Below are 144,179 nucleotides of genomic sequence, written 5' to 3'. Positions count from 1 at the left end.
CTTTTTAATTCAATAAACGTGCTTGCACATCTCCCAGCACAAGATCACCATTCTATTACAGCCTTTATTCATCCACTGATATAACAAGTAGTGGGACTTTCTGTAAAGGCTTACTAACATGCACAAGCCAAAAATATGAAACAATAATTTCAACGGTAGAAAAAAGGCTGAAGAAAGCTTAGTAAGAGTTCAAAAATATTGTATTTTACAATTGAGCTACTGAGAGAACAGATGCATTCGGTACCTCTACTCTCCCAACAGATAAGCTACAACTAAAATAGTCTGATAAAATTAAGTTGTTACAGATGTTTATAGAAAAAAAAATTGCTCCAGCGATAGCAGGTACTTCCCCCACATGGGGCACTGCAGCACTGTTGAAACAAAAAAGGAAGGAAAAGTTTTGGCCTGCCTTAGAATTTTCCTATGTTTTACCACAGCCACAACAAGTTCTGCCCCTATGAAGGCATTTTTGTGTCTTTATAAAGCAACCATAATAAAATGTGTACAGAATGATTCTTTTGTTTATGTTGGGGGGGAGCAGAAATCAGTGTTACAGTAGTCCTTTTCAAGAGCAATAGCTTCAGACTGGCCCCCAGCAGAAGTGTTAACACCCTAGTCACATTTGCAGTTATATTTTCCCCACCAGCTTTGAATATTCTCTGAAGATGACCTGTTAAACAACAGAAGTTGTGTCAATGCCGTCACCTCTGAAAAGAAAGAGCCAACAGCGACTCAGCTGGCAAACAATAACACAGTGCTAATATTACACTAAATAATCCCGAAGTAAGAAAGAAAAACACCAGCTGACAACCCCTTTGGGTGTATTCTACAGTCCAAAAAAAGTGCTCACTTTATAAAGACAAAATTAGTATGACTGTCGCTAAAACAAGATGCCTTGAAAGACACTAAGATGATAAATTCTGCCTTGTAATTCTACCCTAAAAATGCAATATAGTCAGTGGTACACCCTCTGCTCAGTACAGGGTCAAAGTATTGCTGCCAATGAGGTAGGAACAACACACCTTCTGTACCATAAACTCTGTATCATAACAATTTATGGTATGATCTCCAAATGGAAAACCAGGGATGGACCAAGCAAGTAGAGGTTCACAGTGAAGCGGTCTGACCCTTGAAAAGACAGGGGAAGAGTCAAGAGTAGAAGAAATTTGGGTTTCAACTGTCTAGTCCGAAAAGCTTAACTTTTATCACATTGAGGAGTCAAATGTAAAGCATGTTGAAACGGCCCTTGAGGAATGACACTGGCATGAGCAGACCTTAGCTCTGCCACAACTTGTCAGCAACTTGTACGTCTGTTCCCAGGGAGGTGTCCGCACAATGATCTGGGATTTCATGATTGATGGCAGAAACATTAAAAGGAGCAAGGCAAAAAAAGTCATCAACAAATCTCAGAATATCAATACATGATTAAGAGTTTCAAAATTATTTGAGCAGAAATATAAGCCTATTCAACAGATTTACAGAACCAGCAGAGCTGTTCTCTTTTGTCTTCACTGTGGTCTTGACCTACTTTTAATATAAATATGCACGTTTGAGTTCCAGTCTAATGGTAATAGGCATGCAGGTTACTTCAGGCTTCAAGGCCAGGCTGAATTTGTCTGGGGCACTGGCGAAGGCCAGCTGGCTGTCTTACTTGTCTATTGCTGTGCTTCCCTTTGCAGTTCCCCCTTTACAGACTGGGATAAAAAAAAGAAAAAAATGCATATTCTTTGTCTAATCAGAGCATTGTCTAATCCACTATCCCCCCCTGTGCTTCCCTCCAAAGCAGTGAATTACAAAAGAATCAGATCAGTGCCCTGGAACAGACCAACACTGTCGCTCAGCAAATGGTGCCCTGAATAACTGAGGCCACTACTGTTTAAAATTGAGAGTAACAGAGGCAAAGCATACATACACCCATGAGTATCTCTTCTCTTATTTTGTGCCCATTTGTTTTGCTCACACCTGAGGCTGTCCTTGTTCTTTTCTCCAGGTTGAATGTACATGTTTTAGAGGCACAACCTTGAAGATGTGTGAAGCACTGCGCAGTTGGGGTAGAAGAACAGAAACAAAACTTCCACCACCAAAAGTACAAATAATCTGCAGTTATGTCAGGCCAAAGTCCAAAACTGAAAAGCAGTGATCCATTGGGAGATTTTATTTTTGTAGTTTCAATTAAAATATTTGTACACTACTACACAAATTTAAATTAAAAAATATGTTCTCAGAAAAACAACAAAAAGTGCTATTAGAAAACTAGAAAGCTCATAAGAAAACATTTCTCTGATAAAGCATAGCTATGAAAAGTAGTTTAAAAAATTTTATAACTAGGAAAGAGACAAGCAAAATTATTTTGGAAGAGTTCAGTGTGTTCTGTTTAAAGGGAGAGGGGATGATCGAAGCTAGCATGGTAAAGATATATTTTAACACATTTTTCCCTTCTCACATGACCTTAACTACATTGTCTCCGCAGTTCTCTTTAAGGTATTCTTCTATTCAAGTGAAACTACATTTTTTGCTGCCTCTTTACTATTAGTCTTCATTTCTGTTCTAAACACAGCTAGGCATCAACCACAAATGGGACTATATTGTGGTAGGCATCACAGACAGAACAGCAGGTAATCTAAATGCTCCCAGTGCAAGCATATGGGAGAAACAGGATGTGAAGAAAGGAATGTAGAGTAACAAATGCAATGAAAAATGACATATGCAAAACTAGAGTTTGCTGAGGGCTAAATGCGGCCAAGAAGGTATGAGAGAGTCATGGGAAGTGAACGCAACTGAGCGGAAATGGAGAAAGAGGGAAACACAAAGTGTTTTGTTCACAAGGTGAACACAAGGTGAAATGTTCACTTCTTGGCAATTCTTCAGCTCATAAACATATGGGCTGTAAAACTGCAAATAGTGAGTATAAACGCTGTTTGCATACAGAAGCTAAACCTCAGTTGATCCAGAGTTCCTATTAATCTCACCTCATTCCATATCTATGGGACCCTACCTCTGCTTAACTGTCACTGAGAGAGTCTACTAATAAGTCATTTTCACAGCATCCTGATTGCTTGATAAGTTTGGTTTTCAAAGATTCCTAGTTTGAAAAATTTAAAAACCATCCTAGCATTTTGCTAGCTTTTCCAAAAACCAAAAACCATTTTGCTAGCTTTTTCACAAGTTTTTCCTTCATAAAGACTGTTTTCTTATCAGAAATGAACTGCCTGCCTCTCACCGTTACAGGCGTAGAATTGTTCTAAACAGGTTATAGCATATAGTTCTAAAAAGAGAAAAAGAATGTTTTGCACCTAAATTCTAAAATCTGGAACATTGTGCTACTGTCTTTGCTGGGGGAAAAAACCCAATAAAATAATTTTTAAAAAATTTAAAAACCATACACGCACACAAGAGCTAGAGAATGGAAACAGTGATTATAGTCTTTTCCATGCCAATTTTAAAGCTTGAATGAGAGTGGTACAAAATTCTTCCTGCAATCAACCTGCTATTCTACAGCTCCCTATGAAGGGACTGGAATAATCCAACTAGTTTCACATCTGTGAGCAAGACCTGCTTACCTGCATTAGCTTTTCCTCAGAAATAACACTGTTATCAGACTAGTCAGGAGAAAGTCATCTGAGGACAGAAGACTTGCTCTGCCTACCTGGTACATAAATTAGTCTTTATGTTCGATGCTGTCTATTTCAATGGGATACCATCTACATCAAGTTACTATCTATATCTACCTTTTCAAAGGAAGGAAGTTTTATAACTTCACCAGGGTTAACTGCTCTTCACATGCATGCACAAAACAGAGTATGATCTGGCCTTTGCCCCTTTCTCATGCAGAAAACATTGAAGCTGGAACATAAATCAAGTAAGCAAAAAAGAAAAAAACCTCATGTAACAAGCTACTTTTTGAACGAAATAAATAATTTGAAAGATAAGATTTGCAAAAGCTAACTCTACAGTTTGCCTCTCTTGCTTTTAATAAACTAAACTGTCCCAGGATTACCTTACTAAGGTGCACAAACTCTGCTCAAGCATTCAGGGTTTATTATTTTGCTGTTTGGTTTGGTATCGGGTTGTTTTGTTTGATTGGTTTGGGTTTTGTTGCTGTTGTGTTTAATATATGCATTTATGTATCCTTAAAACACCAAAGATATACATCCATGTTGAAATCCTCTAAGACTACAGCTACAAAAAGCCTATTTCTTCACAATCAAAAGTGTAAGAAATAAATGGTGTTTCAAATGCCTCAGCTGTATCTGACTTAATTGAAAGAGTCACTCGGTAATAGCCCTATATAATAGAGTTTGTGGTTATCAATTAATTTCACGGTGAGACACAGTAGAAAAAACAACGTATTTGAATGAGAAAAGGAAGAATAATTTTCCAGTGAGATGCATGGAATAGTGCATATCCGGACCAGACATCCAGACAGATATCCAGGCATAATAGTGAGTGATATTTGCTGATATTATAGTCCTATCTCCTTAGAGAAAATCCCAACAGAGCAGAAAATCACTTAGAATAAATTCATCTTATTTAGGCAACACAGGTTAACTTTAATTACTAATTAATCCCCCAAGATCCTTCCTTCTTCTGCTCCATGAATAGATAATCCATCATCATTTATGATTCTTCACTTGAATAAATGAGAGCCTTATTACAAACCAGGGTGAAATATTATGTCAGATTTTTTCCAGAACTGTATGACTGAAAAGATTTATTCTAAATTTAGAACTGTTCATTCTATTTTTCATTTATGAAATATTTTTTCAAGTTACTCCTAATAATTTTATATAAGTTTGATGTCAGCCATTTTACAGTTTGTCATACTCTTGCCTTGCCACAGACCAGTTACTTGGAAAGCATTTAAAACTTTAAAAGCACCTAAAATTATAAGTTAAACTATACAATATTATGGTAGGTTACATGTGAACTGTTTTTTTGTTTGTTTTTAAACAGTATTACTACTGATTATATCTATTTTAAATGCTATGGTGTTTGAGCCAAACCTGTTCCTTAAAATAATTTTGTCTTGATGGAAGCCTGATATATTTTTTTCATATTTTCATTTTGTGAACTACAAAGCATAATAGACATGGGCAGCTTTTCTCCTCAAACAGAGAAAGAGCAAAGATCACATCCAGCTCCACTGAAGTCAGCCTTTTCGTTGACATCAGTAGGCACTATTGTAGAGTATTTTTGTGGGAAAAAAAAAAACCAACCAACCAAAAAAACCCCATCACACAAGAAAACCCCTACACACAACCAAAAAAACCCCAAACCAAAAAAACCCCAAACCAAAAAAACCCCAAACCAAAAAAACCCCAAACCAAAAAAACCCCAAACCAAAAAAACCCCCCCATGCCAGACAGTTATAATAGTCTTCACATCCAAAGGTGGAAAATGCACCACTGCATAGGACTAAGCTTTCTGGGCATCAGCGAGAAAAAAGTCTGTAGTCTATAATCCCATTTTTTTTAAATTCTTTATATAGATTTGACTCATTTTCCCCATATGTTTCCAAAGCAGTTTTTTCTGCATGGTTGGAAGGGATACAATTGCTGAACCATTTGTTCAGCTCAGCTGTGCAAATCTATTGTATTTCACTGGTTATTTTCAGCAACAGAAATATTCTGTGTTTGCCTTCATAACTCCAGATAGGAAGCAGAGAAGCGTTAGGCAAGGAATATTTGTCAAGACAATGACAAGCATAACATGATCTTTATCCACCTCCCAACTCTTGAGCATGAAGCTCTCATCTGATGTCACAGTAAAAGAAAATCCTAAAGCGCGTTTCCCGTTCCCTTCCAAAGGAACAACTTCATTTGCTAAAACATTCTGAGCCATCAAGTTTAACTAATCAGGGGGTGCATCCTGACGCTTTCCAGATGATTGTAGTAATCTGACACTTTAAGATATCTGAGGTGGCAAATGTGTCATTATATTTCAGCATCAATTGTTTAAAAAATTCATCAGAGTTAGAGGCAAAACAATCAGAACAGGTTCCTGTGTCACAATAGCTATTAAGAGCAGGATAACATCGTAGTTAGTTTGAAAATTGTTTCAGGAGACAATAGGTTATAGGTACATATATAAAGTTGTAAAGCTGCAAGCTTTTCCCTTACAGTGTTGCGATCCACTGCTTTTCAACAGCCGCAGGTTCAGTTGCAAAAGAGAAAGAGAAGCAACTCAGATGCTTTTTTGCTGCTATCAATAGCAGCACATACTTGCATTTACTGAGTCAGCAGGGCTCAAACCAACCTCTAAAAGATGCACTATAGACACTATCCTCTACTGATGGCAGGCCCAGTTTTCTATACCCCATGGAATAAGGATGGCATCACCCTCTATTCATGAAGGACTGAGGGAAAAGAAAGCCAACAACAAAACCAAACAGGTAGAAAGTTGTCTTTTAAGAACACAGAGGAAAGTACAAGTCCATTGTAGGGACCCTACAACAGCAGCCACAACCCCATCAATAGTTTCTTCAGGGCAAATAACTTCAGAGCCCTTTGGTCTTTTGTTATATGAATCACAGAGAGTGAAGGCAGAAAGTGTTTTAAGGCAAGGCTTAAAGTTTTGGAATTTGACACTCAGTCTTAGTAGGTTCTTCAGGGAACTCTCCAGTTATCGGGCTATTAATTAATACAGTCAACCAAAATCAGGAGAAAAAGCAGCAAAGGATTAGAGCAGAAATAATTTTCCTTGCACTGCCTCCTGAAAAGATGCATTTCCAGGCCTACTTTAAATAAAAAGGCTGAGAAGGTGATATTATGAAGTTTGTCACATTCTTCTGAGTTTTCAACTATTGTTTCCAAGAAAACATAAATCTAACCATCCAGGTAAATAATCTCTAGCTCAGAGCTATCAGAGTGCAGCAAGAGAGAGCTAGCAATGGCAAAAATAACAGCAGTTTGTTTTGTCCCACGTAGTGCAAGAGCAGCTCCACCAAGAGACAGAGGAAAGACAGCAGGAGTTAAGTGGCTGATGACTGAACCCAGCAACTGAGAAGGCAAAGGAAACAATTTAATGTGAAAAGTATGGCTGGCACAGAGATTAAACAGTAAGACAGATCATCATCACTCAGACAAGAAAGCAGACAGTGAAAACCAGAGGAGATGTGAAGAGCTGGCTGTGGTACACTTGAGAAGTGACAGAGTATGTTTTGGAGTATTAATGAATCATGATAGTAAGGTATCTCTAAATATCTCTAAGGTACCTCTAAAGATGAATACATGGTTTACGTATGCGTTTCCACATCACTTCTGCTACTGCCTGGCCTAAACTCACCATAGCTCATTAACACTTAAGGGACACTAGCAAATGATACTCTGTTGTGATAACGCAGACCTTCACAACAGTAATTCACATCACAGATACCAGCTTCACAGCCAGCTTCGTTACACTCTGCATGAACATGGCTACTAGACTGCATAATGGCTTGATCGTAGACCATTCCGATGAGACCCGAGGGATGTTGAGGGTGGAAAAAAAAAAGCAATAACTAGCCAATTCGGACTTTTTTTTAAATAGACAATAGGTACAAAGGAGTTTTCTTTTCTTCCAAGTAGTTGCCTATAACATGCGTCGTGCCTCTAGTGTTAGAGGTGAAATGGCTACTTCCCCCCCCCCCCCCCCCCCCCCCCTTCAGTGCTGCTCCCAAGGTGGCAATTGTACGACCATTTCCACCTTTCAGGAGTTTTACAAATACTAAATTTGCTGAAGGAAGACAGGCAAATATTAGCAAACCCTTTATTTTAAGATGAAGTGCCAAGGCATACCATACTGCTTGTTGTATATGGAGGTACATTAATTGAATGTTTCCTTTTTCAGGTTTAACTTTCCCATCCATCAAGTGATTAATTTTTTTTTTTTAACTGTCTGTGGAACTAGAAAAGTTAATAAAAGACTTTTCCCTAATATCTGTGTCCTATGCTTGGAAAAATTTATCCATTTTCTTCACAACACAAACATTATTCCCCTCACCCCAAGTAGCACACGAAGTATACCATCCCCCTTAATTTCTCAGGGGATTTAGAGAGCTAGAAGTTTGACCACTACACCAGAAAGATTTTTTTCTTATTGTTAACACACTGGCTCATACCTGTTTACATTACAATTCTACCAGACTGAGACCCAGCTGGCTCTGGACTTGTCTACACCAGAAGAATTTCCATAACAACTTCCTGTTGTCTCAGAGTGACTACTTAGGCAAGTTTTGGCACTAGTACTTTACTCATCTTTGATAGTATTCTTCTACCAAGTCATTTTGCAGTCATTTTCCAGTTTTCATGGCCTACGGTCTATTTTTTCTTGAAGTGATAGAGTCATATCAAAGAGTTAACTCTCACTGCAGGGATTTAAGATTGAAAATAATGAGATGTGTAGGAGGGAGCTGAAAAGAAAGGGAGCCTGGAACAGCAATATGACAAATGCCTTAGAAGATATCATTGCAATTGATACTTTATAACTTATTTTTAATAAGTACCAGACAACAACTTATTTTTAATACTACCTTTTATAGGTATGTACAAACATGGAAGTTTGTGTTGTGGTGTTTTTAGGACTTATTTATTGAGTCACAGAGCCCCTTTAAAAAGTACTTTAGAATAAGCTAAAAGAGCAACATAAAAGAGTATTCACACATGACTGTAACCATTATGAAAGTTGGCTCTTCGTGCTATCATCTCCCACACAAAAATGAAGCAGAGGTGGTGAAAATTTCTGGTAAGGTTAAGAAAGGAAAACATTGATAAAGTGGCAAAATGCTGCAATTTCTGCATGCTGAGTATCACATTCTGGTGTCAACAGCATCACATTGCCATCGTCTCTTGAAAGCACATTAGCAGCATGGAAGAACATTCAAGTGGGGCATTGTGGTGGACAGAATTACTCTGAGGTAAGGGAGATTCGAGGAGGATATTTTTGGTTTCATTTTTTGTTCATTTCTTTCTCAGAGATGTTGAAAACAAAGCTCAGCAAGAAACATACAAACCTACCAACCTGCTCAAAATGGACATGAAACCACAGACTCCCAGCTGAGTCAGAACTATATTTGCAGTTACTTTTTCAGCTTGTGGGTCTTGCAAAGTAAAGTGAACAGCAATAATCTTTTTGCATAACAAAGGCACAAGTCATTACAGAAAGAGAGACAGGCCCTCAGTGTTCCATCTTATCATGGTACAAGTTGTTTCATTTGCTATTTAAATAGCATAAAATTTACATAAAGTAGTAATAACTCATCATTTACATAACAGGAATGGAAAATGGCTTGAGAGAGACCTCAGGAAGGCCAAAGCTTGTCTTGGGAAAGGGTATAACGAAGCACCTACTTGCTGCAAGGAGAGCACCCATAACAGAGAATGGTTTGTGAAGTTTCTAGCAACATCTCAAAGGACCAGAGCCCTGCTTTCACTCTGCATTCGTGGTTGACTCAAGTCAACCAAGACTTGAGATAGACCGATAAATAACTACTGTCTCCTTGCTGGGACTAACATTCCTATCCCTTCTCATGGCAAGGAAGCAATGGATTTTAAAGGTTAGGTTCATACTGATTAAACACAGGACTGTGAATAATGCGCAATACAGCAAAGACAGTATAAATTGGAGAAGACAGAATCGAAATTCTGGGCCAAGAGAAAATTGAACCATCATGTTATAAATAGAAGTTACTTGGCTGAGGGAGATGCGCTTACTCAACAGGGCTAAAATCCAGAGTTATGATAGTAAGTCACTTAACTGGCACAGGAATCAAGCTAATGTCATACAGTTATACAGAGCACCCTCCACAGGAAGAGAACGTGGGTATCGCTGCAGAGTCGCTCTGGTATGAGATGTCTAGAGCCCAAAGGCTTGTAAGACTATACCTGGTGCTTGCTACTGGCAGGCAAAGAAGCATTTCCTCATACATACAGGGGTCCTGGGTTTAAGAACGCTTGAAAATATCAAGGCATGGTACTGGGGAGAGGGACATCCAAGAAAAGGAGCTCTGAACACTGGTAGGTGCCATGAGGTCATCATTTTGCCTAGCTGTACATTCCCAGCCCTTCAGCTCCTTTGCTCTTTACCATCTCATTACTTTCTCCTGAAGTACAGGAGATCTTAAGCAGAAGTCCCTGAGGATACTGGGGTGGAGCTATTTTTGGCATGACAGAAAAAGGAAGAATCTTATTTTCTCACTCATTTTAATAAGACCAAAATTCCACTTAGTTTGCAATTTAAAAAAAAGCTTCCCAAGTAAGACCCAGTTGAAGTTCTGTGATGATTAAGTTTAACATTAGAGAAGTCATTTCATAAGCTACTCTTCTGCAAAATTGCCAGCTATTATAGCCATGCTGCCAGTTCTATTGGGACTTTTTTATTTTTTACTTTAGCAGTTTTAATGAAACACCCTGAATTATGATTTTTTCATAATCCCTTAAATTGAGATATTATATACTGAGTACAAGGTGGTAAGTTTAATTTTACTTTATATTATTATATTATATTAGTGTAAACGAAGTACAGTTCGGTAGCGTTGCTTACACAGAATTCATCAGGCACCATAACACTGCTTAGGATGAAGAGAGCACAAGGAAAAACTCAAGTTTTTGCCTGACCTGCAGACCAAGAACATGCAGAACTAATAAAAACTCCGATCTGTCATTTTTGAGTTTAATTTTAGGGGAGAGACAGATGTTTAACATGAAAATTTTCAGGGACATTACAGACCTGTCACTCCTCAAAAGACAGTAGCCCTAGTCCCTTGGCAGAAAGGCATGGTGTTGCTGCAGGCAGGGGGAAGAATCACACTGGTGGATCCTCTACCATTTTGTAGCTATTGAAATCTCACATATTTCAGAGAGACACATGACTGCAATAGATGATAGACTTTTTTTTTCCTTCAGTACTAGCTATGACATACACAGACATAATACAGGTGATGGGAAGCTCTTTAGACAGTAACAAAGCAGAGCTGAGTGGTTCTAAATAGGCAATTTACTTACAGGATATAATCAAAGGAATCACACAGAAAAATTAGTGCACTTCAGTCAGCAACATCCAGGGAACATGCATAATAAAAACATATATTACCAACATTTCAAGCACAAATATAACAAATTCTGCTGAATGATTTATATATTCAAATTATAAAACTTAAGCACTTGATTGGTTTTAAAAATATATATATACACACACTCTATTAGCAGGCAGTCCTACTCTTTGCATTTGAGCAGTGACAATGCTATAAAGCACAGTAGCAGTTATTTACTTTCACTTCAGCAAAACTCTCCCCCAAACATGTTTGCTTGCTTGCTTTCAATGGGAGATTTTTGCTGAGGAAATAAAGTTCAGCTGAAATAGCTCAAGCAAACAAAACCTTAGCAGCAGCACCGGCAGAGCTTTTCCCCCTCATCCCAGACCCAGCAGCCTGTTGCACCTATACACCAGACTGGAGCATGGAGCCCTTTCTAGGAGCACCGACTTCTCTTGCCTCATACTCCCACAAGTTCTTCAACAGGCTAATGCACGTATGCCATTTTTCGTGATGTGGCAGAGAACCAGGAAATACTGGCAAGACACAAGCAGGAGAAACAAGGTGATCCTCTGTGCCCCAGCGACTGCACATTAAGTGTTCTTCCTCATTCAGAAAGTTTCAGGCTTGCTCCATTTCAGATCTTTGCTGCCTGGCTATTGCCAACTGCTCAGCCTTCTTCTAGCTCCCTGTACCTCACACAGGTGATAAACTTCATAGCTTTTTCTCCAGCTATATTGCAAACAGTGCTAGCGCTCAAGATGAAAAATGAATGCTCTTATGTAGTACTGATTTGCAGACAGAGTCAAGAAAGGGGTTACTGATATGGATCTGAGCAACTTCATCCCAAAAGGAAATGCAATCAATATAATTCCATTTCCTAAGCTTAATTAAATTAATTTTGTGTTTAGTAAGAATATTTTTGAAAAAGCACCTGCTTAATTCTCTCACTAACAATCCCCAGCAAAACCATATGTATAATAAATGCATACATTAGTATGTGGTAACCAGAAAGTTAAAGTGATGATGTCTCTACTTCCACCCCACCAGCACACTTGAAGACATCTTTCTTTAGCCCATCAGTCATATTGGCACTCCTGTCATGCAAAGTTAGATGCATATGCATACGGACATCCAGGTGAAGAGGAGAGGACATAGGCAAAGAGATCAGGCTAACTTTAATGTAAAAAAACAAAAACAAAACAAAAAATCTCAAGCAAACAACAAAAAATCCCACACCCCCAAAAAATGAACCCCAAAAAAAACCAAAAACCCCACAAAAAACCCAACCCATAAACGCTAATTTTAAGACTCAATTAGAAGCATAAATAAATATGTAGCAACAGTAAGGTCAAGTATCATTTAGAACCAGAGCTGTGAATACTGCAGTTACCTAGGCAACATCTGCTTCTTTTTCTATTTAGGTTTTCATCCATGTAAAGTGACAGAAAAAGTAACTGAGGGTTTTCAGAAATAATTCAGGTCTCTTAAATGGAAGCCATAATATATATATAAGTATTGTCTTAAGGGGCAAATGTCAGATTTTATACACAAAAATGTGCATTTAAAAAAATGAAATATTATTTCACCAATTAAGAATGACAAAAACTTTAAAGCATCTGAAGTTAATGCCTGGGCCAAAATAGTCACCAAAATTATTTCAATACAGTGAATAACATTTGAATGATTTGTGTCTTGGATAACTAAAGCCAGTTCATGAATTATTTTTATTCATCTTGGCATTTTAGATTTCTCCGACAACAAAGAAAACACAAACCAAGAAATAAGATTACTGCATCATGAAAATCTGTTAAGAGCATCCAAGAGTGTGTCAGATTGGCAAAACCTATTCAGTTTCAAAATCAATGGGGTCTGCACTGAAATATTTCAGAGTTAATGGAACAGTTAAATGAACCACCTCTTGTAACTTGTGTAATGGAGTACCGTAGGCAAAGAAATTATATGATTGAATTTGGTTTCCTTCAACAGTAATATTTACTACTGCTAAAATCTTTCAGCTTAAAAAGAAAGTGCTCAAAGGCAAATTTGTATCTAGGAAGACAGATTACTGCATTAATTGAAATTCACTGATTCGCTCTTGCTGCAAAATGAAAAGAATAGTTATCAGATTGGAGCAAAGAACAAAATGACATTTCTGAGACGTTAATCTTTACAAGATGTTAAATTACCTGTAAAACCTCAAGAAAAACAAAGGAATTAGTCAGACTATCATTTTCTCAAGAAATGAGAGTGACTGAGCTAATTGGATCATGTAACATACTGAGGACATAATTCTTCAGTAAGTTTGGTGAATTAGTCAGTGAGGGTCAGTAAGGACAGCTGTCTTGTCATGGACAAGCAATAAAGAAAAAAAAATAGTATTTCTTTCTGTCACCTGTTAATTTTGCCTATTTCATTTCCAACCTGGTCTTGAGCAATACCTTGTGACGCTGAAGAGCATATGAACAGGACAGTGCGTGGGCTTTTGGAGCAAGGTGAGAGAAAGGATTTGGCTGCATCAATTTATAGAAAAATCTCCCTAATTATGTGGAAAATAGAAGCAGCTAATTCCGTACTGATATTAAAAATGGATAAAAACTTGGCTCATATCTATACTGGTGATATCAGCCCATTTGGATAATCACTGTACATATCCTAAATCCAGGATAATCAATTTCATTGTCTGGCTGTACTTCTAAACCTTAATTATTCATAACATTCAAATTAGACACTGTTAAAATCTTCACCCAATCACTATGAACTGGTTTTATTTTGCCATTATGAAGAGATGACACACCTGTCCTTTTTATCCCTTTGAAAAGATACCTTGCTTTTTGTTACCCAAGTGCAAATTATGGTTTGGAAATTAGCTTGTAATAATTTTCCAGTAGTCCTGTTCCATGGTTTGCTGGTTGTTGACCAATGACTTTTCTAGATTTTTTTTGTTTTTTAAATAGTAAGAGTTTAGGAAGCCTCTCCTCACCAGGTCTGTTCATTTTCTTGAGACCTTTCATTAAGCCTTTTCCTCTCATAACAGCGTCAAGTGTTTTAACACCACTAGCCACAACAGTAAGAGTTCCATTTGGGGAGAAACCGGTGGCTTTAATGTTTGTTTCCATAGCATACCAGAGGGAAAAGGAGACTTGAGGAGGGGAGGTAGGGAGGAGCAACTTTCCATAGTTCTGTGACCAAAAGCCTATATGCAGGGAGCGTGAGCCAGGTGGTGAAGGTGCCCATCTGCCCTCTTCCCCCCACCCTGCTCTGCAACAGCATATGCACTGCATCAGCCAAGAGCACGTCAAAACCACCACAAGCACAGCAATGTCTAAAGACAGACATTTAGTGCCTTTCCTAATCTTCATTTGCTCAGCTACTCAGCTTCATCCCCCAGCCTAAAGCTAAGCCACGGCTGCCCTGAGGAGTTCTGTCAAACCACCAGGCTCCATGGTTACTTCCAAAGAAAACTCAGCACTTCAACTTGGGCTATCTGTTACCATTTCAGAGATGCAAATTATGTCTATACAGACCAAACATCCAACTCCTGAATTGCAGCTGCACCTAAAACGCTTTGTGTTTATGTATAAAATTCTCCAGCCCTTGAGAATGAGCAGGCAGGACTCAGGACCAGCCAGGCATAGCCAAGACAGTTACAGTTCAGTGTAGCCATCATATAAGACTGTATTACTGTCAGAACACAGAGGAGAGATGGTGTCAGCCACTTCTGTTAAAGGTGGGAGTGTGCAAGAGCAAGGTGGGATATTTAAGAATCACATAAAAATCGCAACATTGTCACAGTTGTATTTTAACCTCATACGTAGAAATTATTTACTGGATGTATTTTCTTATATAAGATCTTCCCTTTTAAAGCACTTTTTCCCCTGAAAAGTTTAGATAAACAACTTTATTAACTAAAAATTAAGGCTGCCAAGTGATGTTTAGTACTCTTCCAGGATGCCAAGTTAAGCAGTACTCAAGTAGAAAAATTGCATTTCCCTTTCTTCACTCTGGTGTCTTTAAGCAATATCCAAGAGCATTTCTATTGGCCACCTCCCTCTACCCATGGAAATATGCCTCTGTACAATAAGCTTCATCGTCATGTTAATTCCCACAATGCCATCAGCGCACTTTACACTAATGCTTCCCAATTGCCCTTCATTACATCTGAGGTCCTACCGATCTCCACTTTAACTACTGAAGAGGATCTATGGGAGGCTCACTTCCACATCTCAGCAGTGAGGACTTGCAGCCGGTGCTTAAGCAAGACGTACTGGGTCTTCTCAGATGCAAAGCACACAGGCATAAAAACATTGAGAACCTGAAGCATCTCTTTTTACCCAAGTCTCACAGCACTGCCATACAACCCTAACCAATCTGTCAGCAGATACACCCAATGCAAACAGAACTACCTGCATGCACCACCAGCTTTAGAGGGTGCAGGTAGAGCTGGGCAAGCCCCTGTATACTTCAGAATTTTCAGATGATTGATTCTTGCTGAAACCAGTATCATGAATAAATACAAGTTTCTAGCAAACAACCATGACTACATTGAATGGCAAAGTTAGGGCAGATCTAGTCAAACAACAAAGCCTTTTGCACACACATGTAGACAGAAACAACCTGCAGGCAAAAATATCCTTCTGTCAGATCCAGCTCCGTCCCTCCACAGGGAGGCAGGTATTTCAGGAAACACATGCTACAGTTCTTGGCTGTATTTCTTTCTTTTTGTACCACTTAACATCTCAGACAGGTTTTGCTTTAGCCATCTACTGAAAGTACCATCCACAGGTGTCATGATGGAAACAGCTAATGAAGTTCAGAGTCTGAATAGAAACACCTGATTTTGTATTGGCAGAGCTCATACTCACAGAAACCAGACCTACAGAAAGCAATCGTGGCTTATTGAATGTAGATGAGTTACAGGTAGAGCTATCCTTCCTCCCCACCTGCCTAAAGATTTAATTCCAGCTCTTAGCTGTTAGTACTGTTGCAATTAAGTTCTTATGACACTTTGAGACAGGTGGCAAAGGTGTCATACCCTTCATGCAAACCTCATGTGTTTCAGCTAACAATTTGGTATTTCAGACTGTAACATTTCAAGGAAAATTGTTGTTACTCCCCTCTCATGCTGCTTGCAGTAATAGTCAAAGGAATTACAAAATTAAACAGGTTTGACGCAAATCTTAACAGAAAACTGCACTCAAAGTCACCTATGGATCCTCCAATTCCCCAATTCATTTACACTTCATGCAGTTGTTTCAAGCACATTTCTCCCAGCGCAAAGCATTTGTTTCAAGTGTGTTCTTATGTTTTGTTGTTCTAAGCCAGTCTTTATACAAGCAAAGTCATGAAGTCATTTGTCTGCTCAAACTCACCACAAGCAGCTTCAGCGAACCTCAAGGTCACGTTTGATGTAGGCAGCCCATTGCTTGGCCTCATCTCATCCACTTGCGTGACATCAGGCCAGCCTACCAGCCCCTACCCTCTCCTTCTAGCTTCTGCATTTGAGCCCTTAGGAGCATGGGCACAACAATCTAAAAAAAAAAAAGGGCTGTTATTTCTTGCCACCTTCACCAGCAGTATGAGAGATGAAAGCAAAAATCTGTTCAGGATGCCAAAAACCTAATAGGCACTACACCTACTTCAAACTCACCAACACACAAAAATGGTGACCTGCACATCAATGTGATCGTGGCTGAGCCTCATAGTTTTACAACAGAGCTTCACTGTGCTAGAAGACAGCTTTGATTGTTGGTGTTTCAAGATTGAAATTTGAAACATTTGGTAGTCACTTGAAGCCATAGGGCTTGATTTTTGCCTTTATAGTCAAGACAGAGATTTTGAGTAATACAGAATTAATCCTTTAAGTCGCCTAGTGATCTGAATAGAAACATTGCAGAGTTACCTGTGGGGGGAAGGGAAGGACTGTACAACTTGAGAGTGAGGCTGCAGAAACACCACCTTTTTCACATGAAAATACAACATGCCTGAATTTTATTTGGAGTGACCACACAAATGGTTTTCACTTACAACTATGTGAAAAAAGCAAAATAAAGAGTTCTGTTTAATATTTGGTTACATTCATACTCTTTTATATGTTAACAGCACTGTAACATTTACCTATACATTTATTTAAAAATCTGCTTGCTGAAATACAGACAAAAATAATACACTGCACTTGCAAAAGCCCAAAGATTAATACAAACTTAATGGAGTTCTTAGTCAAGTATTCACTTCCACAGCGCTGAACACACAGCCTGACACACTAGGAAAAACATTAGGTCTTTTCATCTGTTGCAGAAATAACTGTTCTTCAAAATCACTCACTTCAGTTCTTATGTAAGCAGAATACTCTTTGAAGTGAAATAAAGTTTTACAAAACAGGCTAAATAAAGATCAGAGAACCTAAAAAATCTGTGGTATTTTTATCTTTTTCTGCACCACAGAAGATAAAGCCTACATCAGAAGTCACTTCAATAACCTCCCAGACAAACAGCAGAAACACTTGCAGATGAGGAAAAATGTTAACCACTAGAGAAAAAGACGATTTAAAAAAAGATGTAAAGAAGAAAATAAGCACCTAACTCTTACCCAGCAGAGGACTGAAGCCGCACTGGTTCATTCAATCCCTTCAACAGACAGAGCCCCAAACTTGTGCTCAGTAGTGCAGACCTCCACCAGCACCTGCTCCATAAAGTCTTTCCCTTCGCTCTCCATAGCACAGAGCAGACACCACAACATACTTCCACACCAGGCATCCCTTCTCTCCAGCCCCAGAAGATCTATCTAGCTAACAACTTCTGCTGTCCTGAATAACTCTCAGATCAGACATCATCACCAATGCCTGAGCAACTTCTCAGGCATCAACTCACCCCTGCAGAGACACCTGTGAACTCTCACACCTTCAATCAATTTACCTCAGTAAATAATTCTGCTGAGAGTCCATAAGTATTAGCAGAGCCTGGCTCACTCCCTGTCTGCTAGAAGACCCTATATTTGCCTCCAGAAATCTGCAAGGAAAGTCTTTTTTGTCTAGGGGGGAAAGGGACTTTTTCAGCTTTTATATGTTTTTCCACTTTAAGACATGCAAACAGAAAGACTCCGAGGTCACACTTTAATCTCTAAATAAGCTGCACTTTAAGGTAGTTGAGTTGTTTGTCTTGTCAATTTTGCTACTGCTTTGATCCAGAATTGTATTCAATAAATTAAACAAAAAGAATTTTTGAAATGAAAAAAAAAAAAAGAAAAAAAATCAAAGTATTTCTTTCCTAAAAGGTCACTTGAACAAATCGCATCTACCAAAGTTTTCCATCCCCTCAGTTGGTTCTGCGTGTGAAGGTTTTGCCAGTTCCCCGCAGTTCGTAAGGGAAGCCAGTGCAGGTCCCAGCACAATACAGCTCACATAGCTAGGTTTCATTAAACATTTTGAGAAGACTTTTTCTCTCAAGCACAAAAAAGCCCATAGGTCTCAGCTAGTAATGCTTATGTCCTTATCTCATCCTAATCTTTTTGGCACACTAGCCAAAGCCAGATCCTGTCCACCACATTTGAATGTGGATTGAAAGCGCACAGATTGCGTGGCAGAGGAGATGCTTTTAGAACAAGGAAATAAGATTTCTGGGGAAATTCATATCACCTAGTTTCTCTACCTGAAGTTTGAAAAAGTTCAGATTTAGAGCTGAAGTTGGGGATTGTTTATATTAATAATAACATATTATTGTTACAGCTAACCCTTAACAGGAATAAGTAGTGTTCCGCATCTTGCCACTAACAAATTGCCAGAAGCAATGGTAAAAGGTCATGTCAGTTCATGATGTTGATTCAAAACAGTGGTTGTACTGGAAAAGCTAAAAGCAAAACTGAACCTAGAAAAGCATTCAGTTTATATTACTCTATGCCTTCCAAGCCATGGGGCAGAGGAGAGAGAATGTCTCTTTAGCAGAGATATGGCACTTGCTTCATTTAGTGTTTCAGACATGTTTCACGTAACACAAAACCATTAAAGTACAATTTCCTACTTCTCTGTGAGCAAACAAACAATATTTATGCAATTCAAACACCTCTAACGAATCACTTATTCTTACTAATCCTCAAAGTGCTGTGCACCACTGTTTGGACTTAAAGATTTTCTAAAGTTACGGGCATCATTGTTGGCAGAAGTTGGTAAAACCTTTTATTCTGACATGAGATTTAAGTCTTAATATTTTTGTGACTGTTGCTTGTATGAGATCCTCTAATCTGCATATCCTATACCCTTACTTGGTCTAGTGATCTGCCATGAAACTTTTTTTCCTGATAGCAGTTAATTTTCACTTACCAAATCTCATCATCTACAGCACCCTAGAGATGTGGACAAAAAACCAAAGCTGAAACTGCATCTGTCCCAAATCCAAGCATTGCCCCATACACTCGTGCTATGATAACAAAGACTAGCTTTTCCAGCTCTTCTACTTGCAGTATTCTGGTGGGTTTAAGAGACACATTACACTTTCATTTAAAGCATGGGTTCCCCGGACTGTCCCTCAGAAGAATTTCAATTCCCACTTCACAGAAAATCAAAGCCTGAATTGGTGGGTAGGCATTACAATGTGCACAGTTGTTTCATAAACTTTGTACATACATATGAAGAAACTTTCAGTGTCTTGGGTCCTGTTGAAATGCAAACTCTGTCAGTCAGCTGTAATTCACAGCTACTAGGGGTTCAGCACTTGGTCCTAAAGAAACTGGCCCACTGAATTTCTGTTGAACATTTCTAGTTCTAATATAAGCCAAACCCTTTAAATTATGCTGTGTCAATTAGTTTTTATTATTTAGTGCAAAGCCAGATTTTCTTTTTATTTCTTACATTTCAATTAAAAACAAACAAAACCCTGTAAGTTCTAAGTAGTTATTTTGAATTGAAGGTTTTTCATTATCAGTCTTCAGCAAAAGGCTGATACTTAAAATAAAGAAGTGGCTCATCTGTGTCTAATTGCCATTAAATTACATCTTGCCCACATGAACTCCTCAATGAGAAAGACTGATTGGTAACTACTCAGAAAAGCAAGCTCTGAACATGGCACATCAGTAGCTCTAAGAAGGAAAAACATCTAGCATGAGACTAGGGAAGAGTGTTACCTTCAGCTGTGGTGAAACCATATCGTGCTTTCCTGAGTTAAATCATCTTTAAATGTTCTCACAAACTTGCTGAAGCATTTAATTAATGATGGCAAGATTATAGTATAGATATGTATAGTAAGATTTTGTAGTTTCTTTTCATGTCATTATTTCTAATGTAAGCCATTATTTGAGCTAACATATAGTCTAATGGATATGAAGCCCATTTACTCCATTAAAAAAAAAGCTGTATAGCTGTTATAGTACCAAGATACTGTTTATTCAAGTATTATCAATTGCAGTAATAAGATTTGTATGATCTACTGCATGGTGACTTTCATCAGTGTGGATTATCTGGTAAGGAATGAGATCATTCTGCAGTCTTTTCCTCTCTCCCCTGTCTGGCCACCTGCTTTTATGACACCTGTGGAGAAGTAATAATTTTGACATGTCTGCCTGTCTTCTAAACCTGGCTGAAATTGGCCACTGGATTCAACAGTCAACATGTGGACGTACACACACAGAATGGTTGTATTGGTGGTCTTCTCTCTTAAGGAAACCAAGGAAAAAACCACCCACCAGCTGCTGTGTCAGGTTGCAGACATCATAAATTACTTACAGCTGATCTTTGCCATGACTGTACCCCAGATTAAAAAACTTACTTCACTTTAATAAAAGCCACCTGCCAATGGCAATTACTAATTATTGAAATATATATTGGTAGCAAATATTGTTAGGCATAGACTAACCATCTCATAACCTGGAAAAACATGTCTTTGCCCTGTTATTGATGGAATTTTTATAATGAAACTCCCTTTAGGACATCTTTTTCTTTCCTCTCTGTACCTTTGTATGAAAACAAGCAAAAAAAAAAAAAAATCAAACAAAAAGCTTTGGTTTTAGTCTTGCAGTTTCTTTCAGGAGAGGTAGAAAGATATAGGATGTTTCAGTGCAGTCCTCTTGTACTTTGCAATCTCTGCAAGCATTGCTGACCCACTTCAGCCCTTGCAAGAACAGATAGAATTTTGTGAAGCACTACAATTACATTTGTTTCAGATAAACATGTCACAAAGAAAAAATAATAATACTAAAAAAATCTTGGAGTGGCATCTGAAGGCAAAGAAAGAGGCACTAAATGAAAGTGGGAAATTTACTAAAACCTTGTTAAAAAGCCTCAGCTCTTTTTTCTTTATGGAGGAGAATCATACTGATATATCATACTCAATTAAACTGTTTTCAGCCAGAGTGAAAGCTCAGCCTCTTATTAAAAAACCCCTTTCATAGCTGCACAAAAACTTCTCAGAGGAAGTCAGGATCAGTTGAGATAAGGAAATGTGAACATTTCCTCCTGTGTTTTTCACCATTTCCCAGAATACTAAAGCCTGATTCTCCTTTGGATTACATAGTAAAAGAGTTCTGGACTGGTTCTTATTTGCCCTCTTTGTTTAACAAAGAGCCTGTGAGGGCACTGCGGGCTCTAACAGTCCCTGTGGCCCTGACCAGCCTCCCCAGGACCTGCTCCCACACCAGGCTGTGGGAGGGCCCTGCCCTGGCATCCTCGGGATCCCCCTCAGCTCTCCAGCCCTCGCTGCACCCCGACAGAGCCAGCGGGAAGAGAAGAGAAAACCATTGCACTATTCTGGAAAAGAAAATGGTAATGAAGGTGGAAGGGCCATAAACTTATTACCAAGTCTTCCCTTGCACCAGGCACAACACAAACCAGAGGGCTGTCATTCTGCAGAAACACAGCCGGTTCTGTGTCTTCAGTTTAATTTGCATCAGGTTTCTATAGGTGTCTCACCAGAGGTTGTGCCTATAGCAACCCCAAAGAGAGCAGCAAAGCTGCAAGGACAGCTGGCATTGCTTTTCTAACGTTAGCATTCCCATCCCCAGCCCTCCTTTAGACACCTTTTCCCACAGATTTTGAGATATGTTTAATGACATAAAGGTCCTACTCTAACAACATCATGAAGTGATAGGGCATCTGCCCGCAGGTTCATAGCTGTCGGAAGAATAGTGATGATGATTTAAATGGGAAAAGACACAAACTGATAGAAAAAGTGTACTGGGTGCTGAAATCAGTAAATGTTACTGTCAAGGAATATGTTCACTATGTAATTGGCAAGTTACCTGGTGAGTGAAAAGAACTGGGAGTATCTCTAGCCCTGACATTTTCATACCAAAAGCGGAAAGCAATGTTAAACAGGGGCCCTTCAAAAAGCAGAGCATTGACAAAAGAGCATCGTTGGATACCTGCACGTTTTCCTCTGTCGTGGACATTTCAAAAAACTGGACATATGCAACCACTATACTTGAAAGATAACTCTTATTGTGATTCACAGCAATGATCTACATGAAGATCTGGAGGTGACCTGCACACTACCCTAGCCACCACCCATGGCTGTCTGTCCATCTGCCTGTTCCTTCTCACCCCCACCCCTCCCAGGGAGCATTTGAACCATCCTTGCGAAGTAAAAAAAAGGTCAATCGGATAAACTGAGAAGGGTATGGTAATTAGGTCTGGGTTGTTTTGAAATGGAGAAAAGAAGTGAACCCATAACCACTGGTGAAGTGTTAACCAAGCTGATCTGGGGCAGGGAATCTCCACTGGTGCCTCCTATTTCACAATTCTAGACTTCTGTTTCCTTGGCTTTATTACAAACACTCTCCAATCAGGATGTTCTGTTCTGCATCAAGCAAAATGTTTTGTTCATGCAAAGTAGTGTATGTGCTTGTTTGTTCCAGAATCAATAAACTCAAGACTGATCTTAGCTGATCCTATATTGATCTTCAAGGAGTCTTCCCCAATTTGGCCGCCACATTATCATCACATTAATAGCCATATTATTCTTGCAACCTTAGCGCAGATTCACCAAGATACTCTCCATGAGTGTTCAGCTCAGTTAAAAATCACTCTGCATATTCAATTGCTTAAACTCAAGCAAGTATCTGACTGAATCAAGGCCTAAATGGAAAAACAGGGTGATCTTCAGAACTGGCATAACAGAAACAAGCTATAAGACATAGGAGGGAGGAAGACAATTATATCTTCTTCCTTTTCCTAAGAAATGTAAATCTCTTTATAATTAAGAGCCACAAAAGCTCTTGAAATACATTTATTTGAAAAGACAGTTATGCTAATTGCAGATTTCCTTCAATAAGGAAGACTTTATAGAGACAGTTTATAATATAGTCATTGACACCGAGATAAACTAATTTACATGAGAAATTACCTCTTTTAGTAGCATTTGCCAAAACTGCTTGGATTTATTATAAAATTAAGTCCCTATGAAAGTTATACTTGGTTATACCTCGACGGCAGCAGGGAACAGATGCCTGCCATCTTTCTGGTTGTGAGAATACAAACCTCTGAAAGCATTGTTATCTACCAGGTAAAAGCCGCTATTTCAGACACATCCAAAGACATTCTTCATTCAAACTGCAGTTTGGAGATTTCTTAATATAAAATGATGCCTCTCAGGAGAACCTTACCACCCAATGCTTACCTTACTTGTTAACACAGTTAAGCCTGTATTTTCTAGCAAAAATAAATTATGCAAATAATAGCTGTATACCATGGCAATTTAAAAGTTTCTGATTTGTATGAGAACGATCCAAAAGACTTGTGAGAGCAGAAATTTGGATGAGGCAGAGAAGACATGTATGGAAAGTGTTGCTGTTCAGAAGCTGTGAAGAGTTCAGGACAAATGGATGCTGAATAATTACAGATCATAGGATTAAAAGAGTTAGAAGAGCTCCTTTACTGCTCATACATCTGCCTGCCAGTTCAGACTGTCTCCCCACATACAGGTAGCCACTTCAAATGCAGGAAAGGTCAATGCCCTTTACAACAAGACCTAAAAGCTAGAAACAGCAGAATGATAGAAATGGCAGTAATTACCTAATTATACAGTATTGTTCCAATAAACCAAATTGCTTTATTTTCTCGATCACTTATTCCTGGCTTTCATGTTTCTTCTGTTGCTTTTTCCCCCTTTCATGGCTGTAGAAGACAAGTTCTTCAGATAGCTTAAACTGATTTCAGCTCTTTGGAACTGGCCACTGATATTCAACACCATGTCCAAACCTGGCCACTCTAGAGCTAACTCAAGCTATGCTTTCCTCGGTGTTGATGAGGCTCCTTTTCAAACTGAGCTGTGAATTCCACTTGCCCTTCTTACTGCCACCCAGGGTTTGCTGAGTAGGATTATTTCTAAATATTTTCACATCACAGAATATCTTCTGTGGGCTTCTGCCTCTCTCGTGGAGCACCTGAGATGGCATCAGGTGCTGTCCTGCCGTGACACTGCAAATAACAAGAGCACAGTTACCAACAGCCATTGCTTAAAGGCACTCTACCATTTGCCTGCTTCAGGTTTGAAGGGAACCGAGGCCAGAAGGATTTATATGGGGATCAGACTGACTGCTCCCTTCTCAGTCTCAGATTTCTTTGAAACTGTTTAGAAAAGGCCAGAGTATTTAACTGAACCCACTAAGTTGTGTTTGTCTAAAACATCTTTTTGAGAAAGGCCCCAGGACATCAGGCAATGAGTTTGTTCCTGGAGTGATACGCTAGAAAAGTTTAAGCCTTCTAGGTCTAAAAAGTGATGCCTAGTTTCCCATTTGAATTGCCTCAGTCCCTGCACTCCTAAATCATAGAATCATAGAGTCGTTTAGGTTGGAAAAGACCTTTAAGATCATCAAGTCCAACCATTAACCTAGCACTGCCAAGCCCACCACTAAACCACGTCCCTAAGCACCACATCTATGCATCTTTTAAATACCTCCAGGGACGGTGACTACTTCAACCCCTAAATATTGCTTCAGGTCTTGCATTTTTCAGTAAACTCAACATATGGGTGTCTGATATGCAACACTGCAAAGGTACTCAGAGACACTATATTCCAGAAGCATTCCTCCCTTCTGTGAGTGTGACCTTGCATGCATTGCTGCTAGATACTGAACTTTGCATTTGTTTGCATCAAAACCACATTTCAGTTAAATGGGCTCAGCTTAGCTCTGTGATCTACCTCTCAACATAACTTAACAACCTGAAACTTTGTAAAAGGTTTCATATACCTTTCTCTGTTCTTTATAAAAAACACTGAGTTGTATCAGACCTAGCACTAGTCTTTATAATTCCATTGAAAATACTGCTTTTTAATGATGATTTTCCACTAACAACCACTTTTGGAGAACTGCCAGTCCACACACCATTTCTCCCAGGCTTTGCTATTACCATATAGTGCTATTTCTTTTGGGTTGGCTGGTTGGTTGGTTTGGGGTTTGCCTTTTTGTTTTTTGGGGGTTTGGGTTTTTTTGATTTTTTTTTTAAGTGACACAGTGAAGTCCCTAGATACTTAGAAATTGCTGGGATGCCTTTGAGAAACATTACTATGTTGAGAAACATAACATGTCTAGCTCTGTTTACAGTCCATAAGAGAAAGCCTCCTTCTCAGGATGTTCTCTCATATAAAAGTGTGTGGGTGTATTATGAAGTTGCGAATGCATAAACAAGGGGCATCTATAAACTCCCTCATTAAAACATTCAGCATGTAAGTATTGCTACCACTTGAACTGCCACTTAGGACTGAAATTATCCTGTGAGTCCTACAGGCACTTTAACAGAGGACTTTTCACCTGACGATGATGTAGGTTTCTTGACAAAGGAAAACTAATCAGTGCACAAGGATACAGTTGAATTTCTTTGCCTAACACATTGGCACAAAAATCAGAAGTTCATCACCCTGGTCAGTGAGGATTACCCAAGTGTGGTGAGATCAGGCTGCCTCGGGAGACACAATGAGATTCCAAGCATGGGAACCCAGGGCTGGAGCAGTGGCTATAGGAGAGGCATCACACTGCTCCATAAACAAGCTAGGGGAGCTTTGCCTGGTATGATAATGTGCTCTGGCATCCATGTTTGAAACGCAGTTTGGGAGACTTTCTCTCAGCTGTAAAGAGACACTGCTAGGCTGATCAGAGACTGAATGCAGATGCAATTTTTCCTCTACTAGGAGAGTCTGCTTTGCAATCATACATCAGATGATGTCAGATATAAGGTGCAGACTGCTTCTGTAAATTGCCGTGTTTCCCACATATTTGATAGATTATAGTGTTAAGAAGTATAATGCTAATTGGTTTACGCTAGGTTACAATTGGTTACTCCCCCAAAAGAGTTGAGAATTCCTCAGTGTTCAGGACAGAGCCAGAATGTAACAGCCTTCTGCACCCTCAGTCCCACTCGGGGCTTTGGTGGAAGAAGGTGCGTCTCCTCCCCACGGAAAAGTGTAAGCAGCACGCAGGACAACAGCCATTTTGGACATTTCCTCATTGACAGGAGTCACCGTGCAGACTTTCTGTGCCCTTCAGAGAAGGATACATAGCAATGGGCTAAAATTCTTAAGGGATCAGTGCAGAAAATACAGAACAAAACCGATAGTGTGTCTTCTGCAAATCCAAAAGCACTCAAGGGGCTGGTTGAAAAAGAGGCAACAAAACCAATAATTTCACACTACGGAGAAAAATCATGCACTGTTTGTGCCTTCAAACAGCCATTCTTTTTCATAAAAAGCCTGTCTACTGTTCCTTGCATTTGTGTTTGGTTTGAATTGTACTTGTTTGAATTGCCTGTTTAAACTGCACATGAGGGAAATTTCACTTAATTCTCTGATCCCCATTTCCAACAGCACCAAGCCCCCGTCAGAGGTAAAGACAACATTGACAAGAAAAATACAATTTGCAATAAGGCACCTTGGAGTGAATGAAAGAAGTTTTTTTTCCTTTCCATGTACATGTATCACATTGACAAGACATTCAAGACTCCTTTGTAACCAGCTTTGGCCAAACAGTCCATAGGACAGTGTCCATAGTTCTGACATTAAGGCCAGCAGAAGTCTGCATGAGGAATATCATAGCAACATTCACCTTCTCTCTCCTGTAGAGGACTCAATTCTTTTGTAGCAGGTTCAAATCTAATTATTTTCCAGAAAAAAAAAAAACAACAAACCAGTTGTACCTGGAGTTGTTGACATAAGGCCAACTCAGTTCCAGGATTCTCAAATTCAGTAGTAAACAGTGAAATACCATAAAATGGGAATTCTAGATGTCACAAAAAAAAACCCCAAACATTAAGTTTGGAAAGAATCTATAATTTTCAGACTCTTAAAGTAAATTATAACACGTAGTTACAGCCTCTTTCTAATCATTTACACCTGATTTTGAGTTCAGGCTGCTTCTTCCTATCCTCCATGACATAGAGGGAAATTCTCCTGAAGATCCAATTATACCATATAGTGTAGCAGCTATAATTAAATGAGAGGAAGCTTGATCTGTGCTCTGTGACACTGGGTTGTTTAAAAGATTTGTGAGTAATTGGCTTAACTGAGAACAGCTGTAAAATTATGCTAACAAATCAGACAGAGCAAAGATTTGGCTACCGTAATAGAATTTGGAGTTTAAAAGTCTATTTCTTCCCCAAATGCAGACACACATACACTTTAGTTTATTTACCTTTTTTTAATGCTGAAACATCCTGAAAGGTAAAAAAGAGTTCCCTAAAATATGAATTTAAAGAAATTCTAGTACATCTTACCCATAAACATCAACATTTTCCAAGAATCCTTTCTTCCACTCATTAATGGAAACTGGGACACCAAACTCTGTGAAGGAGAAAGTTAGCTGAGAGTTGGGACTCTCCTAGACTTTTCAAAGAGAGCCTCATGTGGTTTTTCTAGTTTTAATTAACACAGTTAAAATAAATCCAAATACTGCCAAAGATAACAAACAATGCTATACTACACCACACTTTTTATCTATTTTTTAATCAAAGATAGAATTTCTCCTATGTTTTTTATAAGTTTTCTAATAGAAAGATGTTTACCAAAGTGCACACCTCAGCACACATCAGATTGTAAGGGAAATTCAAGCCAAAAAAATGCTTTGTACATAAATTGTGTGAAGACAGAGATAAAGTAAGCTGCAAATCCTTTACCGGTGCAGGGCTTTGCATCATAATTTTATTTGTATATCAGTTAATGCAAGCTTCTAAAAGGGAGATCAAATGGGCTGAGATGAAGGCAGAGCTGTATGATCTCTTCTGGAGTACTTTTGCTTGCAGAGTTAAGTGACTAATGTCCACATTAGGGACAGTTGTTAGATCCACATGAACCCTTAATTTAGCACTGTTCCATGGACAGTAATGTATTTGCCTTTAAGTCCTCTGCTCAAGTAAACCAGCAACCATCAGTATCTGGGTAGAGTGGACAGTCCTTGGCTTAACCTCGGAGTAAGGCCATAGTAAGGCACTTCAGCTGTCCTTTCCACTGTTCCAGCAACCTGTTGGTACAACCAAGGAGAAGCAAAGCCTATAACCAGGTAGAAAAAGGGGTATATCTACCCCATCCCCAAACACTGTAATAGAGCAACCACTCAGCCAAGTGTTATCAGGCAGTGTCAGCAGGGGCTTCCTTGCTTTGTTTACACTTTCAACATACTTCAACTAAAGCAAAAACTGCATTTAAAGGAAAGGCTGTTCTTTGCACAGTTTAATGCAATTTCTCCCTCCTTCTGCATGGTTGTGTAGAAGGTAGCTCAGAAGACAGCTCTTGATTTATGGCTAGTATAAATCAAAGAAGGGGCCACTGATGGGCTGCGCACAATCTAATTTGTCTGGGATCCCCAAAAGAATTTGCCAAACACTAGAAGATTAGCAGTTCTCACTTACCCTAATGACAAGAATGTGTCTTCAGCACTGATAAATATTCAGAGACTATCAGCTGCTGACTGCTTGCTATGTTTAGGCAGAATTGTGCAGATTAACTCCACAGGGCGTCTGAGAGGGACACAAGCTGAAGCTATATAAATTCTGAGATTTCAGCATGCTGCAGGGACTGAGCAAGCCACAAGTTTAAGAATTCAGGAAGACTTCTCCCCAAAACAGAGTTACAAAGGGCAGTACAAATGCTGCGCTCTCACAATAAGTGGCCTGAAGAGTATTCAGAGGTATCCTTTACCACAAATCTACAGTTTTCACTTGTTCACAGTTACATTTCTATGTATATATTTCTATCGACTTATCAATATATCAATGCTTACCTGAAGAATGTAAGAACAGATGTTGTGGTCTACCTCCGCCTCAGAAACTGTGTTATAGGGTATCAGCTGTTCCAAGTAAGCCAGGCGCACATTAGCTCTTCAGAAACGTTAACTTTATTAACCATTTCAGCACTGAGCACTTTTTTAGCATCCAGTTAGAATTCTTGTCCATAATTACAACCCTCTTCCCATAACTCCCAAGGCACCAAGGGCACAACTAGTCACCCATCACCAAGAAATTAGCAGGGAAAATTTTTGTTGCCTTTTTTACATGAAGCTGTAATTGAAATTCTAGTATGAGTCAATTCAGATATCTAGATATAGACATACAGGCAGAAAAATAAAACCAGAACTGAAAATTAAGCTTAGCCTGGCAAAAAGGGAAAGGACACAGCAGATCATATAATAACTTTCCAGGGCAAGATTATTTCCACTATCTTTCAATATAGTTAGTCTAAGAAAAGACTGGTAACACTGCAGAGGAGAGTGTTAGTTTTCACAGAAAACATGACCGGTACAGGGTAATCCCTACATTCCTCCTCCATTCTGGCTTTTTCACCCTCTTTACATTTCATACCACTTGCTCCCTCACCAGACTAGATAAAAGTGGCTAGATGTGCCTTTGCTGCTGACTGTAATTGTCTTTGTGAAACTCCAGCCTTAATTCAGAAGCAGAGCTCAGTACTGATGGCCAGAAGGAGACACCTTAGCTCTCTTCCCCTACACTCCTGGCTGTGCCCCTCTGTTCTCTTGTATCACCTGTGCCACCAGCTGATCCTGCTCCCTAAATCAGCAGAAACCCACATCTCATACAACAGCACCCACAGCAGATTATGAGCTGAAAAATCTTGAATATCAGGTGTGACAAATCAAGATTTGCTTTGTGGGAGCACACTACAGCTGCCCAGAAACATCGATAGTGAGCTTGCTATAAGTTCTGTGTTTGAAAGCAGAGACATGCAGTTTGTAATGCTGCTCCATCACTCATCTTCAGCTGATGCTATTCACCAAGGTGGAATCCTGCGGATCAAGACTTTGACATTAGTAAGACAAGTAACCAGAACTATAATTAATAGAATAACTTTGCTCTGTCCTAGAAGAGTCTGGTGGCAGCATTTGCTGAGAACTGATCTTTTTTCTAATGAAAAAATTTACCTCAAGTTTTATCTGTTAATATCGGAAAACTATGGCTGGAGCACATCTTGCAAAAATTCTTTTTTATTCTCTCTGCAGAGTAAAATTATGCTCTGGTTTATACAAAGTAAAAATTGACCTCTTGATCAAGAGAACTTTTATGTTCATTTATAGACTTTATTTACTGTTCTGTATCTCTGGAGAGCCTGGATTCTCATAGTTAAAAACAGATGAAAATTACTTTCTTAGCTTTTTTCCTTACAAGCACATAAATCTCACTCCATGTAGCAAATATTTGTCTCTAGAGAAAATACATTTAAACTTCCCCAGAGATTACAAAAGCTCTGCTAAAGCAAGAAGCTATTCTATCATACCCAAAATGGCATCTAAGCCCATCCCAGTCCCCTGTGAAGCGGTCAATGCTTCTCACGCCCTCTGAGTTTGGCCAGTGCCCCTGTTGCCCCACAGGGCAAGACATTGCCTCGCAGCTGAGACCCCTGCCCCTACTCGCCCTTTCCAGCCCATAGTGTCAGGCAAGGGATTACAGTACTCTGGGAAGAAAGATGCTGGCAGTCACCTCCAAATCAATCACCAGCATGTCTGGTGTCCAGCAAGGGCCAGTAACAAGCTGCTGACAGCTATCACCGTTAAATATTTATGTCAGCTACACCTGCTGAGGTCCAGGCTGAAAGAGAGCACAGGGTACCTACCATTCATCAGCACAGCCGAGCTGATGGACAGGCGTAAGGCCCCATGGGCCATTCCTCCCACTCCGCATGGGCTCTGCACCCAGCCACATCCTTCCACTCTTCTGTGCTCCCGCTGCAGCTGTGGTAGTTGTCTGCCTCCTCACCGAGCAGATCCTCCTTCCTCAAACCACAGAAAGATCGATTTGCTTTGCTCCTGGGGCAGTTTTCTGTGGCTTCCCAAATAGTCGGTTGGGTGCTGGTATCAGCACTGGAAATGGGAGCAAGAAGAGGGACAGCAGGGGCACAGGACTTCTGCGTCTGACAGCAACAGGCCACTAGATCAGCTCACCTTCATCACTGCATCCTGTCCTCTGGCACTGTCAAGCAGAGTGACCCTTAAGCATGCACTGGATCAGCAGAGGAGCTGTACCCCTCTCTCACCCGAGGACTTGTTGTTCAGCCATTAAAGAATGAGAGATGACACCTGGCCAGTGAAGAGACATTTGCACTTCTGAGAAAATGTCAAGGACATTCATTCCCATGTCAGGGAAAAAACTACAACCAGTTCCTGAATAATGGAGATTCAGCAACTTCTGATCTAATTGTAAGATGAGTAAATCAGGCCTGTGTTTTCTATTTTGGATGTTTTATTTACATTTTACCTTAACTTTGCTTGAGTTAAGAGTAATTTCAATGTTACTGAATAACAAGAAGCCATTCCCCAACTATGGATCTGATAAATTTATGAAGTGGCCACAATAGGGCACAAAAGCTCTAAATTCTCATGCAGGACAAGGATTATGAACAGAAGAGATGTCACTTATTAGACTAACGTGTATAGAGGGAAGAATCAGTCAAGCTTTTAGACATGTAAGCCCTCCTTGATCTTATAAAGACAATTATATCCTTTGACCACCATGGCTACCACAAATCTTGTATGTTGGATGGTATATGTGATATATATAGATATATATATATATCTCCATGCCATGATATTGAAAGGGTTAAATCCCTGACAATCCCTGACTAAGACCTTACTGTGATACACAGACTTGCATTTTTTTCAGTTTCACTCGCATCCTTGTTCTCCTTTGTTCTCTTCCCCTGCAAAGATTGTTTTAGTTACCTGCTGAGCAGAGTTGATGATGGGACATTTCCTGTAACTTCTTACCTAAACAGGCCTTGAGCGAGCTCGTTAGGCTTCCTAATTAAATCACTGATAACAGGAACTCAGGACGATTGTGCCGAAGATAAGCACCAAAGAACTAGTTTAAATCGACCCCCTTGTAACATTCCGAGGCCGAAGGACCGATGAGCTAACTCAATGACCATACATGGACAAAGGAAGCCCAAAGTTCAAGTAGCAGACAACGTGAGGAAGACTATGGAAGACCACCGGAAGGGTGAAAAGACCCTAACCCTAATTTTACTGCGCATGCTTGGACTATGTAAATGAATTCTGGGAACTCATCCCCATAAAACTGCCCTTTTCAGGAAATCGGATGAATATGTATGATTTTTCTGAATATGAACCGATGTGTTGTGCTAACCTGGCGGAGCACTTGTGACGGAGCGATCCCCAGTGCTGCCCAGCGCTGCAATAAAGAATACCTGCTTAATAGTCATCCCGACTATTGAGTCCTGATTTCAGCTTTTCACAGCAACAATATAGCATGGAAGATTAAAAAAATTGCTGTATGAAGCAGTAACTAAAAAGTAGGGCCTGAGTCTGTCTGGGCACAAGCTTGTCTGATCTCTCCAGAAATATCTGTCAGTCTGAAAAAATATCTCAAAGGTATGATCTCTACTTACAGATCTTGTTCTGCCTGTGTCTTTGGTCCATCACAGCTACAGCAAAATATGACAAGTTTTAGCACAGGCTACAGATCCCCCAGAATATAACATGCCATGAAGACCTGAAGCAGGTGGAGCTGGGGCATGATGGTGACCAGGAGAGAGAGAAGGCTCACCCCCCCAGATAGGGATAACCAAAGGAGAGCACAGGGAATGAGCAGAGATCTAGAAAACATGACCTTTCAAGAAAGGCTGAACATCAGAGAACACGAAAGGCCATCTTTAAATACATAAAAGTACTTATGAAGGGGTTACATCCTATGAGGACGGAACAGGGAATAATTAACTGATATTGCAGCAGAGAGATCTAAAGGGCAGGGAAATCTAAGGGTAAAGAGGATGAGCTCTTGGACTAGATTTCCAGAAAGGCCTGGACTCCCACTCTGGAGGGCTTTGACACCAGATGGGGCTACTGTCTGTCACAGATGCAGCAGAGCGACCTGATTCTTGGAAAAATCCAGTCCAACCCTCTTCCAGTCTCTCATTCCTATAGCTTTTTCTTTTATCTTACTTCTAGTTCTACATGCTGCCATTCTTCAGGCCATTTTTACTCTACTTAGTAATCCTTTCCCTAACTTTTCATGGAGACAATCTACCCTGGTTTTCCCTTAATTTTCCGTTAAGTTTACTAAAACACTCAAAATACAAAAACCACATAAAACGCATTTGAAGTTAGCAAGATCAAAATAAATGTGAAATGTTTATGCCTAGATATTTTCTGAAGTTTGTGTTGGTTAAAAGGGAAAAATAAATTTCACAGAGATATGCAATGTAGGACAGTTTCTGAAGACTGTTTCCTGCAAAGGTTGACTGCAGCTACCGTTGAAGTGAAAAATTACCTTTATCCTTTCCAGAGGTGTGCTTTTGTTGTACCCCTCTAACAGAGATCACACCTGAATAGCCTGCAGACACTGCTAATCTCTATTGCAGGAAAATTACATCATTGACTGTAGGAAGTATTTTTGCTGATGAGCAACAGATAATACCACCTCAGATTTTTAGCCTCAAGTTCCTACCTTTCCTGGTTTCATGGATAAATTCACAGCTTTCACATAATGACTTTGACAGAATTCAGATTTCTGCCATGCTGGTTTTTGTTCTCCCTGGCCACTGATGAAGCTCCACGAGGTTTCTCTGATCCTGTTAGTGCTGACACCATAACTGTGAGTAAGAGAAAGTTGACACTAAATTGCAGAGCCAGACTTGGAAAACTGCTTTTTGTCAAAAAGTTTATGGTGTTCACTAAAGGCAGGAGGCTGGAAACGTGGCGGTTTTGTTGAATTCGTTTGTTTTTCATCCCTTCATTGTTTGGAGTGCTACAAAGCAGCACTGCAGAGACTAAGCACCCATTGATGAAAAACTATTTAAAACACCTGAGGCAGTCTAAGCTTTATGCTTCTGCTAATTTTGAGGCTATGCTCTTAGTAGCAGCTGCTAACAGCTTCTCCAGCTCCTCCTTTAAACAAAATCGACTTGTCAGCATTTGCCTGTCAATGAATCTCTGATAATGCCAACAAGTAATTCAGTGCTTTAGGAGCTTTTGTTTGATCAGTGTCCATGAAATGGTAACTTTTTTGTTGTTTTGGCAGACTTTGAGCTACAGATTTCTTACTTTTCATTCAGAACTCAGAGGTTATACCTCCTAAAGTATTTGCTTCTGAATACAGTCCCTCACAAAAGCCACACGGCTAAATTCTGCTTGGAAGCAAATTTCCATGGAAGTCAACACAATCACATACAATTGCAGTTATGGACAGGTTTTGGCACACTGTGGTTAACACAGAAGTCAGCCAGGACAACTTGAATAATATAGCAGCTAATACAGACCTTTATTTACCACACAGGCAATTTGTTCCAATTCAATTTACAAATTAAATCACCTTCCAAGCTGGGATAGGACGCTCTAACAAAAAGGTATGTTCCCAACATAATGACATAGCCTCCTCTTCCTGCTTTAGTCCTTAGTGTCCATATCTTTGAATTGCAGTGTTGGAAAGCAAAGCTGTGAGGTATGAAAAAATGTTTCCATTATCTAAAATTTTAAAATGGGTCCATTGTCACATCAGTATTCTCTGCAATTCTAAGTTATCCAAGTACCTGCTGTTCTGCAGTGTCTCAGTTCTGAATGTATTTTTGGGGTTTTGTCCATCACTGCATCTACCATGAGCTCTTCCAAATCATCTGCAATTAGTCTTACTATTACATGGACTCGTGTTTCAGGTGTCTTTAACGCAAGAAAAACTGACAGCAACCAGGAGAAAAATATGTCAAAAGAAAGATAAAGAAAAAGATAGTTTTGAAATTCTCTGCCCACAGTTTTAATTTAATTCACTGTTGTCCATGTGGTAATAAATTAAATAATTTTCAGTCATTTGAATGTTGACATTAAAAAAAAAAACCTATTTAGTGACTCATTGCATCTGGAACCCAGTTTTTTATTTAAACAATAAGATTTTTGTAACTAATAGAGTTTACAAAATCTGAAAAATTATATGTTAAAAATATGTGAGAAGTGTTATTGTGCTTTTCTCTAGCACAAGATCTCTGTCAGTAACTTAAAAACAAAACCAAAATTGATATTTTGACTCCCCATGTGTGCTGGAAGAAAAAGAGTGAAGTGAATTAACATTACCTAAAAAGGGAACTGAGAGTCATCAGCCCATTCCAACTGTAGTAAACAGGACCCTCAAGTGCTGTTTTACTGTAGATGCTATTTTATTGAACTACAAAACCAAAATACTGATGAAGAGCATAAATCTTTATAAGAGAACAGAATGACCTGTGGAATAACGCTGCCTCTCTTTCGAAAGCTGTGGCATATTAGGAAAAAAAAGCAAGGAGGGGAAGAAGGAAGGGTAGAGAAGATATCTACACCAAGACACTTGTTTCCTCTCACCCTAGTATGACTTCAATAGTTTATAGGTGTCTTCCTGTAACCAGATGTAACCAAAATTATTAGTTTGTTCTTTTGTAACTAAGCAACATAGAGATAGGAGCAGGTTAGACAATGCTTTAATATTGTGTTTGTACACCTATGGCTATGGATATGCTACTATGCCCAAAGACAATTGGACAAGGAGTAGTACGGACATGCTGCTATGTTCCCAGTACAGCCCCAGCCCATCTTGACAAAGAGTCGAGGGGGGTTAGAATAATTGGTTTGTGTTAAGGGTGCCAAATCATTGTTAGGGACCATGCACCATGAAGAAGGGGAGCAAGTTACATAAGCAAGGTGGGATTGCGCATGTCCAGAAGAAGGGGTCAACTAAAGGACACACCTGTACAACCACCAAGGACCACCAGAGACCCCCACGGAAGCCCCTCGGAGCTCAAGGACACATGCGTAATGACCACACAAATATGATAATTAGTTCCAGGAAATAGAATGAATATGCATTATCATTCCAGGAAATTTGATGCATATGTATGTAACTGGACAATATAAGTTTCGGCTGATGTAACCTGCGGTATGCACGCTAGGTGGAACGATCCCCCGTGCATCCGGCGCCATAATAAAGAATGCCTGCTTCTTAATACTACATTGGTGTTAAGGAGTTTGATTCCCGATTTCGGTGACATTCCCATCTCCCCATCCACAAGAGCAGAACAGCCTCAACACTGTGGAGTTAGTTAACATCTCTGCAGCAATTAAAGATGCTAGCCAAAAAATGTTAGCCCTGGCTGGGAGCTGTGTTTGGTGAGATGCCTACCCCTCAAGGCACAGGACAGATCTAAAGAGGGGAGGCTCAGCGAATGTAGTTATTCAGACCAGGCAAGCATAAGGGTCCAGGGGCACTGCTGCAGCTCTGAGCAGGTAGTAGGTACTGCTTAGCAGCATAAGTTCCTCAGTACAGCTATAGCCCAGTTGAACATGGGCTGACCCCTCTGGTGGTCCAAAACCAGTCCTGCGGTCTCATGAAACAAATGTTCAGCTGGTAAAAATTCAGGTACTGACCATGCTGTAGCTACTTGAATTTATGTAAATTGGAGTCCCAGGAAAGAGTATAAGTAAAAAGCTGAGATTCAAGGCTAATTCTGGACATTCTTCCCCATGGCTTAAAAGAGAAATGCCTAAATGCCTTTACCTGGGGTTTGCATACACCAAAATAATATTCTCCAAGTCAATGTCACCACTGAGTAGCATACACAGTCTGTAGTGTACTTGCTTTAGCAGCTCATAGCACCCCTCTCCCTAAAGCTTTCTCTCTCCATCTCTGCAAGACATTTGGACTCCTCCTCTTTCTTTTTACTACCCTCCTCCCTGCTCTAAGTTCCTGGTTTAGCAGGACTCGCATTTGATTGACTTCTGCCAAGATGCTGTTTTGGTCTCTTCACCATGCTTCCTTCTCTTCACTATTGCTTCCTTTGCCTTTGCTACGTAATTTACAGAGGAAGGCAGAAAAGTAGGTCAGGCCGTCTTCAGCTTTAGATACTTGGGATCAACTTTCCCACCTTTGAGAGCTCTTCCTCTGTTCCCATAGAGGCACCCTTCCCACACTGATGGTGAGCTGCGACATACTCCAGGGGAGTGGGAGACAGCACAGGTGATTTCTTGAAGCCTTAAATCTCATCCTAAACCGCTACAGCTCTCCAATGTTAGTGGAAAAACTAACATTGGAGGGCTGCTATTTAAACTACATCAGCCTGCAAACTCTTAACAGTTTAGGAACATTTACCGGATCATTCAGTTGCCCCTGCTGCTAGGAAAGCAGGCAAGGACATGCAACCAGAACTGATTTACTGTGTCACCTGTCCTAGTTTAACTTGCCATGGACAGATTTTTCAGCAGTTGAACAAGTGGTGTCCCCATGGGAAAACCTTGACAAGAGAGGACACAGTCCAGTCTCTTCCACTAACAGTTCATATGAGCTTGGTGATACTTCTGTTCAAAAAAACCCTATGTCAGTCAGCAAAGGTGAATACAGCGCAAGCCTGGTACCAGTTCTAAACCCAAGACTGGTCCAGATGAGCAATCTGCAGACAGTATACACAGTATATACAGCAATGCTGTCAGGCAAATCAGTCCATATACTGAAATGGGCTGCTTCATGATGTTTCATCAGCTCTTTGAAAGTCTTTATTTTATGGATTTCCTCAAATAATGCCACTACTGTGCATTTCCTTAAAATCTTAATGCAAGAAATGGGCTCTTACTGACAACACTAAGATAAAGTAACATTCAATAGGAAAAGCTATCTGAAGATCCAGCTTCTGCTCCCACTATAAGATTGGCAGATAGGCTTCAATCTTATTTCACATTTTTGCTGATAGAAGCACAATTGCTGATACAAACTTAATAGCTATTAATGTAGTCAAAACCATAAGTAGTTGTACACTCCCATCAGCTATAAAGCAGCACAAAGTATCGTGCTTGTGACTAAACCTGGCACCATATCCTTGAATTCTACATAGAAATTACTCAGACGGTCTGGATTATGAGGAAGAATGTGAGAGTAAAACCACATAAAAACAGTACACAGCACAGCACTTTTAGTCTCTAGGAAAGGGAGAACAAATGGAATGATGGACATTAAAAAAATACATGTAACATCAAGGCTTAACAGATAACTAAAAGTGACGGGAGACACAAAACAAAAGTCAGAAGAATGAAAGGCAGTGAGAGGTAGATATCAATACTTCTAAGAGGCATTCAAAAGAGAGATATGTAGATAGCATTCGATGCAAAATGTAATCTTTAATATAGCATTCAATGCAAAACATAATCTTTAATATAGCATTCTTGGCTAGATTGAAATACCCCATGATTAAAGAGCCCTCTTTTTTCCCTAAGTTAATCTTGTTTGCTGGAGAGGTTACAGAGCCTATAATCATACCAGTTAGTGTCCATCTTGCTTTTTATCTGTAGAGCATGGACCTATAAACAAAATATTTCCCTAGTGGCTATAACGTTAAAGCAATGCAGAGATGAGAAAGGTCATTTTGCACAACAGATTTTGAACTGTTTTTCCTAAAGTAAAAATGAAATTTCAAAATTCTTTGGGAATGAAGTATTATAAATGTGTTTAAGTCAAGCAGAACATTTCTGTAAATCACAAATAATAAGCAAACATGGCTTGCATAGATCTATATCTATCTATCTATCTTGTATTGGAACATAGATTTCTATGTCCCAGAAGACCCAAATGTTCAAGTTAGGAAGTACTTAGTATTTTGGCAATATCTGTGTAACAGAAATTTCCCCTTTCGTCCGTTATGTTTATTGCATTAACAGACAGAAGTCACTCCTTAAAAGAAATTCAGCTTCATGGTTTTTCTTTGAAAAGCTGTCATGAGAGTTGAAGAGACTGACTGTACTTGCTGTTTAATTTTTTATTACTCATTTGCATCACTAGAGTCTGACTACGTTTATGAAGTTTAATTTACAAGGAAGAGAAAACTTTCTTTGTGTGAGATTGTCCAAGAGATTTCCTGCTGGGAACATTGCGATCCAGCTTTACTTAAGCAGCGTCTGCAGGAGCAAGCACTTCACTGGGGCTTTTTTGATAAGCAAGAAGTTTAATAGTCAATATTAGTGATGAGAGCATCTCTCTAATAATCTTTACATTATTCATAGACACTCGAGGAAATTAATGTCATGTGACATTTCACACATCAGTATCATATGCTTAAAAAGATGACATAAATTAAGCTCAAAGCATTTTCTCCAGGATTTGTTTCAAAATGTTTGAAATCCTTGTTTGAAAAACAAGGATTATTCAAATTTATTATTTGGATAATATGTTTTAGCTGGCTAAACTTCTTGGAAAGAAAGACATCGAGAGCATCTTGCACGCAGACTTTCCACAAAGCAATCACTTCCCTAATTTCAGAATTATTCATTGAACCACTGAAAGCAAACAATACAGCTGCTGAGAAACAGCCATGGTGAGTGCTTAGTGCTCCAAAAGCTGCATACCAGGTGATTTACACTTCATAAGGGGAAAACTTAAACAGGTAATTGGAAAATAGACTCTTTCTCCTGACTCCCATCATAGTTAAGGAAAGACAGAAACACTTTAAAGAGAGAAGCTGGAATGCATCTGGGTGAAGCATTTCCTGGGATGTTCCTGTTGTTTTTTCCTAAGAGAAAAACATATTTAACATCATATTTAAGTATCCACATGACCCTCACATTTAATGATATCAGATCAGGGCTAGTTGGATTCCTCCTTGTCAAAAGAGGAATAAGTGACTTTTTCAAATACCTCTGAGCACAGAGATGTCTCTGTAAACCCGCTTTCCTCAGGAATTCAGCCACTGAGTTTACTTCAACACCTAGCTACGCTCAAAGCATAAGATTGCTTCAAAGCCACTTTTCAAAGACTTCCCTGTTACAGAAGCAATGTGCTCCCTTCTGTGGGGAGCAAAGGCATGGGCTTTTTCATCTTTTCTCCAAATGTCTCTTCCTCAGCAACATCTTAAAGCCTGAATATAAAGACACAGATAAAACATGTCCAAATTGGCATGGGTCATAAAGCCAGAGTTTCATGTGGGAGAAAGGGAGGATGTCAACCTGTGCAGCAGCATCTCAGCTGTCACTGAAACCTATCTGTTCCCACAGATGATCACAAAGCTTTCTTCCAATAAGGAAACACTTGGATCTGAGATTGTAACATCTATTTCAGAGGAGGAGATTGTGACCTCATGTGTATAGGGCAAAGTCTGAGACCTCCAAACACCTCTCGCATTTAGAAGTTAAATCGCAGTTCTACTGAAGTCAGTGACACGGTCTAAATAATTGATCAAAAACATGAAAAGTAACATCATGTTAAATGCTGAGAGGCTGGTGTAGTTGGGAGTAAGTGCAGGTAACTTCATTCCACTTACAACTGGGCAATAGGGAGCTCAGACTTTGCAGAAATGACAAGCCAGCAAATTTATCTGTTCCTCGGCTGACTGCTACGCAGTACCCATGGCCTGGCTCCGGATAACAACACTGTAGCATCCCGAGGGCTGCAGGGAGAGAGAAGCCAGCACTCTCTAATTTGCTAGGAACATCTGGTAGAGAGCAGTACTGAAAAGAAGTTGTGTAGTAATAACGTCTCTCTTGCCCTTATCACCTCGCAAAGCCTCAGCTCAGATGGAACCCACTGACAACACTGTGTCTTAAAAAGATTTCAATAGTTTTCTAAGATACCCTATTAAGTCACAGTGGTTAAATGTCAGAGGTTGTCAAACTGATAAAACTGCTATGCTAAATGTTTCAATTAAAAAAATAATTGAAGGAACTTATTTTCCTTGCCCATTGTGCATTATGAAAATGCACACAAATGAGTCCAAGACTCAAACACAAAGTGACTTTTTATAAAAGGTCAATTTTGTAGCAGCAAAGCACAAGGATCAGTATAGTAAATGCACTACTGCTTTTTTTGTACAGTGGAAGCTAGCAAATTAGGCTGTTCTCATGATAAAAATACTATTTAAAAAAAATAGTGCTTCTGTGATGTAGTTGTATATTATAAAGTGTTTGATACAGCTGAAAGCTCTGTTAACATCTCTTGTTTCATTTTGCAATCTGGTCCTGAGGCATTCTGCTTTCTACTAGAAGCATTTGCCCAGGTCTCATTACTGCTGGAAGTAGATAACAGTTTTTATCTGATTGGATTCCTTTTTTCTAGGTACTTTTGCCTCCCTTAATATTAGGGTTTTTTTTCCTTTCCAATGCTATCCTAAAACCAAAACAAGTAATATGGGATAGATGTAATACACATATTTCCCTGTGGAGTAAGACATTGGATGCATCCCTTTAGAGTAAGTCAAATAAAATTTTTAAAACCAGTTTCTGCCAAAGTTCAAACAGTGTTATGTAACTTGTAACTGTTACAGTTAAACAATGGTTATGTGGTTACATATAAAAAATGATTACACAGTTAAAAACTGTTACAGGTTAAAAAATGGTAAGGACGATGATTTCAAACACATCTACTTCTATAAATTCCTTGTTTAGGTGCTTGTGTAGTAGCTGCCTGTCTCTCCTGGGAGTCACGAATGTTGTGTTCCTCTTGAGATCAGTACTAACCTCCACGTTGGCATCCACATGCAGATGTGTCTAACATCAAGTAGTTAAGCTTCCAAAGTTCAAGTTTTTAATGAGGTAATTACATATAAACACATAATTTCTGTGATACTTTTCACCATTTTCTCCAGAACACAAACCTGGATAGCACAAGTCTACAAGCAAGGAAAAAGCTTATTTGTACAGCAATAAATACTGTGATTCTGTCTTCTTCAGAAAATAAAACCACATCATTCTGTTGCCAGCTGCTCTTAAGGCAATTCACTCCTGTCAAATGCTCTCAAGTACTCACTCATGTCAGCTTCCTTCCACATTTCTATCCTTCAAGCAATTGAAACCGTAGGAACTGCTGGACCTATGAGACTGCATGGGGACATAGTGCCAGCCGAGAACCTTTCAACTGGCTCATCTGACTACACCCAAAGTTTTAAAGGTCACTGAGGGGTGGATTAGTATTTGGAGTTTTGCACAGAACCTGTGCAATCATTTTTACTGTTGCTTTGAGGCATTAACACATCAGAGCAGATACTATTTTAGGCCTATTGACCACAGATGACAAGGAAAGAACATCTAAATCTTCCTTGATTAGTCATGCACACAGGAGCATAGCTAGATAGCTTTCTCCAAACATAGAGTCAGAATTATCTATTTTCTATGAGGTCTCCAAGATGAAGTATACCTGCTCATAAGGTACAATAATGTTTAATGTACTGAGGTATTTCATCTACATATGCTGCCTCTCCTTTATCCACAGGTTTTTTTAGCCAGAATTTTCTGTTTTCTCCAAGCTGACATGAAACAGCACTGATGCATCACATTAGCAATTAATCTGATTAAAAGGACTCATTTTTAAAAGCAAAACACACTTTAGACAGTTGGAAATGAACTGAAAGAGGTACAAGCTCATTTTACGCAACTCTTCTAGTTATTTAATGAATTGAAAAAAGTTGGTCTTTCAGTTAAAGTCCAAAAAAAACCTGCCTGTGCTCCCAGATAAGAGTTTCAGAGCTCACCTTTCAGCAGCAATTTGAGAGCGCATGGACGCTTCAGCGCACAGCAGGAAAGGTGCAATTTGGCATTTTAATGTTAAAAAATAAGCCAAAGCTTGCTTCTCAGAAGATTCCTTATTCTCACAGATCATTAAAAAAATAAAACAAAGTTACAGCACTTACACGAAATACATTCTAAGTCCCTATAGCAGAACACTGCTTTTGTTTAGTGTGAACATCTCCAGAAAAAAAGAAGTCTGACATCAACACAAAGATCTATAAATATTCAATCCAGCAACTTTGGAAACAAACTCCTCCTTAACGAATCTGATCTCATACTTTTTCTTAAGCCTTGGAGGACCTCTGGTTCTGCCTAAAGGATATTTCCATTGAAAAATTCTTTATCTTCGTTAAAAGAGAAAAATATATAAACTCCTGTGAAATGTTAGTGTGCAGCAATGAACGAACAGGTTAAAGCAGACATCAGCACGTATAAACCAGTACTTCACCTCAGAATCCCAACCCAAGAAACAAAATCCTATATGACAGAGCTACATGCTTGTGTGCATACATAGTGTCATTGTAGCAGGAAAAAAAGATCTGGAGGACCAGGACTTTGCCAAGAGAATACAGTCCAGCAAGGTCCCGTTCTGAACTTTGTATGAAGCTTGGCTAAATGGGATGAAAAGTGGTTAGTTTCAAACAAAGTCAAGCATTTCTGCCCCCCTGCAGCTCCCAGCTGAAATTCTGTGTCGAGCCTGGGCTCTCAAGCGGTGTCTCGGCGCCATCTCCTGGGGATTTTGCTGTCGTAGGCGAGACACTCATTAACGGGCTTTGCAGAGACCCAGGTGGGCATGTTTTAATAAAGTATTTTTATTTTTCTTCTCTCATAGCACTAATCAAGTTTCAAGAACGTTCAAGTACTTGCATTATCTATAGAAAGCTATCCTATCGCTGAAAAATCACCCCCAAAATATTCTGCTTCCTTTTCTCACTTCAAATCCAGAAACACTCTCAGTTCATGAACTGTCTGATCAAATGGTACCACTGCTCCTCCTTGTTTTCTTTTGCCAGAGAGAAAAGCTTGACCTGTATGAAGTAGCATCCTCATATTTTCCTTCCAGAAGCCTTCATTATGTCTGTAATTGGAGCGCCCTGAGGTTGGCAAGAGAAAAAGCGTTAACCCCAAATGAGCTGAAGTTGAGCAAGGAATAGTCTTTTCAAGATGAAGCTTAACCATTGGAAAAGTTGGGGCAGCTTGATACAAGTGTAGCATAGGCTATTTTCTAAGAATTATCCCTCACAGCATGACATGCTCAAAAGGAGCAGCTATTCAAAGACAATGGTGTTGCTGTACAAGGCAGTTTGCAGAATTCAGGTGCTACCCCAGAAACAGAAGCATTTCATACTATGGAAGAGTTTCCTTCCTTGTGTGGGAAAACAAAACACCAAAGAAGTGAGGCCTAGTCTTAAAACTCTGTTATTAAAGTTACAAGGATCTAAGCTTATTCTCTTGGGAAGAGGAAACCTCATTTTAAGTTTCAGAAGTTTTCAATGCATAGAAGAGACTGGTGCTGAACTAGGTTGTCCTGTTTCAGATTGTTTCAGAAACTAGATTTACTCAAATTTGCGGGGGGGGGGGGGGGGCGCAGGGGACGGACACGGACGACGGGGGACACACACACAGGACGGGGGGACTACACAAACAACCAAGACAGTGGAAGTCACTTGCTACGCCAGGAGACTTTCTTTTGTGTGATTTGAGTTCTCTTCGGATATCAGCACTGCATGACCCAATTTCATATACAGAAGCTCTTATTCTCCTCTTCAGCCAATGATGCACAGTGATACATGCATCACAAAATATTGTTGGGGTACAACCTTCCTACAGCCAAGAAAGTTCTGAAAAGCACCAGGAAAATTTAAGTATTACCAGATGACTTCTCCATGTCAGAATATAGTCCAAATTTCCATTAAATAGTGCTTATCTTGGTCTTTGCTAGGTAAAGAATTGAGCTCTCCTCTGTTAATGGACTAAAACTATTCTCTTTGCTCTGCAAGCTAATTGATGAACCTTACACTAAGGTAAGAATAAAATTAAGAGGCATATTCATGCTCAGCTTTTAATTAGCTATGGTACTTATCAGGAAGAGTCAGAAGGCAAAAGGGAAATGATGTCCTAAAACACCTTTTTGCTTCGTTCTCCAGAGGAGCTGAAAGGAAGGACAATACTGACCTAGCCTCAGTCTTGACCGGGAAAAAAAGTATTTCCCATTACTTGCAAAGAACTGAAAGTGAACATCTTTATATGCGATAGTATCAGAAAACGTGCTTTCTTGGATTTTTTTTTCCCCTTTCGTATCACACCCATGTTCTTCCTGCTTAGGAAATAATTGATAATGCTGACATAGACAACGGAGGTACACAAAGTATGACCCATTTTCTAGGCTACCAACATATAGGTTGAAACTCCAAGAGCTGTAGGAAGTAGAGAAATGACAATCCCTTGACCAAAGCAAGAGGAGCATGCTTTATTTCTGTACTTACTAAAAATCTGTAACCATGGAGTTTGATAACCAAGCCTACACCTACGAAGGAGGTTAATTCAGTGCAGTTCTTGCAATTGCAAAGGCTACCCTAGGGACAAAAAACTAGAATAAGTGAAATAGACAAATTTTTGTGCATGTATATATAGCTATTCTAATGCTTAGATAATATTGAAAACACCCATTCAAACGACTTCCAGAAAAAACAAGTTTTCATATAGTCTCCAGATAGCTCAGCAACACTGATCAAGTTATAGTAAATACAAGAACTTAGAAAAATTGACAATACAGATATGTCCTGGTTTCAGCTGAGATAGAGTTAATTTTCTTTATAGTGGCTGGTGCAGGGCTATCTTTTGGATTTGTGCTGAAAACAGTGTTGATAATACAGAGATGTTTTAGTTGTTGCTGCACTAGTCAAGGACTTTTCAGCTTCCCATGCTCTGCCAGGTGCAGAAGAAGCTGGGAGGGGGCACAGCCAGGACAGTTGATCCAAACTGACCAAAGGGCTATTCCATACCACATGACGTCATGCTCAGCATATAAAGCTGGGGAAGAAGAAGGAAGGGGGGGACATTTGGAGTGATGGCATTTGTCTTCCCAAGTAACCACTATGCATGATGGAGCCCTGCTTTCCTGGAGATGGCTGAACACCTGCCTGCCCATGGGAAGGACTGAATGAATTCCTTGCTTTGCTTGCGTGCGCAGCTTTTGCTTTACCTATTAAACTGTCTTTATCTCAACCCTTGAGTTTTCTTACTTTTGCTCTTCCAATTCTCTCCCCCATCCCACCAGGGGGGAGTGAGCGAGCGGCTGCGTGGTGCTTAGTTGCCAGCTGGGGCTAAACCACGACAAGATAGAAGTACAGTAGCATTCCTGAGTGTCATAGTGACTTGACTAAGTTGAGAGATTCTACTTCATAGTTAGTTGCAGAGATAACTAAATTGCAATTTACCAGGAGTAATTGAAATAAACTGCTAAATGTTTTGTCACTTGTTATTTACCCACAAAATCAGAAAGTGCACAGTATTTGAAACTACAAAATTTTATATTTGATAGGGAGAAGAACAAACACTTCAGAGATTTCAGAGACATCAAATGGCTGAAGATATTTCTATTACTTTCCACACATTTGAATCAATAAAGAAATCATACACGCAACAATCAAGTAATTCAGCACACTTCCAGTCCTGCATTTACCTTGCAAATATTTTTCAGTTAAATAAGAGCTATAAGGCCATTTTATGACTTAATGATAAGCAATCTGTCATTCAAGGACACATGATGGCATATGAATTTCACTGCAGGCAAGTGCAATGCTATACACAATGGAAGGAACAATCCAGCTAAACAGGCACATGCCGATGGGTTCTAAAATTAACTGAAACTATTCAGAAAAAACAAGTTAAGGGTCAAGATGAACAGATGACTGAGAACATCTGCTAAAAATGGAAAAAAAAACCAAGACAAAATGTTAGAGAAAGACAAAGAATAAATATTCCAAGTACTGTCCCATTGTTTAAGACTGTTATATGAATTCACCTTGTATATTTACTGTCTCCAGCTATAAGACTTCTGTAAAATGAGCAACTTGCACCTACCTGAGGTTAAGAATCTTCACTGCTGTGCTCTTCTATAGTCCTGAAAGAGATCAATCCAGATATGTGGACCACAGATAGCAGAAAAAAGAACATCTGGGGAAGGACAAAGGGGCTCAAAGTATAAAATTCTACTTGTGAAGAGATATTAAGTGACATTGCATTTATTTTTATTTGGAATTATCTGACCATCACTTGGATTTTACGTTTTTCTATTAGAATGAAAAGAGGGAAGAAGGAAGATGGCAGTACCAAGCATGAGCTAATGAAAAGGAAATCAAAGTTCTCATTCACACAGACAGAAGACGATGACAAAAAGTTGAAGCGATGGAAGAACTGAATGATTTGTGAATCAGGCTCACTTCACCACTTTCAAGTTAGAAAGAACAAAACATCAATCTTTCTTTGTCAAGGACAAGATAGGGAAGAGTATAGGGGTACAACTCCATTTTACAGTCGGGAAACCAGAGAAGTAACTTAGTATGAGAATCTGATCATACAAGTCAGGATCTACAGAACTGAACTATGCATTATCCTTATGAAGAGACATTTCATGCTCAGACAATCTACTGGAGAACAGTAGAGAAAACCATATCAGAGTTTGTTGCCACTAAACTGACTCTCAGCATTGTTGTCCACATTTAAGCTACAGTCACATGAAAATTAAAGGAAAGTGACTTCTATTAAAGAAATGACTAATGACCATTTTCACATTGATTGGCATTTTAAAGGTATCATATTTGTTATTAAAGCTAAACCGCAACAGGCATTTAAAGTCACTTTTTTCTTCAAGAAAAACAATTTTAATCTCATGTTTGTGTCGATGAGTCAATCTGATATTTTTTCCTTCAATCAAACAAAAGACACTACAGAGCAGCAGTACAAGAAAATAAACAAACAAAAAACCCACTTATAACTGTTAAATCATAGAATAACTTCTGAAGGACAGTAAGGTTGCAGCTGTACTATCAAAAATGAGTAGCACTTATCTGGCTGTATGAGCAAACTATCACTGCCTCTACAGACCAACTGTTTGTCGCTGATGAACCAGTGTGGCTTGGAAGAAGGGAAAAATAAAAGACAATCTTGTAAACAAGATACTCTTCCTATGGTGCTAAACACTATCTATGTGCAAAACAGATTGATGAGGAACTCTTTGAACAGAAAGATATCATAGATATGATGGGTGAAAGAGACTAAAATGCAGTAATAATCAAAATAATCCAATAGTCCAAGTAAGAACAATGTTGCATGGTTGGCACTAAGTCAAGAAAATAAAAATAAAGAAAGCTGCATGAGCAAGAAGTTAGAGTAAATGATCACTTACCGGGATTGTCTTGCTTCATCCATGTCAAGAGCAGTCATTGTCAAAGTAATTTCAGCTCTTTCTGAAAGATGACCAGTACTGTTCTTCAAACAATGCAAAATCCTATAAAATACAGTCACTGCCTGTGACTCAAGTAAATGCTACACTGATGAAGCCAAAAGTGTTTTAAATGTTTACTCAGTCACTGATTATAAGCTGAAACCTTACTATAGAAAAAGTAGCTGTTCTAGTTGAGCAGAACTGGATGGTTAGAATAAAATGTCAAATGTCCATCTGAGTGTGGATCAATTCTAATAGCAGTTTATAAGTATTTATGGATATTATAATCCCCAAAGAAAGAATATTATGCTTATAAATTACTTAATTTAGAAGAGTAAATGGAAGACAATTAAAACCACACAAGTGATTAAAAACATTGTATTTCTCCACATAGTGCCAATTCCTTAATTTTGTCCCTTCACAGATTTTTTTTTTTTTTAACCTTTTTAAAGAATTTAAGGATATACAAGTTTTGATGTCTACTCATTTTTTTCCACTCAAAGTCATGGTAGGTATACTGGCCACCTGAAAAAAGCAACGTAAACCATTCCACACAGGCATAGTTCTTACTGCACAATAGGTAAATTATGAACACTTCCAAAGACACCATTCCTTAAAAAAAACCCCCAAAAAAACAAAAAACCAAAAAATTCAGACACAAGCTTTCTTGAACAGTATTTCAACTTTAATGGAGTCAGAACTGGAAACCATCAGAACAATTCCATACATCTTTATACAGTCTTCAGAGCATGACTAAGTATCTGTTACTTCCTATATACAATCAGCTGAAATAATACAACAGAAATATGCCCTAACTGGGAAATACAAACATGCTTTTGCAAGATTATTTAGCTGTTTTTGATCGTAGCCGTCGCTTGATGATTAGATGATCACTTTCTTTCTCTTTTTGTTCTATAAAGATCTGAAAAAGACGATATTTCAAGAGTTACTTAGCATTTCTTCAGAGACAAATGACATGCACTTTTAGACCCATGTAACTAACAACATGGTTTTTCCCAGAAGCTGTTTTCAGAATGAAATTTACCTATTACCTTTTAGTCAGAAGTCTCCAGGATAGAGAGACCATTTTAGTGCATCATAATAAGCAACAAATGCTGGGAACATACAAAATTCTGGTTTTGCTGAAACAAATACCAAGGTCCAAAGAAAAACATGATCTGAAAGCAGGTCTCACTTCTAATCTCTAATACTCATTTTGTGAAACAGGAAGTTTTCAGAAAACATATTTTTAGCTTAAATTCTTTTATCTTTCTCCAATTTTCCCAGGATTCAGTCTTTCACTTTTCACTTCCAAGCTTCTTAGCTTCTTTTGTTCTGCATTTCTGTCATTTTCTTCATCCTCCTATGGACAGCATTTTGGTTTCAGCTGCATCCATTCATACAATTTACAGAAAATTCAATAGGATATCTTAGTATGGGCAAACGCTCACGACCACGAAGAAAGGATTGAAGAGAATGAAGAGACGTAGTTCCAACAGAGCAAGAGTACGCTCAGCACTATAGTTACTGTCAAAACCATAAAGTTGGATTTCAGAAACAATACATCAAGTCCTGGCCTATAAGACGCTTTATAGGCTGACTCAGACAGGGCAACACAATTTATGCACACCCAGAAGGCTACCTAAACTGTGCTTTGGAAAAGCATGGATATATCCACATCCTAAAGTAACCCAAATATCAGCTGGGCATAAATGGAATCAGAAATTACCTTAGGTGCTCACTTGCCCTGCAAAGTTAATTGTACATGCAGACCTTTACCTTTAGTGTTTCAATCATGCTATTCCAAACCTATGGATCCCTTAATGGTCTTTATTTCTATTCTCCCTTTATACTACACTTAAATGAACACCAACTACTGGAAAAACAAATTAAGACTCAATTGTTGTAGTAGAGGAAAAAGTAATCCACCACATACCACAGTTAAGATATCTATGAATCCAAATATAAAGATATCTTCATGATTGCTGTATCACCTATACAGTAAGTCAGCAGTCAAACACAGAGAAGATAGGTGAGAAAACAGAGAAAATTAAGTAAAACAGCAGGAAGAAAAGATCAAAATGAATGGTTAGGTAGAATCAAGAAATAAGTCAGTACTTTCAAACCTCTTCTGCAGCTTGGTCAGACCTTCAAGTTTGTTCCGTCCTCCAATAGTTTATTTTAAGCCAAGATTACAGAAATACATTACAGTGGACAGAACAGTAACCTGTAATCACTTACCGAAGAAGCAGGGATATCTAGAGGGCAAGAAATGTCAGTTGAATACAGCTTTCTCTTAGCTCGTTTTGGCTTGAGCTCGTTTTCTTTGACACTTTCTGGTTCTGCAGTCTTGGGAGAGCTTATTGTTGCAATCAGTTTCTTTGCTAGAAAAAAAAATTGTATCGTAAATCGATGTCTTACTGATTTTGTGAGCCTCAAAATTAATGAATAAAGCAAGGTTTATTAAAAACAGTTTAAAAATGAAACAGATGTAGCCTGAAGTTTAAATATAAAAATTCAGAAGTAGTATTTGACTACCACAGTTTTCTACAAATGGAAACATTTTTCTATAGCTTCAGATGCAAAAGCTTAAAGGACACATTTAAATAGCACATTAAAAATCAATTAGGATTCAGATTTCACTGGACGTTAAACACTTCAACAGGAGTTGAACAACAGGCTTAACTTCTTTGCACTGACAGAAGCACAGGGTAGAGTCAATTTTCTCTATATACTTGTATAGTTTTATCAAACTAGTACTATAAAAGAGATGAGTGTATGCATATTACAAACTGGAAGAAAATAAGAAATCCTGAATAATAATAAATCATGCAAAAGAGGAAAAAAAAATACAGGACATGGTAATAAAGGTTACAAACTAGTACTCATTTGCTCAAATTAAGTATTTGCAGGGTGAAATTTTGAGTAGTCCGAATTTGGCTTCCATTGATAATGATACATTGTCCTCATAGAACCAATCTGACAAACCTGGAAGATTTTAAAAATCCTGCGATCATCATCTATACTGTTTTACAGCAGATAGGTAAGATGTACTCTGTAGCAAGTCAAGTTTTCAAGTTGGTACAGAGATCTTAATTTTAACTGTCCACATTGAATAATGACTGACCTTGTTTTAACCAACCAAATAATAGTGTCTTTTAGAATTTAATGCTGGTGATTCCTTGTGCCCTCTGCTAATTTTAACTTTTTTTAAAAAACACAGTAACTCAGAGATCATGTCCTACTGTAGGAAAGAATAAAAATATATATTCTTCAATGGAAAGTCCTAGCAGTTAATCTTCCCAAGGCTATAATTGAACTTAACGATATCTATTCATTGCTTCATAGTCAGTTTATTGAAGTCTTCAAAATATTTTCATGAGCCACCGGCTTTCAGATTCTGTAGAACTAATCTTCCCCTCCCACATACGTACATCAAAAATCATTAATACATTTTCCACAGAAACAAAGCAGGGGGGCAAGGGGAAGAGGGATTGCTTATAGAACAAGGTAAGATTTGGAGTTTGGATTCAGTTCTTGATTTTTTTACAGCAGTAGGGCAAGTTTCTGAAATTGCCTTTAACTGTTTTACTGTAAGCAAGAACAAAGTAAATCAGACATTTTGAGCTTAACAGTTATCATTGCTTTTATGATAAGTTTATACGCACATATTCCACACTGCATCCTTTCATTCCACTTGGTTTACCTTTCACACTTAACCTAAACTTTAGAACCATGTGGTCCTTGCAATCAAGACAGCCTTTTCTACTCTGCAAGATTCAATGTAGCTGGCCCCAGTTCAGGCTCCATTATTTCATAAACGAAAGAACAACTTAACGCAGCAAACATGTCATTTAACAACATACACATTAATAGATTTCAGTAGAAAAAAGCCATTCTGCAATGCCCAGAGAACATGGAATAAGCCTTATTTATTCTGTACAAACCTTTGGAGTGAATAATAGTAGGAGAACTTTGAAAAAAATCTCCAATTTTTTGTAGTGTTCCATCTTTCTTTTTAGCTGACGTTTTACTTGAAGTAGATTCTTGCTTTCTTAAGGGGTATTCTTTTCTAAATGACTGTGTAGTAGACATCTGTACAGAAATACAAGATCATTATTTAAGTTGAAAATTTACTTATCTTCAAGTTTAATTCCATTTTATTTGGCTTCAATGTTATTTTCAAGCTAACATTTTGAGCTTTGCTACTAAGACCTCTGTTCATTATACTAATGATACTACCACAGCAAGCAATGTAGAAAATCTCATTTTATACCCAGAAGAAAAAAAATTGTCAAAGTTTCACAGAATACATTTAAGGGCATGAGTAATATAGGAAAAAAATAGTTTCTTTAAAAAAAAAAGTAGATTCAAAGTTGTAGAGTATTTCATTAGACAAGCTATTCTACTTATAAATAAAACAGGAGGAAATTGATGGGGAAAATAAATCTACTGCCCATCCTCTGAACTTGCCCAGGTTCCTACTAAGGCCTAAAATCGTCTTTTTACAATTGTCATGCACATAGATGACATGGGCCTCAGTTCTACTTCAAAAGCATTGCCTATAACATCACATATACTAATAGTACGTTCAAACTAGTCTTCATACCTATTCAGTATGCAACATCCTTCCCTTTGAATCTTTGTACACTGCAGCTAGCACACATTCTTGGCAAATACAGACTTACTCTCTTTGGTTAGCTTATGGAGTTTAGTAGGAAGACAACATAAGTGTTTAAGAATCCTATTCAAGTACATAGATAAGGATACTGCTGCATAAGAATGTTTGCTCCTTTCACAAGTCCACCTTTACAGAAAAGGCCAAACTAACTTCAAAAACAGAACAAAACCAAACCATTTTCTTGTTGCTTGTAGAAGGTGAATTAGTCATAGCAGATTTTGCATTTTTCTTGTTCTCACTTTTCACAAAATCCTAAGAAAATAAACAACAAATTTTAACTAGGATTCTTCTGGAAAGGACAATAATTACTTATATTACAGAAACAGCCACTGTTTAAATGCTATGACTAAGAGTAGAGAGGTATTGGCTAATACTGGATAGTTAACTATTCAAATGTGAATTAAACATTAAACAAACTTGTGGAAGGGAACTAGAAATACCTGTTGTCAAATCATTCTGACATTTACTATTTTCTTCTCTCCATTATTTCCTATACTTTTGGCTTTAAGATATTTGACAAGAGAACACACAAATTGAAATTAACTCCATAAATCTAAATGTAAATTCAGATTTATAGCGACAACTATAAAAACAGGTTGGTAGTGTAGTACCATTGTTAAGCTGTCATTAAAAGACTTTTTCTATCTTGTTAAGCGGTGCCAAGAGAATTCAGATAACTGATAGCCATACTGACTGATAACAGTGTCAGAAAAGGGAAAGAGGATTTAGTTCTTTGTTTAATTAGAAGGGAGTGTCTGCAAAAGATTTGGGTTGGTTTGTTTCTAAAGAAACAAAAAGAGGTTTTGTTTTATTTTTTAAAAATTTGAGATGAGCAGTACATGGTTGTTTTAGCACCACAGGTTTCCCCTTAATCCTTAGTTTTAGTGCTGACAACGTGCTTTTCAGTTTTAGAGTTTTAGGAAGTTTAAAAAACAAATTGTGTCTTCAGTAGACTTGTGACACTTAAAGTTACTGAATCATTTTATAATCTATTTCTGTTTGGCATATGTAACATGAAAATAATATTTAAGGGTAACATTCAGGTGAATAAAAGAGCAATGAGGTACTTGTAACTTTAGTTCCATGTTACTGAAAAGTTACTTAGCTAAATTGTAGCTAAGTAACATTGTTATCCCATAAGGGTATGAATATGGACTACTACACTATGAAAGGATTTAAATGGATTGGTAAAACAGTCTTCTCTAAAAACATGGATAACTACGTTAGATGAAATATATTCATCTGTAGACAAGGTTTGGTACTTTTTCAGTGCCTTCAGAAGGGTGGTTATTTTTACACCTACTTTTCCAGCAGCCTGAGAGAATACTACTTGCGAAGAAAATTGGTTCAAGACACAAGAAGTTTAAATCAACTCTGAACATTATTCCAGAATGAAGTGTTGAATTCCAGATGAATTAACTTACACAGCTTTTAACAGTTACTTTTGCAATCCAGGTTTAACAAAATGAGTTTATTGAAGTACTGTTGAACACTAATCACTGAAGTGATTATTTTCCTTAACTATTTTACTAAGATATTTTAAAAACCATATCATTGAGAATGCTTGAATGAGAAATGCTAGAAAAGCATCAGATATTTCACTCTCCAGCTGAGACAAGCTAATTCACTGAGAGAGATCCCTTACCACATAGCCAAATCCTCTACAGGTCATATCCCTCATACTCACCTGTCAGCTTCAAAAGTCCTTAGAAGTATAGAGATTCATAAGCCCCCCAGGTAGGATTACAAGTACGTAAGTACCACCACAATATGGTCTTAGGGTTTCATAGCCTTTATAAGTGTCTTAGAGATAGCTGTGTTGGTGCTAATGCTAATAAAATGCAGAAGAAAAGAACGTGCAGTTCAGGTAGGAGCAGTGAAGATTTTTACCACCTTGAACTGCTGTGGAGCCTTAGTCTCACATGTAAACAACACAGCACATTAAGAAGGCTGGAGCATATAACCTAGCACAACTGAAGGAATTAAAGAGGAATTAAGGCCTATAGAAAACAGGGAGGTTCAGGTGCTGGTGCAATTAGTTTTGTATAGTCCCTCTAAGTACAAAAAGATCAAAGAAAACACAAGCTAGAGAAATAAAGTCAAAGGAAGTGGTCTTGAAACTCTGAAATGCACTGATTAAGCCCAGGGGCTTAACTTGTAATTGCCTGTTAGAAGAGATTATAATTGATACCAATGATTGCCTAAACCAAAAGAAGCAATTCTATAGAACTGGCCTGTAATCCCAGAGATCAGAGCTGGAGACAGAAGCAAACAGTACCAGCAGGGAGAGAGAAATGTAAAAGGTAAAGAGAAAGTGCAAATCAGGGACAAGGGGCCAGAGTCTGGATAAATTGAAGTCTATGACCTTATTCAACACAGGCCAGAGATCCACCACTTGGGGGGCGGAGGGGAAGAGGTTTAAATATACCCTAGATATATCCTTAGGATCTCAGTAAGAATCAGAAGATAAAGATAGGATTTTAACAAATTATCAGAGTAATACATTGAAAAATTGCACAACATATTTTGTCATTTGGTGTAGGTCATACCTCATCCATCTCTTCACTCTTCCTTTTCTTTCTTGTCTTGAGCATTTTAACTGTAACTGGTAAGGTGCTGCCCTGGTGCTTCACCTCCATCTTATTGGGTTGCAGAGGTGTGAACTGGATTTCCATCTCTGGTTTTGGGAACCGACTAGTTTTTCCATTTTCTGTGGACACTTCAGAAGAGTCAAGGACTATTTCTGAACGATCCTGAAAGCATATGGAAATTTTAAGAAAACAAGTTTTTAAATAACTATGAGTCAAAAAACTATAACACATATCCCTCCCAGGTGGATTGCAAAGGAAGCATTCAATTTTCCAGCTGTTAGCTTTGGAACACTTATAATAGAAGTGAAGAAATCTACTTGAACTATAGCAGAGTTTAACTCCTATTTTCTAAAACTTTTTTGTTAAATTTTAAAAAGTTACCATTTCTATCTATGATCACAGAACTTAAAAGTTTTCCTTGCTGAACTCAGCCTGATACTTTGTTTACAAGTCATTTTCCTCAAGGGCAGAAACAGCTAGGCACAGTTTTCACAGCTAGCAGTAGTAGAATTGACATGATTTTCTTCATCTTAACTCTGCTGCTCCTTAGGAACTAGGCAGTAATAGAAGCTTTTGAGAGAAAATTATAATCTTTCTCTAGCTTATCTTTAGGGAGCTTTCCCTTCCTCTTCTACACTAGAGAAGTTAATTGTGTAAGTAACAAGGTCCAACTGGCAAGCTACAAGCCAAATTCAACCTATGAGAGACTTCTATGTCACTATTTGTTCTCTGGAGGAAGAGCAGGCATTCAGGCAGCACCACTGCCCACAAGCTGAAGACCTTGTCTTGTACCTACTTACAGCCAAACCACAAGAACGGCACAGTGAGGGTGGGATGGAAAGGTCAGGTTGCACAACTCTTCTTCCCCAGCAGCACTTACCTTCCACCATCCACCCAACCAAGTTTTTCTTAGCAAAACCAGTAAGAAAGTCAGAGCTGTGGTCTCCCTGGCTCCTGCATCTCTGTGGCAGCAGTTCACCTGCTGGCTAGCATACAAAAATGAATTCAGCAGCTGTTTGAATGAAACATGGAAGATGGGCTTGCTGGGGTTGGTGGTGGTGAGAAACAGCAGGTGGCTGCTACTACTGCTGCTAGTAGGGTACCAAACAGACTAGCTGCTGTTGCTTCTTATGCTGGTTCACCCTGAAGGGTACCTTCCTCCTCTCAAAAAGGAAAATTATCAAAGCTCATGGAAAGCCAAAAGGTCACCTTCTTCAACAGGCTCTGCTGGGATTTTGAGTGGGAATACCAGCACCACTGCATTCCCAAGAATGGAATTGGCTAATAAAAACATTTTTCTTTATAACTGCTACTTAATGAAAGAGTTAGCAATCAAAAAGTTACATTGGAATGGCTAGTGTCATTAGCTAACAAAGCTACACACAGGAATCCTGCAGTGGAAGAAAGCAAATCCAATTTGCCCTGCTATTGCTCATCCATTTAAATGGGTTTATATATTTTTTTTTCAGGTGACTTATCTAATAATCAGCCGCTTCATAAGCATCGGCAAGAGGTAAGTTTTCAAGAGCACACAGTTGAAGTCAGATATAATTATTCACATGATTATGTTATACAGCTTTTATTTCTACCAAAAGCCCCTAAATCAGGTGATCTGATCACCAAGAAGGGGATTTGCAGAATAAAATTTTAGAATACTTCAGGTAACAGGACACATTTTCTTCCGTGTTCTGCATTTAGTGAAATCCATACAACCACATAAAATTTTCAAATTTAAAGTTTTATACCAACCTCATTTAATGAGGAGGCACTGCTAGGACATAGAGGTAATGAATAATTCTCTTTAACTTCATCATATGTTACTGGAATACTTTGTCCAGCTATAGGATTAGTCTTGCTTTGTTTTTCCATAAACTGTAAATATTTAGAATGAGTAAAGATTATGCTAGACTGTAAACCTCAAAATATTTTGAATTTTCTAAAGTTATAATATAGAAGCTCAAGCCCAGACAGCTAATGAACACCTGGGCTGAAAGACAACACAAGTTTAAGTCAGTAACATCTATTCACAATGCGATCATAAGATGTGCCCTGCTGGGTCTCACCAATAGTCCTAGTTCACTATTCTGCCTCCAACAGTGGCAAAGGGAGATGCTATTTAGTGATAATATGTGTGATCCTGGCCACCTAGTCATCTGTTCCCCCATATTCTCCCAGCACTCTCAGTTGTTGTATTAGAAGTGTCAGAGGGTACACCTCTGCCTAATCCTCAGAGTACCTATTTATGAATAATTTATGGATTTCTACTACAAATTTTTCTAATCCGTGCTGACAGTACCTGTTTCCACCACCTCCAGAAGATCACTAGCTGCTTCATATACGAATATGTTATTTTAACTGTTTTAAAATTAACTCCTATTAGTTTCATCAAGTGCTGCTCAGTTCTTGCAGGATTTTAGGAAGGACAGTTCTGCCTTCTGTTTACCCACCACAACCATGATTTTGTAAGCCTCAGACCCATAACCCTCTGGTGGCTTTAACCTCCTCTAATCAGAGTGGTAGCTTCTTAGCCTCTCCTGACAAGGCAGGAGACACATATCGCCTTGATCACTTTAGTTTTTCTTTTTTATCTCCACTGTGTCTTTCCCGAGAATTATTTGACTTCCCTCCCAAAAACTTTACCCCATTCACCTCAACACCACCATAACAGTTTCTCACACGATAATCCTGTTAGCAGCCTCTCCTTATTCATAACATCAAGTATTGTTGCTACTGGCTTGAGGTAAATACTTCAGCACCAACTGTTCACAAAAATTCTCTATAACTAATTTTATAACAAATATAACTAATTTTATGGTGCTCTCTCAGCTGCTATTACTAAGCTGTACAAAGCAGTAACCCTTCTGAGAGCTATTCTGTCCTCCCTCATACATCACAAGGTTTATCTATACAGCACTAGCTGAACTGATGAAGTAGCAAGAAACTAGCCAGTCTTATTTGGCAGTAGACAGGAAAGACATGAAGAGGTGCATTTTGGCATTCAGTCCAGTTCTGCAACAAGAGGAGAATCACATCTTCTAGCAGCTGGGGAGGGACTGCTAGGAAATCCATGTTCAGTCCTGTTCATTATTAATTAGCAATGGAGCCACATAGCATTAGTTCAGTTTAGCAGGAGAACTACCTCATTAAATATTGTTCACGTAGAACACAAGGGTTCAGTCAGAATCAGGAGTCTCAGTACAGCTGCAAGCCTTTTAATTTTTGTTCACGAAATATGCAAAGTTGATCTTTTCTTTGTGTAAATTTCCAATGTTGTTTTGTTTTGGTTTTAAGTGGGATGCAAGATACTGTTTTGTTCTTGTGAACCCCCATATGGGCTGGCAGCTCTAAATACAGAATCCTCTCTATTACCACACCATAGGTGATATCATTAAAGTTGTTTGAGCTGAAATCCCCTTAACACTGACATAACCAAACTGAGATGACACTACAAATATTATGTCTTCAAATCTCTAGAACCTGGATTAGTTAACTAGTTTTTCCCCCGGGTATAGAAGTTCTATAATGTAGAGAGAGGTGGTATTCTATTAACTAAAGTACTTTTTTTCTGAGAGCAAGCGTGAAAGAGGGAGAGAGAAAGAATGAACAAGAACTCAGAACTGAAGATATAGTTAAAGTATGAAGAACTACAAAAAGTAACGAGAGATTCCCAATGTTGCTGAAATACATACTGAGAACACAATAAAACAAGTTATTAACAACATAACATTAGTACATACTTTCTATAAACATAACAAACACACCTCTTTGTTTACAGACTGATCTATTTTATCTTGTCCTTCTTCAGGTAAAGGTACTTCTGCCAAAGACTGAAGACTTTCATGGTTAATGTGTTGTTTCAATTCCTTTATAAAGTCATCTTTCTCAGCCAGCTGTTTTCTTAGTTCTTCTATATCAGCTTCCTTATCCTAATAAACATAGCAAAAATTGCCACAAATTGCAGGATTGGCAAAACAAATTAACACATTACATGTTACAAATTAACATAACGCGAGCCTCATTACAATTACTTGGTAGCATCAATTTTAGAATTGCAGGCTAAAACAGTCAGCTATCCAACAAGCCAGTAATTAAATAGTGGCCACTCGTACATGAAAAGTGAAGAAAAGTCATATTACAGCCCGGGAAGATGTGATGCAAAATTTTTCATTTTACTCAGAGTTATAAGAAGTTCACCTCCCATTTGTTCAGGAAATCCTTGGTGCTGTGAAAAAGGCAGCAAATGTGACGGTTGTTTCAGATTTCCAGTCCAACTTTGCAATCAAAGAATCAAATAGACTTCAGTGTTTATTTGAACTACTAAATATTTTGAAACTTCAGTTACTGTTACAAATTCAGTTTCAAAAAAACATAAAGCTTTTTTTTTTTAAATTAGCTGCAAACGGTTTCAATATGACAGTGTTTAAGAACAAAAAAATAGAGCCAAAATGCAAAGAGCAAGTATAATGTTTTGCAGAATTAATGGATTAAAAAAATTTTTGAACAAAAAAAATCATGGGGGGGGGAAGAGAGAGAGATGACCTTTCCTGTATCCTTTAGTGCAGCCTGTTTCAGTTCCGCTATTTCTTTATCTTTTTGTGCGGTGTTAGAAACCAAAGTCTTGAGCTGTACTTCCAAAGCTTCTACTAATTTATCTCTTTCTTCACGCCACTTTTCAAGAGTGCTGTCCTTTTCTACCAGCTGTGCAGCAAGTCTTTCCTAAACGGGGAAAAAATAGGTTAGAATTGAACACCACTTCTACACACTATCTGAACTGTTCTGATAGTTTGGTTTCACATAGTTAGTACTATTTTATGGCCGTAGTAAACTTGAGAGCCTATGTAGATCTTAAAAAGCTCACACAGAACTATTTTCACTACAAATATGCAAAAGCAAACCATTCTTCAATTAGAAAACCTGTATCTATATTTATACTCTTTGTGAAGAGAATTTTTGGAAGAACTACCTCTCTTGTTTGCTTGCTTTGTGATTTTATTACTAACAAGCCTCAGGCAAGCAAAGTCACAGACAAAGTGAGAGTAGTCCTAAGCTCCTGACATCCTCCTGTACTGATTGCAGGTCCAGAAAGTCATTGCTAACTACTTCTAGATGCAAATATAGTTTTAGATTGTACAGATTCATATAATAATTCCATAGGCTTAACAAAATTACAACCTTGATTGCAGTCCAGTGAACAGGCAAGGTATCCACCTTGTTATTAACTATCAGTCACTCTACTTTGAAAGTGATATGGGAGCAAAACCACTAGCATTTTGACCAAGTATTTTTACTTTATATCTGGAAAGAAGCTTTTTTTTGTCAGCTTCTGCTTGCTTTTTCTCTTCCTTCTAAAGCCTCATAAGCATTTTTTTTTTTTTAGAAAAGCCAAGCAACAAATCCTGTTTTTCAAAGCATGTTTTCTTAGCTTCATTAAGTAGCAGCTCATTTAAGTGTAGGTTACTTATTGGTGTTTTACACACGAGAGGAAGTTTTAAGAATTCATAGTGAGGTGGTGTTGGTGACAGGATAGAAAGGAACAGACATGTTAACTTCCTTTACGTACTAAGCTTTTTCATTTTATGACCCTCCTATTCTTCCCTTTTCATACTGAGAAGATCTTATCTAGGCTTTGCCATGTGATAAAGCAAGGGGACTTTGACAAAGGCCAGCTACCCTCAAGTGCCCGCACTGTTGTCACCTGACATGAGATTTGCTCTGTACTGAAGACTTACACTAGAGGACTCTGCTGAGACCTCCAGTCACTTACAATTTCTGCTTGTTGTTCTACATGACGTTCTCTGTCCTCTGCAAATTTTCTCATTTCTCTGTTGCGATGGCTCTCAGCTTCTTTTACTTGTCTTATGAGTTCCATTTTTTCCTCCAGCCACTTCTTTCTATCAGTTCGATACTTTGCCTCATTCTCCTATTTTAATGAAACCAGATATAAAACCATAGGTAGAGGTTAAGCAAAAAAAAAAAAAAGTCTTAAAATCCAGATTAACATTAAATGTATTTGTTTCAAAAAGATAACAAATACTAGCACAATTTTACTCCAGCATATTCCCAAGTATTAAATTCTCTTTTTTTCTTCTCTATTGGAAAAAAATTATCAATTTTCAGCACTACTTATTCAGACTGACACATCTTCATGGAACAGATTTTTTTTCCTCTAAAAATGCTCTGGGTAAGTCACAAACACTATAAAAGTTACACCAAAAGTAATGGTAAAGATATCCTTTTAACTTACAAATTCCCAATCTTTTATGCTGCCTTACAGGACATGTTAGAAAACTTACTTCTACTTCAAGACTGAAAGGCAAAGAATGCAGTACCATTTGAATGGTAGGCAGAGATAGTGCGTACCTAAGAACAGCTCTTCAATCCACAGCAACTTTGCCTCCTTTTCTATCACAATCAAACCTCTTGTCAGACATTCTCCCACATAAGACAGAAGGCACCTGAAAAGCTGCTTGGAAAAAAAGTCTACTTTCTAATCCAAGGAGAATTAGAGGTAAATCCTCAGCCTAACAGGAAGGGCTTACAGGTCATACAGCAAGCACAAGATCTTGAAAGAGTTTGATTTAGTTGCCCAAGCAACTGACAGGAAAGAGGTTCGGATTGGATATCAGGAGTTGGATTGGTTGAGACAATTGTAAGAGGAGTCCAGCTACAGAAACGCCATTCATGGTAGCATAACATAGGGAAGGGTGTGCTCCACTATCAGGCATCAGTGATGCCGTATATTACGAAGACACTGCATCCAGAATTTGCTGCACTGGTGCACTACAGCTTTTAGAGGAGGTTTCCTTTAGCACTGTAACAACTTGCCATATCATGCCCTAGCTATTGAAGACAGCAACACAAAATATTTAGACACCTAAATAAAAGTTATGGCTTTAAAACTAAGTATGAATTACATCACCATATTTTACCTTCAATTCTTTTTGCAGCTTTATTAATTCCTCATTTTTGTTTATGTTTTTCTCCTCATTATTGCTCATCTTTTGCTGCCAGTCACTATCGCTCTGGTTATTCAGCTCTCTATATTTCTGCTTCCATGCTTCCAGTTCTAGTCAGTACACAAAATGAGGTTACATAACATATAGTTTCAAATGCCTATTTGACCACATTCACATCCTTCTACTAAAGTTACTTGGATTTATCAGCTATGACCACAAAGGGACAACAGAAGCCTTTAACTGTTAGAAGTTTGTTGTGTACTACATAAAATTAATTCCTAAATAACAGTCAACAAATAAAACCAGAATTTTAAAGCAGCTATCACCATACATCCAAAACAAATTTGCCTCCCTGCTCCCTTTCCATGGAGAGATTACCCAAAACTAATCTGTTGGTCTCTTCTAATTTGGCTTCAAGCACTTGGTCTTGTTTAATCTGAGTTTGTTCTTGTTCTTCTAATGTCATCCGCATATCTTCAATTATTTTTTCCTTTGCACACAGATCTGAAGATTTGAAAACAAATTTACAGATTAGCCCCCTCCCAGTTCCCCCCATTGTCTCCCAAAGTGCCTTCATTACAAGTCGTTTCCCCCATTCCCTGAGATCAAAAGCTCTATTAGAAAGAAATAGAGCATCTCTACTGAACTATCCAAATCAAAAATTCTTAATTGATTCTCATCAACTTGATTTAGGTGAGCGTGTTTCAGTATAAGGTCAGTCAGATTATGGCTTGTATTATATAAGAAACTAATAATTGTTCAACTGCTAAATGTTTATCAAACCTGCAGAAATCGTTATTGTGCTAGTTCATGTTTCAGTGTTTGATTTTGTTAAAATGGCAAACAAACACCAACATTTAAGAAGTTAACACTGATACAGCAAATCCACACTTTCTCCAGGGCTTATGTTTCTTATTCTGAGACTGTTTCTCTGCTTTCAATCATACCTGTAATAATGATTCAATAAAATCTAGTTCCTGACTAACATTTTAATGTCCAGGTTGGAGTTTCTCAGTATTTTAAAATATAAATATACAAGACACTCCAAATTTGTTAACAACATGACAACTCATTATGTTGCTATTCCACACCACAAAAAAAAAAAAAACGAACAATAATGCCTTTTTCTGACCTTTACATGTTTTCTCGTACTGTTTGGAGATTTCTTCCAGCTTCTCATTATTCAACTGCTCCTAAATATCACATTGAAAGGAAATTAGAGCAAACATGTTGAAAGAAACAAATATACATGCTAGAAATGAGTAGCTTTTCATTCTGAGCTTTAATAAGTAATGAATAAAGTATTTAAGACAAACAGTCCAGAATAAATAAGTTTTTCATATAGAGTAAAGGAGCATTCAAGCTGATTAAAAAAAAATGCTTAGAGGAAAACATTACTACTAACATACCTAAGTGTCACTAATCAGAATCAGAGTATCTGCAGGTATTAAGTATGTACTTACTAGGCAGATTACTCTATTTAAAACAACTCAACAATGCCCTGCAGTGAGACATTCTTTAAACATCTTTCATTCGTCCATTAAAACTAATTTCAGCTGGCTACTCTTATTTTTACTCCAATTTCTGTAAGCTTTCTCCTGTTGCTTGGAAAACTCGCCTCATTAATGGATTAGTTAAAAAAAAATTAAGAGCAAGTAAAATTTTTTTAAAAAATAAAATACCTTTTTAAGTTGCAGGATTGTGCGCTGTTTGATCTCTAATTCTTCACTAAACTGGTTTTTAATTTTCTGAAGTTCATTAACTTTGTTCCTCAGGGATTTCTCTTCAGATCGCATTGTACACACCTGTAACAATGCACAAAGACAGCAAGCAAAGCTAACATTTAGCTATGAGCCTTTTACAATCTCTGTAAGTTATCTAAATAACCAAATACTTTAATTAAGAGTCAAATTTTTGCAAGCATCTTAGCTAAATTTCAGAGGCTAGAAGTGCACTATACTGTACGTCCTTCCTAGGGAAGGATTTGCACTATAGAATAGAGTATTATATTTGGCAGGGGAAAAACAACAACAAAAAAAAACAACACCCCCCCCCCCCCCCCCCCCCAATCCAAAACAACACGCCAAAATAACCCAAACAAATCAAAACACCAAAGAACCCACCAGGAAATAGCCTAATCAAACTATAAATTCAGTTGCCCCCAAAAAAACCCCCCAAAAAAACCCCACAACAAAACATAGCTTAATAGAAAACATAGCTCAGATTTTAAAGTCTCTAGAAGTTAGTGCTTTCCTTTTCTGATTAATCCATCTTTTCCTCCCAGAGATCAGCATTTTCCACAAGTCTGAAGTCTGAGGCTTTGAAGTCAGCACAAATAACCACGTAAGGCTACTGTTGTTATAAAGATTATAAAGTCCTCCTCCATAACCAGATTAGCCATAGTTTTCACAAACCTTTTTCAAGTGTATTATTACCTTTTTAATAAAGTTTACTTCCCCTCTTCAATATCTGTGCTAATCCACGTTTTGAAACGTGGCCTTATCTTTAGCTTACAGCTTCAATGGCAATGTAACTTAAGAGTCACTGTTATTCTAAATGTGTCACTCAAAATAGCATTATTATGAATCGCTTTTAACATTCATAGCTTGACATTTGCAAAAACAGGTTTTAATAACAGAACCCTAAGCATAAACTTGCAGAAGAAACATTTGGCCTATGGCTGCCGACCTCTTTTTGTACTTGCTGAATTTGTTTCTTGGCATCAGAAAATTTCTCTTTCAAATCTGTATATTCTTCCTCTTTCCTCTGCAAATCTTTTTTCAAACTCCGTACAAGGGCAGAGGTCTCCGAAAGATCCTTACGTAGCCTTGTGTTAGAAATTAAGAGACATAAATCACATTAGTGTTACTAATCACGTGTTACGTTACACATGTTAAACAGCTTTTACACATTAACTGATGCTCTTTACTGGTTTTATTCATGAGTAGAATCTCAGATCTATCAGATTAACAACAAGCTTTATAATTTTACTTTTGGATTTCAGCTTCTTATTATATGACCCTGAAGTAACAAACTGCTCAGGTTCACTTCTGAACACTGCAATTTTTTAAATTTTATTTTTCTAAGCATAGTAGAGTGACCCTTTTTATTATTAGGTGTCCTTACTAAGTAACAAAAGGAACAAGGTTAATATCAAGTAAGTTTAAGCTTGATATCTACATCCCAGACCTTGCAAGGATCAAAATAAATAAAAATCAAAAGAAAATAGAAAAACCAATAACATTGCAACAAGTACTGCTGTTACAAATGCTACAAAGTAATTAAGAAGTTTGACAGGTTTATTTTTAAATGGTCATATTTATTTAAAAGAGTTTACAGTAAGACATCTTAGATTTTTACTTTAAAACCAATAGAAGGTATTTTAGATTCTATAACTGACAATACAAAACAAGGCCTCACAAAAGGAAAACCTTTCAAAGCTTTACAAGCACAGGGCTGGGGATCCCCAGACCTTCACGCTAAATTGTATTTTAGAGTATATGCAGGTACCAACAGATATGGCACTAAAGAAACCCTAGTCAGGAGTAGGGCTACATAGCATCTTAAAGCTATTTTTACATGATTGCAATTTCCTTACCATATAGCAAATGTAATCTCTCAGATACATTCAATCTCTTATTTCTTGAAGATTTAAAAAGTAGAGGGGGCTGAGGGAAGTTCTACCCACCTACACCCAATTAGTCCTTCAAGTTCTTATAGTAGACTCTGTTCACCTACAACAGCTATTAGCAAAACCAGCTGCTTACTGTTTACTCCCTAGGCTTTTTTTTTTCTCTTTCTTCTTTTCCTTTTTACCTTTCAGTCCTTTTCAAAGAAAACATTGCCTGCTTTTATAAAAGTTACAGGATATAACATTAAATTATGTCTGATCTCCTCCAGAAAGGGTATGCAACATAAAACTACTAGAAATCCCCAAATAATTCTTCATTTCCTTGCATGTTCCTGTTTCCCTCTACAATAGTTCCAACATGATTGAGATCTATATTTTTGAAAGAATATACAAACAGGTGAGGAAAACATAGCCAGCAGAATATGCAAACAAAAAAATCAAGTAATGTATTAAAACTTCAGTTTGGTTAATAAAGGGGATAAACATGCAGACATGTTACGTCAAAATAAACTGATGTTCACAGAAGGTAGTTTTAACTTGAGTCTATTCTCAAAGGGCTATGAGTTATCTCATTATTTACTTACAGTTCTATACACTGTATTTGCTCATCTTCATTTTTCTCCTTTTCCTGAAGAGAGTGTTTCATGTTCTCCAAGCTGTTCATCAACTGCACAACTTCCTCCTTCAGATTTGCTTCTTGATCATTTAATTCTTTCAGTTTTTTGTCCGAATTGGTACATTTCTCTTGCAGAGCTACTGTATTACTTTCTAGATTTAAAATAATAGATTCTTTTTCTTTAAGTACTTCTTCTAACTTTGTTATGCTGTCATCTTTAGCTGTAAAAGCCTCCAAGAGGCATTCAAGCTCTCTTATTTTTCCCTTGTAGCTGGTAACTTCCTCCTCAAACTGTGCAATTACTCTGTGATCTTCTGCAGCCTGTTTTTCAAAATCCTGGGTTTTCTTCTGGATTTGCTCTTGTAACTGATTCATAAGATCTTTTTCCTTTATGGACTCACGATCTTGATTTGCAATCTCATTTAATTTTATTTTTAGTTGATTACTATAATTCTCAGTGTCATGAAGTCCCTTCTTTAAGTCTTCAACTTGTTGAAGTAGTTCTTGAATCCGACGACTTTTTTGTGAAGAAGCCTTAACAATATTTTTGCATTCTTCCCAAATGCTTTCAACACTGCAGTGAAAGGAGCTCTCCAGTCTCAGATCTGCTGTAAAAGCAGTTTGGGACTGCATGCATACTGGACTCATTTGAGCTCTCTCTGGTTCATCTTTTTGAGAGTCTAAGGAATCCTTTAGATTAACTGAATCAACATCCATAGCATAAGACTCTAAGTGACATTTATACAACTCATCTACTTTGGACTGCATTGTTTTAATTTGTGACACTTTATCAATTATATTTTGTTTGGCACCTTCGAGTTCATTATTTAGCTGAATAATCTTTTCTTCTTGTTCCCTATTTATAACTTTCTGTTTGTCCAGTTCAGAAACTATCTCCTGATAGTCAGCTCGACACTGCTGAAGTTCTTCACTTAAGCCAGAAGCCCTTTTTTCAGAAGCAGAGAGCTTGAGATGCAAGTTTGTTATCTGCCCACTGAACTCTTCTTTTTCGTTTTTTTCTCTTCTGCATTGCTCTTCAAGTGCAGCTAGCTGACCTTCCAAGGTTTCAGTTCTTTCCTTCAGTGCCAGTATTTCTGCATAGTTCTCAGAAGTACTTGTTTTCACATATTTGGTTGTCTTGTGCTCTAGAGAGTCATCTTCCCAACTCTCCTTCATAACTCCTAAAAAAAACCCACCATACAGCTGAGGTCAATTAAAATCAATAGTACAAGTCGCTAGCAATACCAAATAGCAATTACTATATGGAAAATAGTCAACATCTGAAAGACACACCCTCATATCATATGGTATTTTGAAGTCTTGAAGTAGTTAAAGCCCTCTGAACAGTTTAACATACAATAGGTGCCCCTTCAGCTTCTAGACATAGCAGCAAGAGGTGTTCAGGAGCCTTAAAGAACACTTTGCCATGCTCTATTCCAGCCTTTGACTCTGCACCACTACTAGAAAAATCTAGCTAGTTTTACTAATATGTAGTAATACCTATGAGCTAGATAACATTCACAGTTATATCTAGTTTCCACCTTCACTAGTGCAACAATCCCTTTAATACAGCCAACAATCACCCATTCTACATTTAGAAGAGCAATGGTATCATATACTTTTCTGAGAAGTTTTATTCATACTCAATGTCCCCTTACTTTAAAAATGAAGCTAAAAATCCAGCAGAAGTTTTTTGCTTAGTGTTTGGGACCTTCCTCTCTTCTTTTTGCAATTGGTTCTAAACTAGATATAAGGATAACTATTTATGCCACACCTAATGTGTTGCATATAAAGTTCTCCCAGAAAGATGTACAACATTCCATCACAACTCCAAATTTCCATAAGTGTTTCATTAGCTTCAGACTGGCAGGAGCAATTCTACCTAAAATCACATGCATTTCACCACCTTCAAAATTGACTCCAGCTGTATTTCACACAAGTGTTTTAGAATCCAGCTGTGTCCATTTAGTAACATGCATGCTATGTTTTAGTATTAAAATCAAGCCTGACTATCTCTAAGGATTAGGTCATCACAACTATGTACTCCAGGGAGATACTATGGCAGGGAGATACTATGGATTCTTGTGAGTACTGCAACTACAGTACGGTGGAGTTTGGCAGTCATCTCACTTTGGGAGCATTAAGCACATGGGTACATGTGTACTGCATGGAAACATCCTCTGAACAGATCCAACAAGTTTTAGAGAGTCACTAACGTAAAGTCATACCAAAGCATTAGCAATAGTGTTTTCCATATCAATTCACGTTTTGGTTTTTGATTATTTTTTAGCGTGATCAAATTCCACAGGACACTTTTTTCCTCCTGCTTTTCTGTTTCTTTTCTGTTCTAATTAGACATATCAAGTGCTCCTGCTAGGTCAGACACAACAGCAGCTTTACTTTGGCTTGTAAAGCCGTGCTTCTAGATCTTACAAGATTAAAAGTTTTGGACTGGGAGATGGTTTTCTCTGAAAGCCCAGCTGTGTAGTCCCAAGAAAATGTATCAGACAAAATACTATATATTCCTCACACTGGACATGAATTTTACATACCTCACTAAAAGGGAGAGGAGCTGAGGTGTCTTAAGACATATTTTGTGATCTAAGGTGGCAAGGTGAAACAAGTAGCAGAGCTTAACCCAACACCTATAGTGAGAAGGTTACGATCATTCACAAGAGGATTTAGAAGTGGTCTAGATGCTGTGTACTGACAACCACAATCATGCAGCAAAGAAGGATAAATATTAGTGCAAGAAGATAGATGACATTCAGTCCAGAAGCCTTTTATGTAGGAAGTAATAAGAAAAAGCCCCACCCCAAAACGTGGGAGGCAAGTCCTAGAGAAGTGTACAAAAACCTGAACTTCAAGACAAGATAACTTATCTTCTCCCAAAATAAACTTTGGTCATAGGCCACTAGCATATCTAAACTCTATGAGAAAGTCACCACAGCGTAGCTGTGCTCATTGTTCTATTTTGCCAAGTACATTTAATGAGAATTGTTAAGTGTAAATATATATATTAATAAATTTGATAATTATGGAGCATCTAACAACTCATTTTTTAAATCAGATGCCTTATATTCTCAACACCCACAAAAGAAACATATTTAACGTGACTGAATAACCTGTTCTTCCCAACAGGAAGATCTCAGTGCTGACATTAATTGGCACTGTTAGTTATCCACTTGAATTTCTTGTTTGAAGAGAGCTATCACTTTTCTATTTTTTGGTTGTTTAAATGAGCTTCAATCATGAGATTATAACAAACGTACTACTACCTAGTATATCAAGGAGTCTACATCAGCTTAATTTCCCACCACCTTTTGTAACATTTATATAGGTGGCACCATCAAATGGTCATGCTAGGATCCAATATTCATCCCAACCAAAGACAGTAGAGACAAATCAGAGATGTGTCTGGTACAGACAGAAGCTTCTCTTAAGAAGGACTTCATATGAGACTTATGTGAACAAGTTGTACAAACATCAGAAATGCTCTACTGGATCACACACCATCAGTTGACCTAGCCTAATATTTTACCTCCTTTTGCTACTGTTGGTAGGCCCAGCCACTTCCTACGGACCTTTCCTGACATAGAACAATGGGGAATGTTGGAGGAATATAAGACAATACATCCCTGCTTAACCCTTTCAGTATCTATGTATGAAGCTGTTGGCTGTTAGCTTGTCTAACCACTCCTGGAATCTGAAAATTATAGGCCTCTCCCACCTTCTAGGGCAGCAAATATTAGAAGTTCACTACCCACTGCATGAAGTGCTTTGTTCCATAAACTTAAACTGATCTTCTACTAGATTGAGTGTGCCCTTGTTCTTTCACTGCAGAATGTGATGACTGACAGTCCAGCATTCGGCTTATTCACCATCTGTATCCTCAGGTTTCTGTGATCATGTGAATTTGACAAGTCTCCTTTCAACATGTTTTATTTCTCTTTATGGAGATTGATATTTTCTGCTTCCCATTTTTAATCTTATTTCTCTTTTTTTATCCCATCCTCACCCAAACAATGCCTGGAAAATTTTCTTACTTGGACCTATTCTGCAGGAGGAAGGCAAGAAAATAAGGGACACAAAGGGAAGACCTTTCATTCTCCTTTTGCATACACTTTCCATAGTTCTATGAGAAACTGAAGCCCAGCAGTGTCCTGAAGTCAAGTTAGAGGCAGCCAGATCTTACAAATACCATTTTGCACAAGTCAGTCCCATATAGCTCAATCTCACTGATGAACAGACTTTAATGAAATGGATAACATAAGTAGTGGTGTCCTTTTAAGTTACACTTAATTATCACCCTTATCCTTGAAGGTCTTCAATTGCAGCTAGTTTATTCACCTTGTTCTAAAAAGGCTGGTTAGCTCACAGATAAAGCAAGGAAAACAAAAAGATTGGAAGTGCAAATGTGAGAGATGCACAAAATATGCCACCTGTAGACTTAAAATAATTTTACTTCCATTCAAGTGGGAAGATTTTCTCCTTTGCCAGCACTGTCACCTTGACCAGAGCTAGTGTGTTCACAGCATGTATACAGAATGAAACATCAAGTTTCACAGTACATACTGTAAGGCTGAACAATCAGTAAGTCATTGACACCTTTGAGGCTTGCTTAGACAATTTTAAAAAACTTGAGCAGGAGATGCTACTTTCCCAGAAGTCCAGCAACAGCAAGTTTGTACAAAAACAACTGTTCAGAAATTGCCTAAGAACTACAGCTGAGTCTGCAAGTACATTAACGGATGAGAAAAAGCAGCAGAAAGGAAAGAGTCTAAAAACTAACTTTTATTTTAAGCATTTAGGAGTGAACAGTATAGGACCTTCTGCAAAACAGATGTTATTTACATAATAGTTACTTCCATTTACAGTTTAACATAGATTTTCTCCTCATAACATAACGTTGATGCTTCATAACTTTTTGCTTCTGTTCTGGAATAGTAATCAAGTTTTTTTGGAAGACCCCCTGTTGAGTGATGGTAGAAATTGTACCTTTCTTTGTAGGTGGCTCTTCTTCCACAGTAGGCTTATTTTCAAAGCAACGTTTTCTTCCCACTTCCAATACAGTTTCCTCACAATCCTTGAATTGGCTGCTTTCAATCACTTTGTTAGAGTTTTTTTCTGCCCATTTTCTTTTAATGGTAGTTATAGTGTTGTCCTATGTTAAAATAAGATCAATTACTTTACAGTTTTATAAAGTGAGCACTTAAAAGGCTTAGTAATCTTTTATATACAAGTATTTTTACAAAAAAACCCCCCCACACTATCTGGGTAACATATAGGGGTCGTCACAGGAACAATTCAGTTACAGATCAGTTACCTAAACCAAAAGCAGGTACACCTTCAGATACTAATAAGTGCAATGCTTTGCACTGTACAGAACACAGAGCAAGAGACTAGGAAACTACAAAACACAAGACTTGCATGTAAGAGGAGTTTGTTTACCACCTCAAAACAATTTCCAGTGTCAAAAAAGTTGAGGAAATTCCCAATTTGTTCAAAGGGCAAATGGTCAGCTCTACAAGTTTATTGCTTTCTTGTCATAATTGGTAGAGTTGGGAGTTTTAACCGCCTTCAGCAAAGCCACAGATCATTTTTGTCATGACAGATCTGATGCAATTTGAAAGCCTAGTCAGTTGTGTCATACATACTTTAGACTGTGTATTTGACTAAGAATAAAGTTACTTTACTTGCAAGATGACACAAGTGGCAAGCCATGCTGGTTGCCAAGGACCAATTACTCATCTTTAAGTGCTTCATTTAAAAAAAAAAAAAATATCTATAGAACAGACTTGAGGTTTGTGATCATGTTTTAAATTTCATGCCACACAGTCTTATAGAAACACTGGACAGAGCTGAAGCCTTGCTCTTGGAAGGAGTAGTAATAGGAAGCATTCATCACAACTCTTATCACTCTCAGAGCATTCATACTGTTGAAAAGCTAGGTTGCTGTGGAGCAGAGAGAGGGAACAGAAGATTAAGTATGGTCAAAGTCTTAAGTTTACAGTGAAAGAAAGAAATGGATCAGAGTGTTGACTAAGTTTCATTTAAAATGTTCTCAGAACTACTTCAGGTTACTGGACATCAGGCTCAAAAAAACCCACCTAGCTGCATGTTTTGATTTTTTTTTAACCTATATACATTTAGCCAAGCTAGTCTTTTGGCATTCAGCAACTAGCAGTAAGCTAGCCAGTTGCAAGTTTTATTAATTGCATCAAAAGCAGAGATACCCTAGCCATCCACTCTTAGTTCAAACTCTGCTCAATATACTCATATTATTGCTCTTCCTTTGAACGTGTGTGTGCATGTTGGTGGTGGGTGGAACACACTGATTTTTGTTGCCAATTTACACAAGCACTGTCCTTCTCACATTATTAACTTCTAACTTCAATTAAATTTGACCTTTTGTTGCAGCAAAACTTCCTTTCCTTCCTCTTCCACTCAGGCAAAAACAAAGAGTAGTGATGTAATGCCTCTATTCCCACAGCTTAAATCCTCCCAGTTTGAGAGGTTTGGTTTTTTTTTTTCTTTAGAGTGGCTCTTCAGAGTCTCATCTACAGTCCTCCAATAATAACACCAGGTCACTGCTTCCAAAAGTCCCATTTTTCACACACACCCCCGTACACATTTTGCTGTAACTTTAGTTTCAATGCCAGCTTCACCTGCTACCATTTCAAGCAAGTAGCAATTACTCACTGAAAATTTCAATTTTCCAAAATAGTTAAGTCCATTATAAGCATAGATTTAGATTTTTTTGTATAAAGAAAATTGAGATGTTTAAGACTCACATAGTCTTTTATGGTTTCTTCCAAATGGGATATCAAATCTTGTAGTTTTGTAATAACATCATCTTTTTGCTCCACAATGTCCATTAGTTCTTGAATCCTTTTATTTTGTGTATTCATTTTCTTGGAAAAGAAAGAATAGTAGTTCAGTCAGTGTTAAATTGTTGAACTATACCATGCATTTAGAAGCAAGATCAGTTAAGCTAAGCTTGATACAAAAGCTAGAAGCATACTATAATAGCATTTTAAGCTACTGGTATTTTGTATTAAAGCAAATAATTTTGCACAGGTTTTTCCTTGAGAAAGTTACCTCCGTTGCTTCTTTAAGTTGCTCAGCAGACTCATCCAATTTAATCATCTGCAATTCAAAGTCTGTAACAGGAAAAGAAGCCTGCATCAAATAAGCAGCCATTACATACTTTACTCAGTAATCCATTTTTCCAGATCTTCTGGTACCTCAGTAGCTTTTGAATAGACTGATTTATTTTCATGTTGACTTCTACTTTTAGGACAAGGACTTTTAGGACAAGTTGTTTAGGTTTTTTGACTAGGAGAATTGGGCCCTGCAACCCATATAAAATATAGATCATGTCAAGAGACTTCTGCTAGAATGGTATTATGAGGTATTGCTACTTTTTCTTCTACGAACGTTCCACAGGATACCTGAAAACACTGCATCAGCAAAACGTAAAGAAGTGCGGGGATTACAATATAACCATGAAATCAAGAATCAATAGTGTTCCCATTTTACCCCACAATTCAGAAGTCTGCAATTGACAGTTTTAAGTTTTGTCTTAAAAATGAAATAACCAAGGCCTGGGAATTGTTCAACCTGAACATACACAAAACAATTGGTTATCACCTCTATACATATGATTTGGTTCCAAAATCCTGTTCAACTGGATTATTATTTCTATTTTACAGTAGTCAGTCATATTTTTTTTTCTGCCTTTCACACCACACTTACAGTCAGCTCACCTTTAGTTTTCTGTGACAGCTCTTCTTCAGCTTTGATTAGTTCATTGGTTTTCTTGGTCAGATCTTCTTTGGTTTTAGTTAGTTCAGTGGTAATTTTTCCCAGTTGTTTTTCAAGCCAATCTATAGCTTCCTGTGGGTCCTCTAAGGACACAATGTACCTGTGTGCTTCTTCTGCCTGCTTTTTGATATCAGTGACATCATTCTGCAGAGAATCAATAATGCCCTCAAGATCCATGTAGGTGCCTGGCCCTATGCTATATTCTTCTTCCTGAAAGATAATTTATATCCATTTAGAAGTGGCAAATAGTTATACAATAGCCATTATTTCTACAGAAAATTTGGGAGACCATTATGAATTCAAACATAACTACAGTTAATTCTGGCTTCAAAGCCATCTTGTGGGTTCATATGCAATTTGATTGCCAGTTTCTGTCTACCTTCACACACAAGTCTCCAGTATCAAGTAATAGCTACTTTATTTTTATAGCATCTAATGACCCACCATCACATTCCCTTTTATATCACCACAAAAGCACCCCCTCCAAATTTAATATAAAAGCTAGTATTTTTTTACTTGATGAGAACACTGAATGAACACAGCAAGTGAACAGTGTTAGAAGGAATGCATCTGAAATTTTCATACATCAGTAAGAGTTTGAGAGGTGAAATAAGTTTGTGATAACTTATCAAATTAAGTTGTACTCAAAACATTGACTTTATATCTTTCCTCTTTGTTTTTTTAAAAAAATAGGTTCCAAACTCACAAGAGCTGGCCTTAAGTTAAGAGTCTAGTTATGGCTTAAGTGTATATACAATTCTGATTACTTCAGTTGTAGCTACAATAGCATTAAGAGGGAAAGTCTCTGGGACCACTCCAGTACAGTCCATGTATGGGGCCGAAGAAGTCAGCTTCAAATACTTTAAATAGGTACTTAATGCAATAGAATTTATACCATAATGCAGCTTTCCCCCCAGTTTCTTTGTATACAGTAATTTTCACTTTGCGTTGCAGAAATGCAGAAAACCCCAAAGATTCCTAAATGCATACCCAAGGCTCAGCAGCTACTCCTATTAAATGTGAAAAATGTATCTTGCTGAGGGATACAGTTACACAGCATGCAATTCCTTGAAATGATCCCTCTAATCCTTGAGACATACCATCACCATTAACAGGGAGTTAGTAAAATGGATGTTATTGGCAGGGGGGATAAAAATACCAGAGGTCCAGCTTGTTCACTGCCAGGCTGATCCTTTAATTTAGTTTCCTCATCTGCATTTTCAGTACAACTGTTTACAAGTTCCTTGAAGATTTCCAGGCGTTTTTCAGAATTTTCTTCAAGCCGTTCTTGTTCGCGAGAAAGGCACTCTCTATAGTAGGAAGAAAATGTCAGCTAAAAGCTAGCCAGTATGAGCTGCAAAGAAGTTATTAGTACAGCTACCTATAAACAAAAGTTTTTTCTTTATTTTGGCACAATTGAACAATACAGAAAACGGTGCTGCTACACCAAAATAGAAGTACATTTCCCTCACACCCACCCCTGAAGAATAAGGGGAAGACAAATATATACACAGATTATGGGTAGTCCTTAACTACAAGCATTTTTTTCTAAGCTTCTTGAGCCAGAATACCTGTTTGGAGTATCATTAAGACTGCACTAACCAAAGAATTTGCAAGTGTCACTCTTCTACAGACATCCTATCAACAAAGCTCTTCTCTTAGGGAGAGCTCTACAGGAACAAACACTGCTTACAGATTCCACACACCCTACCCACCCCCCAAAAATCAAAGCCTTTCCTACACAGTATTTTTCCTGAACTCATAGTCCAAACAGAAACTGATATATTAAGAGGCAGTAAGCCTAGCAGAAGAGTGTGGTCCTTTACGGCCAAGAGAGAGATTTAAGAAATAAGGAAATTTACCTTGATTTTTTTAACCAGTAACTTTAAAACCACTTAAAGCTAACTTACTTGAAATCTATTTCCCTCTCAGCAAAATATTGGGTAAATTCTTGTGTCACTTCTTCACGAATTTTTAGTTCCAGCAGTAACTTATTCTTCTTTTCAGTAATAAGTTTGTTCTTCAATTCTTCTATGAGACTCAGCAGCATCTAGAATTACCATTAAGTATTTCATAAAGAAATTGTTTCCCAGAAGTGAGATTTTTCCCATTCGTCAAACACTATAACACCACTTTATTCTTCCAGCTGGCAAGAGTTCTTCCAGTTCTTTTATTAGCTTATTCATAAACAGGAGGATTCATGAGTAGATTGAATTATGTTTGGTACTTGCACAGCAATTTAAGTTTGCACAGAGTAGGCATTTGCAAAGAACACTAAGTTTATTACAAGAATTCTTGAAGTTGTCTTAAAAAACAGGCTTAAGGTCCACAGGATTTGGGTCTTGTTTTCCAAATGGTCATTTTTGGGGCAATATTAATGAAACCTCCACCAAAGAGTCTCTAGTCCTCTGTTCCCTCCTCCTTGTCTTCCCTAGAAGTCACTAAAATTGAAAACCATTCTTTAAGGAACAGCAGAGTTTTCTTGTGCATAGAATACAAAGGAACAGTCTTCTGTATTGCTAGAAAACAGGTAATACTTGCTGTGCATTGACCATAGGTTACCAAAAGGAGAGAAAGCGAAATCTGCAATTCTTACTGCTCAGTCTGTATTTAGACACATTTCATAGTTTTCCCACAACAGGCACCAAGTAATGAGTAATCCCACTTTTAGTTCTTAACACTGTATCTAGGTAGAATAAGGGTGATCAGACCAAAAAAACAGTTGAGAGATAGGGGAAACTGGGAGAATACCTTACTTCAAGAATCCATGCTACACTAATTCTTAAAGTAACCCTGGGACATACCATATAGTCTTCTTTTCCAATAAGAACTTTATTTTCTTCATATTTCTGCACTGCTGCTTCTCTTGACGTATTATGCTGTTCCTCCATCTCATCATCATCATCATCTTCAATCACATCTTCTAAGCTCCTGTCCCATAGGATAGTAGCTCTTTTCCTTGGGATTGGCATTTTAGTGTCATTAAGTAGTGGTGATTCTCTTGCTAATTTCTGGTCAAATGACTGATCTTGGGGAAGAATAGACGTGTCCATAACTAAAACCTATCCAGAAAATAAAGAACAAAGTCATTAGTACTTTTTTAAACCTCTTCTGGCACTTCCAAGAGATACCTGTTGCACTTCCCTATAGGTCTCCTGAACATAGTACTCCCCCAGCCTATCCTCTGTTCAGAGTCACTACTTAGGCCGGTTTCCAGCTAGAGTACAGAAGGAATCACTTTATAGTCTTACCCTTCTTTTGATCCCAGGAACACCAAGTTTCACTAGCTCAACAACCTACAAGAGGGTTGCCACCTCATGCACCAACAAATTTCCGTATTTCTTATACTTTCAGTTTCTAGTTGCGTTACATGAATGTCATCCCACAAATTCTCTTTCTTGAACAGATGTATCACCCTTACAGTCTGCTCCTTAACCTGCTTAGATGGAGCCCACATTCCAAAGGCCTGGATCTATTGTCCTTTGAGCATACCTAACCATCAACAGAAGTTTTCCATGGCTTCCATTAAGGCTGCAGCACTGATCCCTGATACTTTTGTCTTCAGGGTTATATCACTGCACTTACTCCTACTCATTCTGCTTAACCTCCACCTTCCCACTGAAGCCTCTAGGGACATAAAGGCGACCTTTCAAACCCTCTTTGGTACTCAAGTTATTTTATCAATATTTCAGGTGAGCAATATCCCAAATTAAGATAGCAGTAGTATATGGGGCAGCTAGAATTGCTCCTAGGTGAGAGCATGTTATAAATACAGAAGAAAAATTTACCTAGATCTCAGGGAATTTCTTTCAAATATAGGAAGTGTCTTGTTAGCCTGGACATTTTATAGGAATTATGGATTTTCAGTAGGAGATGCTCCCACACCCACATTCCAAAGAAAAGAAAAGTCCCAACAAAGCCTTTTTAAAAGCTTTACAAGGAAATAAAGCCTGACTAGGACTAATTAGAAAATATGACTGCATCATGAGACAGAAAAATCCAGTAACTAAATTCATATTCTTAGAAGTGAGAGAACCTACTCTTTAAATGCAAATCATAAGTACTGATCAACAAGATAAACTACAAATACACTTACTTTTTGTGCAATGGCAGAGAACTTTAGCACATTGAGTGTTTCATCATATGCTGATGCACATTGGCTTATGTTTACTATCATGTATACCTTCCCCTTTCCACTGAAGAATCCTTGAAGGAAATGAGTTAACTTACTTTCCCGAAAGGGTATGTGCTGCTGCAACCTTTAAAGACAAAAGAACACATGACCAGAAGTTTAATAATTTCCAGTTAGTGTAAGAGCTATCCAGCTTGAAGACTTAAAAATATTTATAAAAGCAGTAGTCTTTAAATAAATTAAAATTGTTTTGGACTAGATACAGCTGTTAGTGAAGAGAAGAGATTGCACGGCTTTTGTGACTGCCACTTTGGCCATTATCTCAGATAGGCTATAGCAACACAATCAATGGGAGCCCTTAAACCAAAAGCACGTTCAACGTTTAGCTTAGGGTAGGTCACATAGTCCCATGCTACATCAAACTATGCTCCACCTCTCTTATCCTTTCCACATTAATGAAAAGGACATATCTAGTTCTAGGCATGCAGTATCCAACATTATCAGAGATCTCTCTCACTCAGTATCCTGCCTCTGAGAAAGGACAACAGCAGGTGCCTAGGCAAGAAAATGAGTATACACCAAATTCATGGAGATATTTTTCAGAACTTTTTCCCCTAATCCCCCAGCAGTTTGGCATTTCCTAAATCAGAAGTTGTGCCTTTGAATTTAACAGCTGGTGATGTAGTTTTTGATGCTTATAGGAAGTTTTATGAGAATTCCTAAAACATGACTAAACACACACTTCCCACTGAATAGGTTGCCTGCATTTTGGACACATGACAGCTATTCAGTTATATGAATACTGCTACAGAACTCAGCAAGATAGTAACACTCCTGCCAGAATACATATACAGCTTATAAGTAGCTTTGCTGCAGGACTGATAAACAAAAATAATTAAGAAAGTTACTGTTTCCTATTCAACTTGCAAGGGGCTTTTATTAACACTTTAAGAGATCATGCTTCAGAACATTTCTTCCATATTGTTAAAATTCCAAGTTATTAGGATCAGAAAGACATTCTGAATACATTAACAGCCCTCTAAGCAGCTGCTAGTTTTAATACATCCTTCCTATCTGGAAAGAACAGGAAGATAAGAAAGACTGTAAATTCACAAAACGTAGGGTTAATCAGGAACGCACGCTAGCAAAGCTTTTCCATCTTAAGGTGTGATAGACTTTGAATAGGCTATCAGGAACAGTGTTATGGGGTAAGTGAATTTGGCAAAGCACATCCAGGCATATCAATCAGCAGACAGAGTTCATTTAACTTTTGAGACAGAAATAGATCTTCAAATGAGAACCTGTGGAGAAAGCAGTTCCTGGACAGTTACATCCAGCTGTGACTATATATTGTACTGTTTTTCAGGCTTTGTATTATTGTATTGTAACTTTTTGTATTATTTCACTCTTATTTAGATCCCCAAGCTAGGGCATAAGTTGTGGGAAGGCTTTCTTTTGTCTGCATATGGTTAGCTAGATCAGGAGAGTGTTAAAGTTATGTCAAGATTTAGAAAAAACAGACAAATTTTGTCAAAGAGCACACAGTTATGATAGAACAACAATATCCTGCTGATGAAAAATGTTACACTAGAAGTAAGTAGAAAATGGAGTTAGTGTACAAAGGAGTAATAAAAGGCTGATAATTTGACTCTTACTATGACACTAGTGAAAAGGGGTTTTAAACTTATTCCAAAGTTCGTTTGATAAGCCAAGCTCAGAAGAAGAAAGTTAAATTGCTAAAGTCTATAATAGCATGTTTAAAGGATATTAGAATTTGAATGATTTAAAGAGCAAACAAGGCAAGTTTAAAGATAACTTTGGTAGATAAACAAGATTTCACAGTATAGACTTGTAAAGTCTACATCTTTTCTACCAAAAACTTAGTGTTAGCATTGTATATTTTAAATGTTGTAGGCAATACCCAAAAGCCACAACCAGTTTGTAATTCATAAAAGGACTTACTTCGACTGTTGACAGTTCTTGAGTGCGTTAATACACTTGCCTAGAATCAGGAGAGAGGTGTTTATATTTCCACTCTCTTTCAATCTATCACCTTCATTGCGGGTCTTGGTACATCTTTCTGAACCAGCAAGATCACACATTGACAATCTGAAAGCAGATAAGGAAAATTAACATTATTTACCTTAAACATGCACAAATTATTCATTTTTAAAAAGGATCACTTTTCTTGGAGGAAGAATTTCTTGATCTTCATCTGCATGAACTCTTCCATCTTTTTCAACGTTGCTTCACCAATCAAATTTCACAGTACTTCCTGCCAAACCCTTTCCCAACACTCTTCCTATTTTCCCACCCGTCCTCTTCCTTGTGATGACTTACATGAGTTAAGGAGTAGAGCAGGCTAGCAGAACCTTATGCTGAACAGACAGGGCAAGATATAGAACAGCATTGCAACCTGATGGCTTGAGGTAGAGAGCCAAGTACTGTATGAGTGTAGGAAGTGGGGAAACCACCATATACATGCATGAGGCTCTACCAGGGAGCATTGAGTGTATAGTGCAGTACCAGTACACCAACACGGAAGATAATCAACAACTTCATCACAAAAGTAGAGGGGGACTCTGCTCTGAACTTACTCATTGACTCGGGTCACGCGTGGTGCTCCTGAATCTTCAATTTTTAGTACCTTAACTGTGAATATGCTGTGACTAAAAGGAAAAGTTTAAGTCAGCAGAGAAGTGATAAAGTAGGCCAATACCTTCAAAATACTTTTAGCCTCCACGTCTGTTCAAAACATTCTTGAATCTGTCAACATATCTAAGCATGTACTCTATCAGATACAAACGTTTAAAGAGATATTTATGCAGCACTTATTTTGCTTTTTCCTCAGACATTTAGATGGAATAAAGCTTAAGTGCTTTTGCTTGAAGGAGAGTATTTGATAAAACACTGTTAGCTTTTGTACATGTTCATCTTACTGAAGGATTTCATCCTTTTGGCTTAAAGCATTAGGTCACATACTGCTAAAGGACGCTAAAACTGAAACCTAGATATCTAGACCTTGTTAAAGCCTCTTTCCCTCCTAAAAGCCACAAGCCATATTTTAGTTTCTCCTTCCTCCCGCACACCATCCTATGCCCAATGTTATTCAAAATGTTTCTCACCTTCTGCTGGAGCAAGTATTTAGTTTTGTGCTTGCAATACTCTGGTGTTTCAACCCCAGTTTTAGAAGTCGAAAAGCTTCTTTAGAGTCAGAAATCTGAACCCACTGCAGATCTTTAAGAAGAACAAAGATGATAATCTTGTAAATATCATTATCAAAAAGAAAGAAGGGATTAGGGGATAATGTATGCACACCAAGAAGAATACATTTACTTGAGACATACAAATATTTTACTAAGCCTGCTTCAGACAAATTATATGATGACAAATAAGATCAAGATTCCTCCTTCCATGGGAAAGGAAAGACAAATATATCACATAATTTTATCCTATTAGCACACTAAAATATGTTCCATCCAAATTAAGTGAGCAACCTTAGCCTGAGCACTGAAAAGCCAAAAGTTAGGGTCTAATATGAGTATGAAAGTCCTATGTTCATATTCATCAAGGCAGAATTCTACCTGGACAACTTCTGGTTTAGCCTACAATTTTTTTTTTTTTTTGGGGGTGGGGTGCGAAGTCATCTGGATATCTTTCAGGGCCATCAATTTAACTGAAAAAGATCAGTGAAGAATTTTGTCTGCAATATGATGCCTGTATGTCATCTTGGTATGCGTTAGAGTAAATGCCTACAACCCTACTAATAGAGCTTATAATATGAGCATTATGGCCTCTGTTAAACTAGAGGTCACCAAAATTGTACTAGCAAAAATGCCAGCTGTGACCAAGAAAAACAAGAAAATTATTAACTTGTTTTCATCAATAACATCAGGAACAGCATTACACTTCCAAGCTTTATAAAAAAAGATTATGCTGAAACATAGCTCAAAGCAGATTAATTCCTACTTCACACATTTTCTAATCTTTGAAGAAATAAAGGAGTTGGGTTTATTGTCCAGTTCAGCTCTTTTAATCTATAGTTTGGCATATGAATGATAAAAGCAGCAGGCCAAACACCTACAAAAAAAGCCTTTAATCTACAATTGGTGTCTTCGTTGTCCAAAGAACCTGTAACAAACCAAACAGGTTTCAAACCCTATTTTTTCCACAGCCAGAAACAAACATTGAACTGTTATTTTGAGTTCTGTTAACTCCCTGCCCCCCAACCCAAAACAAATTACATTACAGATTTGATTAAACTAGAATACTGTAAAAATGTAATTTGTAGTCAGACTAGACTTTCTCACATATTCTCTGAAGTCTGTTTCTCTACAGAATGTACAAAAAAACGCTGTTGAGCCAGTTATAACTATAGTTAAGAACTTCTGGAATCTTTTTTTAAGAAAATAAAAAAACCCAAACCACTAACAAATTTGTCAATTGTTTTCAATATTTCTCCCATTTCAAAGAAATATCAAGGCAGAGGAGTGCACGCAGGCTTTTAAGAGTTAGAGTCAAGAATAAAGAGAAAATCCTATTAAAGGTACAGATACTTCTATGTACATAGATTGTTGCCTTTCATACTAAAGGTAGACATTTCTAACGCCACAGTGAATGCAGTTAGGAGTTTTTAATCTAGAAAGAAACATTATTACAGGAAGACTGACTTTTAAAGTTACACGTTTGGCAATTTGCAATGTATTCTAGTCACCTTTTACATAAGAACATCCCTTGATGTCTTGAGCAAGGCGTAGTGTTTTTCTTTTCTTGTCATTTGATATAGGACTCAGTAGATCATAAAAGCATTCATTGTAAATCTCAAAAAATGAAACCCAAACAGAAAACTTCATGTAATTTTTCACAGTTGTGCTAGATTGTTCCAAGTCTTTTAAGAGTTCTTCTAAATCTGCCAAGTATAAAATATTAAAAGTCAATATAGGCCTAGTAAAGTGAATTTTCACTTAAAAAATTAATAAGTGAAAACTGATATTACAGCAGCCTTCTTAAAAAGGCCTACCCCAGACAGAAATCCATTGAAATTCCAAACCCTTTCTTAAGTATCTGTAAGTCACATGCTTACCCTACATATTTGCAAAAGACACCTACTCTACCACTTCCTTTTCCACTTGCAAATTCTATCAAACGCATACAGCTTGGTTAAGAATTATTCAAGTCTCTTCAGTACCTTTAGAAGACAGAGAATTAAACTGACAAGTACACTTCATTCTGTCTTTTTAAAGCAAACCTAGTATTTAGGTAGTTTTTAAATGCTAGAATTAGGGTTTATCTAATTGCATACAGGTACTTTAAAAGCCTGTCAGGATACCACTAGGGCCCATAGCATAAGGAGTACTACTTTTAATTGCTACAGTTTCATCTCATTTAATGCCTGTTCAGGTAGTCTTCTAACCATTCTATCCTTGTGTTTTCTGCCCAGATAACTTGCTCGCTATCCAATTCACAGTCATATAAAAATACTGATTAGTCATTTTATTAATGTAGGCCAGAAGTCAGTTATTGACCTTAAGAAAGGTTCTTTGCCAGCTTTAATTGCAATTCTTTAATATAAAACATACCCTTAGAATAAACCGGTGCTTTGTTGTTAGTGGTATTTTGATGGTCTACCTACAAAAGAGAACAGAGACTAAGATATATTGTTGACAGTACTTCACAAGTACACTACCAGTTACTTTTGTCTATTGTCCTCCTAGACAGGAATACAGCATAGTTGCAATAAGCCAATACAAAGACCCTGGCTACACATCATGCCTAGTTCAATGCACCTGTACACTCCTATTGAAAGGGTAGTTATTACCCTAATACTCACTCCTGACACTTCCCTTACATCAGGCTCTATCACAGTATATAGCATTTCAGCTTGCTGAACCTGAAGAAAACTAGCCACAGAAAAAAGAGGTGGGAGGCCACACAGAAACAGGGCGATTTGCAGGAGTCCAGTTGCAGTTTACATATTACTCTTAACCCAGTGAACCTAGAGAGTCCTGAAATTTTTTATTATTGGTATTTTGCTAATTCAGGATTCCATATCTTGTGGCTTATTGGGTCAACCCTCAGAAACAGAGGTAAGTGTAGAACACTCGTTCACTTCAGAAATTGAGCAACTTATTGCTTCATGATACAGGCTGTAGAAATCTTTCACAGTTGAAATAAAGTCTAGGTTTTAGAAAGAGACAGAAAGTTTTCTTCTGCTGAGCTCTTTAAAAAAAGTAAAATGAATCCCTACCGCTAGAGCTTATGAGGTTCATACACATACACTTCATTCCCAGTCTTAGTTTTGGTTGGTTGATTTTTTTTTTTTAGGTACAGAACTGCAAAGAATTGCAACTCATCTACCAAAACCAGTATGCTTAAGAGAAGAAACATGGATTAAAAAACAGGTATGGTTTGGGTTTTTTTAAAATGTTTTGTCAAGAGTATATTTCATATAAAGCTGGGATTCCATAAAGTGATTCCTGAAATAGTTAAATATTTATGTAATCAAAACTTTTAGGTTTAAGCTTTACACATATAAAACACTCACCCAAACCTGTCTCTGTTTAAGTAGATGCAGACTTTGCCACCAAATTTATAAGCTGAAGTATTGTTCTTATAACCACATTTTAGAAACTAGAGGGGACATACATGCGTATTCAAACACACATAAGTGACAGGTTTTTCTGAAGTCCTTAAAGACTGCTAGATTTAACATATGCCTGTGCTTTTGAAGCAAAGTCTTGAAGAATTTTGCTGCCACCTGCCTTCCACACTAGAGAAGTCCAGTTAGTTAACTCATGGATAAAAATCAATGTAACAGATACATTCCATCCCACAACAGCCAGAACATCTCATTATAACCTAGCATACCACTAAAGAGATGCTTAATTCTTTTAATTAAAAATAAAAAAGCACAATAATCCCTTTCCAGTTCCAGTCTATAGCATATGCTCAGGTTTTTTTTATATTATTCCATTCATTTCAGAATTAAAAACACCAAGAAAAAGGTATGCTTATACAAAATACAAATCCCCCATAACTGTAATTGGACTAAACAGCTTTAGAATTCCAGGCAACTCATAAAATTGAAGTGTATTTCTGGACTGCTCAACAGTGATCTGTTTAAGAAAAGTGCAGCAGAAACCCATTTTAATTCAAATCTTTAGAAGTCCACTGGCTTTATAGCTCTTCTGTTTCAAAAGAATTTTTGCTTCCTTTGAGGATATCTGCCAAACTGGAAGAGGGGAACAATCTCAAAATCATTAATTTCTTTCAACTATCCTGAAAGACAGTAAGTTGTTTAAAGGAGCAGACCTACAGGCATCCCCACAGATGGAGAGACTATTTGCATTCAGTCCTTATTAAGCACCTTATTAAATTATCCCAGAGGATAAATTATCAGGTGCCCAAGCTATAGAAAAAAAGCTTAGAGTTTACATTCTATCAAGTATTCAGCCACAAGACAGAAATCCACAGGACAACAGGGTTCATCAGCTCTACTGCTCACTTCAATGCTAATGTGAATAGCTGTCTGACAGCAAATAGACACATCCATACTTAAATACAGATAGTCTCTTCCCATTGAAAAATGAAGAGCGTAACATTGAGCTATCTAAAGATGTGTGTACTCATCTGTATAGAAAGAAATTATCCTCTACCTCTTTTGTTAGGCGAAGTATTGAATTTTTAATAGCAGTTTCTTCTCTCACTTGGTCTTTAGTCAGCTTTATATAATCCCTACACCGATGGGGTTTGAGATCCATTCCCGTGTATAGCTTTCCTTGAATACTTTTAAACAACATATCCATAGTCCTTGGCAGAATACCAGCATCATCTTCTGTCCCTGTAAGCAACATACAAAAGAAAGATCCTAATTATTACTGTGAACAAGGTATACAGATAAATGAAGACAGAAAGATAAGCAATTCTAATCTCAACGCATACATGAGGAATTTGGAGGCCACTTACAGCATGAAGCAGTGGTTTTTTATATTCTCAAGGTAACAGAAATGTCATTAGGGTATTTTGAAAGGTATTTGGCTTTCAGCAACATCTCATGCTCTACCCCTTAGACAGTAAGGGGCATAACGTAAAACAAAAACTGCTGGGGTGTTCTGCATAAACTTAGCCTTAAGGAAAAAAAAAACCAAAACCGAAACACCACACCCACAAACAAACCACAGCCAACAGACATTCAATAGATTTGCAGTTTTTCAATTGCATTTCATAGACTGCTTTCACTCACTCTCTCAAGGAAGTAATCTTGAAAGATAACTGATGACTGATCTCTCAGCTGCAGTCCTGTACTAATTCTACAGATCCTACCAAAAAAAAGTTCTGGAAGCCTTGTGAACACTCACTCCTTTCCCTGTCCCAGACCCTTCTCCCAGAGCATACTACTTTTGCACCTGAAAGGCAAAAAGGAGTCAAAAGCCTCAGTGCACACTTGATCTTTCTAAATCCAGATGCAAGTTTAAAAAAGGTTCACTTAACTGATTTCTAAACCAGAGAAAAAAAGGGTAGGGAGGGGAGAGTGGAAGAGAAACTACTGTCCTGTCTCGGACTGACAGCATCATCTTCCAGCCTCTGATAATTTCTCCTACTCCCGAGACAGATGGGCTTTTATCAGTTACAGCACTAGCTGTGTTGCTTAAGATAGAACCTATGTAAAAATCTGGTTGGCACTCAAACACCAAGCTAGTAACCAAATAACATATTAAGTTAAAGTACTGTTGCATTACATTTGTTTCTCCTCATCTCCTCTCTAATAATTTTTTGTTTATTGTAATGCCACTTGTAATTCAACTTAACATGAGCAAAGTAACAGTCACTGGCAAACAATGAACAGTCCTAAAAAACTGCTTCATCCTTCACTTAAGTCCTTTGCCATTGACAGAATACAGGCTCCCATGTAATGCCAAAGTGGAAAGGCTGTATCAACAATACTGGGAACACAAGAAGAGAAAATCATGGCACCTAGTAGGCAACATTCTGCCCTGCCAATTCTTATGACAAGTTGATAGTTAAAAGTCCTAAAAATATAATACCATGAAAAACTCTCCAGAGTCTGAAAAGAAGTGAATAAAAAAATTCTTGAAAAACCACACCACACAATCTACCCCAAACTAGTCAAGCATGGGGGACTGTACACATTAGGAATTTTGTTTTTTATTATTTACCTGTTGTTTGTTAGGACAGGAAAGAGCATCCCATTACTGCCCCAGATTAATGATAACTAAAAATACTAGCAGTAGTCTTCAGTTATAAGTCACCTAACAGAAGATCACTTAGAAGACAATGTCACTTCAATAAAGATCAATTTCATATAGCACAAAATTCATTGTCCTTCTACTATTTCTGTGTACAAAATTAGTATAGCATCTAGAACTGCCATTTCATTATAGGAGAAATTGTTTCCATGTGAATCAAATCACCTCATTTGTTAAAATGCTTTGAAAAATAATCAGAGAATGACATCTTCTGACAAGAATATTGAGCTTTAACAGTACAGAAATAGTGCATCAGGAGACAAGGTCTCCTAGGATATTATTGATAAGCTCAGAAGCTTGAGACAAGATAGAAATATTTGGAAGTAATCAAACATGTTTCAAAAACATTTATTCTCTGCCTATAATAATTGAAACCAACTCAAATACTATTCCTTATTTGAAGACAGTGCATATGAGATGCATATGACCTTTATAATAATAATTAAAAAATAACAAAATGCTAGTCTGGTGTAGAGTGACTTACACACTTTTCACATCCTGATATACAGAAGATGTATTTTCCTAACTCGCCCCTCCTCCCTGACTTTCTAGATACTTGGAGGGGAAAAAAAAGTCACACACCTGGTTGAAATTATTACAGCCTTACAAAGCAATATCACTATATGTTTATGTAAACTCTAGCAGTGACTCTGTTGTCAGTTTAGTGATATTTCTTATGGAAGGAGACCTTCAAAGGCTATTTATAAACATTCAAGAGAAGCCAATGTATAGGGCCTATAGTTTAAATAAAGGAAAAAAGTTATAATATTTCTGCTTGAAGTAATCCTCACTTTAAAAAAAGGAAGTTCATTCAAGGAGAACACATTTCTGCTTATACCTTGGAATGTGTAGGTTTTCCCAGCATTTGTAACGCCATATGTAAAAATAAGACGATTATATCCATCTAAGAAATCTTGCACTGGTTGCTTCATGGTACCTTCAAAGAATTCTTCTTGAGTTGTTTCAGGTCCAAACACCTGAGCATTGCCAAGAAACATCTTTATTTTGTTTAAGCAATCATTAAAGACTTTTAAAGAATCTTTTAAATTCTATATGCTTATAATCTTAAAGACTATTGACACTTAAAAAACCTAGTTTGCTTTATATTAAATAACAAGTTAAACGACTTTTTCCAGGAATAAAGTAAAAAAATTTTAAAGACAATTCATTTACTCGTGAAAAAGTGAACTTCTGTATCATCTGTCCAGCTGTTTTTTCACTTAGTCGACCCAAAGAGTTTTTGGGGGGCTTCAGTATGATGCTTGTAGAGTCTTCAAGTGAAACACAGTCCTATTAAAAGGAAGCACAAGTAACGCAGGCATGAAAAGAGCATAAAGAGCTCAGCTCACAGGAAAAACACCCATACATTTCAAGTATTTTTAAACTAAATAAATGTCACACCTGCAATTCATTTTCTCTTTCCAACGACGTAAATGGCCTAATACGCAGGCAAACTTGTATGTGTCCCTTAGACTCCAAACTGCTCCTCTTAAATTTAAAAGAAAAAAAAAATTAAGGAGGTTAGAAATTTGACTAGATTCTTTTTTTGATAGCTAGCACATTAAGGCAGTTTTATTTTCATCAGGCTATTTTGCACAGACTTATTTGACGACATGGGAAGCAAAAGTAATTCACTACATCAGTTTTTACAAGTGCTCATGCCCCTGCAGAAGTTCGCTGTGATAACTTAGAGTTAATAATCTTGCAGCATGGATATATACACTACATTGAAGCCAACTAGATATCAAGAATGGAACCCACAAAAACATTCTATGATTAAGCTGCTCTGAACTGGCAATTACTCTCATTCACAGAAGACCGATGCACCCAATAATGTATCAATGTAGTGCCACACAGGATTAGACTAAGTCGTGTATCTCCTCCAGATTAAAATGATACTAAAGATGCTTTTCTTCTCTGTAAAATTCTGATTACTGATTGTTCTTATCGATGAAAGGACTAAGCTTATTTAAAAAAATCCAAACAATACAAAGATTAAAGCTTTCTTACCTGGCTTGTGTCTGAGCTTGAAGAAGCCAAAGAAAATTCAGCAGAGAGATCTGCTTTAATATCTTCCACATTTACTCGTTCTGTTCTTTGAGGCGGGTCAGCACTAGCAATATAGGATGGTCTGAAAAACTTCTCATTATCTGAAGTCAGTTCCATCCTGCAATATAAAATAAAACTATTTTTTGCTCTCATCACATAAGGTAGAGCTTCTGAAGTCCCTTAGAAGACAAGCCAATTTGAGACCGATAGCTGCAGTTTCTTTAAGGAGAAAGCTTTCTTCATCCTATTCATAATTTACATAGCAAGTTTCTGATAGCTGAGGAGAGGGTCTGCAGAGGGGTGCACATCATGATGAAACAACCACCATTCTTCTTTTGATTAAAAGCAACTGTTTACCAGGGAAAAGCCTTACACATATAGCATAACCTTGCTAAAAACCATGTCTGATGAGGAAGATATAATTAAACAAACAAACAAAAAAACCCAAAACAAATCATGTTGTTCTACATCCACTTCTCCATCATAGTGTCCCTTTAGAATAAAATCTCATTGCAAGAGTAACCCAAACTTCATGGTTATCTCTGCAGGACCTGATAAAAAGTTGGTATTATAAAGATAACACAGTGTAGCTTAATACAAGACAGAGTTCAGAAACATTCCGAAGACTAAGAGAAAGTTTTAGCTATTAAGGAGACACTGGAAAATTAGGAGACCTCATGCCAGAGTACGAATTAAAGCAGTGCTTTTTAGTCATTTTTTCAGTCATTTTACAGATCAGCAACTCATTTATTAATCCATAATTTAAAGATTTTTGTGCATCTCAGAATCTGGGCAGTGAAAATTTGCTATAGAAAATGAAAGTAAATTGATTCAGTGTTGATAGTAGACAGGTAGATTTCAAAATAACCTTTGAAAAGTGTATTTTATTTAAAAATATTAGTATATTTTGTCTGCACTTTATTCTCCTATTGCTTTTTCCTGTGATATTACAGATGTGACTTGGCAGCTTTTGTTATGGATTAAGTTCAAAATAACTCATTGGGCAATTACTCATAGACTATGGCAGCAAGTGTTCTAGCAATTAGACACCTACCACATGGCCTCCTGCAGTTTTGAAGCTTTGGACACAACAATTCAACTGTCTTCTAATACTACATTCCCATGTCTATGCTACAGGGATGCATATACATTGTCTCTCTAAATACCAACGGAGAACACGCAGTGTTCATTAAAAAAATGGACAGATCAGGGCTGGTTCAAAGCCCCTTTGCTCAGCAAGAGTGCTGCCTATTAAGCAGTCATAACATTTTCGTTGCCCTCAGCATAAAACCTGGAACACGTCAGCACTTCAGTGTCAAAACACTTAACAGCTCAGCCTTCCTATCTAGCCTGTAAAAGGCAGATACAGAACTTCATGAAGCTAGACAAACATCACCAAGCTGCAAATGAGATAAAGCTACACATGAACTAAGCAGGAATGTTTATTCTGTTTCTTCTAATCTACAGTTTTTATTTTTGTCAGGCAACTGTATGACAACCAGGAAAAACTTGGCCTGAAATATTATCACAGCTTGAATAAACACTGACCTGTGAGTAAGCTACTACTGGAAAGAAACATACCTGTGCTGTCACGATCTAGAAGTCTCATTCATCAGCTACACAAAGTCACACTGTAAAACTCTTATCAGGCCTTGACAGGAAACACATTTGTTAGATAACTGACATTTTAGTTGCTTTAAAAATATAGGCTTATTTTAAAGTGTAATTTGTCAAGATTATGCTCTCATTCTGTGCCTCTCCACATAAGAGGGAAGAGACAACATTAAAATATGTATGCAAAGCTGAAACTGAAAGCCTTCATATGAGCCCAGCACTCAGACCAGTAACATTCAACCACTGACAGCATGCATAACCCAAGATACAGACTGCCCATCTGTCTCCATATTGTCATACAGCACTGTAATTAACTTAGATACTCTGGTGTAAACAGGTATATTGTCTGACTGTAGCCACTAGAAGGTACTTGTATACTGGGATACAATTGTTGTAACTCTGCTTATCATGACAACAGATTTTAATGCTGCAGACACCCTAAGAGAAGGGGATCCAGAGTGGCACACACAGCAAAGCGCGGTCACAGTACACACACAGCCTGTAGCTCTGTCAGGCAGTACAAGAAAGGGTAGAAAAGGCTCCAAACCACGCAATAAGCCTAGCAGCTTATATAAAGCATAAAGCATCAGCCCTTACACTTAAAAAAAAAATTAAAAGGAAAAGTTTTCCCTCTGCAAATATCAATCCTTCACGTCAAGGCTTTGCACTGTTTTCCCGTTCTTATGGCACACTGCCGCATGGCTTTGCCAGCATCACGGCCCTCGGCCGGGCGTTACCCGCGACTCGCACATCCCGCAGCAGTACCGAAAAGTTTTCACACACGCAACACACCCCCCGTGACTTTTCATCCCCCGTGACGCTAGTAACCACGACCACGGCAGGGAGAAGTGAGGGGAAGAGGCCTCAGCACCGCCCGCCATAAAAACCACCCACGCTTCTTCCCAGCTCCACGACCCCCAGGCCGCAACCATCGCCTCCTTCCCTCCTCAAGCGAAGGCCCAGCAGCCCCGCAACCCGCAGGGGCTTACCTGAGAGCCTACGCCACGCTGGGCGGGCCCAGCCGCCGATCCCCGCCAGGCGAAGGCAGCCCCGCGCTCCGCGCCGCCCCCCTCACCTGTCCGGGCAACGACCGCCGCTCACCGGTACAGCGTAACCGGCACGGCCGCGGCTTCTTTTCAAATCCGACCAATGGCAGTGCGCGGCGCCGCGCGGCCTTCTGGGAAGGGCGGACGTTGCTGCGGAGAACGGCACGACGGGAAGCGTAGTCTCGATGGGGCGGTGAAAGCGGAGCGGGGCGGGGCCGGGCCGACCTGCCTGGCTGGCGGCGTGGGGGGAGGTTTCCTCTTGTGGGCTTTGCTATGGGGCTACGAGGGGGTGTTCACTGAGACTTCTGTACTGCACGCACCTAGAGCCGTCAGGGCCTGTCCCCTCAGCGGCAGCAGGACCTCGACTGCCATGGGAAGGCGCCCTGGCCTCGCCGGGCCTGCCCCGCGGCCTGCCCTCACCTGCCCGCCTCGCCGTCTGCAGTGCCCGGGCTTTGCTTCCCTCGGGTCTGGCAGAAAGATATATGTAAGTTCAAGCTCGTCGATACTCCGGGTGATTACAGTGATGCTTTTTCTATAGGCGTTTTACAGGCTGGGAGGCAAGCTGAGGCTTTGCAGTCTGTATATAAACAGGATAATCACTGTTTGCAGGTAGCGAAAGGGAAGAGGCCAGGTGACCTGCTCAAGCTGCAGATGCCCTATATTCAGAGCAGGGATCAGCAGAATTGGGAAACTCCGGTTTTCAGTTCAGGCTGTGCCTGTTCTTCACTCTGGGTTACAATACTGACAGAGTGACAACTGTGGAAAACACTTAGTAAGGTATCCTTGTTTAAAACCTTCCCCAGGTGGAAATTATTGTTTGGTACCAGCTTGTGTGATAGAGATTTGATTTTTTAAACAGCAAAGAGAGAAATACTTTGGCTTTATTTTCAAAACAGTGTCATAATGCCAAACAGATCGTCCTTTTCTAGAACCTCAGGGTATGGAAATGCACAGGTTTTGGTAACAAAAATCACCGTAAGTTTCTCTTTAGACTCAGATGGGAATTCTTTGAACTTTAATAAGGAACGTCTGCCTGTTTTAAATTGAAATAAAAGGAAAAATAACTTGAATGTAGTCAGTAACTACCAAACCTAAACATTTGTCTTTAATTTGAAGAAAAGAATGCCAGCTAGTACAAGCAATTCTGTAAAAGAATAATTCTACACAGATCCTGTAACAGCTGCTTTGATGAGGTTGTCTTTAAGATTAAATCCCATCTTTCTTTAAACAGAGGCTATGTCATATCAGTAAGAGATGCGTACTTGATTTCAGTTAAGATGCAGGCCATGTTGCAAGAGTTGGTCTGTTTTAACAGCAGAAAATGATGCAACATTGAATTTGAAACTGTTTGCCAAACAAAACTGAAAAGCTCTTGTAGACATTCTTTAAGACTTATGCTAACTTTTTAAAAAGTATGTTAGTTTCTATCCTGAACAGAACAGTGAATTCAAACTACTGAACTAACCTAATGCCAAACCACCTTTTTCATACCAGGAGAAGACTGAGAATGGCTCTCAAAGAAAGGGAAAAATTAGCTCCTGGGAGCAAATCTGAAAGTTGTTCTCTTCCACTTGTTGGAAAGGAAAACTGAAGATCTTCTCAGAATATTTTGCAAGGTATATTCCTAACAAGGTTGAGGGCTGTTTCCTGCAGAAAATTGTTCTAAGTTGGGGCATAACAAAGCTTACGGTACAAGCAATATTTTGGGTTGGTTTGAATATTAAATTTCTGAAACTGTTTTTATAATACTGCATATGGTGCATAATTTAAACTAGTATCTCAAAGGACTACCACCAGCACACTAAAAGGGCAAACTAAAACACAAGCTAACATGTGCTCCTAGTCTCACACAAACCATGATAAAGAAAACATTAGATCAGCATAACCAACCCAGCCTGTTTTGGAGTGGGAGATGATGAAACTCCATCTATGTAAATAACCTTTATGGCTTTCCACCAATATATTCTCCTTAAAGTGGTTTGTGCAAGGACAGCCAGCTGCAACAAAAATATCTGCTGCCAAAACTGTTAACTCATTCGCCCCTGAAATTGGATTATGTTTCTTTTCAAATTCTCTATGACTTGTGGAGCAAGGTTGCCACTCCCCAAGGGAAAAAGATTTTTTATAAATGACTTGTTAGAACTCTCACCATTACCTTGTATTTGGGACAGGATTCAAAATTTGTGGATAGTCTACTCATCTCAGTGATGAGATGATGCCGTATGAGACAGCATATCTCAGCTAGCTTTTACATTGCCATCAGAAGTAATTAGAGACATGGTCAACACCGCTGGGACTAGGCCCAGCATCCTTCAGCACATCTGAGCAGCATCCAAACCAGGACTGGCTTCAGCTTCTTTGTACTCAACTCACCTTTCCCATGAATTAACAAAGTACTTCAGTTTCCTCTTGGCACTCCTGGTTCTACTGTGCTTCCCCCTGCCCTGACAGTGCTGCCTTCCCATCCTGGCTGGACGGGAAGTCCTTCTTCTGCAGAGTTCATTTGGAGCCAACTGGCACAGAAAGCTCCCATTCCTTGTCACACAGGTATCTTGGAGGAAAATGGTGCGTTACATTATCTTCTTGGTAGTCTGCCACGTCAGCCCCTTTTCACCCGTCTTTCAGGGCAGCGCTTGTCATTTATCTCGTTATTTGCACATGTCATATGGATGCATTTCACACTTCCTTTAATTTGAACCTATACAGTGGTACCCTCACTGTCCAACTCCCATCAGGTGCCTTCAGGTGACATTATTTCTAATGCATATACAGCTGATTTTATGAACTCATGACTTTGCAGACGGTTCATTTGCTTATTTTTCTTCAGTAATATAGGTATGTTTTTCTTTATCATCTCTTTTAAGCAATGAGCTACTTCTTCAGTCTCCCATTTCCCAGTTTGTTCAGTATAATTTTTCTATGGCTGACTTTTGATTCTTTACCTATTTGCTTGTTTCCTGCTCATCCCTCCTAAAACATCTGCTTTTGGTTTTCTGTAAAAGTTGGTGTCGTGTTACCTGAAACAGCAAGACTAGCTTTAAGGTCACAAACTTAAGAGAAAAATGGCTTGGGTTTGTCAGTCTGATTGTTGCGCTTTAGCGTGCATACCTTCAAGCTTTCCCTTGAACCGAGCAGCACAGAGGTGGTCACCCGAGAGCAAACAAATGTTCACGTTGCCATCCCGTGCAAGTTGACGGGCACAGTGTTTCTTTCTTCCAACAGACATGTACATACGTCAAATTAATTACGGGAGAGAAGGTGGCGCGGCCTTGAGCGTGAGGCTCGCAGCCATGTCCAGAGGTAAGGCCTTGGCCCTCCTCGCCCAGCGGCGCTGGCGGGAGCCGCCCCTCCGCCGCCCCGACCCCGCCGGGCTCTCGGGCCGACCCTCGGCGGAAGGCGCCCGGCCCGGGGCCTGCTGGGGGAGCCGGGCGCGGCCGCCGGCGGTCCGCGACTCGGAAGGCTTCGCGCCGGGGGCAGGTGACGGCGTCGGGGCCCGGGAGATCGCGGCGGGGCTGGGTGGCCCCGGCCGGGAGCGGGCGGGGCCCGCCTGTGCAGGGCGGGCGGCAGCCCGCAGGAGCCCCGCGGCGGTGCGGGGCCGGGCGCCGGAGCCGGCCCCGGCGGCGTGTCCAGCCGCTGTAGCGAGGCGGGCGGCGAAGGACGGCTGGCCGGGGCGTGGGGCCCTTTCCCGAGGGGCCAGGGGCTTTCTGCCAGCGCCCGGCCTGCCAATGCTGCGGCTGTTTTGTGGCTAACTTGGTTAACTGAGTAATCGCGGGATTTCAGGCGGGGTGGGAGGAAACTGTTACTGGAAGGAGCTTGCAGATGGTCATCAGTCCACTCCCCTGAGGTGATCTGGGAGCATAAAATACAGTCTGGAAAATTAATCATAGATCCACCGGCAAAGAGGGGGCTCGAGGAGCACGTGCCAGTGTGAGATAGCCAGCCAGGAGCCTGGGGAGGAAGGAGGGGATCGCTGACGGCAGCTGGAGGCAAGCCGTAGCACCTGGGGCTGGACTTGGGCCTTGATGCTTGGCCTCTGGCTGCTTCCCAGGGCCAGGGCTGGCTGCTCCAGCAAGTAAGGTGTTGGGGCTGCCTGTGCTCTGTGGTCATGGTTGTTCAAAAAGTCATTCGCTGAGGACACGTTCACTGAGGGAGCTCACAGCTGGAGATATGGTTGTGTTAAGAAGGCTTGCTTAGGTACTGCCATATGTGTGCTTCTCATAGATGCAGTGAGGCCACCTGGTCCTATGCCAGTGTTTTGTGTAATGAAAATGTGCTACCTGTGCTCAGCATATCATTTTTAAATCTTCATAGCTTCATTTGAAAACCTGTGCGTGGCAAACATAGTATTACTCCTTGAGCAGGAACTGTATTGTCTTACACAGGAGAAGATTTGAAATAGGCAAACTGAACAAAATACATCTCAGTAAATATAAGTCAAGACTTAGTCTTTGGAAAGATTGCAACTGAGACAGAAAAGCTATTGCTCTTTCTTCCTGCTTCTCTCTCAACCCTCTGGTTATTCCTTCTGTCCCTCTTTGAATTATTGCATAATTCTCTGATGAGCTAAAGAGATAATTTCAGCTGTAACCAACCTCTTAATCTTGTAATTAAACCAAAAAGTTTCAAAATCGATTGTTCTCTGTAATACAGTAATATAAATAATCACTGTTTTGAAGGGCAGATCTAGCATTTTGAAATCAGAACCTTCTACCTCTCAACAGGCTTGAACCATACCTGAAGACATAATTGTGTGTCTTGGATCATTATGCTTACCAAGTGTATGAGTGTACTTAGGTTCTCAGGTTATTTTAATTTGAACAACTCTTTAATAGGCATGTGTAACGTAGTGCCTCATAGTGATAGTGTTCTATACTGGCTCTAGCAACTAAAGCAAGTGAATGGCTTGGATATTCTGAGGAATTAGTAATGCAGTTAATTTTTTTCAGTATTAGTGTGCCGTATATTTTCTCCACCCACCCATCCATATTTAAATCTTGTGTTATTATGAACAGGAAGCTTTTCAAGGCAGGATCATTAGGGCAGTTACTCATGTTTTCCTAATATAGTGGGATTTTTAACCTCACAGGGGCTGTTTAACATCATCACAGCATAAATGATGATAAAATATGTTTCTATGATATACCCTACTCATCTGAACTGCCAGTTTGGAGTAAAATTTAATAGGCTGTCAAGATGAATAATAATTGAAAAATATTTTGTGTGTGTGTGTATATTTATATATGTCTTACTACCAAAGGAAACTGAAGCTTTACTAACTGGAGGGGGAAAAAAAAAATCTACTTTTTTTCTTCTGCCTTTTCTAGGGTCTTTCTGTAACTCTGGCAACAGATGCTATAAGACCACTAGTGATGGCTAAGTATTTTGCTTATTGGTGAAAGGGGCTGAAGCATTTAGACATGAGTCGGCTGATTAGGCCAAACAACACAATATCCTGTTAGTCAATGTAACAGCAAAAGTGGCCTCCATTGGCGAAAATGGTAAGAACTGTTTTCACATTGTGACACAAGTATTTGTCCTATAAATGTATCAGCTGTTTTGTCTGACTGATTCATAGTCATGTAGTGAATAGTGTAGTTAGTTATCAGATGTCTAAGATACATGTTGTGAATAGTAAAACTATTGTTTAGAAAACATACAGTCAAAGGCTTTTTTGTGAAAGTGTATTTATACAAGAAAAGATGACTAGTCTTAAATTGTGTGCTGTCTTATATATGGCTTTTCCATAGAATTGGTTGCTAAACATAGTTTCTGGGGCATTTGTGATGTGCCCCAGAAAATTAACTCCATCCCAACCAGACTCAGCACACTGTCTCACTTTGGGTTGTGATCAAGCTGAATCATGTAAATCGGGCATTTTTGAGCTACTGGTAATCACATAATTGGGAAACCTTGACAGAGAATCCACAAGCAGGAAGACTGACGGTTGGTATTGACTAGGTGTGTAATATTCTTCCCTCCTAGTCAACATTATACTGATATCTCAGGACATACTGTTGGAAATGGCTCTACAGCTGAAGTAATAAATTGAATCCTGTACTTAGAGAAGTCAGTATGACATTTGCCACTGTTTTCACATAGCCATGATCTTGCATCTTAGTTTTCCTATAGATTTCAAGTCCTTATATCCTTTGGACATAAAAATAGAGTAGTATCGTTGATACAGAAGGACAGATACAGTCCAGGAACATTGGCTGCTTCAGAAAATATTTTTCATATATGCTGCTTATATTTCATGAGGGGTGTTTGAACTGTGTATCCAAATTTTGTTTGGTTCCCTGAAATGCCCCCTCTTTTTTCTTTTTTTTTTCCTTTTTTTTTTTATATTTCTAAACCTCTGCCTAAGTGCTGCAAATATTTGCATAATGTCTTTTTAGCTCTAAGTCTGGGACTAGGCCTGTTGCCACTTTTTGCCATACGTGATGTTAATTATTTTCTTTGCAGACAGCGTGTTAGCTTGTAACCTCCAGGTTAAGGGCTGGGGATGAATTCCAAATCTTATTAGTAAAATTTTATTTCTCTCCATGTGTTGTTGATTCTTTTTCAATCATCCACAGAGCTGTATAAATACCAACATGGGTAACCATAATTTAAAGGTAAAATCTCAGGATTGACTTTCCTAAAATTAAACATATGTTTGAGTTTTATTTCAATTGAGGTTTCAGAAGTTTTATTTCAGTTCCAGGCTGCTTATGGAAATTCTTCATGGTGTAAGAAATTCAAGCTTTAATCCTCAGGATTACTTTTTCGAGAATACTGTTTCTTCCTTTGTAGTGTTACATAAAATACAGGCTGTAAATAGCTGTCTAATGGTCCCAGAGTCCTCAGAACAGCCCCAGAAAATTTTACCAAAGACGTTCTGTTGATCGTTACATTCTCAACTGTTGTTCTGTCATATTACTAGAAACTTAACAAGATAAATAAATTGGAATGTGGAGCCAATACATATTTAGAGTAATGCAGTTCTGAACTAGGGAAACTGGCCAAGATACCAAGATGTATCTAAATATATATCAGATATATAGCTGATAGCTGAAGAAACTGAAAGATTTCCACTAAAGGGGTATGTGTGTACATATATATATATATATATATATATATATATATATATAAAGTTCTGTGTAGAAGCCAGAAGACTGGACACTTCTGTGTCTCAAAAATATAAGGTGCCTCAAAAAGATGTGGTTCAAGAGCAAGAAGCTTACTGCTCATGTAACATGGGCTAAATCCAAGGAGCAGGATATGTTACAGTGTAGCCATTACAGTATTTCAGTGTAGTATTACTCATCTTTCTGGCTCTGACACCCAAGACTTCTTTTATTCTTGGCAAGTGTCAACTGTCTGTCTTGACCTCAGAAACTAGTGCTGTTCTCTGACATTATGTGCCATTCCTCAGAATGTCATCATGGCTTTGGGCGCTCGGGGCTTCTCCTTGAACTCATGTGAAGATGCGATTGGAGTGGGATAGGCATGCCAGTGACCTTCAGATGTTTTAACTTGGGCTTCCTGTAGAGCCAGTGGAGAGAAATGCTCAGAACAGTTTCAGGCCTAAGTTAAATTCTTGTTCTGGAAGCGCAGTTATGCTACATGGTACAGCTAAGCAATATAACCATAACCTGAATTGCCCTCTGGAGAAACCTTGTTTTCTTCACTAGTGTCTTAGTTTAGATATCAAAATTAATGTTTAGTATTGGGTGACACAGTTATCCTACAGCATGATAAAAGGGCAAGGAATGGACATTTAGAAAACAAATTTCTTAACCAGGGACTTATCTTTAAAGGACTTGAAAATAATGGCTCTTTGACAATAGCACATGGCCCAGGACATTTCCTGGTTTGGTCTGAGCTTGTCTTTTTTTTTTTTTTTTTTCTTATATTTTAGTAGCATTTTGGGCTGGGCATTGCCCATCCTGTAGGAAAAACAGAAGGCAGGGAGCAGACCAGCAGATGAAAGATGATGAAGACTCATGAAGTCTCAGTTGCTTCTCAACAAGTGGATTAATGAGCAGCTTATTTTTTAAACACATTCTTATACCATTATTTTCAGCCAAATCAGCAAGTAGATCTACGTGGCCAAACAGGTGCTGGGACAGCGGAAAAGCAGGCAGAAATGCTGGCAGGACAAAAGGACAGGGCTGCTTCTCTTCTGGTAGGCAGTCTTAGATTGGCTAAATTGCTTGTGAAGTTGCATCTTTGGCAGTTCTTCAGCAAGGAGTCAAATATGCAGGTGGCTGGCTGGATTGCAGCCTTTGGACATACCCAGACTTGCAGAGCTGGAGAGAGAGTATTTCCAAATGTCGTTCAACATACTGTTCTCAATTTGATGCTGCCCTGCCTGATGTTGTCACAACATGCTGCAGCCAAGGATAAGCAGAGTTTTGAAACAGCCCAGGCTGTTTCTGAAAGTTTTCTCACAGCTGAAATCTGAAGAAACTGAAAGGTTTCCACTGAAATGATGAGTATCACCAAGCACTGGCTGATCTGACCCTCTGTAGTCAGAATAAACCCCATTTTGCAAAATCTGAGATGTAAACAGCAAAATTCCATTGTTAGTAATTCAGTTTTGTGTATCTGAATTTCCTTTTGCTGTTTCAACAGGTTATAGGATCTGACTGCAGTTCCAGTCAGGTGCTTTTGTATAGTGTTGCCAAGTACTGTCATGCCACCACGCTTCATCATATATGTGGGTGCACTGAAGAATACACTCACATTTATAAAGCACTGTAAGATCTTTCTGGGTGAATGGCATTATAAAATGAAGATAATTATTCCAACAATTAATCCAAATATTCTATATAAAGCAGATTTTGGCATTGTGAAAAGAACCAAAACATGCAACAATTCAGGGGTAAGGGAGGAATCCTTTTATTTTAAGGATAATAGTAGTATAAAGTTAGAAATGAGTCATTCTTGAACTAATTTCTAACTGGGTGACTCATGCTCTTGGCAAATTAATTATCCCAGACAAGTGGTTCAGAAATAGATGCTATAGTTTTGTTACTGTTTTAATCAGATGGCTGTTGCTCTTACAAATAAACATGAGGCTTGATTTCAGGTATAACATGTAGCTATACCCTGCAAATTATGCCACAGTGCTGCTTGAGGTTGTGTTACACATGCCAAATTTTTTTTATCTGATGTTTTGTTTTCAGTTTTAGGTGGATGGTATACCTAGCTACTGGGTATCTAAAGCAGCCATGGCCACCAAAAATCTCAGCAGTGAACTTGGGCAAGGAAAATCTAATGTGGTATGTATTTCTTTCCATCCAGGAACTGTGATTTATTAAAGCCTCATCACAGGAACATTCCTATGAATAAACTTTTCACCTCAGAATTCTTAATAAATTGTTTGATTAATATTATTGGGAACATTGATATGGGGATGATGGGAAGATCCATGCCATCTTTGCTTGGGATGGATGTAGTACCATATTGTTGGCTGTAACTCTCTCTCTCTGTTTTGTTTCTTTTTCTCTCCCCGCCCTCCCTCCTCCTCGTTGGCTGCAGTTTGTAAGGTGGTATCACAATGCAGGTCTGATCTGATGAAACCACAACTAATGCCGATGCCTGCCTATGATGGGAAGAGAACACAGACCACAAACTTGGGATTGCTGGCCTCTTATTAGGCAAGTCTGTTCCTCATCTTCCCCTTTCCTCCCTAGTTCTCTTTGTTCCTGTCCTTCCTCTGTATCATTAACTCATATTAAAGTTCAGTGTCACTGGTTGCTGGGAACCCAGTTTCATTGGGCTATACATACACTCTTCCCTAAAGAAGTCAGATGTTACCTCCATGTTGGACATTCATCATGCAATGAAAATATGGCACACAATTTTATTGTAATAGTTCTGAATGATTTTCAGCTGAAGTAATGAAGGGGAAAGTCTGGCACATTTTAGTGAGATGTTCGTGTTTCTCAACTATAATTCTTAAACTGGGAATTTAAGTTTCTAATAACATCAGAAATTATTCATGTTCATTGCAGATACCTATACGTCCTTATTCTTAAAAAAGTAGGCTATTTTCTAATTTAGCTGAAATTATTCCTGTACTGAGACAGGAGAATGTCTTAAGAAAACTGCATTGAGTAGTAGTTTCTATTCTCTTTATTTTGTTCAGTTGTAAATATAGTAGACAACAGATCAAATAGCTATTGACATAGAAAATAACACAAATTATGTCAAACAAGGATTTCAAACAGCGTGTTTTGACGTCAGTAACCTGTGTGCTTAGAACTTTGATCACACTGGTAACAGCCAAATGACATAACTTATGTGGATGTACATGCAAAGATAAATAGGTAGCTTTTCACTGAATTTTACAAGCAGAACAGCAAAACGTCAGTGAATTGAAAATGTGTATTTCCAATAGGCTTAAGGAGCTTCAACAAAGGAAGCTAATACTGATGAGTTAATTTGCTGAAACTGCAAAGGCTTTTTTGTTTATTTGTTTGTTTTTTAAACCTAAATGGATCGTGTTTTCAATAAGCGTCATGAAGGAGGAGTCTTTCCAGGGCCCTGCCATATCAAATGGAAGACAGCATGTTCTGTCTGATGAAATGTAAGTTTGACTGCTAATTGGCCAACCCAAAGCATTGCTAGATTAATAGCCAATTTTGCTGAGAATACAACTTCTGGGGAACTGAAGCTGTTTCTTGAATCTGTGATTGGCTGAGAAAAATGGGAATTCCTTTTAAGAAAATTAAGATATTCTGATATTTTTCAAACGAAAGTCTTTCAGATTCCCATTTCAGCACTGACCCTGCCTAGGCAAATGAGTTAAAAATCTGAAAATTACTCTGGAATACTGCAACTAAATTTTCCAGTTGGGGGACATGGGTATTTTAATTTCCATTTTGGGTCAAACTGATCCAAATATGGGTTTTAGTTTGGAGGTGAGACCTGTCTGCAAGTCCTTTCTCAGCTCTCACTACTTTTTGTTTTAGCATTGTTGCTTTTGTTTCTTTAAATGGGAGGTGAGAAGAGCAGTTATTCACAGTTTGTGAAGTGTCTGAAGATCTGTGGGTACAGAGCACTACATAAGTGCAAAGTATTTAAATTCAGAACTATGTTAATGTCTTCTTCCTTTTTCCTTATGCCCGTCTGTGCTGTGACTGAAATCAATCTGCTTATAATCAAATATAAACTTGGTTGGTGAATAGAGGCGGAGAATTGGGGTTTTTTTGTTTTAACTACAGACTTTCAAGTTCACTGAAACTAGGGTTCCAGCCTGATTTCTCTCTGCAGGAAAGAGATCTCTCTCTTTTTTTTTTCTTTTTTTTTTTTAATGTTTTCATTGATTAGGTAGTCTGCGCTAATCCTATGAAAACAGTCATGATGTGTCAATCCAGTGCTGTTTGCATTTGCCTCAAAATGTGGGAATTAATCCACTCTAAAAATTACTTGGTTTATGTGTGCATTGTTTAGTTTATAAGTTCTGGGATGATCTAAGGTCTGAAAACTGGCAATGATAAGGAGGTCATAAATCAGACAACTTTTCTTGGTTTAGGATTTTAGGTCAGGCATATCAATTCCAGCTTATACTAGATTTCAGTTGTGCCTGTGAATGGAGGCTAAATCATGTCATGTGATTTGTGGGGATTCTTTATTTTCAATCCTTGACCACTGATGCCTTGTAACCACTGCAGCAGTATTTTCCTCATACCTTCATCCGATGGGGTAGCTGTACCTTCCTTTCTGGCTTGTGTACTTGTTCCGTTGTCTTCTCCCCTCCACCCCCCCTTCCTTCTAAGAGGAAATGGAATGAAGGTAAGATACAATCTCCTTTGGTATTTTAAGTAAATTTTATAAATTGAGGAAAAGCAAATCAATTGGTGCTTGCTACTTGTAGAGCAGTCAGGCAAAAAGTAAGAGATTGATGTCTTAGCCCTATCCGTTCTGTTTTCAGTGGATATACAGAGGTTTTGTAAACAAAAAAGGTATCTTTGTCTCCTGTTTTACAGGAGATACACAATGCTTTTGTTTTCTCTTCCTATGTGTGAAATCACTGGCACCAAAAGTAACTCTGTAGCTTCTTTATCTGACTTCCATGTCAAAATTACGGATAAATACAACAAATTTGGTTAGCAGTGTTCATGAGATCAAGGATTCTGATTTACCATTCCAGGTTAAAAAGAACAATAAATGTATATAATTAGGACTTTATATGTGAGTGTCAAAATAATGCTTTGGTCCCGAGGTGTTCAGTCATATGTTACGAGATAATACAATATCTTTTGTGCTCCGTGGTACTTGGCATATATGTTTCTTAGACCCCTTTAGGTTAATCATTGATTCAAAGAACTTGTTTTGATGACCCAGATGGTCTCTCTGAGTCTTAAATTCCTGTTAGATGAAGTGTGTGCTTGTATTAGTTATGTTTTATTACAAGAAAACAAATATTTTGGTGACACTAAGATTCGTGCAGTGAAATGCAAGTTGCCTTCTGTGCAGGAGAGACTCTGGAATTTATTTTCTATTGTTTGGGGGTTTTTTTCCCAATGTATCTAATGAGAAGACAGAAGTCTATGATTATAGTTCTGTTTTTCTTTTTTCGTGTGTACATAGTTTGTATTGACCTTGTGAAAACCTGAAAGCTCTAAATAGGTCTCTTGGAACAAAACGAAATGCATTGCACAGAACAGACTATTCACTGTAATATTTACTCTGAAAGGTCACCAGTCCCAGAAATATCAGAGGATGTAACTATGGCAAACCAACCCAATGTTAGCATAATGTTTGGTTGTTTCCCTTCTTTGTTACTAGGTAGTTGGAGCCTTTAGGAACAGATTTGTCATTTATAGCACAGCCCCTTCCTATACAAGACTCTCATTCTTTGCAAACATGGATAAAAAAAGATATTTTTAAAAAGATTAGCATTTGAGTTTTATTGTCTGTGGTTTCAGTTTAATCTCACAAGGACATACTGAACATCTTTTCAGCATCAAAAACCTAAAAAAATCTTTGGTTTATCTATCTGAAAGCAAAGTCATATTGTTCAAGTACTAAAGTTTTAAATCCAGATTAGTTGTGGTGTTTGGACTTAACCCTGTGCTTAAATGCTTGTATATTTAAGTTTGATAGTTAAAGATAAGCAGCAGTACACTGAAGCAAATACTTAGATACAAGATAGAGTGAATGGGAGCAAAGGAGAGTATATTTGAAAGGAGATTTTTAGCTTTTTTACATACCTAATAGTTTGAATCCATTACCTGAATGACAGACATACACTTCCCTGCTACTGAAGGTGGTTGAGAATAAATACCAAAGGTGTGGTGTGCTTCCATTTCGCAGTGATTCCCATCTGTGGACTAGTTTGGAAGAAGGAAAATAAAAGCTCTGTGTCCTTTCTATGCTCTGATGGACACTCTGTGTTCCCTCCTGGGTTAGAGGAGTAAGCCAATTTTGTCTGCATTGGAGATATGTGTGTCTAGCTAGAATAGTTCAGAGAGATGCCTTTTTTTTTTCTTCCACGTACAGGCATAGAAAGTCTGGTTCCCTGTCATTACTTGATTTGTAATCATTAATATCCATGGGAATTTCATGTCAGCATTTAAGCTCTGGGAATACAGACCAATGCAAGTGAAAAATCTCCGTGCAGATGGGTATTGATAGGAGAACCAGTTTCTCCTCCTCTTCAGATGTGGCAGTGCTGAATGAGGAAGAGAGAGACTTTTGTAATTGTCAGCCATTCTATTGTCTTTCAAAGTGCTTGCTTTGAAACTGTCACTTCCCTCCTGATGGCATTATGAAGGACCATGTAAAAATGCTGAGTTGAAAAGAAAGTGAAGGCATTCAGCCAAGCAAAACCAGTATGTATACAAACATGAGGGGTAATTTTCTGTGGGGGAGCAGTCAGGAGCAAAGGCCATTGTTTTCTCTACCAAATGCTCTGCCACTTGTTGCAATCTTTTTTTATTACGATGAACAGTATTTCTCAATCAGTAGGTTGTGAACTTGCATGTTTTCCAATTACATTTTGTATATTTAATTTTGATAGTTAAAGATAAGCAGCAGTACACTGAAGCAAATACTTCGGTACAAGATAGAGTGGATGGGAGCAAAGGAGAGTATATTTGAAAGGATATTTTTAGCTTTTTTACATACTTAATAGTTTGAATCCATTACCTGACTTTTCCTTTTTTACAGACTCGCTGCAGAATAGAAACTATGGCATGGAAAAAAAGATTATTCACTTCTAACATCTATTTTATCTTCACTGGCTTGTACTCCTAAGTAATAATCAAGGACTAGATTTTAAATGTTTACTAATTTGGGTAGTTTTATTTGAAATAACTGAACTAAGGCACTGAAGGTTTTTGTTTCCTATAGAAGAAGGGCACCAACAGCTCTGCCAGCGATCAGTTAAAGTTGTAGAGAGTAAATGCACCTGCAAATTAAATTGCAATTGTCTAGTTGGACACAGAGAAACAGAGGTATTGGCAGGGAAGGCTTTAGAAGGAAAAGGTTCTCACTGTTTTGTGACTGCTGCATGCTTTTTTTTCAGTTGGGATGAAAGACGGCAACCACAATCTCTAACCTCATCTCAGAACTGCCAGAGGATAACTGTAGAAACCACTTAGGCCACTGCAAATGGCCACAGGGATGGGCAGGCTGGTAAGACCTATGTACTCTTCTGACTGTTGTTCCCTAGTCTTGGCTATTGTTGTTAGATATGTAAGTCATGTTCTAGTTCAGACAACTTTTTCCAGGTAGCATTCATACTGCCTTGCCTGGACACTCAGCTTGGCGCTTGGGCCAGGAGATCTATCTATGCCCTATTTGTCATCAGTGAAGTGAAAGAACATTCCTCCTGAGGGCTGTTCAGACTACCAAAGCTAAGACAGAGTGCCTTTCTCCATCTTTCTCTCCCTTGATGAAAGTGAAGGGGAGGTGAGCTTCAACTCTGTGCAGGGGAACAGGGCTTTTCTTCATTAAATCAACAGGTTTTGTTTAAGTGTCACAGAAGGCATAATTGAAAGGAGCCTGCACCAGGTGGTGGTGGGGGGGAGGAAAGGAACTGATGGTCTTGATATAATCTTTCTTGGCCTCAATCTGGCAAAGATTTAGCCATATGACTAAATTTATGCCTTTCACTTCCTCTGTCATCTGCAGTCAGTTTCCCCTCTCAGATGCGTTAGTGTTTGGGGAAAGCAGGATTCGCGTGCTAGCTAGCTGTTGTCACAAGGCTTAGCTTTCCTGTGATCACACTGATAATACTAGAGCCCTTTGAGTCCCTTTTTAAATACTCTGTCATTGCATTTTCCAGATAAGATTTCTACACAGTTTTAGAGCTGTTTTGTCCCATTTGATTTACACATCTATCATTTATCATTATATAGTTAATGTTTGACTGTTGGTCTTCTAGTCCTGCAATTTAAAGTAAAGGAAAAACAGCATTAGAAAATATTTTTAACACGTGTCTACCGAAGGTCCTGCGTATGCCAAAAAAGTATGGTTTTTTTCCCAGTTCTGAAAAGAAATTAGAAAGAAATACTGGACTCCTAGACTTGGCGCTTTCCTTTTGATATGTGATAATGTGAATATACCTAAAACAAATACCTGATTTTTTGCAAGGAATGTTCTTAATATTTTTATGTTAATTTATTAAGCAGTACTGTATTTGCTTTATTTTCAAAGGGATAAAATTGAATAAGAACTAGTATGACTTTCCTGTAATATAGAAACAGGATAAACATAGAAGTAACCTGAATGGAAATATAAACAGGAATGGCAGAGTGCCAGCTACCCCTTGAACATAAATCTGCAGGCAGCTATGCCAGAAGTCTGTTTCATTACACTCTTTGCATTGCATACTACAGTTTGTGTAATTTGAGAAGATGTGTATGTGCTCCTCAGTACCACTTCTCTCCAAGATGTGACCAAAGCTTTGTAGATGGCTGGCTTTGAATTAGAATAACACCACTGGTGCTCTGTAAGATTTTTTTTTTTGGTGCTTGGGTAATGGATTTACATGTGGACTGCATCTGTTTGATGCTTATTTTAGCATAGCCTCAGACCAGGGATATGGGAGCCCCACAGAATGAGGGGGGAGGAGCTAATCCTCATAGGTTCCTAAAAATTTCAGGCCAAGTTGCTTGATGATAATATACCTGAAAGGGTGGGGTTTTTTGTTTTGTTTTGTTTTTTTTTTTAGTTCCATTGGTTTTCAAACTGTAAGGGCTGGAGCACAGCACTTTTGATCCTGTGGCAGAGTATCTTAACCACAAGGCAGTCATTAGCTGAAGCTGACTCATAGAGTTAGAGAATTGCAGCCTGGCTCTCTGTGCTTATAAACAAATAAACAGAGGTAATAGAAAGCTGGGTGTCTGAAGTGCAGGCAGGTATGGAATAATCCATGAAGTGTTTGCCATGCAAATGTGTAATATGCAGTGAGTCAGTATAGCAGACCTGTTCACTGTTCTAAGTTGATTTGTGTCCTGGATTCTTCAGCATACTATGTGTTTGTAGTCCTTTTCCCACCAGATTGCTGGTTTACAGTGAAATCTATAGGAAAATATTTAAAAATAAACAAGTAGTTTCCACCTACTCCTGTTCAGAAAGGAAGACAGAAATACTGAGTAAACATTAATATTGCAAGAACTGGAAGCATCCTTGATTTTGTTTGTTAATATTGCACCTCTACCTGGATTGTTGTCTTGCAGGTTTAGACTGAAAACTGAACTGGCTCACAGGGTTTGTTTAGAAAGTTAGGATAAAAGGAAGAGGAAAAATTTACTTTGCTTGCACCAAAGTGTTAGAAACTGAACCTGTAATACATGCCATGACTTCCTTGATGGATGTTGTATGTTCCACCTAGTTCTTGATTTGCAACAACTTAAATATATATAAAATATACAGAAATTAATATAAAGGGATGTAGAGTAGGCAGTAACATACTGAATGTGTATATGTGGTATGAAGGCAAGAGAGTGCAGTACCTCTTAAAAACAATACCTGCTTTTGGTCAGTTGTGCAGTGATGCATTGTCTCATAAATAGTATGGATAAAAAACCAGCAGACAGCAGGTCTTGAGCCAGCTGCTCAACTGTGAGAGTAGCAGGACAGTTTATTTCTACTTTTGGTCCTGTTTTGAGGAGGTGACATTATCACTTCTGTCATATTTCTTCTGGATTGTGTTTTCTAAGATGTTCCAGATTTTCAAATACTAAGTATAACATGAGACCTTCTCATCACCAATTTAGCCCCTGTGCAGAATATTAGAAGAGCACAGGCTGTCTACATCACTACACCAGGCAATGAGTTAATGAAATGTGGTGCTGCTTTACCTGAGGCTCACAGCTGATGCAGAACAGGATGAACAGTTCATCTGCTCCCAAGTTTCAGCTTTATTAATGCAAAAGGCGCAGGTCTTTTTCCCCTGAATGCCAAATAGATTGCACTGTAGTTTGCTTGTGCCCAAAATAAGCAATGCTATATGCACCTGTGGACATGAGATTCCTTCATTTTAAACCCTTACAGATGATCACATAATACATTAAACATACTCTAATTTTATTCCCTTTGTCTTAGTTTACATTGCAGAAGAGCTGAAGAATTCTGAAATCAAAACTGAAGAGTGTATGCAAAACCTTTCTAAAAGCTCATTCCAAAATTAAACAAGTGTAAACAAAAATAATATGAAAAAGGTGGTATTTTGCAGTGCAGAAATCAGTTAATGTGATATTCATCAGTACAAGAGTCTGAAATCGTTTTGATAAAGCAGCACATTAGTTTGAAACTTAATCTTTCCACAATGCAAAAAGTTTGGAAAGTGTTTTCATCCATTCCTGCTGGAGAGCTTACAAGATCAGGGAAACTTGCACACTTAGAAGTGAATCTATCCCTGTACATAAAACCTGTCAATTGATTTGGACAGTCTTTAACATTTCTCCATTTTTAGATTTTCTCCAGCATTATTTGAGGTGACATTTGTTGGTGTTATATGCCATTGGTCTACACCTGAATTTGTCAGTGATTTGGATCATATCCTAACAGTATTTTCCTGATCTTCTTCTATTCAGCACAGCCTAGTCCACTTCTATCCTAGGCATAATTGTGCAATATTTACAGCAAAATATTAGGGAAATATTTAACTAGAACTAAAAGATTGGAAAGAACCTCAGAAAGGTGTCTAGGCCTTGCCTTCTCCTTGCTCAAAGTCAGGATCAGCTCTGCCTAGACTGTTACTCACAGATATTTAACTTTTCCTAAAAACTTGCAGCAACGGACAGTTGAGTCTTCCAGTGCAGTCTAATGCTTGTTTAACTTCATTCTAGAAACATCTGCCTGAAGTCTAACGTGAATTTCCCTTACTGCAGTTATTGCTTATGAATTATTTGTTTCTCAGCAACTGTGATGTATTTCCTTTGCTGTTACCTGTTCCAGAATCAAATATCCCTTAAAATCTTTCATTTCCTAGCCTAAACTTGATGTTTTCATTTAATCCTTTGTTAGTTATTCCTGAAGTTTAGTGCCTAAAAATGGTTACAGTACTTGAAACAGGTACTGTATTCCATTGTAGAGTCAATGGACGGACTGCTATCCTACCACAAGGAAATGTAAGTGTGCAATTAAAGGTGGTCTTGCTTTTGTTAAGAGTTAAGGTAAAAAGTTGACACCCTTCAGCTGAGATACGGTAACCGCCCATGTGTGTGCTCCCAGTTATGCTGCAATTGTAGAAAAAAACAGGTTTGCAGGAATGATCCCCTGTTCTGCATTGGGATGGTTGTATGTGCAGTCAGTTTCTGTGTCAGGGACAGAGAAGGGGACAATCATTGCCAGCTGGGAGCAGTAGCAGCAAGGATTCCTCATGCCCTGAGAGGTCGGAATTAACAAGGAAAGTTCATAAAGCGTAACCAGCCAGCTGCCTAGAACTGCCAACAAGTGGTATTAAGGTCCCTGCCAGTCCAGGCAGCAGCCTTCTGGTTTTTAGTTTAAACATAATTCAGTAAGTTAGGGAGTTCTCAAAGAATTTCAGAGTTTTGGAAGCACTACAGCTTCTTCTAGCAGTAAATGTATATAGCCTGCCTTCCTTCCTGCCTTCTTCAGGGCAATTGCTTTTGGGCTAGCAATGACAGCAGTTGCTTATGCATTAGGATATGAGGAAAATTTGGAGTGTTTTAATCATCTTCAGAACACTGGTTACAGGTTTTTAGGAAGAAAATTTTACTTATTCTTTTTTCTCAAACACTTTTTCTTCATTTCCCCGAATTCATGCACATGTTTTTCTGTGGCTTGCTCCCGGTTACCTAAATATAATATTCTGGTCCCAGCCAAGAAGTGGAGAGAATGTCATGTTACCTCTCATGAAGCAGTTTCTTAATACAGTGTGCCTTTCTGGAGGCAGTTAGAATAGCTCTTCATTCTTTGTAGGTGTTTCACAGTGGAGGGCCTGTGTCCTGTACTAATTTTAGGTGTAAGGAGGGGCCATGATGTGACCTGTTTTTACTTTAAGGACAGCCATCCATGCAGTGACTGGCAGTTTGTATAACGAAATGACCTTCATGTGCAGAGTGAAATTCAATTAGTGTTTCTTTTCAAGTATGCACATGACACTGCAGCACAGTTCACCCAGTTTTATGTCCACTTGATAGTTAATACATTTCATTCAGAAAATGTTTTTACACTTGGATGTCTCAGTGCTCAGGGAGTAAATCGCAGTCACAAGATTTCACAAGAATCAAAGTCACAGTGCTGCACGAGGAAAGCCAAGATACTAAAAAAGCATGAGGTCAAACGCATTCAAGGTCACACCAGTCCCTCTAAGCTGTTGAGGAAGCACGTGACAATGTAGACAAAAACTTGAACGTTGATGCTGATGCCCAAGTACCTTTGTGTGAGGTACGAGGCATAGCTGGGATCACGCACACGGAGGCCTCCGAGACATAGATACCCGAGTCACAGGAGCGTGCGTGCGGGCGCCCTGAAGCGAAAATGACACCGCAGCCGGTTACAGGGGCAGGCCTGCCCGGTGTGCGCCAGCGAGCAGGCTCACGGGAGCGAAGTCACACTGAAATGGAAGCGGGTGCCAGCTTCCAGTGTGACCCTGCCCCTGCCAGCCTGCTCCGTGCGAGCGGGGGCGACGGGGGTCTGCCCCGAGCCCCCCGCCCCGGCGCGCTCCCGGGGCTGCTGGCGGAGCCCCGCAGGTGCCGGGCGCGGCGCCCGGGAGCGCGCACGTTAGCCGGGGGGGGGAGGGGGGTCGCCGCGTCCCCGGCGGAGGGCGGCGGCCGCCCCTCTGCAGCGCGCTGCGGGCAGGACGCCTGCGCCGTGAGCCGCCGCCGGCGGGGGGGCGGGCGCCGCATCCCCAGCGCACGGAGCTGCGGGCAGGGGCGCCGGCATGAGCGGAGGCTCCGCCGCGCCCAGCCGGAGCTGAGCCGGGAGACAAAGGCGAGAGGCTGCCGCCATGGGGGAGCAGCTCCGCGCCCAGCCCGCCGCCCCGGCGGGGCCGCCGCCGCCCGCCGCCGCCTCCTGCTCGCTGCTCGGCGGGCTGCTGCAGAACGGCTTCCACCCCTCGAGCCAGCCGCTGAGCAACGGCGGCTGCGGGGAGGCGTCGCACCCGCTGCTGCTGCGCCCGGAGCTGCCGCCGCTCAGCCACGGCTCCCCGGCCAAGAAGTGCAGGCTGCGCCGGAGGATGGACTCGGGCCGGCGGCACAGGCCACGTAAGTGACGAGCGTGGCGGGCTGAGCGCGGCGGTACTGCGGGGCGGCGCTGGCTCGGCTCGGCGGCCCGGCCCTCTCCGTGCGGCGCCGCCGCAGCCCGGCCCGGCGGGCCTCGACATCGGCCCCCTGTCAGGCGGCCGCGGGCCCTGCGCCGCCTCCCCTGCAGAGCGCCGCCCGGCCGGGGCTGGCGGCCGCCCGGCTCCCGCGCCGCGGGCGTTCCCCTCCCGCGCCGGCGGGCCGGGCGGGCGGAGCGAGGGCCCCCGGTGCTGGCCAATGCGGCGGCGGCGCCTGGGCACGGCCCCGCTGCCGCGTGGGCCGGGCCCGCCCTGCGCCAATGGGGCGGCGGCGGGCGGGGAGCGGCGGCCCGGCACAAACGCGGGCGGGCGGCGGGCGCCAGCTTTGCGCCGCGCCGAGCACCGCGTCGGGCGGTGCCCAGGGTCCTGCCGGCCTCCGCCGCCTCCCGGACGCGCCCATGAAGCTCATAGTGCCCAAGCAGCGCTGTAAGTAACGTCTGGGCGGGGGCCGACCTGGGTGCTGCGGTGCCTTGGGAAGGCTCCGCCGTCTGGGTACGTGCTCCTTCCCCAGACGTTGTGAGAATTAAGGAAAAAAGTAGACCTGGGAGCTGAGTGCAAATTATTCTGACTCGGGGGGGGGGGGGGGAGAGTATCTTGCAACCACGATGAATTTGTGATATGCTCCGTATGAGCATCGCCTGTGGCTTTTGGTTAGTTTGTTTGGGAGGTGTTAGTGGAGTGGCTGTCTACTTCATGTTTTGTTTTAAAGCTAGGAGTCTCGGGCATCCATATGTGTAATGTACTTAATTGTATAAGGTTTGTTGATTAATAGTAGGTTTTACTTACTTGATCGCAGCTAACTTCTTATATGTAGGTATGAGGCTATTGAATAATTTCGTTGTAAACTGTACAAGTAAAACAATCCAATGGAAAATGTACCTGTTTCTTTGCGCTCTCACTTCACTGGCCCTTCAAATAAAGCCAACAAATGTTTGCTTCTTTGTTAAAAGTTCAGCGTGTTCCAAAAGGGTAATCGGGGATAGTCAGGATCACAGCTACCCACTGCCAAAACTTAAAGATGTTTCTACTCAGTCGGAAGTAGTGTGCATTCAGCTACTCTGGATTTTTTTTTCTTTCTTTTGAAATGAATACTTAAAAAACTTTTCTGTATAAGCAGAACAAAATAGTCAGAAACAGCCTTGAAGAGCTGCAGCTTTCACAGGGCTACTTATTAGCCAGTACCTTCTCCAGCTTTTTAAATGTTTTTGCTGAGCTACATATACCACTTCCCTTAGAATGTTCTCTGTATTGATTAATCATGTAGTGCTTACAGCACCTGTTGATAGTTAATTTAGTTTTCTACCAAATTTGACTTATCAATGACCAAATCATTCTCTGTCACAAACTGCTTTTGTAGTCTTTGTCCAGCTTCACATTTTTATTCCGCAACAAAAACTGCAGAACTTGGACTAACTTACATTTTGATTTGGTGTAACTAAGAAGAGTCAGCACTTGTATATCAAACTCTTCATAATAATAAAAACTATTTTGAAGCAAAGAATAAGGCTTTTAGGGATTCATGTAATCACTTGAATAAGAAAGAATGAGGAATGTGGAGTTTCTTTCCCATCTTGAGGGGAAAAAGAGCCCATCAGAGTAAAGAGCATAGGTGACTGGCTATATTGCCCGAGATGTATGACAACCGAGTCTTCAGTTGTGGAGTTTTAATGAAATGAGGCTTTAATGAAAACAGCAGGTGAGGGAAGAACTTTGTAAAACTATTTTGTGGGCAGTTTCTTTGCTGAATAAAATACATGAATTCTTGCTGATCTTTTTAATTTATATGGTTTATTTTGTACAATAATAAATTTGCAATTTAGTATTAATCTTGCAGGAAAATATGATAGCACGTTGTCACCAGCTTAAACAATTCATTAAATTATACTCAAATTCTCCTGGGACTGAATAGCTTTCCACTGTATTCATCTCTAGTGAATACTACCCAGTCCCATTTTACTGGGTTTTGTATTTAGTCCTGGCCTTTGCAGATGTTTGTTCTGTGCTTAAGGACACATTGCAAAATGAAGTGCAGTTGCCACATGGCATGTAAGACTTCAGTATTGATTGTGGGGTTTGCTTTGCGTGGTGGAAAAGATAATGAGGTAATTGGCATTTCCCAATATTTTGACAAAGGAAACCTATCTTTGTGCAGCAATTATTCCTTCAAATCCTTAACAAATTATATGTTTTCTTGATTGTTTTTACTTTCTGCCAAAGTGAGGTAGGCTTCTATATTCCCAAGTCTTTTTCCCCTCTGAGAAGGGAAGATTCTTTGTGAAGCCAGTGTGCTTTGCTGATTAGCCTGTGGTGAGAGAGGATCTGGGCACTTACATCCTTTTGACTCGCCTCCTGCTCCTTCTGCTGAGAAGGGTTTACATTACCTTTCTGTATCGCAGCCCTATGTAATGAATACAGAAAAGTATCTGTTATGATGCCTTGTGCTGTGAAGTGCTCCAGAAGAGAATAAAATACTGAAATGGTGTGAATTCTGCAAATTTCAAAAGCCTGCTAAAGTGTCATGTTGTTCAGTTTAAATACGATCTTTGAACAGAAGAAAGAAAAAGAGCAGGTAAGTGCCTTCATCAGTCCCTGTGAAAACAGTATTGTAGCCAAGTAAGGACACAGATTTCAGCATGGCAGTTAACTACACTGGTGCTTCACAGCATTATTCCACATCAGACATAGGGAAGAAGCCAGCTGACATCTTAATTCTATTGCTTTTCTTAAATTAAGATAAAGCTTTGGGGTCTCTAATCAGCATCTTACATCTTGCCCCAAGTCAGTTGGTAGCTGTTAGGTGTCAAAGAATGTGTGTTTTGAGGCAGCATGACCGTTTACAACTAATATGCATTATAATTGCCATGGTTAATTTCTAAACACTTCAAGCTGTAGCTTCACAGTAAAGAATGCTTTTGGCCAACAGTTAGATTGTTACACCTGTGATGTTTGGCTGCAGCATGGTTATGTAGTACTACTTAAGGCCAGGTGGAAACTGTGGAAAAACCTAGGTTTTTTTCACCTGTGGTGATGTTAAATATGGAATGCCATGATTAGATAGTATATTTTAGTGAAGAATACAGGAGTGAAAATGGTTTTGGTTGCTGTTGTTTGACACAGTAAGTACAACATTATTGGTTACTGAAATTTTGTCCAAGGCATTGGAATATCCCACAATCTTTTAATCTTAAGAATTTCTTCAGGTGATATGCTGTGTAAAGTCAGTCTCCAGCTGCTTTTAATGTAGGTGGAAGTGGGGATTGCCTAAGGAATAGGACTGGTCATAACAAACTGAACTAGTTGGTGTGTTGTGGTCCAGCATCCCGTGAGTTAAAACTGCATATCTGCCTTACCAACAAGATAACGTGTTTCCTACAGGAAAGGGAAACTTGTGCAGATCACTTCCATCAGGTTGGGTGCTGTTAGGTGCAACAATGAGATTCTCGATAGCTAATCAATGCTTCTTGTACCTTTAAGTTTGGCTTTTATTTGTTAGTGTTTTTTAATGAAGCTATGCAGGCTAGGTAGTGACCTAGTCTCCCAGTGCTATCTTCAGAAATCAGTTTGTGGAATATGACTACATATGTGTAAATGGTCACAACTGTTTAACAAACAGCTCTGTGCTTTTGGGTTTGAAGTTTTTTGGTTTGGGTTGTGTTTCTGGTTGGTTTGGGGTTTTTTTGTCTTGGTTTTTTTTTTTATTTTCTGGTGAGGAGGTAGACATTCAATAAGCCCTTGCTGTTGAAAATGAACTGAAAGGCTTCACCTGATATATGTACATGATTTATTTAGCTCTAGCTTTGTAAGGTTTGAAGAAACATCCATTACTAAGTAGATATAATTAATTTTTAAAGCTATATATTCTATTTTTGTTCAAAGGAAAACAAATGCTTCTGTTTTACAACATGTTTGGATTGCTCAAAATAAGTGAGTAAAATGGGAAGAAGTAATTGAAAGATATATGTAAGCTATTATCAGCGGCGCTTTTAATAGAAAGCAGCTTTCAGAAGCTGTGAGAATACTATCATACTATCCCATCTTATGTGTGACTCTTGTTTTGATATCCCCCCCCCCCCCCCCCCCCCGTTCTTATTTTTGGCTTTCTCTCCCCTGTTCTAGTCCCAATTAAAACAGGAAGTTCTTAGATCATCAAAGCATCAAGCAATGCAAATTAAATGCAAATGAAAAATGTAAATGAAGTAATAGGATTTCATTGTATGTGTGTCCAGGAAGAAAAGCAGCTGAACCTAAGATGTTTCGTCTGAGGTATTTATGACTAAGAGAGCAGAGTATTGATACCACCATTCAAATTATTGATAAAAAATTGAGATACTGTATCTGTGTTCAAGGAAATACAGGTCTTGTAGGAGAGATGTATAAGCTGCAACAGTTTTGGCGAAAGAAGAAACTGCTGCAAATTGGTCATGGATAAATCTAGGGTCCAGGTAGAGGCAAGAAAGTTCTAACCAGCAGGATTCTGGCACAATCTCTTTCTGTGACTTGAGGAGTGAAAAGATTCAGCTAACCTTATGTGGTGGTTGTTTAAACATATGAAAAGGATTACCCTTGGTTATCCTTTTTAATGGGGGGAAATGTTACTTAGTGACCTAGGAGCTCCCTTTCATTCTTGCTTCCCCTGATCTTGTCCATGTTGTGATTTCATATTTACCCTCCACACCCCCTCCTTATATTGTATAAGCATAGGATTTTTAAAAATCAAATGTGTTCCATTCTGAATGTAATATGCCTTATAGGGATAGCCTTACAGGTTCATACTCTTCAAAGTTTGTGCAGAAACTAGGTAAAATGTATGATGGAATTTCTCATGAGTGAACCTTTCCCCCAGATAGCACAGCTGTTGGGATGCATCAGGTTACCTAATTATGCAACGCTGTAGATACCCTCTGTTTGCATTGTCACATGCTTCTGCAGCTAAATTTTGGAGTAATGGAGATTTTTATCTCAAGATAACAAACCAGGAAGTAGTTGGTGCAGTTTAACATAAAGAGAATTAATTTCCTTAAGAAGATAAGCAGAGTCTTTTGATTTATGCTAAGCTTTTAAGAATGCATGATTCATCTTGACACTTTCTGTATCAGTTCTATGGGACCTAGAACTAGATTTTGTAGTGTTATTTTTTGACTTACTGCAGTGTAGCAATACAGTAGAATAGTTTTATTTTCTCCACAGTAATAAATTGCATCGATCCAGTAGTTATATTGCATACTGACTTTGAGCACGTTTCTCTCTTCTCAATATAACAGTCTTATCAGACAATTTTAGTTAAGACATGCATTTTTTACACTGTGAAAACATTTCTGCAACATATCCAGTGTCTTCATTTTTCATAGTAAATCACACCGTTTTGAATAACTGTTATCAGCCTAAGATGTGGATGTGACAGATTTCACTTTCTTCTCCTTGCTTTCCTGGCTTTTAATAACTCAAGAAACTGGACATTTATTCAGGTTATCAATGAAATGCTGGACTTCCAGTTTAAAACAAACAAACAACCCAAACAAACAAACAAAAAATATCACAATTTTCCCCCTCTTTTCCCTCAAGTCTATGGAGACTGTATCTACACAAATACCTTACTTTCTTCATACGCCCTGGTTGTAGCAGTGAAGGCCCTAATAGTTTTGGTGACCTCTGAATGGTCTTACTCCCTGTATTCAGGGAGGCAGCAAAACCCAGGAGCACCTTGCAGTCTGCATGCATGCTCCCATTAGCACCGCATTCACTGGTGCCAGGAAAGTTGAAGTGCATAGGTACCAGCTAAGGTGGGTTTCAGTATCTAAAGATACTGAAAAGAACTGTTGGTGCTTCAGTGGTGCATTTTGTTTTGGAACATACCGATAGTAACAAAAGATACAATTAATAATTTTTTAAAATAATCACTGGAATACAGAAGTGTTTCTACTGTCACTCCGGTTGTACAAAAGTTGTATGAATTTCAGTGGGACTTGTCAGAACTTTGAGACTTGGTTTTTATCCTAATTGGTCAACCAGTCAAAATAGTTGTCATCTTTATGGCAAGTGATTCCAACAGCTAGTTTCTTCACAGCTGCTAACATCAGCTAAGCTGCTGTTCTGTGTAACTGAAATATCGGTTGTTGTGGACTGGTTTTGTGCTCTTTATTTGTGCTGAAGAAAACTGCTGCTGTTCCAAGAGCAAAGTTCTTTTCTTTCTGCAGCTCTCCGTTTGGCTTGCAACAAAATGAAAGGAGCTTAGATTCACAGAGGGAATAAACTAAAAAAGTGTTTTGGTATTTCTGCTTGCTTTTTAAATGTGAGCATTATGGGTACCTATCCCAAGAACTGTACAGACTTGAAGTAACTTCATAGTTGTTTTCTACAGTACTTACTTTTTGTTAATAATTTAGTTATGACTCCTCAAAATGTTAAGATAGAAAAGTAAATGTCTTGGCAGTCGTTTATGAATAACTCAGCTGTTAGTACTTAACACTTTTATTGCTGGACTTGTGTTTGATAGGAGAATGGAATGCTTCTTCCCTCTCTTAAAGATTAAATCTACACTATAGCTTTAAAGCAACTGTTGGTGCAGGTAGATTGTAGCAGATTTTATGCCCTTAATGTAGAATATTGGAAGTTGGCTTACACTTAGCTACAGACTGGTTCTGTATCGCACAGTCCAACCATGCTCCTTTTAAAATTAAACTTGCTGCTTGCTTAGTTAAGATACATCCGTGGAGGAGACTTACTGTTCCAATGGGACAGGTAATTAAAGTTCTCAGTAGGTTAAATAAAGATTTGTGTAAATCACTAATGGGATTGGCATCCTGAGCTCCACTGCATTGTAGCGTTGTACAGTGTGGACCAGACCAATTTTGCTAAAATACTTACCTTCTAATTCCAAAAGTATTTGAGTTACAGATTAGCGTATGGTAACGTATTTTTCCTCTTTAAAATAAAGCCTATTTTAAAAACACTTGCTTTGAATTCTTCCCATTTCCAGGAGTTCTCATGCATCTGCATGGGATGTGTCTTCCCAAACCTCAAATTAGACTTCATTTCAGTGTCTTTGTGTCTTGCAGTTTGTAGGGCATGGGAAAAGAAATTAGGCTTTACAACAGATAACAGTAGGTGCTCTTAGAAAAACTGAACTGTAAGCAAGCTACTTTATGGGAGTTTATGCATTATGCCTGCCTTGTCCTTAGGGAAAGGGGAGAGAAACTGATGATTCAATTATTTGGCATACAGCAGTGGAGCAATATAACAGTTTTCAACATTTGACACTTAAGGATTGGTTTGAGGGGGGAGGGTGTATTAATAATTGTGAAATTTAGACTTTCTAATTATTCAGCCAGACAAGAATGATGCTGAGACCCTTGTGGTAAGAAGTAAAAGATTCCAAGCTCCTTTCAGCCTGAAGTTGAGTAACTTAATACTGATCTGCGATTACGTGAGGAAGAACAGTGTGATCAGTAACTCCTATGCTTATTAAAATCTTTGCCCCAGGTTGTTTACATTTAGGTTCACTAGCAGAAAAATCAGTAATGCATATGGTGTCCATGGTTTGGAGTTTGTATCATCACAAAGTTGGGATGCCCTAGTTGGTAGAATCACATCTCTAGCAAGTCTGTCTGATTCTCCCTTAAAGCAGGGAGATGACACTGACTTCTATTTTAGAAATGTATTTTAGATGTTAGCCACATACTCAGTACTTTTAATTTAACTTCTCTAAGAAACATTACTAGCTGCCTCCTTCTGCAGTACCTGTGTATAGATTTTGTATTCTCACTTCTTATTGCTTCATAAAATTACCATAGTCATTACCTCATAAAGTTCTCCATAGTCATTTTCTCTTGCTATTAACAGAACAAAGGCTTTGGTAAACCTAGGCCAGCTGTGGCAAATATATATATATATGCTGAGAAGCAAATAGTGGCATTTCTTGTATAGTTGTATGATAGGCTAACACCTATACCAGCAAAGGGAGCCTATGCTCAAAGAAAAGGACTGACAGTGGTAAATATTGGACTTAAAACAGCTCATTCTCTTTCTGCTAATATGTGCAGGTGGTGTAGTTCCAAAAGAGCTGCTAGTTCTGGTGGGTTGAAGTCTGCAGAATTCCAGCATAATGGGAGAGTTATGTATAGCTGCTCTTCAGACAGAGCCTTGTGACTGTGGAAATTCTGCCTGGTCTTGGAAAGGCAATTGTAGATGTTACGCAGTGGGAATGTGACTTGAGAAATCTTATTCTCCTGTTTGGTTGTTTGTTCCTCCTCCCCTCCTTAGTCTATTTTAAGAATTGGTGCTGGGAATCAGACTGAGTAAAATGCAGTAAATGTGCTCTGTCGAGGGGTGCTGACTGAAGAGTAAAATGTTTTCCTGGGAAAAATTTTCATTTTATTAAAACCTGCTACTCCAGAGAAGAGTGTTTTGAGTTTTTCTTTATTCTTTTTCTTAACTGAGGCTTTATGAAGTCTTAACTTAGAGAGGTGTTTAACACATGTGCATTGGATACATAAGTGACCACCGGCATTCAGGAGCAGATGCTGCTACTGTGACTGCACTGAATTGTTGTTCAGCAAATGTTTTAAGTGATATGGCTAACCTGTATATTTATAGTGACTTTCTCTTTCTTCCTCCCCAACCCCCTTGTCCTTAGCGTTTCCATGGTTTGGAATGGATATTGGTGGAACGTTGGTTAAACTGGTCTACTTTGAACCTAAGGACATTACTGCAGAAGAGGAACAGGAGGAGGTGGAAAACCTGAAAAGCATTAGGAAATACTTGACCTCCAATACAGCCTATGGTAAAACTGGCATTCGCGATGTCCATCTTGAACTGAAAAATTTGACTATGTGTGGACGCAAAGGAAACCTGCACTTCATCCGCTTTCCCAGCTGTGCTATGCACAGGTTCATACAGATGGGTAGTGAAAAGAACTTCTCCAGTTTGCACACCACGCTCTGTGCCACAGGAGGTGGAGCTTACAAGTTTGAGGAGGACTTTAGAACGGTATGTGAACACTTCGTATGGGTTCAGTGGGAAGTACTTTGGGAAAACAGCATGGAAGTCCTTCTGTTAAAACTTGCAGAGAAAATAACATTTTTTTGTCTATCCTAACTGGTTGAGACTAACAGAATCAATTCACATTTGTCAATTGGTGGAATTGCTGAGAACATGGAGGGGGCAGGGGAGGGTATTCTACTGAAGTATTACTTTGCAGGATGTCTTCAGTAAATTTTTTTTTGAGTACAGCTGTGATGTACTTATAATCAACTGAGGGTATGTTATGACAACCTAGAAGCCTGAGACTACAGCTACTCATCTTGCAAACTGGATATCTATTGGAAAACCAGAAATGAAACCGTACAGGCTGGAGATTAGATTCAGGTTCCCTTCCTCTTGTATTAATCTTCAAGCAGACTTAAGTCTGGAAGACCAAGTGTGGAGCAGGGGGAGAAACAGTGTATGGAAGCATGACAGTAGCAGCTAGCTTTTGATTTCAGTTCTGAGAGTACGTGATGTCAATAAAGGCAGTTTATGAGGTGACTAGATCCCAGGTACCTTAAAATTTAAGAATAACCTGTGCAGGGAGCTCCAGAAGCTGATGTAAATCTGAAGTATTGGGATACTGCTGTTTGTATAAACTTCAGCAATAGTCCTAGCTCCCGAATGAATGCACTGCAAAAATTGATTGTGGCGACAGAGGCATAGAGAGCCGTTGTACAAACTGCATTAGAAGGAAATAGTCATTCGGGAGGCAGTTGCCTGTTGTGTATGTGTCTCTACCGGGGCATATCTTAATTTATTTTCTGAAAAAGAATGACTAGTCTGCCTGTACTAGAGCAGTCTCACTAAGATTAATGTGAATGATTTACTCAGCAGGCAGGTCTGACACTTCCGTCCCTAGCTTTTGACCTGATCTTGAGGGTGAGGCATGGCTGCTGGGTATGACAGGTTACATTAGTTGCTTTTCTATCTCTGCTTCAGTCTAGGGAGCTATCATACTGATTTACCAACTGCCGTTGACTGCAGTTCTTGGCTTTGTGTGCTTCATTTTTAACTCCAAGCATCCGTTTCTGCAGTACAAGAGGTTTTTTCTTTGTCAATACCCCTCACCTACCAGGTGACCAAGATCCTAAGTGGGAAAGAGAATGCTGTAAGAGATCAATGTGAATTCCATCTGTTATACTGTTGTGCAATCATTTTCAGTAAATGTTGGACATAGAAGCAGCTAGTCTAATGAAGGACTATCAAGTTTCTGAATTGCTGTAGTAGTCCACTACTAGTACCAGATTTCTTGTCCTTTAGGCTGATTGCAAGTCTCTTACATGTTAGGGTCTTACTGATGAGTCCTCAAAAGTTTTAGTTTGTCTCGCATTGTCTAAGGATGTTGGCACCACAGTAGGAGGTGAGTTCTAGTGCTAGTCAATGTGGCCTCAGTTCAGGTTTTTGAGCATCCTTCCATGTGTTCAGGGAATGTTCAGGTCATGTTCTCTAGTGACAATGGGAAGTCACTTTGAGGCTTTCTGAAGAGGCTGACTATCCCTTTGGAATGGTCAGTCTTCCCAAATTAATCTCTTCTGCATCATGTAATAGCAGCTAGAGTTGCTTACTTAAGGAAGTTCATGTCCCTCGCTCCCACAGCTGTAGAATTGAACTGGAAATTACCTGGTGGCTATCACAGCTAGGCATTTCTCTCCATAGCTTTGGCTTTACCTGGCATAAATATGCAATTTACAGTGAGGGACCAGTCTCTGTCATCTCAGCTGCAATATAGTCAATGTAGCAACTGAAGTTAGGGCTGTTTTGCTAGCTATTGCACAAAAATATGTGGTCACATAGCAAATTACTGGTGGACTTAGGCACGAGATCCCACATCTCTGTAGTGTTAGTTAACATTCGCTGCAACACTTGTAGGTAGTTTAAGAAAAACACTATAAAGGCTGGCTGGGCTGTTCTGTAGCATAGAGCAATCAGTGAAGTGCACTCACACCTAAGTGCGTGCTTTGGACACCTCTTCTTACAGCTATCCAGTTCCACACCTTCCTTTATAGCAAGTATTTCTTGGCTGAAACTGTAATATCCATAGAGTATTACAGAAGCAAAATACTATCCGTTAAGTGAAAGTTTGCTTGCTTAACCGCTCTCGAAGGGCTGAATGTCGTGGGTACTGGCACTTAAATTGTCACACTTCATTAGCCATTGTAACAGCAGCTGGCTACCTCAGTGTGTTCTGCTGACTGTAAATTGACATTGGACAACAGCTTCAGGATTGCTCTCTCAAAGTGTTGAAATGTCTGTTTCAAATATTTGATCACTCTAATGCACCTGTAGAAGTAGAGAACATGTGCCAAGTCTAATATCCTGCTGTTGCAGGATTCAGTATTGTATAATGCCTTATTTGGAGGAGGCTTTAAATGTTACCGTTTCTGTTACTTAGAAGCAATGTGGAAAAACTGAAGTTTGTTTGTGAATGTTGTTAATTTCATTTTAAAAATCTGGCTAAATGCTAGGAAACTCATGAAACTGATATAGGTAACATGCTCTTGTTCTGGCCCTTTATTTCCCTATGTACATGCTTTGAAGTTATTTGTCTTTCATGGTATTTCTAAATGCTTATGGGACTTTCAGGATTGCAGAGATTTAGGACAAAAGATCCAACATATTGCAAAACAGCATTTAAATCCCAAAGAAGGAATCCTTCTAAGATTACAGCAGCTTTTTCTCCTTAAAATAGACAAGCAAACACCCTGTTGTTACTTGCCTGTTCCAGTGTCTAATTCTGAATCCCTAAATGACTTAAATAGGTTTGATGTAGACTTCTCTGTTGCTTTTGTGTATTAAAAAATAAAATAAAATTGGGAGGCATCTTCTGTTTACCTTAAGCCTGCCTTCTGTGCCATAGAAAGGCAACTAAATCTACAAAGCTAGCTAGGTTTAGCTATCTGACCTCCCTCTCATGCGATCCACAGTGTTGGAGAGGAGGAGACCTGGAGAAGTCACCATGGACTGCTTGGTGACTGCTGGCAATTAATGATCGGTAGGCTGGCAAATCATTTGATTCATTCTAGGGGAAGCATTCAGATCTTAAGAAGTAGGAAAACTGACTGTATTCATTAAACTAGACCACAGAAATAATCTTACCAACCATATGGTTATACATAATGCTCATGGAAGAGCATCAGTAAGTAATTCACTGCAAGGACTGTTTCCAGCTTAGGGTGTTTTTTCTTGGTTTTGTTGTTTTGTTTTTTGTTTGGGTTCTCGCCCCTAAACGACTGGTCTTTATGGCTGGCTGACTTCATTTTCAGGTAACAGTGGTGTTAAGGCATGGATGAATCTGTCACTTAATTCTGATAATTCTCCCTCCTTTTCCCAACTATGTACTGTCACCTCGCATATTCTGTAAATGCTCAAGTAACATCACTTCCGTGAAAGTAAGGAGTACATAGACTTACTTGCTTGTGTACCTGTAATATAAATCTTTGTGCTCTGTGACTCCTCCACAATAGCACACGCACATTACTTGCACAAAAGTATGCTGTTAGTGTAATGAGGAATAAATTCTTAGGCTGTCACTCAGTTTTGTAAAGCAACTCAATGTAAATGATACATGGGGGTTGAGGGAAGAAAGGACTATTCAGACTTTTGTCTAAAACCTGCTCTATTGCAAATTCCTGTCACTTGCACTGACTCAAAGGTGGGATCTTTGTATTCCTTTCCTGAACAGACACCTACAGAACCTGACTTGTCTTGATAGAAATTTTACTGCTGGTTTCAGTGGAAGCAGGGCCTGGGCCAAAAACAAATCACTTAAAAAAGAACATTTGGGGCACGAGAGGAAGGAAATCTGTTAACCAACACAAACTTAAACTCAGGCCTTGACCTTCCCCATAACCTGTAAGAAAAATGCTTTAAGAGTAAGCTTGGCTGTTGGAGAGTGATTGCCTTGTGCCAGTTATTAGCTGATTCTAAGGCTTGACTTTGTGGTATGAACTGAATGCCTGTGGATGACTTGTAGACTGTATTCATCTTAAAACAAATAAGCTCACTGTCCTGTGTTGTAGGATGAGTAAGCTGTGTAGCTCTAGGTTTGTGTAAGACACTCAAAAATCTTGTTGCACCTCACTTGCTTGAGGCGGCGCGACACTGCTGCTCAGGCCATAGGTGCTGGCCTGTGGTGTGTAGACTGGGCTGGAGTTGAAAGTGGCATCCAGAGAACGGGTGAAGTAACCATGATACCTTCTGTTACCAGCACTGCAAGAAGCTAGAAACTCTTCAGAGGGAATGGGGAGAAGCAATGTGCATCTTTTCCCTGTCAAGAGAATGGAAGAGATCCTTACAGCTAGCTGGGCAAGAGGGCAGATCCTCTGCAGAGGATTCCAGACTAGTGCTTTTTATGCCCAAAGCTGGTGCAGAGTCTGTCTTCTCTTGTGCCTCAGTGAATGCTGGGCTTACCCTTTACTTACATTAGACTTTGTCTTGTTTGAATGTGAGTGGATATTTCCCAGCCTCAGGGTTTGGAATGAGCTGGGGGGACTACCTCATCTGAGCTCAAAAAAAAGCAGGGTTGGGGGCTGAGGTGAAGACAATAAAAATATAAAGGAAGCAAAGTATGTCTTTATGAAAGTGGAGGAGAGTTAATGGGAGGGAGATGGAAGGAAAAGCTAGACCATAAGCTATTATAAGAAATAAAAACTGGAGCAATGCCCAGAAGGCATATAAAAGCCAGAGTGATATAGTAAATGAGGCTGCTGTAATTGATAATTAAAAACTTGCAAGATGTTATGTTCTTAAGAGTTTCTTACAGAAAAAAAAATTGTATTTCTGATTGAAAGTCCAAGAGGCAGATGAACTCATAACTGCATCTAGGTTTGGACATTCCTGAGCTCGCCAGAACTTGGTAACAGTGTGAAAATTCAAACTGGGTGAAAGCTTTCATGAGCTGGAGCTTCATTGAAAAGATGTTTGCATACCAGTGTTGATCCATTAGGCTTCAGCCCTGCTGCATATATGTCATGGCTGCCCTCAGCTCACTTCTAGAGGACTGGGCTGCTTCGTGTTTTGCTTGCTGAGGTGGAAATATTTACTCACCCATAAAGAAACAAACGTGACCCAAGTCTTTCTGTGCTTCCATACTTCAAAGCAGCAGCAAGTTGGTACCATGGTTTTTTCCTTTTATGCTGTCTGGTGCTTGAATACAGCTAAAAATTGTTTGACGTTATGCATGTTATTTAAAAAAAACAAACCAAAAACAAACAACAAACCACACCCAAACCCTAAACTTTAATAGATAGTACTGTTTTCCAGCACTTCTTGCAAGTGTACAACAAGAGGTGGGCTTTCATTCTTCTTAGAATAGCATCTGTATGCAGTAACAATAGACCTTTTGTGTATCTTTGAAATTGGCTGGGTTTGGGTAGTTTGTTGCTAAGGTTTGAACTGTCATGGGGGACTCTTCACTGCTTCCTTGCTGTGTTGTACCCACTTGTAAACATGGCTAAAGTCCTGAGTTCCTCCTTTTGATGGTCCTGAAGAGCTCCTTGAGGTCCAAAGTGTTTTTCTCCCTCCCCTACCCTGGTATTTAAAAAACAGTGTAAAATAAAAGGGAATTTCTACAGTCTGGCTATAATGCAGAAAAATTGTTGGTTTTTTGGTTTTTTTTTTTTAAATGTACATATGGTTTCCCTGTAACCATCATAAATTTTCCCTCCAGGGTCCTGTATACTACTTTGTTCTGCAGTTTTTCCTCTCATAGCACAACTTTCTGACGTAAAACTTCTAGAGAGGTGCTGTGCTGAATATAGTTACAGGAGTGCAGAACAGGATAAGTTGACCATTATGCTGTCTGCCCTCTCATTAGGGATTGTAAAGGGCTGGAAAATATCTGCAAATGCATTTTGTAAAAAGTTGTAGAAAAATCATCCAATTAACATGTGCTTCTACACACAGCTCCTGGTCTTGTTTTGCATTTTTGCATGTAAACTTCAGTTCCTGCAAGGACAAGTGGTTTGAACAGCTGAAAGATGAGGACAAGTAGAGCATGGTAGGTCAGGTGATGGCACTAGAAAAAAAACGTTTGCCTAATCATACATTAGTTACGATGTTTACAGGCACATCTATTTTGTGATGCAGTTTTGCTGCTTGAGTCATTGTGAGCAAAGAAACAAATAGAGAAAAGGCAGTTCTATATGCAGGGAAAGGGACTGGGAACTGTGAACCTAGCGTGCTCATGGCTTCTGTACAAGACTGGGTTACTACATTTCTTGCAACTGTGCCCTAATTTGTGTTTAGAAACAAGAACAGTGGTGGCTCACTGGGCTTTTTGGAGCCTCAGAGGTTTGGTGGCTGCAGAGCTTGCGGTTCTCTGAATGAAGGCAGATTGATGTGGAATACTGATGCCAGTCTTGCTCCTTCCAAAAATGAAAACCAGACTGCTGCAACAACGCAGGAAAACAGTTTTTCAGTCTGCTATGAATATCATACATGAAAGAAAGCAGTAATAGCGCTTTTCTACTTACAGTGTATCAGCTGTTAAATATAGCACAGAGCTATAAAAAGCAGAGCAAATTCTAGTATGTCTTTTATACATGGAGGGCTGGACCTAATAAAACTTCTATGTTTAGTGCTTGAAAAAGAACCTTTGATTAGTTTCTTTTGTTCTGTCCTTACAAAATTGGTGGACTGACTGGAGAGTTTGTAGAAGCAAGGATTTTGTCTGTGTTTTTGCACCAATGCCAGAAGTGTTTTACTCTTAAATTTGTATTGCTTGCTTGTGTCTTGCAAGGTCTGTCACTGAGGCTTGCTTGCCTCTTTATAAAAGTGTAACACGGATGAGACAAAAGCAGCTTGTGGCTGGGTATTTGCCTTATGGGAGAAGAGAGGTTTTGACAGTAGGGGCCATAAATCTGGTCATGACTTACTTTTATATAGCAGGCTTCTGGTTCATAGCACGTTTGTGCATGCTGTACCTGTGTTAGATCGTGTTTGGTCATGCTGCATCTAGCTTATACAGTAAGATGAGGAAATCGAGACTGTACAGCACATAACCTAGAGAAAGATCATTGTTGGTATAGAATCTTTCCTTATTTTGACTAGCTATGTGCAACATTAGTTGAGTTTTAGCAAAATAAATAAATCCTCTAACGAGTGATGGCTTAGCGAGCTCCATACAACGTCCATTGTGAGAGAGAGTGCATGAAGCATTTATTATGTGAATACCTTGTATTGTATATCTCTTGATTGGAGCTTTTCCTCTCAGTCTAATAGCAAGAAATTGCTGAATCCAAGATATTTGTAAAGTAGCCTTAAGATTTTTGTAACATTTCTTTAACTTTTTCTCCCAATTTGTGTTTATTCTTTTTATTTGCTGGCCAAATAGTTCAAGTCCTTTATGCTGCATTTCTGTAATTGTAATTTGTGTAGCCATGTGGTAACCAAGAGAAAAATATGAAGGGATTGCAGAAGTTACAGGAGGAAATACTGAAACAAGAAGAAATGATCTCCACCTGTCTTTATTGTCCTATAACTGGATCTATATTGAGGTCTTTGAGACTGCTGGTTTGTTTTGTGGTTTGGTTTTTTTTTTTTGTTTTACCTCTTTTTTGTGGTTCCAGGATTTGAGGACTAGCAAGTATAACAAAAGGACAGACCAAAAGAGTAGAATGGTTTTCAGTTAAGGCAAGTTAGAGCTATGTACAAGTAGAGAAAAAACTTAAGGGGAGAGATTTAAATAGCTCAAAAGAATGTAACCTATTGGCCATGCCCGTTCCACAGAAATATCTTTCCTCTTTATAGTGACTTAATATAGCTTCCAGAATTAAAAATAGAAGGTAGTTAGCCTCGTAAATTTTCTCCATTAGCTGTTATAAAAACATCCTGCAATATGCAAATGTTTGAGAATCAGCTTCTGTGCAGTGTACCTCTCTCTTGTTCCTAATACCCTGTTGTTTTTTCTGCTAGAAAGTGGAGTTAGGTAAGACCTACTTTGCAGGTGTGAGGATGCAAATGAACTCAGGGTTTGGACAGACAACTTTAGTATTTTTTCTCCCTTTCCTCTCCCTAACACAAGTCTAAGCTCAATGTCATCTGGAGGGAGACTTTCTACAGATTGTCACTGTATCCTATTTTGAGAAAGGGATGTGATTTCTAATTCTAGTAAACAGAATGCTATGGCAAGTAGATGTGTCTGTTTAAGTACAGTCATGGGTGACCTGAGAGATCTCAGACGGAATGTCTTTTTTAAGTTCTTATAATTGTTTTTCTGCCTTGTGTTACAGTTATATTTTTATGAACATTTTGTTGGGGGAATGGGCCTGACAATATTTTTGTTTGGCTTTGTTTTATATTGTTTTTCACCAAACATTGGGAATACCCTATTTTTCATGAGGCATTTTAAAGTGCTCATCATAATTTAAAGAAATAGCTCTCAGATTACTGGTGACACATACTAAAAAAAATGCAAATCTTTTAAGCACAATCCACTGCATATTTAATGCATATTAATATAAGCATGCGCACTTTGTAAGGCTTTAACTATCTTGTTCTTTAACTGAAGTTCCTTGATCTTAACGCTTCTATTGAATATTTCATCAAATTGCTGGGAAATGTAGTTGGATGATGAGTTAAAGCACTTTGCATCCTGATGAATGCTGCTGTACAGGCATGTGTCAGATACTGTCCAAAAGCTGCAGAACACAGCTCCTCTTGGGATGGGGATGAGGGGAAAGAAATGTATTGCTTCAGAATACTGAGGGGTGGGAGGGGGGGGAATGCTTCCTCTTGGCAGAGCAGGGAATATGTCAAAGGGCAAAGGAACTAAATTACATTACTGTGCAGCACACCATTGTTTTGGGAGGTACCCGTTGTCAGGCAGATAGCGAACTCCTTTTATTTTGGACTTCATGATTAGACAGATCTTTGTACTGTTTAAATAGCATAATGTCTTACTATTAAAGTGATCAAAGTGCTTCAGCGGAGCCTTTTGTCCTTCTCAGTGTTGTATTATACTAGGAAATGTTTGTTTACTAATTTCTTGTTGTTCTTTTCCAGATTGCTGATCTACAACTCCATAAACTGGATGAATTGGACTGCTTGATCCAGGGCCTCCTTTATGTTGATTCTGTTGGTTTCAATGGCCAACCAGAGTGCTATTATTTTGAAAATCCTACAGATCCTGAACAGTGCCAGAAAAAGCCTTACTGCCTTGATAATCCATATCCTATGCTGCTGGTTAACATAGGCTCAGGGGTCAGCATCCTAGCTGTGTATTCTAAGGACAACTATAAGAGAGTCACAGGATCCAGGTAAATTTAATTCTATGTTCTTTTAACTCTATTTTCTTTTCTCCTTAATAATTGAACAGATAGAACCAGACAGTGTGACTAGTAGGTGCAGCCCCGAATTGTGCCTGTCTTCCCATTTCTTTTAAAAGCCCACCAGCAGCAAGACTGGAAATATCCTAGGATCCCTTTAGAGGGGGGTCTACATCAGGGAATTCATTGATCTGTTCAACCTCAGAGCTGCCTTAGTCTCCTCTTGGTGTTCTTACCTACTCCTATCCCTTGCTGTGAATTACCAAATAAAGCTGTCCCAGTAAATGAATCTTCTCTCTCCTGCTTTGATCCCCCAGAACAGCCAGAGCAGTGAAATAAAAATGTTTGGGCTAAACAAAAACCTCTTGCTTAGTAGTTAGGATGTATCCAGGATATAGGAAGACTTTGTAGAATTACGTGCTACTACTGGATTTTGGCAGAGGAATCTCACTAGATCTCATTTCCTTACTGATTGTACTAGTCTTTGGACCATGCTGGTAAATTAAGGAATGCCAGCGTGTAAAGACTACAATCTAATTGTCTCTAGTCTTACTTTGTCCTTAGTGTGATTTCAGCCTGGGTCATCTCGTGCTGTCTGAAATGGTTTGTAGGGTACAGCTGAGTTGAAATGGTCTCTGGCCTATGTTTAGTAAGAAATTTAGGTGTGACTGCTCTGTTTAGGAATTCAGGAGTTCAGTAGTGTGGATGCAGAATTTTGTTCTCAAGGCCAAAAAACAGCCTGGGGCATGTTTAAGTTTACTCTATAGATATGGCAACAGTGCTTACTTATAGGAAACCACTTTAGTTACAGATCTTCATCCAGACTAGTAGTAAAAATACTGATAAATCTATCACACTTTCCTCATACATGCAAACTAAATTGATATACTTCATTTTTAGTAATGTTGTAATCTTAAAAATGAACAAACCACCAAAACAGAAACCTAAAAAAATCCCCTTCCAAAACAACCACCAAAGAAGCTTTTTGGATTTGCTATTGTCCCTTCCAAAGCTGCATTCTGTTCTTCAGTGCATGGTACGTATTAATAAAATTTCTCCTGTATACTGCACATGACTGCATATGTGTCTTCTGTTGCCTTATCTAGGGCATATCTTTGCCACAGTGGTAGCCATGAGCCATTTTTCTATATACAATACAGGTGGATGCAAGTTGAATGGGAGAGGTATTGGTTTTCTTGCAATTCTGGTTGTTTTTCAAGCATAGCCCTTTTGATATCTGTAGATGTGCTTCTGATCCTTTCCCCACTACAAAAGGAAAAACATGACTGCAGTGGGTTGCTGACTTGTTATAGATGATGAAATCAATACTGTCTTGTGGATGGTGTGCAGAGCTTCCTGCTGTTCAGATACTGAATATATTAGTGCTACTACATGTGTTCTGGAAAACATGCCAAATAATCCAAGAGCACTGACTGAACGGTGTTCCTATCTGACCTCCTGTGCTTTTTCGTGAAGTGCAGGTGTGGTGTCTCACTGATCCTCTTGTTTACAGTGGCTCCAATTGGTGTGACTGCAATCAGTGCAAATAAGCTAACTTTCTCAAGGGTTAAGAAAGAATGAGGAAGGATGTAGAGGTTAGTAAGTTGAAGTTCATGTCTGTTAAGGGTGAAGAGTCCAAAGTAGAATTTTAATGAAATGAGTTAGCAGCCTGTTACGCACAGTCAAATACTCCCTGCTAAATTTATAGTCAGTGAATATTGTACTTGAGTCCATGCAAAATATTAAAGTGGCTGCTCCTTGCTCAGAGTTCTTTGGAGGGCTGAGACATTCAGGGCTGACGCTAGCCTTGCTTTGAACAGGAACCAACCAGACTGCTTCCTACCACTGGCTAGGGGGACACAATCTGTTTTGGCTGCCTGCCCCTGCATAGATATTTAGCTTTGATTGCTGTTTATTCTTTCATCACTGACTTAAGTGATGTGCTGGTTAATTATTCTTGCACCAGGAAAACTTGCTAGGGTACTACAAATAGCAAACTGACATCTGTGGTGTTGGATTGGACCTTATTCTCAGCTAACCCTTTATTTAGCATAATTTTTCCTGTTTTAAATATTAAGGACTTAAGAGTGGTTCAGTTAAAAACACGCTGGGTGACATTTGTGTTATAGAAACTCAATTTAGGGTGTCTGTCTTCGCTTCTCTGAGGGAGGAGTTGCAAGATGTAGTTGGTAGCTGTGTAGACCATGTTGAAAACGGGTTTGAAGAGCTGTGGTAAAAGCTGGTTTGAGCTGCTGGTCTGAAGGAACTGTGCTTTTCTAGTCTCGGAGGAGGAACGTTCCTGGGCCTGTGCTGTCTGCTGACTGGCTGTGAGACGTTTGAAGAAGCACTAGAAATGGCTGCAAAAGGAGACAGCACCAATGTGGATAAGCTGGTGAAAGATATTTACGGAGGAGACTATGAGCGGTTTGGCCTTCAAGGGTCTGCTGTAGCCTCAAGGTACATCTTAATTGAGCTGTTTTTAAGGAGTTCCTTGAGAAACTTACTGTGCATGCTGAACCGAGTGCGTAATCCCTGGACTATGCACTATGTCCATGTGGAAATGTCACTCTGAATGTATCATGTGGTTTGTCCTTAGATCTCTCACCTACTTCTTACTTTTTTTTAACAGGTGTAAGCAATGCTTGATGTAGTTTGTTTCCATTTAAATTAGTTATTTTAGAAGTGTGTTTGCTTGTTGTTCTGCCTTTCCAATGAGATCCCTTTTCATGTGTTCATATCTGTCTCAAATTGATGGATATCAAGTCCAAGCAAAGCTTATTAAATGATAAAACTTCTAAAGACTTTTATCACTCCTTAAATAACTCATATTAAAAAGAATAATCTTCCTCACACAGCTTTGGTCATATGATGAGTAAAGAAAAGAGAGATTCCATCAGTAAAGAGGACTTGGCCAGAGCTACTTTGGTCACCATCACCAACAACATAGGTTCTATTGCTCGCATGTGTGCATTGAATGAGGTAAGATAGCATATTTACTATAAACTTAAAACCTTTAGAAACAACGTAGTAAGATTATCAGAATACAAAAATGCAAATTGCTGGTATAGTAGGTGTGTAACTGGCCTTGGTAAGAATGCATATATTTAATGTTGAGCCCTAACTCTTGAGATTTGTGTTATGTGCATGCTTTGATGCAAAGTGTAAGGTACTTTGAGCTTCCAAGGTAGGGAAGAGGAGAGAAAAGTTGACTGTAAAGATCTCCTTGAACCATTGATGCCTAGAGCTGTTCAGTTGCTCTCAAGCTGTAATATGTAGATATTAATGCCTTTGTAATCCAAATTAATATTCTCAATTACCTTGTAGTTATTAACAGATCTTACTATACCATGACAGATTTTTTAAAAAATAGTATTTTGCTTGGCTTATTTCCATAGCATGATGGGTTCGAACTGTGTATTGTGTTAAATGTTTTGATAGATATAAGATCCGTTGCATTGGGTCAGAGAGAAGAAAAATATAGTTCATTATCCTGCCTCAAGCACCTATCAGATGCTTGTTACATTCTTTTCTTTAGGCATGATAGTTATGGATGAATCGTTCCATTCATACACCTTTTCCAGCAGTTTAAAAAAAAAAAAAAACAACCACCCCCAAACATTTAGACATGTGTTTTGAGCTGCAAATTGCATCCTTTACTATTATGTGGTAACTTATCTCTTTTGTCTGCTCTCAATGACTTTAATCTTTTTTTAATACATTGATGTTTTTAGCTCCACAGCATTCTGTGGTTAGAAGAAAATGCTTCTTTTTAATTTTTTTAATCAACAACACACCCACACCCCCCAAAAAAACCCCAACAAAACAAACCCAAAAAACTCACCAAACTGCCATCTGTTTACTTTATTGGGTCCTATCTAGCTTTTTGCTTTATGAGAAATAGCAAATAACTCATCACTAGTGCTTTTGGTGGGTTTTGGTTTTGTTTTTTTTATGAACCTTTACCACATCTCCCTTTTGGTCTTTCCAAGACAGGAAGTCCTAATGCTTAGTCTCCTCTCCTGCGGAAGACACTCTGTGTCTCTTTTCCACTGTTTAATTTTGTCTTTTTAATCTCTTTATGGTTCTAATTTTGAGATCGAATGATCAGATCTTCACGCAGTATTCAGAGTGTGGTTGCACAGTGAATTTATGTGATGCCATATTGATAAATTTTGTGTTCTTACTAATAGTTCTTAATATTTTATTTTTGTGAGCATGGAGCTCACTTTTCAGAAACTATTCACAGTCCTTCCACAGTCTTTCTTGAGTGGTGGTGGCTAATTTGGAGCCTATCATTGTGTCTGAATACTGAAGTCTCTCTGTCTCTTCCCCCTTCCATTTATGTCATTTCACTTTTTTAATTTAAACTTAATCTGCCATTTTATTCCTCAGTCACTGGGTGTAAGTCTCTTCAGCATTGCTATGCTGTTCTTTTTTTTTTTTTAATTCTGACTCTCCTGAATAATTTTGTACGCCAGTAAATATTATGTTTGATAATATCCCTTTCTAGAGCACTTCTAAAAATATGTTGACAGCACAAGACTCAGTGTATGCCCGTATCAAATGCCACTGATAACCTCCCTTCATCGTGAAAAGTGGCTACAGACATTGGTTTTTTTGGCAATTTGACTCTTCCAGTCAGGATGATTCTCTTTCAGTGTTCTCTTTGCTTTCAGCTTCTTTACAGTGTTGCCTTGTGGCATGGAGTTCAAGCAGCATTGTACAGGGCTATCAAAGCATGGAGAGTTGCAGCAGGGAACCACATGCGATGCATTGAAAGGAGGAAATAGGCTACTAATGAAACTAATGCTTCAAAGTCATTGTGAAAAAGTTCCTAACATCTTTGTTTTGTGGGCAGGCTTACTCAAAAACTGGACATGATCTGTAGAATTTTGTGGAGGAATGTGGATTGATGTGTAAAGTATTCCTCATTTCCCAGACAATGTCAAGGTAGACTTTCTCCAACAGAACTAAATTTATTCTGTAGCTTTAGAGAAAAAAACTTCAATTTAGTAGCTTTACATATTATTAAAAAAGATTTCAGACATGATATATCATTGCAAGTCAGCTAATCTCCAGATAGCTTGCTCTCGGGGGAAAAAAAAGTAGTGCTGTCATTCTGCTAAATAATCTAGACACCTAAATTGCCTTTGGGAGATACAGCTCTGACTCTCACTAAGCTTGATGAATGAAATGCCCAAATAAGAGGTTAAAGAAAGTTAAATATGATATATTATTTTGTGGAGTTTGTGTGTATTAGATCAGGGTTATGGTGAAGCTCACTTTTAGGTTCTTTGACAAAATCAATTTATGCCCTGAAGCATGAGTTTTGATAAGTTTGGGGGTGTTTTCCTTCTCCCCCTCAATGATTGCAGCTTTAATATTGTGTTGAAAATGACTTGCATATGTGCAGGAAAAAAATGAGGCTGGGGAATAAATGAAATATTCTGTCTGCAGGACTTCAAAGCAAAGTTTGCTTGCACAAAGTTGGCAATAGGGTAGAAAAATTCCATAGTCTGGAACCATTTGGCTACACATCATTTGAAACGGTCTGTCCTAGGCACAGCAGAACTGCATAAAGGAAACCAATCCCCCTGGTTTATACTTTGCCTACTAGCAGAACATGTAAGTTGCATCTGAACAAGGCTTCTTGCAAAAATACGTGCAGAAATTTTTTTTATTGCATCTTTCATATAGATTCCCATATTCAATTAAATTGGCAAATATGTGTATATACTGTATTGAAGCTATACTATAGCTTTCTACTGCAGGGTAGTTGAACAATTTAGCAAGACCCCAGAGTGGTAGAGTGCATGTCTCTTCCAGGATGTTGTAATTTGGTTAGCTTAAGTAAGCATTTCATCACCATCCCTTCATCAGTTTAAGACTTCTGTCTTTCAGCTTTGAATATTTCAGCAGTGAACAATTTAAAAGTAAATTGGCAAGACTCCCTTAAGAGATAAAAGTAGCATTTCTTCATTTTCCGACTCCTGAAAAATGCTAAAGCTGTTTTTAGTTCCGTTCAAAAATCTAGGAAACTTTACATCTTTAACATAATTTTTAACCTTGTCAAGTCAAGGAATGTTGGAAAATAAAATTGATATTAAATTTGCATGTTGATATACACTCTGCTATTCTGGTAGATATGACTAGTATTTTTAGACTTAAATTTTCAGTAATTTTTATGCTCGGTGTTAGATACTGCTTGCTTGAATTTCAGGTAACAGTAGCTTTGTGTGTATATTCAGCAAAAAAAAAAAATTTCATGAAAATGAAATTCAAATGTAGATTCTAATCAATTTGATGGTATTGCATTACAGGAAATTAATTAGTTACATGTTTGCTCCTCCTCTGTCAGAAATCACTTCAGAGACAAAACTGCCTTGTCAGAGGATGCAAAATGCTCTTGGCAATGTTTAAGAGCAGCCTTTTGAAATTTGAGTTCTTATTTTCAGCCATATAAGTTCCTAGGAACAAGTATGAATGCATGCTGATGTGACTGCAGAGTCTAAGGGGATAGATGACTATAAACCTGAATTATTTAAATAGAGTTTGTGTTGATGTGTTTGGTTTGAGGACAATCAGACATGTAACTCAGTCATCGGAGACTGGATGAATGAATTATTGCAGCTGGGTATCAGCACTCTCCAGTACTGAGTGTATTCAGGTGAGGATGTTCTCTGTGGTATGTCACATGCACAGTACTGGACAGGACAAAACTGCGGTCTGTAGCAAAGTAATTGCTGCAGAACCAAGTGTTTTTAGAGCTGGATGAATATAGAGAGGTAACACTTGGTAATTGTAGCCCCTGTGCAGATTTTCGCTGGTAACTTTCAGCAGAGGACTCTTGAAGATACATTTCTAGGGCTCCTTCAAGAGTCCTGTAAAAGCTTACGTCTCCAGGATTTGGCCTCTTCCTGAATCTTCTAGACCTATTCTAGTGTATGGTGAACATGATATGGTACACAAATTCAAAATGCAAGTGCATTTTTGTGCATAACAGGCAAAACTGGGCTTAGTAAGATAGTTATGGGTATTGTTTAAGCACCGGAACTGTTGCTTACACGCACTGATGTGCACACAAGTAAGGATAGTGTGTGGCTTTCTCACTGACAGTGTAGTGCTGATTGTTCAAAAATGAAGGTTCTATACGAAAACTGAGTTCAAGTGAGCTTTGAAACAAAGGAATGCAATACATGTCAAGTATCATGGTGGCCATCTTTTGCTTGCTTTTTGAAAATGGAACCACAGTCCAGATAAGGAAAGATGCTGCTTCCCATCTCTAATGTAATCCTTCTCAGATACCCTTCAGAGGTTCTCCATCTAGATTTAATAATCATAGTGATCTCTGAAAAGTTGCTTCATTTAACAAGCAGGGGGAAAAGATGTCTTCAGTGCAGCCACATCATATACAATTAAAAAAACAAAACAACCAAAACCACAAAACACTCATAATCCTGTTCATATTGGGAAGGTCCTGGGCTTTTAAGAAAATATTCACCATCTGTGATAATAGCCTCTCACTTTCTTTGGAATAAAACTTTTTTTTTCTTGAAACATTTCTACTTAGCAGTCAGTAACTGCAATTATTTTTTTGACTTTTCAGTCGGAAAACTTAATGTAACCCAAAATTCCATTTAACTTTATAGTGGAGGCAGAAGTACATATTGAATGAGACAAATAACACAGCTGAATATAATTTTTGCTGGTCTACTTTACAGAATATTGACAAGGTGGTATTTGTTGGCAACTTTCTCAGAATTAATATGATTTCTATGAAGGTGCTAGCGTATGCTATGGATTATTGGTCCAAGGGACAGCTGAAAGCTCTGTTTTTGGAACATGAGGTAAGGAAACTTATATGTTGAATTTACTTCTATTTGTAAGTACAAGAATGTTGTGGTTCTTGACTTGGTGAAGTTAAAAGGGAGAATTTCAATGCCATTGCTTTGAAATGAATGCACAAATTAAGGTCTGCTTAAATATAATTTAGTTACAAATTATTTGAAAATGCCCCTTGTTAACTTCCTGGCTTGATCACTAATCTTGTGATATTTGTTGCTAAATGTTGCACATCTCTTATTTTTGCTTTCTGACCCTAGTACCAACAATGTTCATTTGTGTGGTCTGATATATAACCCTCAACTAGAATTAATTTTTGTAAGCATAATTTTGAGGTGACTGTCCGATGGATGTGTTCATAATGGAAACTGCCCTGCCTCAATTACAGCATCATTATAGTGGTTCTGTAACTTCTTCTTTCTTGACAATTTCGGAGAACTATGTAAGATTTCTCCTGGTATAAGGTCCTTTCTCGGACCTAAAGCAGATTATATTAAATCATAACTCAGATACAGCCAATAGTTGGCACAGCAGAGCTGATCTTACAAGAAAGGTCTTTTAATTGCCTTAACAGAACTGAAGACTTTCAATGCTCATGCTTATGTCTTATTTTGGAATTTGAATGGTTTTGTTTTGCTTTTGCCTTGTTTAAAGGGTTATTTTGGAGCGGTTGGGGCTCTTCTAGAATTGCTTAAAATGACAGATGATCAGTGATGAAGCTGATGAGATTCCTACTGCAGATGCTGCTGGATAAGAGTGAAAGCCACTACAAGGACGGAAATGAAGCCATTATGGTAGTTCTACCTGCTGGATTTGTAAATAATTTAAAATCCTTTTAGCTGATCTTTAACTTCTGGGTTTTGAGCTTATACTTCAGAATTCATACTGGGAATAATGAGGGGTTTTTTCTGTACACTGTATTTTTTAGGGGAGAAATGTGCAAGGTGGCCAAACATACAGATTTTATGGATTTATTTTAAAAAGCGGATATTGTTTAATGTAGGACCTGTGATATGAGGTATCTGCTTTTCTTCTGGGGTTTACTGATTTAGTGTGGTAATTTTAACTTCATTTAGTAATCACTCTAGGAGATTTTTTATCTTATTTTCATGACGTTTCATGATTTGTTCTTGGTTTCAAATGAAACTACAAAGCTGATGCATTTTACTGTGAAAACTAGTCATTGATATTTTTTTTGCCTTTCCTTTCCTCATTAGATGAGACACTTCTTTTATTTAACATCTCCCTACACCCCCCCCCCCCCAAAAAAAAAAAAAAAAAAATTACAAGCTTTCTGTGACTACATGACTACTTTCTTGGCAATACTCTGAGAAAACTTGGCAAGGGCACGGGGTTTAAGATTGTAATTTTTCAGTAGTCATGACTTCCAACAGGAACAGTCTGCTAACTGTTTTTGCGGGACTAATTCTCCTCTATATTAAAAATTTTAAACAAGATGCAAACTAAAATTTTAATTATTGGCTTAACACTAAAATGAAATCCTGTTTCTTTTGAAAATCTCTGATCTATATGAAGAGTTCTGTAGTACAGATATTTATATGGTACATGCTTGGCATTAGATGACAAAGGGAGGAGACTTGTTTTCATTTATTTGAAGACTTTTCTGTAGTCTGCAATTTTTAACTTGATCTTAATCAAAAACAACTGATAACTGCATTATCCAAAGCCCAGTTTCTAAAATTAGGAAAATACTGACTAATGTATTTTCTGGTTTTAAGCTAATGTTAACTTCCCCTCCAGGACACTAAGATTTGAGTGTTTATTCCAATACAGTGTTTTCTACCTTTTTTTGATTTGTGGACCTCTCTAGATTTTTTTTTTTTTCCAGTTGAATTGAGACCCCTTTGAAATCTATGTACTTAGGTTGCTGCGTAGCATGTATAAACTTGCTTTTCTTAGACACCATGACGGCTCACAAATCAGAGGCTGAAAACCGGTCCATAAATTATTTTGTCTTGCAAAACTGTATGTGATGTCACATAATGTAAAGGGCTCATCAGAGGGACAGCATAAAATTCAGACATGTGTATTATCCAATATATTTTTGGAAGGGGGTTTATTTCACTTTTTTAATAGTCATTAATTTCCGTATCTCCCAAATGTTGAAATAAATTCATACTAACCGAAGTGTTAACTTGTCTGATGGAAATAAAGACCACTACTGTTTTGTCGGTTTTAATGTATCTGTGGAATTCATTTCTTGAAATCAATTGTGCAATACATAGCACTTGTTTTGTGACATATATGACTAGTTATCTCCATTATAATTCTTTGGTTCTTGATGTTTTTTTACTCTTTGTTACATTGCTTTGGTCTCTGAAGCTTTTTGCCTGCTTGAAGTTGACTTTTTCATAGATTGTAAACTACAACGTGAGACAATTAGCATGTTGTAGTTGATATTTCATATAATATTGAGCTTGAGATTAGTGGGGATAGTTCTGCTCAGTGCCTCTAATTTTTCATGAACAAAATGAAACTTTAAGCTTGTTTGCTAAGTTTTGCCTGCAACTAAGGATTGGTTTATATGTTGCGGTTTTTTTAAGGAAGACTTCAGAATGTTAAGAGGTAACTGCACTTCTTATGAGAAACCATAGAGGGAAGCATAACATCGACAATATAAATATGCTTTGCTAAAGCAGTGGAGCTCGAGGCAATTTGTGGGGTTGGTTTGTTTCAGAGAAAGATTCCATTTTTTTCTCCCTGGTCAATTTTTGGAGGGAATTTGATATGGGAATATCTATCACTTGGGTGTTCTTGCATTCTTAGCATTTATAGTTATGTGAAGGAAGAATATAATGTTAAGTAAACAACTATGAAATAGCACTTCTTTTAAGATTAAAATCTTCTAGTCCTCAATAAAAAAACCCAGAAACCCTAGCAAGTCATTCAGGAAAATATATATGGACTATGCAAGATGCACAAATTGAGGCTGTGTGGTGGAAGAAGGAAAGCACAATTCTGATAGCCCTAATGTTAGCTGTAAGATTCCAGGGACTGTCAGGTAAGTTCATCACAGCAGTTGTAAGAGAAGCACAAAATAAAACTTTTAACTTCTAAATACTGATTCAAAATTTAAAATGCTTAATAGGTAAGTTTCTGTAGTTAAAAGACTGGGAAAAAGAAGTGTGAAGTGTATACTACACAAACGAGTACATATGCTTGGGAAAAATATTAGCAAACTAATAGGATGGAGAGTTATGAGAAGTCACTAAGTAGGAGAAATTAGAGGAGCCTGGTGTAAGAGGAAAATGACGTTGTAAGTTAAATTCTTCCTTTCCTGAGGGAGAAGAGCCTACTGCAAAAGTATTTCTTTATCTTGAAATCTACAGTTGACTTGTTTTTTTTCCTCCTTCCCCACCAGCACCATCATATGAATCTGCTAGTACTGCAATTTGCTTCTTTAACTTTAGGCTTTGCCTGACTTCACTAATCCCAACTTTTGTTTTCCTCCCATGTACCTCCTCCATAATTAAGGTAATGGACAAATGACAGCGTGATTGATTTCTAGCACTGTTCTAATATTTTTGCCATAGGGGAGCGCTTTGGGGCTGTTCTAAGAGCATCACTGTTGTCTTGAATTTTTCTGATTGTGTTTTGTATCCGGTTGCTGTCTACAGTCATCTGATGGGAGGGTTCTTTGCCCCGCTTCATCATCCAGAGGTATCTAAACAGTCTGTAAACAGTCTTACTTGACTGCATAGATGAACCTTTACTATAACTGGTACAAACTGGAAATTTGAGCAAGCAAAGCTCTGTTGCACCACTATCGAAGAGTTGCATTGAGAACCTAGAAATGTCCAGATCCTTGAATCTTTTTGTTTTGGGAATGGTGAGGGTGAAGGAGCAGACTTCCCTAAAGAAAATCAGTGAGTCTGCAGATTTAGTATGTATTCAGAGCACTTGTTTCAGTATAAATTGATGAGATCTCTTAACAAGCTGGGCTGTGTTCCTCTAGCTTCTCTTTCTGAACCATGTTAAAGTAATTATTAAGGTAAGTTGGAGCAGAATGAGTGGGATTCCTTGCTCTCAATTGTGATGGCTTGTGCCCAGGTCTGCTGCTTTTGGACTCGAACATTTGTTCTTGTTGAAACACATGCTATTTTCCTCATTCTCTCCCCCCTGCTGACAAACCCCCATTTTTAATGGTTTTGACAAAGACCATAATTATGTCCCGTAGAAAGAAGGGTCACTGTTTTAAAATAAAGTTTTTGGACTAAATTATTGGGGAAAAGTTGTTAATGCTGCCTGAAGAGTAAGAGGCGACTAAGATACAGTATGTACTTGATCAGATTTGATAGAGAAGACTAGTATGGAGTGGGTGAGGGCAGTACAAGAATCTGACTTCCAGGACAAGTGGGGTGTTTGCAGTGCATTCCAACCTCAGCAAAGCTGTCCTGGTGTTTCACTGTTATCAGCGCTTACGTTCCTGTTAGACTGTCACAAGATACTTGCAAGTGATTTTTGGCAGGACACAGCAGA

The 144,179-nt window shown here is 38.7% G+C and overlaps 2 protein-coding genes across 12 annotated transcripts; one reads left to right on the top strand and one right to left on the bottom strand.

Moving 5' to 3' along the window:
• Positions 1–49,067: 49,067 nt before the first annotated feature.
• KIF20B (kinesin family member 20B) lies at positions 49,068–92,890 on the bottom strand. Of its 3 annotated transcripts, XM_072870896.1 has the most exons (34): positions 92,742–92,890; positions 91,720–91,789; positions 90,100–90,256; positions 89,491–89,577; positions 89,263–89,379; positions 88,928–89,066; positions 86,479–86,663; positions 84,403–84,451; positions 83,538–83,732; positions 81,949–82,060; positions 81,421–81,492; positions 80,786–80,932; positions 78,788–78,950; positions 77,496–77,753; positions 76,602–76,741; positions 75,851–76,001; positions 74,634–74,901; positions 73,966–74,027; positions 73,659–73,778; positions 71,863–72,028; positions 66,833–68,045; positions 65,306–65,444; positions 64,300–64,422; positions 63,750–63,810; positions 62,996–63,121; positions 62,591–62,727; positions 61,426–61,581; positions 60,201–60,377; positions 59,423–59,587; positions 55,620–55,823; positions 53,245–53,322; positions 52,337–52,484; positions 50,631–50,773; positions 49,068–49,311 (listed from the first exon to the last, which is right to left on the bottom strand). In XM_072870896.1, the coding sequence occupies exons 3-34, from the start codon at positions 90,253–90,255 to the stop codon at positions 49,234–49,236; spliced, it is 5,535 nt and encodes a 1,844-aa protein (XP_072726997.1). In that variant the 5' UTR covers position 90,256; positions 91,720–91,789; positions 92,742–92,890; the 3' UTR covers positions 49,068–49,233. The 3 variants fall into 3 exon arrangements, with proteins under 3 accessions (XP_072726997.1, XP_072726999.1, XP_072727000.1); XM_072870898.1 differs by lacking the exon at positions 91,720–91,789; XM_072870899.1 differs by lacking the exon at positions 91,720–91,789 and having other exon boundaries at positions 92,828–92,846.
• A 124-nt stretch (positions 92,891–93,014) lies between these two features.
• Positions 93,015–141,866, top strand: PANK1 (pantothenate kinase 1). Of its 9 annotated transcripts, none has more exons than XM_072870107.1 (10): positions 93,015–93,282; positions 101,969–102,064; positions 102,324–102,442; positions 107,320–107,429; positions 122,180–122,532; positions 131,575–131,828; positions 134,118–134,294; positions 134,693–134,816; positions 139,559–139,684; positions 140,334–141,866. In XM_072870107.1, exons 5-10 carry the CDS (start codon positions 122,197–122,199, stop codon positions 140,391–140,393), a joined length of 1,077 nt encoding a protein of 358 aa, XP_072726208.1. In that variant the 5' UTR covers positions 93,015–93,282; positions 101,969–102,064; positions 102,324–102,442; positions 107,320–107,429; positions 122,180–122,196; the 3' UTR covers positions 140,394–141,866. The 9 variants fall into 9 exon arrangements, 8 of the variants coding, with proteins under 8 accessions (XP_072726208.1, XP_072726207.1, XP_072726209.1 ...); XM_072870106.1 differs by having other exon boundaries at positions 104,462–107,429; XM_072870108.1 differs by having other exon boundaries at positions 102,324–104,582.
• The last annotated feature ends 2,313 nt before the right edge of the window (positions 141,867–144,179 follow it).

Source organism: Ciconia boyciana, chromosome 8 (genome assembly GCF_034638445.1).
Source record: "Ciconia boyciana chromosome 8, ASM3463844v1, whole genome shotgun sequence".
Classification (NCBI taxonomy): Eukaryota; Metazoa; Chordata; class Aves; order Ciconiiformes; family Ciconiidae; genus Ciconia; species Ciconia boyciana.
Note: the sequence above shows the minus strand (reverse complement) of the source record. Positions and strands in the feature narration are given on the sequence as shown.

Bases quoted from the DNA above. Each gene is read 5' to 3' on its own strand.
- PANK1 (XM_072870102.1), top strand. From the start codon at position 113,218: ATGGGGGAGCAGCTCCGCGCCCAGCCCGCCGCCCCGGCGGGGCCGCCG. The intron at 131,829-134,117 runs GTAAATTTAATT...GTGCTTTTCTAG, and splicing joins AAGAGAGTCACAGGATCCAG to TCTCGGAGGAGGAACGTTCC. The intron at 139,685-140,333 runs GTAAGGAAACTT...CCTTGTTTAAAG, and splicing joins CTCTGTTTTTGGAACATGAG to GGTTATTTTGGAGCGGTTGG.
- KIF20B (XM_072870896.1), bottom strand. From the start codon at position 90,255: ATGGAACTGACTTCAGATAATGAGAAGTTTTTCAGACCATCCTATATT. The intron at 74,902-75,850 runs GTATTTTTATCC...ATTATCTTTCAG, and splicing joins GTGAACAAGCTGGACCTCTG to GAAGAAGAATATAGCATAGG. The intron at 50,774-52,336 runs GTTTGTACAGAA...TTTTTTTTCTAG, and splicing joins TACTATTATTCACTCCAAAG to CAAAGAAACTGATTGCAACA.